The sequence below is a fragment of the Dendropsophus ebraccatus genome, chromosome 8 (genome assembly GCF_027789765.1).
Source record: "Dendropsophus ebraccatus isolate aDenEbr1 chromosome 8, aDenEbr1.pat, whole genome shotgun sequence".
Taxonomy (NCBI): domain Eukaryota; kingdom Metazoa; phylum Chordata; class Amphibia; order Anura; family Hylidae; genus Dendropsophus; species Dendropsophus ebraccatus.
In genome coordinates, this window is record NC_091461.1 from 75275672 (window position 1) to 75418483 (window position 142812).

Consider the following 142812-nt stretch of genomic DNA (forward strand, 5'->3'; position numbering starts at 1 on the left):
TTTCACAAATGGTCTATTTGCGAATATTTTATTTGCATCGGCCCGATCTGCAACTCTTGCGCCGGAGAGGGAGTGTTACAGGGGGTGCTGCAGCACGCAGAGGGGGTACGGATGTATTCATAATTTTTTTGGCCCTCCCCAGCCTGCTACCGCCCAGTCCAGGAACGCCAATTTCAACTCTCCAGGACTACTGGTACCTGGCTCTTCCCAGTACCCCTGGTGGCATTGGGTACTGGAGTAATATTGGGGGAGATAAGTGTTAACCATCTATTAGACAGCTTCCAATACAAAGTCTTATAGTAAAGAAAAAAAAAAACACAACACAATAGAGAAAAGTATTTTATTTAAAAAAGAACACCCCATACCCCTGGTCATCATAACACTTATCATCAACATATTCCATTGAATCTGATGTAATCCACAGGATACCGATATCTGAAAAACAAAAGGGAAAAACACACAAAATAAATGCCAGTAGCAGAACACCCATCATTGTGACAGGTATTCTGCACCTTACAGTATGCAGCATCTTAGCAGATGCTGCTTACAGTATGGCACACAAGGGGTTAGGTCAGGCCCTTATTTATCACTAGGCACCCGTGGTCCGCTGCCTAGGGCGGCACCTTGCAGGGGGGCAGCACCAGAGAGCAGGGGAAAGAAAGAGGGAGACTGGTATGATGGTGTTATCCAGTCACAGTATGGTAGTGTTATCCAGTCACAGTCACATGGTGGTATTGATCAGGTCTGGTGTGGCAGTGTCAAATGTGACACCTGGAGCTATTACCTACCAATCTACCAATCCTGTGATGGGACGTTTACAAGTTTAGTGCCTAGGGCAGCAGCAGCTGTTAATACGGCCCTGGGGCATCCTGGATGCATGACATCCATGCTTAATCTCTTGTGTGCCAGACTGAACAATGTGGCACCGAGGGAATAAAGTGAGAATGCATGGCATCCTCAATTAACCCCATGGGGGTCACATTGATGTCACTATGTACCCATCCCACAAAGGAAGGGGTTAGTTGCCCTCCTTCCTTGCTCGGATGAGTACGGTGCTGGGGGAAGAAGGTGGCCCTATTGATACTCATCACTAACGTCTTCGATCTTCAACAGAGCCTGGCACACTGAGATCCAATTGTGCCAGACTTTGCCTCTTCATAAATGGCGCCCCAGCATCAGCCAATGTACTGCTCCTGCTACTGATCAGAAGAAGACCAGAGGATAAGTTAACCCCCTGTGGACCAAAATGTCACCCCCCATGACCACAATCTGGTCCACATGGGGTTAGGTTTACCCCCTGGGGAGCAGACAGTGGCGCGTTTCTTCCTGAAAAGCGCAACTAAAAAACACCTTGGAGGAGAATTATCAAACATGGTGTGAAGAGAAACTGGCTCAGTTGCCCCTAGCAACCAATCAGATTCCACCTTTTATTTTCCAGAGTCTGTGAGGAATGAAAGGTGGAATCTGATTGGTTGCTAGGGGCAACTGAGCCAGTTTCACTTTTAATAAATGTTAAATAAATGTTTAATAAATCTCCCCCATACGCATAAGCTATGGCTTTTTTAGTGGAGCTGAAGACTTCTATTAAAATCTATGGGAGAAAAACGCAGCAGTTTGCTGGAAAAACTCCAAACCCTCAGCCTGCTGCATTATAGTAAAACAGCCACAGAGCCACAAAAACGCCAGAGAGGAGAGAAGAACGACACAAAATAACGCCATAAGTCCAAGGGAAATCATGAACTTCCATTGGTTCTAAGCTAACATCTGGCCACATGTGTTTTTATAGGCTAAAAAGAAGCAATGTGAAGCACAGGGCCGGGACAAGGAGTTTTGGTGCCCTAGGCAGAGAAGGCAACTGGCGCCCCCCCCCCCATTAGAATTGGTGCTCCCCGCACAGTATAATGCCCTGAATGTGCCCCCACACTGTATTAAGAGCCCCAATACATACAGTAGTTACCTTATAACACTATTTCCACCGTACAGTGATTACATATTGCATGAAAACTGCACTGAACAAAACAGGAAGATATTACCAATGATACCATTACATAATACTGCCACACCATGTCCCCTATCACTACAACCCTATAACTGTGCAGTTACATCCAGCGACTCACATGGGGCGTCTTCTCCGATCTGTCACATTTTCTTTTTCTCTCCATCCAGCCTGGGCCACCTTGAAGTCGTCTCCTGGCCACCTGAAGTCTTCTCTTCAGTATCTGTCAGAGAAACATTTTAGGCTCCAACACATACAGTAGTTACCCCCCTCTGTACCCCTATATAGTAGTTACACTTCTCTGTGCCCCTATAGTTTTAAGGTGTCCCTGTGCCCCAGTATTGTAGTAAAGCCCCTCTGTGCAGCCCCAATATAGTATAAACTGCTGTGTGCTGCCCCCAGTAGTATATAGACCCCCCGAGTGCTCCCCCATAAGTATAAAGATCTCCTGTGTGCTCCCCCAGAAGTATATAGACCCCCTGTGTGCTCCCCAGAAGTATATAGATCCCCTGTGTGCTCTCCCAGAAGTATATAGACCCCCTGTGTGCTCCCCCAGTTATATATATAGACCCCTCTGTGTGCTGCCCCCAGTAGTATATAGACCCCCTGTGTGCTCCCTAACCCTTCCCATATAGCAGTAATTCTCCAAAACAAACAAACAAAAAAAAAACACTTATACTCACCTGGGCCATGCGTCTTCTCTTCACTGCATTCTTGTGGCAGAGTTACCTGCGGTCACAAGAGGCCGCTCTCCCCATCGCATAACAGTGCACTCACACACCCCTGACCCTGCAGAACATCACATAACATCGCACCCACACACCCCTGACCCTGCAGAACATCGCATAACTGCACCCACACACCCCTGAACTGCAGAACATCGCTTATCTATGCACACACACACCCCTGACCTGCAGAACATCTCATATCTATGCACCCATACACCCCTGACCCTGCAGATTATCACATAACAGAGCACCAACACACCCCTGACCCTGCAAACCATCGCATAACAGTGCACCCATACACCCCTGACCCTGCAGAACATCTCATATCTATGCACCCACACACCCCTGACCCTGCACAGCATCACATAACAGTGCACCCACACACCCCTGACCCTGCAGAACATCTCATATCTATGCACCCACACACCCCTGACCTGCAGAACATCTCATATCTATGCACCCACACACCCCTGACCTGCAGATCATCTCATATCTATGCACCCACACACCCCTGCAGAACATCTCATATTTATGCACCCACACATCACTGCACAACATCTCATATTTTTGCACCCACACACCCCTGCAGAACATCTCATATCTATGCACCTACACACCCCTGCAGAACATCTCATATCTATGCAACCACACACCCCTGCAGAACATCTCATATTTATGCCCCCACACACCCCTGCAGAACATCTCATATCTATGCAGCCACACACCCCTGCAGAACATCTCATATCTATGCACCCACACACCCCTGCAGAACATTTCATATTTATGCACCCACACACCCCTGCAGAACATCTCATATCTATGCACCCACACACCCCTGCAGAACATCTCATATCTATGCACCCACACACCCCTGCAAAACATCTCATATTTTTGCACCACACACCCCTGCAGAACATGTCATATTTATGCACCCACACGCCCCTGCAGAACATGTCATATTTATGTTCCCACACACCCCTGCAGAACAACTCATATCTATGCACCCACACACCCCTGCAGCACATCTCATATCTATGCACCCACACACCACTGCAAAACAACTCATATTTATGCACCCACACACCCCTGAAAAACATCTCATATCTATGCAGCCACCCCCCCGCAGAACATCTCATATCTATGCACCCAAACACCCCTGCAGAACATTTCATATTTATGCACCCACACACAGTGGCGGTCTTTGGCACCAAGCACCCCAAGCGATCGCTTGGGGCCCCCAACATCCAGGGGGGACCCCACGCCCCGCTCTTGTGCTCAAGACCGCTGGACAGGGCCGCTGCCCCGCTCGCTGCTGCCATCTGAACTGTAACTATGAGCACTCGTAATGAGCGCTCATAGTTACATGCAGCAGCACTTACAGGGCGGGAGACATTGGCTCCCTTCCTGTCAGTCACTCTTGTGGCCGCAGGAAGGGTTTTCCCTGTGGTCACAAGTGGCAGCTTTGTCCTTGTGGTGCCGGCGCTCCACTGACATCACTGGAGCATTGGTGCCAGGACAAGGGGAGTGCGGCCTCTTGTGATCGCAGGGAAAACCCTTCCTGCGGCCACAAGAGTGAAGAGAAGACGCCCAGACCCAGGTGAGTATAAGTGTTTGTTTTATTGTGTTATATACTATATGGGAGGGGGAGCACACTGGGGTCTGTTTAACTGGGGGAGCTATAGACTACTGGGGGAACATACAGGGGGTCTATATACTACTTGTGAGGCACACAGGTGGTCTATATATAACTGGGGGAGCTCACAGGGGTCTGTATACTACTGGGGCAGCACACAAGGGGTCTATATAATACTGGTGGGGCACACAGGGGGTCTATATACTACTGGAGGAGCACACAGGGGTCTATATCCAAGTGGGGGAGCACACAGGGGTCTATATCCAAGTGGGGGAGCACACAGGGGGGCTAAATACCACTGAGGGAGCACACAGGGGGGCTATATACTAGTGGGGGAGCACACAAGGGGTATATACAACTAGGGCAGAACACAGGAGGTCTATATACTTCTGGGGGAGCACACGGGGGGGGGGCTATATATAACTGGGGGAACACAGTGGTCTATATACTACTGGGGGAAGCAAACAAATGGTATATACTACTGGGGGCAGGACACAAGGGGTATATACTATTGAGGGGGAGCACAGAATGAGTATATTACTAGGGGTAGCGCACAAGGGGTATATACTACTGGGGGCAACACACAGCGGTCTATTGTTTTGGAACGCGTGTCATGTGTGTGTGGGGGGGGGGCAGACATAACTTCGCTTGGGGCCCCAGAAATGCCAAGACCGCCCCTGCCCACACACCCCTGAAGAACATCTCATATCTATGCACACACCCCTGCAGATCATCTCATATCTATGCACCCACACACCCCTGCAGAACATCTCATATCTATGCACTCACACACCCCTGAAGAACATCTCATATTTATGCACCCACACACACCTGCAGAACATTTCATATTTATGCACCCACACACCCCTGCAGAACATCTCATATCTATGCTCCCACACACCCCTGCAGAACATCTCATATCTATGCACACACACACACACACACACCCTTGCAGAACATCTCATATCTATGCACTCACACACCCCTGCAGAACATCTCATATTTATGCACCCACACACCCCTGCAGAACATTTCATATTTATGCACCCAAACACCCCTGAAGAACATCTCATATCTATGCTCCCACACACCCCTGCAGAACATCTCATATCTATGCACACACACACACACACACACACACACCCTTGCAGAACATCTCATATCTATGCACCCACACACCCCTGCAGAACATCTCATATCTATGCACCCACACACCCCTGCAGAACACCTTATATTTATGCACCCACACACCCCTGCAGAACATCTCATATCTATGCACCCACACACCCCTGCAGAACATCTCCGATCTATGCACCCACACACCCATGCAGAACATCTCATATCTTTGCACCCACACACCCCTGCAGAACATTTCATATTTATGCACCCACACACTCCTGCAGAACATCTCATATCTATGCTCCCACACACCCCTGCAGAACATCTCATATCTATGCACACACAGACACACCCTTGCAGAACATCTTATATCTATGCACCCACACACCCCTGCAGAACATTTCATGTTTATGCACCCACACACTCCTGCAGAACATCTCATATCTATGCTCCCACACACCCCTGCAGAACATCTCATATCTATGCACACACAGACACACCCTTGCAGAACATCTTATATCTATGCACCCACACACCCCTGCAGAACACCTCATATCTATGCACCCACACACCCCTGCAAAACATCTAATATTTTTGCATCCACACACCCCTGCAGAACATCTCATATCTATGCACCCACACACCCCTGCATAACATCTCATATTTATGCACCCACACACCCCTGCAGATCATCTAATATCTATGCACCCACACACCCCTGCAGAACATCTCATATCTATGCACACGCACACACACACCCTTGCAGAACATCTCATATCTATGTACCCACACACCCCTGCAGAACATCTCATATTTATGCACCCACACACCCTGCAGAACATCTCATATCTATGCTCCCACACACCCTTGCAGAACATCTCATATCTATGCACACACACACACACACACACACACACCCTTGCAGAACATTTCATTTTTATGCACCCACACACCCCTGCAGAACATCTCATATCTATGCACCCACACACCACTGCAGAACATCTCATGTCTATGCACCCACACCCCCCTGCAGAACATCTCATATCTATGCACCCACACAACCCTGCAGAACATCTCATATCTATGCACCCACACACCCCTGCAGAACATTTCATATTTATGCACCCACACAGCTGCAGAACATCTCATATCTATGCTCCCACACACCCCTGCAGAACATCTCATATCTATGCACACACACACACACACACACACCCTTGCAGAACATCTCATATCTATGTACCCACACACCCCTGCAGAACATCTCATATCTATGCACCCACACACCCCTGCAAAACATCTCATATTTTTGCACCCACACACCCCTGCAGAACATCTCATATCTATGCTCCCACACATCCCTGCAGAACATCTCATATCTATACACACACACACACACACCCTTGCAGAACATCTCATATCTATGCACCCACACACCCCTGCAGAACATCTCATATCTATGCACACACACACCCCTGCAGAACATCTCATATCTATGCACACCCCCCCCCCCCTGCAGAACATCTCATATCTATGCACACACACACACACCCCTCACCCTGCTGACCAGTGCCCTCAATGTGGCTTACCTTCTGCTGATCTTATACACTGCACTCAGGGCCGCCATCAGGAATTTCGGGGCCCCTTACAACCAAAGTGTCTGGGCCCCCCACATTAATAAAAAAAAAAAAATTGTGTGTTCGACCCATGCCTTGCTGGGAGGTATAATTTGGTTCAGATCAATTCTAGAGAACTGGCTCATATACCCCATTTTCCCCAGTGGCTTAAAATGTAACCTCTGTTATATAGTTATAAAATTGTAGAAACTAAATGTGAACAAGGTGCAATTTAAATGTCACCATACAGACACTTACTTGTATAGCTGTCTCTTGTGCTCTGTATGCAGTGCATTATATTCACCCTTGCAACGTACAATTTATAGCGAGTCTACAAGCCCAGCGGGGCTCGTTATGATGGGAGAGTAAAACTTATACAAGAGTGGGGTAGGGGTTCCCCTGTATTCAGAATGCTGTTGAGTACTAGGCAATGCCCCGTTTGGGGTTATTGAATTTCGAGGGTCTGGGGGGCTGTGTGATTTGTATATGTTCACCAATATCCCCCCCCCCCCCCCGGTATGCTCACTAACATAGAATATGTTGATAAGGCTAATATAATGAGGCTGTTCCATGTTAGTGAGCATATACAAATCATCCCCCCAGGCAGACTAGTTTAGCTCACCCAAGCCAGTGATAGCGAATACATGGCGGTGAGAACGCTTTCTAGGAGATCCTGTTTGTGCAGCAGAGGTGTCTTTATCCTGCTCTGCATAGACCCTCGAAATTCAATAATCCCAGACGGGGCATTGCCGAGCACTCAACAGCATTCTGAATACTGGAGAACCCCTACCCCACTCTTGTATAATTTTTAGTCTCCATCATAATGAGCCCCGCTGGGCTTGTAGACACGCTATAAATTGTACGTTGCAAGGGTGAATATAATGCACTGCATACAGAGCACAAGAGGCAGCTATACAAGTAAGTGTCTATTTGAATTGCACCTTGTTCACATTTAGGTTCGACAATTTTATAACTGTATAACAGAGGTTACATTTTAAGCCACTGGGGAAAATGGGATATATGAGCCAGTTCTCTAGAATTGATCTCACACACAGACACCAGCACACATGTATACAGACACCAGCACACATGTATACAGACACCAGCACACATGTATACAGACACTAGCACACATGTATACACACATACAGATACCAGCACACATGTATACAGACACCAGCACACGATGAAGTTTGAACTTCTGCAACCTGGAGAAATCACCTGATATCACCTGCAGTCCTATGTAACACCACATAACACAGTGGTATCTCTGAGTATAGATCATGTAGTAGATGTCACCTGCAGTCCTATGTAACAGCACAGATAACACAGTGATATCCCTCTGAGTACAGATAATGTAGTAGTCACCTGCAGTCCTATGTAACAGCACAGATAACACAGTGATATCTCTGAGTACAGATAATGTAGATGTCACCTGCAGTCCTATGTAACAGCACAGATAACACAGTGATATCTCTGAGTAAAGATAATGTAGTAGCTGTCACCTGCAGTCCTATGTAACACCACAGATAACACAGCGATATCTCTGAGTACAGATAATGTAGTAGTCACCTGCAGTCCTATGTAACACAACAGATAACAGTGATATCTCTGAGTACAGATAATGTAGATGTCACCTGCAGTCCTATGTAACAGCACAGATAACAGTGATATCTCTGAGTACAGATAATGTAGATGTCACCTGCAGTCCTATGTAACAGCACAGATAATACAGTGATATCTCTGAGTACAGATAATGTAGATGTCACCTGCAGTCGTATGTAAAACCCACAGATAACACAGTGATATCTCTGAGTACAGATAATGTAGTAGCTGTCACCTCGGGGCGCCCCTACTAAATGATGTTCTACAAAATAAGAAAAGTGTCATACAGTGACTCACAGGTGACGTCTTCTTTGATCTGAGGCGTCACTTTCCCTTTTCCTCTCCATCTGGCCCAGACCTCCATGATGATTTCTTCCAGATACATTTCATCTCTTCAGAACCTGCGAGACAAACAATTCAGGCTCCGCACATTTCTAGCAGCTTCCTTTCCTTTCTCCCCCCTGTAGGCTCCCATAGTAACTGAGCTGTGTGGGATGCCCCCTGTATGTAGGATCCCCTGCTGTGCCCCCTGTATGTAGGATTCCCTGCTGTGCCCCATGAGCTAATAATGCCCCTAGAGGTGGCCCCCATGAACTAATAATGCCCCCAGAGGTACCCCCATGAGCTAATAATGCCCCCAGAGGTGCCCCCATGAACTAATAATGCCCCCAGAGGTACCCCCATACACTAATAATGCCCCCAGAGATGCCCCCATATACTAATAATGCCCCCAGAGGTGCCCCCATGAACTAATAATGCCCCCAGAGGTGCCCCCATATACTAATAATGCCCCCAGAGGTGCCCCCATGAACTAATAATGCCCCCAGAGGTGCCCCCATACACTAATAATGCTCCCAGAGGTTCCCCCATACACTAATAATGCCCCCAGAGGTGCCCCCATATACTAATAATGCCCCCAGAGGTGCCCCCATACACTAATAATGCCCCCAGAGGTGCTCCCATATACTATTAATGCCCCCAGAGGTGCCCCCATATACTAATAATGCCCCCAGAGGTGCCCCCCATGAGCTAATAATTCCCCACAGAGGTGCCCCCCATGAGCTAATAATGCCCCCAGAGGTGCCCCCATACACTAATAATGCCCCCAGAGGTGCCCCCCATGAGCTAATAATGCCCCCATATACTAATAATGCCCCCAGAGGTGCCCCCCATGAGCTAATAATGCCCCCTGCTCTGCCCCTAAAAAACAAACATCCTACTCACCTAATCCGCGCTGCGCAGGCAGCAGCTCTTCCTCCTCTTCGGGCTCTATCTTGCGAGCCGCAGGGACGGGACTTCCGGCAGGCGTGATGACGTCACATGATCACGCCTGCCGGAGAGGTCACGGCCCGGCCTCCCATAGGCTGCTGGTATGAAGTGCCGGCAGCCTATGGGAGGGAATACAGGAGTAGGACGCTGACAGGTCCTGCTCCTGTATTCTGATCGCTTTAATGTTCCGCCCGCTCACTGTGCAGGCGGAATATCAAAGTGATCAGTGCATCCCGAGAAGCTGTGCGGCCGCAGCTTCTCTGGATGCTCGAAAACAGGTGGCAAGGGGGGCCGTGCTGGCCCCCTAGCGTAGCGGACGGGGGGCGGCGGCCGGCGGGCCCTCCCCCATGTCTCTTAGGGTCCAGGCCCTATACGGCAGTACCACTTGTACTGCCGTATCGGCGGACCTGACTGCACTTACTGCCTCTTAAACAGCCCAGGAAACCAGCTGCCTCATAGAGAGCCTAGCAGAGGAAGATAGCTCCTCCCACACTGGTCACATGGGCATGATGTCATCAAAGGTCCTTTACACCTCCTGGACACTCTGGGGGAGATTTATCAAACATGGTGTAAAGTGAAACTGGCTTAGTTGCCCCTAGCAACCAATTAGATTTCCAAAGAGTCTGTGAGGAATAAAAGGTGGAATCTGATTGGTTGCTAGGGGCAACTGGGCCAGTTTCACTTTACACCATGTTTGATAAATCTCCCCCTCTATTCCTGCTGCTGTATGTAACAGTTACAGTGCAGGGCGGGTGGACAGGGGGGCGAGCGGGGGGCAGGATGGATGGGTAAATAAATTAATTACCCATCCAGATGGCGCCCCCTGACGTTTGGCGCCCTAGGCCATCGCCTACCCCTGCCTACTCTTTGTCCCGGCCCTGATATTGGGGCACTAGATATTGAGTAGGGGCACTTTGAGGGCATTATATTGTGTGTGTATGTGAAGCACTAAAAGAGGCATTATACTGTGTGGGTGTCCTCAAAGAGGTTTATGTGGGCAATAAAAATGATTAGCGGTGCACTCCCTACACAATATATGAGAGCACTCCCTGTTTACATTCTGGTCTCATGTCCTGTTGGTTCAGAGATTCCGAAAGCAAATTTCACACAGGCGCCATCTAACCTAGAGCCAGCTCTGATCACATTCTATGGTCACTGTTTGACCAATCACTGGTGAAGTTACACACAACCCACCAACTACACTTCTTTCCTCTCTTTCCTATAACACACAACCCACCAATAGGAGGTTAGACCCAGTCACCCCTATAAAAGGTCACTTAGTTCCTGGTGGGAGGTGTTTTTTCTAGTTAATCAGCTGTAGTGAGGAGATAAAAAGAGATTTTGCTGCTGTATTCTTAAGCGTTACTTAGGCCAGGGCCCTGGGTCTTTTGTTTAGTGTATGCTGAAGATAGCAAGGCACAGACAGAGATGCAGTTTTTCAGAAAGAGACTTACAGTGGAGATGCCCTGCTAGACCCAAAGATAGGGTAACTGACACCTGGGTAAACCTTGCCTATGCCTGGGATCCTCCTCTAAGTGAAGGGATTGGTCCTCAGTAGGACAAAGGGCCTAAGCTGAAGTATCCTACTGGTAACTGCTCGACTTTCTTGGGTAATCTTGAGTTAGCTTCACTCAGTTGTTCAAGCTTGTGACTCCTGGTACCGAACCTGACAGTCTCTGGACTGGTTTGGCAAAAGGGGGTCTTCTATAGTTCTTCTCGTCTAACAGTGAGTACGATGATTCTCTACGGCAACACTAAGTCATGCTCTACAATATCCTGGCAGTGTACACTTCTACCAAGGCAAAGTCCCTTAGACAGCCCCTATACCTCCCCTGAGTCAACTACACTTCTTCAACCTTCTTTCCGCAAGTCACTATCTCATGCACAACTGTTGCAAGCTGTTTCCTACCTTAACCTGTATTGCACTGAAGTCTTTGAGTAAAAGTCCCCTTCTGGTTAATTGCTGGACTGTGTGCTCATTTTTCTGCCACTCTGCACCTGCACCCACACCTTGTACTACTTTTACAAGTGCCAGTGCTCGTGTGTCCGGGGTGGGTTATGCCATTCCTGGCCCCCATGACAAGTGCTCCAGAGTAAACACTAGAGCCCATCTGCTGTATACCACCTAAGCTACCTGGACCACAGCACTTCTATATAACCATCTACACATTCTCTGCCAACCATACAAATGATGGGGCCATTATATCCAGTGACTCACAGATGAGGTCTTTTCTATCTGCAGAATCTGCCAGAGAAACATTTTAGGTTCCTTGCTCCAGCACACACAGTATTAGTTTTTGTGCCCCCCATGTAGTAGTTAGGTTCCCCTGTACACCCATACATTAAGTAGGCCCACTCTATAGCTGAATATAGTAGTAAGGCCCTCTTTATGAATCCATATACTAGGTAGACCCTCTTTGTGTATCCATATGGTAGGACTCCTCTGTGCATTTAGGGTTGTTAGGCTCCCACTGTGCTTCCATGTAGTAGATAGGCCCCCAATGGGTAGTATCCCATATAGTTAGCCTACCCCTGTAGTTATCATCCCATTTAGGCATCCACCATATTGGTAGTCCCCTTGGACCCTAGAAATTAGCCCCCAACAGAAAATGGAATTGCCCTGTAGATAGTTAGTCCCCCTCCCCCCCCCCCCCACACACACACCTCATGTAGGCATCTTTCCCTCTGTAAAAAAAAAAAAAAATATATATATATATATATATATATATATAAACAAACAAAAACATCTCCCACACAGTCCAACAGCATCACCAGCATCTACACTTCCTTTTAGCTCTGCGAGTGCTTGCATGATGTCAGAACACCAGAGCGCCAGGAAAGAAATTGGCCACTTGACTGCCTTCAGCCACAAGAGTGGCCGACAGAGCAGGGAACCAATGGCTCCTCAATCTGTCAGTTTACTGCATTTAACTGCTCATTATGTCATGGAGCAAAAAAATGCCAAAATGCCCTTATGAAACGCCAAACACAAAATTGCCATGTGGGTACAACGCTAAGGAGTGAGTATTGAAGTTAACTAAAGTGCGACTTCTTGGCCTTTTGGACATTACACTGATTTAGACACTTCACGACTACATTACTGAGGCACTGAAAGCAGAATTATTGCATTCTTAAAGGGGACACCTTGAAAAGGTAACTGTCAAAGCAAAATCAAAAGGTCTTTTAAAGGTACAGAAAGTTTTCAGTATTAGCTAACTTAAAAGAAGTATGTCTGATGGCTATAGTGCGGAATTTTATAAATCTATGTCTTCTGTCATCTCCCCCACTCTTCTTTCTACTTTCCAAACTATTCTGACTGACCATCACATGCTCCCCTCGGGAGATACTGCATATATCAAAATACTACACAAACAGGGGAAGGATCCGACATCTCCTAATTCGTACAGGCCAATCTCTTTAATAAATGTAGACCTAAAATTGTTGGCAAAGATTATGACCAATAGATTGGCAGACATCCTACCATCACTAATAGGCAGCCATCAAGTTGGCTTTATAAAAGGACGTTCTGGTGTCACTAATGTAAGAACGGTACTAGCGGCCCAATCTGGTGTCCAATCTGGGGGTCGTTCCAGCCACTCTCCAGGTCTGTTGGCAATTGACGCCGAAAAGGCTTTTGATAATATCAGCTGGGAGTGGCTGGACATGACCTTAACAAAATTTGGTATCACAGGTCAATTCAAAGATTTTATTTCCACAATATACACATCTCCGAAAGCTAGAAATCATACCCCGGGTTTCCTTTCAGATAGCTTTCCCTTACAAAAAGGTACCAGACAGGGTTGCCCCCTATCCCCTCTATTGTTCAATTTGGCGATGGAGCCTCTGGCTAGATATCTTATTTCTTCTGACTTTTTCTCAGGCATATGGGTTGGTTCCCAAATCATCAAAGTTACATGCTTTGCTGATGATACTTTAATATATTTAGATAACCCAGATCTACATGTTCTGGCAGTATTAGATGCCTTAAAATTTTTTTGTTCCTTCTCTGGGTATAGAATCAATATACATAAAAGTCAACTTCTTTACCTAACTCCACATAAGAGGTCTACTTCGGGTCCTGCGGGGGTCTCCATCGCTAAATCCTATATTACTTATCTTGGAATCCAGATTGGCAGAGCTCCCTCCTCACTATATTCCCTGAACTATCGCCCTATAATTAAGAGAATAAAACAAGATCTCCAGAGATGGGAATCTCTACCATTGTCAATTCTAGGCCGTACCCACTTAATCAAAATGATGTGTTTTGGAAAACTGTTATATCCAATGCAAACAATACCCCTTTTACTCAAACATTCTGACGTTTCCCTACTCCAATCATATTTCACAAAATTTATTTGGCAATCAAAGAGACCTCGTATTGCCTATTCCACTCTCTGTCTCCCTACTTCTAAAGGTGGCGCTCAATGCCCAGATATTAGATTATATAATTTAGCAGCTCTCTTTCACCATGCTAAAGATTGGATTATGGGCACGTCATATTTCTCCAATATTTTAATTGAGAAAGCTTTAGCAGCACCTTGGCCTTTACCCACCCTGCTACATGCTAAATTACCAGAACTACCCCCAGAAATTAAGATAAGTGTTATTTTTAAAGACACCATTGCCACATGGAAGGCGATACAAAAATTATATGGTTTACCCTTTTGCCTATCGAAAAGATTTCCTCTGTGGCATTCAACACTTTACCCACCTGACTCAGACAAATTGGATTACTCAGAGTGGCAGAGTGCACATGTTTCTTCTGTTGGGGATCTGCTGGATACTAATTCCAGCACTTTCTTATCATGGGATATCGTCAGAACACGATTTAAATTGTCTTCATTTAATTTACCTCAATACGATTCTATAATTAAATTTTTTTACTTCCAGAGTGCGGGACATAGCAGAAGCAGAAAGTGATATAGAATTTGATAATCTATTCCCAACACCACCAGTTCATAATTCTTTATCACATACATATGGAGAACTTAGATCACGCTCTCAAAAGAATTTATCTAGACAAATTTTTTTTTTTTAAATGGTCCTCAGTAATTTTTTCAGAGGATCTGACCCAACAAATATTGAGAGGATCTCAACTAGTGCATTCTGCCACTCCCAATGTGGTTCTACGTGAAATACATTTCCGCTTTATACACAAGGCTATATATGCCTTTAATATTCCTTTTTCCAGCTCCCACACTTCTCACATAAACAGTTGCCCGAAATGTTCACTTCCTAAAGCAGACTTGTTTCATTGTGCCTGGGCCTGCACGCAAGTGCAGGAATTTTGGGACTCTGTGCGGCTCTATCTTTTGTCCACTTGGGGCCATGCCATACCACTTCTCCCTATTAGTTATCTTTTTCATTTTATTGATATAGACTCTACTACTCCCTCTCCTAAATTACTTACTTCTAAAGGAATTCATTTAACTCTATTAGTTTCCCTGAAATGTTTATTAAGACACTGGATACTGGATACTCTACCAGACATTTCTGAGGTAATCTCGGCTCTGAAGGAGATCTTTCATTGGGAACTTTTGGATGTATTGCGCACCAAAGAAAAATTAACAAAAACATTTATGTCCAAATGGACACAATTTCTAATTCATGATTTTACTATAGAAGAGAGAGACTCTGTCATTAATCAATTTAAGGACACTGATTGGTATTGCATGGCCGCCCAAAAGGGAACTCTGGGAGCACTCCAAATATCTTAAGCTTTTCCCTTTCTCTGTTAAAGACAATTCTCTCCATTCTATTGGTAGCATATTTGAATATCTGACATCTATACCATGTTTTAAGGTGATATTATAAATTACTGTTTTTCTACTTATGTTTTTGGTAAGACTACGTTGTATTGTATATGATAATATATCTTTTAAGGTTATTACAAAGGCTCATTGTATCTGTATGATATTGTAAACATACAATCCTTTGTTGCCTGTGAGCGACTTTCTTTTTGAATATGTAATGAATTTTCAATATGTATGTTCAAATATTACATAAGCCAGTAATAAAATATCGTTTAAAAAAAAAAAAGTATGTCTGAGTGTTAAAACGAACCTTCGCTTTAAATTTGTATTAATGTCTTCAACAGCCATTTGCTCTGATTGAAGGAAGATTAATGTTAATAGGATTTACTACTTGGAACCTGTCTGCTTGTCTCTCAGAATAGGAGTAGAGTATATACCCAAGAAAGAATATGGCTGCAGCTTGGAATCTCATTCTTTTACTACTTTTCTTCTCAGAACTTGGCTTGGGGTCTCTGTCCTGTGTACCTGGATGTTCCTGTTCAAATGACACTTTTGGACGGTAAGTAATATGTCCTTATTGCAGGTGGAAGACGACATTAAAGAGTAAATCATTTCTATACCATTTAATTCTTTATTTTCATTCCCTTAACAATTATATTTTATAAGAATATGCGTAGTGTCCATTGATGCACGCCCTAAATACAACATAATGTAACGTGTTTTGATAGATGACTTCTATGTTCATATATATGGTCATAAAATACCTGGATTGGTTGAGATCCTTCCTTTTGTTAGAGCTATTTTGCTATTGTAATATCATGGGGATTTTGGGAAGGTGATTTAGATGGACCATAGTAACATTGTACTCTAAAATATATCTGCTTCTAGCATACCCCTGCCGGTTCTTCATTAATGGCTGTCTATGCAAGTGACATTAATAATACACCATACTATAATAATACCCCTGTACAGAGTCATTTTAAACTTTCCTGTGCACAAGTAATCCATGCTGTTCTCTTGATTCTTGAGAAAAAATAATCAATGTAGTTTCTATTACAATTGTAACGGGGAGGGCAGCACTCTAAGCCTCATGCATGAGACCTGCAAATAAGCTGAAATGATGGAACAGGGCTGTAATAGTATTACATTTATCACTAATTAAACAATGTAAAGTTATGACAAAATCTGCAATGACATTGTGCCTGCTGTCTACTTTACAGGAGTCTACTTTGCATGTCCTCCTCTCTAAACAGAATACCAGATGACATCCCTCCAGATATTCGCAAAGTAAGAATAGAAAAATGTCACCTCACCGAGCTTTCTCGGGGGTTGTTTGGTGGGGTTAGCTCATTAGAATACCTCTGGCTTAATTTTAATAATATTACTCTAATGCACATGAAAAGCTTAGAAGATCTTAAAAGTCTAAAAGAACTAAGACTACAAGGAAACAAACTGCGATCGATACCATGGACTGCTTTTCAAGACACCCCTGCTTTAAGGATTTTGGACCTCAAGCACAACAGATTAGATGTTCTTCCGGAACATGCATTGAAGTTTCTGTCCAATCTGACCTACTTAGACTTATCCTTCAATCAGCTTACCATCATCTCTAAAGATGTGTTTTCAAACTGGCCCTTGTATCAAAAAGCGCACATAACAGAAAGACCTGATATAAGTCCTAATGTAGTCTTGGCTCTACATGACAACCCTTGGATGTGTGATTGTCGGCTTAAAGGCTTTGTCAATTTTATGAAAACAGTCAGCCCACCTATTATATTGATGAATTCTTACTTGACCTGTGTAAGTCCAGATTCTAAAGCTGGCAAGTTCTTTCATGAACTGGAGTTAATGAGCTGTATGAAGCCAACCACCAACTCTTTAGCATCTAACATTACTGTACAGGTAGGGTTGAATGTCACACTGGTGTGTTTCATAACTGCAAGTCCTACACCATCAATATCATGGACCCATGGATTAAAACCATCAAATACCAAAGCATATAATGGTAAGTTGAAATAAGCATATTCTATGGCAGGTTACTGATGTTGTCATCACTGACACGTGTGTCTGTCCCCATTATTACATCTCCTTTTAAGAACACTTTGTGACTGGTATCCGCTGTGATAAGGGCCTTTATAGGGACCTGACTGATAGAGGAGCATTTGTATTTTAGGTAACATATAGCAGAGATGAGAATTGAGGGAAATTGAGAGTAAGAATCTTTTGCCAGTTTGCGATATGCACTGAGAAATCTCATGCAAAAGCATTCATAGACATCAATCACCCAACCAAGACTGAAAAAGTGTCATTTTGTATGATGGCTTAGATTTTTCTGCTGGATGGAATAACAAAGACCTCCAGGCCATGAGGGGATTAAATGTACCCTTGGCCCCTTGCTGTCCACCTAACCTGGGCCCCTCAAACGCCCTGCCCTCCACAGGACCCTAGAGCAACAAGATGGCCCCCTGTGTAGTCCCATATAAACCTGTGCAGCCCCGTATAGAAGATGGTTCCCTGTGCTGCTGCTCTTTATAGTAGATGGCCATCTGTGCTGCTGCCCTTTAAGTAGATGACCCCTGTGCTGCTGTCCCTTTAAAAAATGTGCTTCTGCCTCCTATACTAAATGATCCTCTGTGCTTCTACCCCTATAGTAGATGGCCCTCCCATGTGCTGTTGCCACCTGTGAGTAGTCCCCCTATAGTAAATGGCACTTATGGTGAGAATAAAAATAAAATAAAAAAAAAAAAACTCACCTCCTACATGCTGCACCACTTATGTGCTTCATTGCTTCTCCCCTCTACTCTCCTGCATGCCTTCCTCTTTTGTGTTCTGGCGCAGGCAGCAGTGTTACAGAGGTGTTACGGGAAGTCCTGACACTCCTTAAGGGAGGGGTACACACATGTTCCGTGACAACACTCATTGGCCCACCGGAAATAAGTTGAAATAAACTACATGCAACTAAAGTGTAACATCAAGGGACAATATTTATGACTCCTTCAATGTGTGGTGGGCAGGGGCGGATTAACTTTACCATAGGCCCCGGGCTGTTCACCAAACCTCGGCCCCTCCGCACCCCGCTGTAACTATGGCAGCACTAGCGTGGTGTATATAGTACAGGATAGTTATTGTCATGATGCCCTGATTTGTGCAAAATTGCAGTAAAAAAGCAGTGATTGTTTGCAAATCATGGCAAAACTTCATGCAGGAACAATACACAACTAAAAGTATAATTTTTTTTTGGGTGGCCATGGGCCCCCCATGGCCCGAAAAGGACCTATTATAATCCGCTTCTGGTGGTGGGGATGCTTGGAACTAAAAATGAATCCAGCATTAACTCCAGCTGCAGGACATCTTTGGAGATAAACATGTGGAAGTATACAGCAGAAGTACAGCAAGAGGGATGACAATATGTGCTAGACACTAATAGTATTATAAATCAAAACTCAGCAATAATAGCAGTTGCTGCAGAAACTCTTTAAAAGCAGACCTGCTAATGACATGATTGCTGAAATAAGATAAATACTACTCAAGTGCAAAATGGGGGTGGGGTACAGGGGAAACATCTTCCATGTGTAATGGGGTAGGAAGGTTTTAAACTAAAGATAAGAGCTCAGCATAAATAGTAGCTACTGCAGAACATCTTTGAAAACAAATCTGTCAATGCTTCAGGGCCGGCGTCAGCACAAGGCTTACCTGGGCAAGTGCCCCACAGCATCTCTAGGGGCCCAGAGAGGGAGTGGGACCTAGTTTTCTGATGTTTAGCCTGCCTGCTCACTGTAGTGCAGGGTGAGAACTGAACATCAGAAGACACAGGAGACGGAGCAGGACCTGCACAGAGAGAGAAAAGGGTTAAGGACCTGATCACATGAACTAAAGGTCCTCAACAGTGTGCAGAGCAGCCCGACAGAGAGGAAGAGGGAGAAGACTGAGCTGTAACTGCTGTGTGTCGGTGTCAGTCAGTCAGTTTCTATGTCAATAATGTATGTTTGTACATGTAAGTTATGTCTCACATTATTGTGCATAGTGTGTAAATAAGGGGCCCGCTGAGGCTCTGTCGCCCAAGGGCCTGCAAAAACTTGGAGACGGCCTTGCTTGAGACTGTGACATACACAATGAACAAACCGACACACAAACACAGATACATAGATAGACAGACACATAGATCATCGATTGCTGATCAGCTATTCAGGTATTCAGGAAAACCACTGCACCCACACTACACTACTACTGACAGTAAATGCAGTCAGAAGCCATGTGCCATTCATTTCATAGTGGTGGTGATGGGTTCTGTAAATGAACTCCCATTCACACCCATTCACATTAGTGCTCATACACAATAGGCAGTCGCCTGGTCCTACCAAAATTATTGGGTTCAGCCAATGCAGTAGAACAATTAGCCTTGGACACCACATACATGGGACCATGACTACCATTTCAAAATATTAGCCATGCAGTTCCTTAAGAACAGTGTTATTTTCAACAGGTTACCATTACAATGAATTAAAATGAAAATAGGACATACTCAGTGTAAATGTTAGGAGGTGCTTGTATGATGGGTGATACCTACACTCTAAATTAGAATGCACAGCCTGATTATTGCTTTTATGAGTAAAGATTTTTTCCCCTCTAATGGTCAGATTCCAGGAAATAGAAGTACTCTTGCAATGGGTAGGACATTCAATTAGTATATGCGGCTGGATTTGACATTTTCATCTTCTCAGGCCTTGTACACTGTCGCTCTGGATAATGTATAGTAAACAAACGACATATGAAAACCATCATAATACATATTTATTCACACAAGTAAAATAAACCATGGTCCAGCTGGAAGGGAAAGATCTATGAAACAGTAAAGTGTGTGTGGGGGAAGGGATAACAATGGTAAGGATTGTACACTGGGAGAGACCAAAAGGAGTACTGGAGCTTAAAAAGTTTCCTACATATAAATAAAATAAGACAATGTATAAAAATATTAAAGCATTTAGGGACATAGAAACCAGGTATAGGGAAATGTATGGAACAAAAATGGTATAACATACAATAAAACAAAATATCCAGTCAAATGACACGCAAGATAAATCATGAAAAATATGTATCAAATGGATCATGCAAGAAAACACAGTATAAATTAAATAAATCATACAAGGAAAATAAATCATACAAGGCTGGATGTCATAAATCAAATAAGCAAGGAATAAATAACACATACAGGGCAAATAGAATAGATAAAATAAAAATGAAAGTCATGCAAGGCAACATAAAGCATAGAACAGAAACTGCAGCTTGCTATGGCCCTGGCATGGGTTTGCAGAAAGGCTGCACACTGGTTTCTTTCTTGAGTATACGCATGGAGAGTTGTGTCTCAATCTTGCACAACTCAGCCAGTTGAGAGGGGACCCGGTTTTACTCCATTACTACATTTAGCTATCCTATGGCATCTGGTGCTGCACATGGAGTGCTTTTTTTTGTTCTCTTTTACTTTAGATTAGAGACTGTAGGGGAAGATATAGGAACGGTATAGGAGAGAAAAAGAATGGAGATAAGGTGTAGACTGGAGAGTCGTAGAGTATGTGCACACTACGGAATTTCGTTGGAAATTTTGAGCACGGCGGTCTCCTCTTGAAGTTTCACCTGTCCTATAGTCTCAATGATATTCTGGAGCTTAATCAGCCATAAGCCTAAAGAATTGACAGCGAGTCAATTAACGCAGAGTCACGGGAAAGCATTCATCCCAGGTGAGTATACATACCAGCCTGCAGCGAGGAGGACAGTAAAAGTATTTGAGGGGAGCGCTTCTTTAAAAAAAAAAAAACTTTCCCCAGAATACAACTAGGTTGTTAACTCCTATAGAATGCTTTACGTAATACCATCTATTAGAAATAAGATTGACCACTATGGTAATGATGACTATGACTTTCTTCTTTTCACAGTGTCCACCATTTTCATAGATGAAGAGACCATAAAATCTGAGCTGGTGATCCCAGTAGTGCACCTTGCAGATGCTGGCATCTACAATTGTGTAGCCAAAAATTTCCTGGGCAACTCTACTACTTCAATCATTGTACACGTCCAGTCTCCAAGGGCAGGAGACCCCTCAATGTTTCCTTCATACTCCTTTAGTCCCTCGTTGTCTTCAGATGAGAATGTCTTCATAGATATAAGAATAGCTAAGCAGACAGTTTATGGGATATCTTTAGAATGGTTCGCCGTGACAGAGAATCCAAGTGAAACATGGTATACTATTTATTTTGGCAAATACGACGACAAGGAGAAAGAAGTCATAAATATTGGTCCCGGCATTTTTACCTATTCTGTGAATGATTTGCTTCCAACAACTAAATATGAAGTTTGTATCACATTAAAAAGCCAACGACCCCGAAAAGGACAATGCATTGTGTTTTTGACTGGCAGCGACATCAGTGAATTGGAACAGAGGGAAAAACTTATCCATATAATTGTTATTGTATGTGCCATGGTGTTGGCAGTGCCAGCTGGAATGTATGCATGCACCACAGAGACCAGACTTAACTGCATTGAGAAATGCTTAGGCCTTTGCAGGAGAAGACATAAAGGGCAGAAAAACCTGAAAAAAGATAATGCCAAAGAGAGTACTTTCGACAGCCTGCAGGCCAGCAGTGAGGAGGGACTGTGCCAGAGAGAGTGCACTGAAGAAAACCGCCGCCGACGATGTTCAGAGGAGAAGCTTAATAGGGCTAAGCCAGAGAACAAGAACGCAGCAGAACTGTACTAAAACAGTGTTGCCTCATGGACCTCACTGGTGCCGCTCAAATAAACATTTTCAAATGTTATTTACCACATAAGGAAACTTCGGGTAAAACCTCGGACATGGCGCCATAATTATAATCTGATGTGATGAAAGACTTCTTAATATTTCTCACTTATAATTTGTATCTTACACATGTATAAAATGACTGTATGTACTGTATGTCTACCTACTGGATTTGTACTAAACAAATGTGCTCTACATTAAACCATCAGTCATGTGTCTGACTACACTGAGAGAAATGCAACTAAAACAACATAGACTTTGTATGATTATAATGAGTAACATGTAAACATGGCACCGCACATGGAATAGCAGCCAACTGGTTTTTCAGCTATATCAGCCTTTACACCCTCTGCTATGCATGCTGAGGGGGTAAAAGAACTGTGGATTTGATCCTGTTTTGGGGTTATAGTTCATATGAATATATAGATCCTTACTAGGTGAACAAGTAAGGGATCACAGTAGATAAGTTCATGTCATATTTTATTTCAGAGGACCAAGGCTATCTGAACAAATTCATGTGATCTTAAGGTTGAGGTTGAGCAAACTTCAAGCACACTCTGTGGCTGTGTTTACAAAGAGAGCTTTAGCTGACAGATTTGTGAAGCCAAAGCCAGGAACACACTATAAACAGAGAACAGGTCATAAAGGAAAGATTGAGATTTCTCCTCTTCTCAAATCCATTCCTGGCTTTGGCTTCAAAAATCTGTTAGATAAATTTCTCTGTAAACACACCATTTCCCTGTTTTCAATGACTCATGGGGCTGCATCCGATTTCAGCAGCCATCGCTAATCAAATGCAGCACACTTGGGTTCGGACGAATTTAAGCGAGCTCATAGTTTGCTCAACTTTTATGTCCACTAATCCATTGACTAATCATAACTGCAGATACTTGAGAATACTGCAGAATCTGTCAGCTGTAATTTATGTTCCAAACCGCTGACACTTTTAGATGCTGTAAGGCCAAGGAGACCCATGGTACCCTTGATATATCAGTCTATGCTTAGAGGCAGGGGCGTAGCAAGGGGGGGGGACAGGGGGGCAGGGGGGCAGCCTCCCTGCACACACAGCCCCTGTCATTTTCAAAGCTACTGAGGCTGTGTGTGCAGGGAGGCTGTGCTGTAGTAGGGCACGCATCAGGGCAGTATTGAGTTTTGCTGTCGGGGACACGGCTAGCAGTAGGGGCCCTTCCCACCTATCAGTAAGAGCAGGGGCCGTCCCATCAGCCTCTGCAGGGCAGCACACACATACAGAGGAAGCAGCAGGGGGTGGGTTCATAGCGGCAGCATGATCAGGAGGAGGAAGACCAGGTATGTGCAGCTGAAGAAAACGACTGAAACATCTCCCCCATTGTTATTGTATACTAGAAAATGTACCCGGCGCTGCCCGGGTATAAAGTGTCAGTGTGTTAGTTAAATTTGTTCTAAGGTGCCCAGGAGGCCAAGCTAAAGGTATTGTTTCATCTGAGTTAATCAGTGGAATTAGTGTATACCTGTAGTGCATAGTTGGAGGGGTTCTGTATACCCACAATGTATAGTTTTTAGGGGTCTCGCATATCTGTAGTGCATAGTTGGGGGGGGCTGTATACCTATAGTGTATAGTTGGGGGGGGGGGTCCTGTATACCTGTAGTGTGTAGTTGAGGGGGGGCTGTATACCTGTAGTGTATAGTTGAGGGAGGTCCTGTATACCTGCAGTGTACAGTTGGTGAAGGTCCTGTATACCTGTACTGTATAGTTCGGGGGTCCTGTATACCTGTAGTATATAGTTGGTGCTGTATACCTGTAATGTATAGTTGGTGGAGGTCTTGTATACCTGTAGTTTATAGTTTGAGGGTCCTGGATACCTGTAGTGTATAATTGGTGGAGGTCTTGTATACCTGTAGTATATAGTTTGGGGGTCCTGTATACCTGTAGTGAATAGTTTGAGGGTCCTGTATAACTATAGTATAGAGTTGGTGGAGGTCCTGTATACCTGTAGTGTATAGTTTGGGGTCCTATATACCTGTAGTATATAGCTGGTGGAGTTCCTGTATACCTGTAGTATATAGCTTTGGGATCCTGTATACTTGTAGTATAGATTTGGTGAAGGTGCTGTATACCTGTATTATAGAGTTGGTGTAGGTCCTGTATACCTGTAGTGTATAGTTTTGGGGTCCTGTATACCTGTAGTGTATAGTTTGGGGTCCTGTATACCTGTAGTATATAGTTGGTGGAGGTCCTGTATACCTGACGTATATAGTTGGTGGAGGTCCTGTATACCTGTAGTGTATAGTTTTGGGGTCCTTTATACCTGTAGTGTAAAGTTTGAGGTCATGACCTGTAGTATATAGTTTTGTGGAGGTCCCGTGCACCTGTAGTGTATAGTTTTAGGGTCCTGTATACCTGTAGTGTCCTGTATACCTGCAGGGTTGTATTTACCGGTATGGCAGTGTTATTCAGTCACAGTGTGTCGGTATTGGTCATGTCTGGTATGGCGGTGTTATCCAGTCACAGTATGGCGGTATTGGTCAGGTCTGGTGTGGCAGTGTTATCCAGTCACAGTATGGCGGTATTGGTCAGGTCTGGTGTGGTGGTGTTATCCAGTCACGGTATGGTGGTATTGGTCAGGTCTGGTATAGCGGTGTTATCCAGTCACAGTATGGCAGTATTGGTCAGGTCTGATATGATAGTGTTATCCAGTCACAGTATGGCGGTATTGGTCAGGTCTGGTGTGGCGGTGTTACCCAGTCAGTTTGCAGGTATTGGTCAGGTCTGGTATGGCAGTATTATCCAGTCACAGTATGGCGGTATTGGTCAGGTCTGGTATGACAGTGTTATCCAGCACAGTATGGCGGTATTGGTCAGGTCTGGTGTGGCAGTGTTACCCAGTCACAGTTTGGTATACCTATTGTGCCCTGTGTATACATGTACTGTATGGATGGAGTAGGGGGCCCTGTATATACATGTACTGTATAGATGGAGTAGGGGGCCCTGTATATACATGTACTGTATAGATGGAGTAGGGGGTCCTGGATACATGTACTGTATAGATGGAGTAGGGGGTCCTGTATATACATGTACTGTATAGATGGAGTAGGGGGCCCTGTATATACATGTACTGTATAGATGGAGTAGGGGGTCCTGTATATACATGTACTGTATAGATGGAGTAGCGGGCCCTGTATATACATATACTGTATAGATGGAGTAGGGGGTCCTGTATATACATGTACTGTATAGATAGAGTAGGGGGTCCTGTATATACATGTACTGTATAGATAGAGTAGGGGGCCCTGTATATACATGTACTGTATAGATAGAGTAGGGGGTCCTGTATATACATGTCCTGTATAGATGGAGTAGGGGGCCCTGTATATACATGTACTGTATAGATGGAGTAGGGGGTCCTGTATATACATGTACTGTATAGATGGAGTAGGGGGTCCTGTATATACATGTACTGTATAGATGGAGTAGGGGGTCTACCAGTTATTACTGTGGATGTTGTGAGGCAGCTTCCCTAGCAACCATTGCTCCCTGTGAAAATGAAAGCAGTAATCCTATTGGTTGCTAAGGCTCCAACTGCCGTGTCTGCTGCAGCTAATTATATCACCTGTGTTTGCAGTGAGGAGATTTTCCCATTCTTCTCTATGGAGCGCCTCTCTTTCCCCTCCCCCTCCCCTCCTGTACATCTGGCGGGGACGGGACCTTCGCAATAACCTTTCCGGGCACCCAATGTATCTGTGTGCCAAATTTGGGGTCAAACGGTTGAGGCGTTTGGAAGTCTATAGAGGACAGACAGACAGAAGGACAGACAGACAGACAGACTTTGATTTTTATGATATAGATGTATATACCCTAGCTGCTGATGCTCTGTGCAGCTAGGGTATATATACAGCAGTAGCTGGAATGGCAGAAGATCACTCTGCACTGTGATCTGCCATGAAAGAGGCTGGGCTGTCAGTGTGTCACTTGTCAGCCTGACCCTCCTAAAGAGATGGGAGCTGGGAGCATGGCTGCCTGTCACATCCATCACTAAGCACAGAGCTGGAGGTGAGTCCTGTGTCTAGTGCTGCCTGTATATAGGAAGCCTCCCTCCTGCAGTCAGCTGGTCTGTCAGATCCAGGGAGCAGAGGCCTAGAGAAGAGCAGCAGAGGGGAAGACATCCCCTCTCCCCCCATCCCCCTATAGACACCAATGCTAGCTGTTCTATAATGTCCTGCAGGCTTATATATCTATAAAGTGTGATCTGCCCCCAGAAATCCTCTGTATGGAGGTCACTGCTAGTAGTTATATAATGTCCTGCAGGCTTATATATCTATAGCGTGTAATCTTCCCCCATCCCTCTGTATAGACATCACTACTAGCAGTCCTATAACGTCCTCCAGACATTTTTGCCCCGGGTGCAGGAAAGACCAGCTACGCCTCTGCTTCGAGGATATAGAAAAATGCTTTTAAAAATGCTTTTATTCTCTGGTACAAAGAGGCTTTTCTGAGCTCCTGAAGAGCAGGAAAGCTGAAATGTCTCCTCATCGCCCCCTCCTTCATTTAAACCTAGAGTCTTAAAGGGGTTCTCCGGAGAAGAAAAAATCTTTTCAAATCAGTTGGTGTCAGAAAGTTATACAGATTAGTAAATTACTTCTATTAAAAAATCTTAAGTCTCCCAGTACTTACCAGCTATTGTATGCCCTACAGGAAGTGATGTATTCTTACTTACAATCACTCTTGTGGTCATCTTGTCATCGCTATTGCGTTCATTGGTACTGCGAGCGACCAAACAACGTCATATTCAATGCGAGCGATTTGCGAACGAGCAACGATAAAAATAGGTCCAGGTCTTATTAAGCGATCAACGATTTCTCGTCGTTTAATCATTAACTGCTATTCAACCGAACGATTATCGTTTGGATCCGAACTATGTAACGATAATTCGAATGATAATTGTGGAATAGGGCCCTAAGGATAAGAGGCAGAAGACATGTCAATTCTTTCAGAGGAGAGCTGTGGAGAGCGGAGGCGCCTTATACTTATCGTTGAGACACTGAGACAGGTGGAATTCCGAGCTGGGATTCTGCTTGGAATTTCTGCCTCTTTTCCTCAGTGTGATCATACCCTTACACAGTGTTCTCTGCTGCCAACTCTGCCCACGGCAGGAGATTACTAGAGGAGTAATAAATCCTAAAATCTTTATTACATTGGAGGTGGCAGCAGTGATAAGTACTGGAAGATTTCATTTTTTTTTTAATAGAAGTAATTTACAAATCTGTGTAACTTTTTGACAACAGTAGTTTTAAAAACAATCTTTTTCTCCAAAATACCCCTTTAAGCAGGCTCAGGTATGGGAGAGGGGAGTATGGGGGTGTTTCAGATTGTTGCACTTCAGGAGCTCAGGAAAGCGTTTTTACCTTTTTTCACTATAGAATAAAAACATGTTTCTATGTTCTAGGGGTATAACTTCATCTTAATAAATGTATCATTTTAAGTTTCATAGCCACTTCTGTTGAATGGTAGCAGTGGTTGAGCGGGCTCCTCAACCTGGCCCCCTGCTCTGTTCTAGCGCTACCACACAGTCCTACGCAGGGCAGGGTCCTTTCCCCCTGTGTACCATATACTCTTATATACAGTACCTGTACAGATTGCCATCACCACTCACTGTGCTAGGACCACTAGCAGAACAGATGTGCCAGGAGTCTTCCTTCGGGCTCTGTATATAAGAGTATACAGTACACAGAGGGGAATGGGATCCAGATCTGTATATTGCTGTGCATCATCTCTTGATCAAGGCAGGGGATCAAAACCTGCAGGGCTTAGACTGCTCTGCAGTTCCCGACACAAATGTTGGTGGCAGCAGAAGGGCCTGTGTCACCCCTTACTGCTGCCCTTACATAATGACTATGTAACACAAAAACAATACATTTATTTTAATGCAATGATATTACAAAGTAATATAATTTTATTAAAGCAATGTGTTAGAAAAATGCTTTTTATTTCAAGCGAATGTACCATCAGGTACCCCGTTTTAAGTTTTTCACATGAATGGATCGGCACCAGAGCAGGAATGCCGGTGCCGCAGTCCTTTCATTGAACCTGGTGCTTGGTTCCCTCGCGTGGTGCCAGTCTATTTCCGGGCACCGGCAAAGCATGAAGCACTAGGACAGACCCACTGGCCCGCAGTGTGACAATCCCCTCTCCCTTAGTGACACAGCTTCATTAGAATCAATGAAGCCGCATCACAGAATGGAGGGGTTTCATCACACTAGGGGCCGGCAGGCTTGCCCCCAGTGCTGCATGCCCAACCAGTGCCCGGGAATAGACCAGCACCACGCGCGGGAACCAGGCAATGGTTTATAAAAAGGACTGTGGCAATGGTATTCCCACTCCTATCCATTCATGTAAAAAACTTGAAGCGATTTACCTGATGGTACATTAGCGTTAATACTCCTTTAAGACTCCTTTTCACTTTTTGGAATTACCTTCTGTGTATTTTCAGTTTAGATTCTCTGTACTTCAGATTCTTCTATTCTTCTAGTCAGGTCACTGCCATTTTCATACATGAGCTACCGATACAGCAGTCACAAGATGTTCTATCTGTTATAGGAAATATGCTGCAGATTTATAATAGATAGGCATGTATTATTACCTCTTCCACTCTCACAGCAGGAAGAAATTTAAAAAAAAGGAAAACGAAGGATGCATCTTTAGGATGAAAAACACGACAGACAAGGGGACACTATGCAGGCAGAGGAAAGATTGCAAATACAGGTAGGCAGTCTACTATAACAAGCTCATATAGTCTTTGCATAAAATTGGATTTAGCTCTTGGCATAATCTGCAAATAGTTAAGTGCCTTCAGTTTTTAGCTCACAGACACATATTGCTTGTTTGGATGATTGGAGATATAAGCCACATTTAAAGAGGTATGATATGTTTTTTTATATGTTGCTGCCCATGGTGAGATTAACAATTCATTCCATTATTGTTATTATTCAGTCTCCTTCCCCAGTTCTGAGCTGCTGCTTTCTACTGAAAACACAAAAATCTGTTGGTAAGTTTTTCTCCTTCTCCTAGCCCCTCCCTTCTGAGATGGCTAATGTAAACAAATCACTGATTGGCTTTATCTGCAACATTGTAGCTGCTTTGTAATGCTGGGAGGGTTATTCTGAGGTCAATTTGTTAATGAACGCACTGTAATTAACCCTCCCAGCATTATATAGGCACTACAAAGTTGCAGATAAAGTCAGTCAGGGACCTGTTTTCATCAGCTGTCTCAAAAGGGAGGGGGGAGCAGAGGGGGACAGAGAGAAAGCAGCAGTGGAAAACTGGGAGGAGGAGACTGAATAGACAATAACAAGTATGAAATGTTAGTATTACCATGGGCAGCAACATATCAAAAGTTATGTTTGAGTGGAATACCCCTTTAACTATTATAAGACTGTACCTGTATTTTAGTAGTACACTTACAAAGTGAAAGTATTACTATAAAACACTTTTTACTTGTCACATGTTACATGTCAAATTTTTTTATCAATTTCTGTCTTTGTATCCAGACTCCCACTGATCACTAGGTTAGGAGAACCATAAGTGCTTCACTCCCTGGCTCACTGACCTATCTGACTTATTTGTCAGGTTTCCAACAATCCTGCAATGCTTTGGTCCCCCAAACCTCCAGTATTAGGGCGGGTTCACACTGAGGAATTCTCGAGGAATTGTAGAGGAAAGCAAGAGGAAAAATTTCTGCTTTATTTGCGCTCATTGCGTCATCGTGTGGAATCCGCGCAGAAAACATGCGGAATTGTCGCAGAATTCGCACGGAATTCTGCCAGATTTTTGCTGCGGATTCAGCCAGAAAATCCGCGAGAATTCCTCAGTGTGAACCCGCCCTTACTGTGTCTCATGCCCTTGGTAAATCTAATGTGGTTTTTCACAAGACAAAACTAAAAGCCAATATTCCCTCCACACTAGAGATGGCTGATTTTTTGAATGCAAAACCCAACAAAAAAAGCTGGTTTGTTTGATAAATATGTATAGCGGGTTTAAAGGGTAGATCAGAGCGTTAGGGAGAGAAGTGCTCAGCTGGCTGTATCTTATAATGGATGGGGGCTGAACAACCAGACTGATCAAAACTTTAAACATTTCTCTGTGAATATAAGTCAATACGTTTCTTTACACTTTGGGATTCACACTTTTGCTTGTTATTATGTGTTATATTATTAGTCAATTGAATGGAGCTGATCTACAATACAGACACAGCCTATACACCAGAGCCGGACTGGGGCTGAAAAGCAGCCCGGGCACAAAACCCCCACCAGCCCCCATATATATCGTTGCCCCCCCCCCCCCCCACACACACACACCCATTTTGCCAACTATTTCCAACAGAAGAATTTTTAGCTCTACTTAGTCACATTACTTTCTTACATATGTGAAGCCCAGAATTATCACAGAAGAAAAATAAGTGTACACTACCAATATAATTAATAATACCGCCATACACTGACCATATAGTCACCAGATACAAGGTGTACACAGATGCAGCAGACTATTACACCCTCAAGACTATAGAATAGAATACAGCAGTGATATTACATACCAGGTGTACACAGATGCAGCAGACTATTACACCCTCAAGACTACAGAATAGAATATAGCAGTGATATCAGCTACCAGGTGTACACAGATGTTGCAGAGTATTACACCCTGCAGACTATAGAAGAGTATACAGCAGTTATCAAACGCAGTCACAGGTAGAATACAGAACAGTTACAGAGGCTCTGTCCGCTCTCCTGTCATTGTGCTGTTCCCCTATCAGACTCCCAAATATATTATCCCTCGCACAGTAAACACTTGCTGTTATTATTACTATGTCACACACTATTAGTACTATTATATAGTGTGTGAGCAGCAGGACTGTCCTCAGAAGATGCAATATTAGCTGTCAGCAGGGGTGGACACAGACAGCAGAGGATCCCTGTGCAAGGATGTGCCTGAGCCCCCCATAACCTAAGTATCCCCCCACTCTTGCCCCTACATAAGTGATTACACTGGACTCACAGGTGGCGTCTTCTGTGATCAGAGTCGCTCACTTTCTTTTTTCTTTCCCATCAGGCCCGGCCATCATGACTATTCTCCCGAGCACAATTCATCTCCACAGAATCTGCCAGACAAAGAATTTAGGCTCCTGGCATTAGCACCATCCTTACTTCTATACACAGTCCCCATGTATTGCCACACACTGTAATAGTGCCCACTCTGTGCCCATATAATAGCCCTCTCTGCACCCCCATATAGTATACATAGCCCCTTTGTGACCTCATATAGGGTATATATAACCCCACTGTGCCCTCATATAGTATATATATATATATCTATCTCCCCACTGTGCCCCCATGTAGTGTATATATATATATCCCCACTGTGCCCCCATATAGTGTGTATATATATATATATATATATATATATATCCCCACTGTGCCCCCATATAGTGTATATATATATCCCCACTGTGCCCCCATATAGTGTATATATATATATCCCCACTGTGCCCCTATATAGTGTATATATCCCCACTGTGCCCCCATATAGTGTATATATCCCCACTGTGCCCCCATATAGTGTGTATATATATATATATATATATATATATATATATATATATATCCCCACTGTGCCCCCATATAGTGTATATATATATCCCCACTGTGCCCCCATATAGTGTGTATATATATATATACCCACTGTGCCCCCATATAGTGTGTATATACATATATATATATTATATATATATCCCCACTGTGCCCCCATATAGTGTGTGTAAATATATATATATATATATATATATATATATATATATATATATATATATATATATATATCCCCACTGTGCCCATATATAGTGTGTGTAAATATATATATATATATATATATATCCCCACTGTGCCCCCATATAGTATATATATATATATATCCCCACTGTGCCCCCATATAGTAAATATATCCCCACTGTGCCCCCATATAGTATATATATATCCCCACTGTGCCCCCATATAGTATATATATCCCCACTGTGCCCCCATATAGTATATATATATCCCCACTGTGCCCCCATATAGTATATATATATCCCCACTGTGCCCCCATATAGTGTATATATATCCCCACTGTGCCCCCATATAGTGTATATATATCCCCACTGTGCCCCCATATAGTATATATATATATCCCCACTGTGCCCCCATATAGTATATATATATCCCCACTATGCCCCCATATAGTATATATCCCCACTGTGCCCCCATATAGTATATATATATCCCCACTGTGCCCCCATATAGTGTATATATATATCCCCACTGTGCCCCCATATAGTATATATATATATATCCCCACTGTGCCCCCATATAGTGTATATATATCCCCACTGTGCCCCCATATAGTATATATATCTCCACTGTGCCCCCATATTGTATATATATATCCTCACTGTGCCCCCATATAGTATATATATATATATCCCCACTGTGCCCCCATATAGTGTATATATATCCCCACTGTGCCCCCATATAGTATATATATCCCCACTGTGCCCCCATATAGTATATATATATATCCTCACTGTGCCCCCATATAGTATATATATATATCCCCACTGTGCCCCCATATAGTGTATATATATCCCCACTGTGCCCCCATATAGTGTATATATATCCCCACTGTGCCCCCATATAGTATATATATATCCTCACTGTGCCCCCATATAGTATATATATATATCCCCACTGTGCCCCCATATAGTATATATATCCCCACTGTGCCCCCATATAGTATATATATATCCTCACTGTGCCCCCATATAGTATATATATATCCCCACTGTGCCCCCATATAGTGTATATATATCCCCACTGTGCCCCCATATAGTATATATATATCCTCACTGTGCCCCCATATAGTATATATATATATCCCCACTGTGCCCCCATATAGTGTATATATATCCTCACTGTGCCCCCATATAGTATATATATATCCCCACTGTGCTCCCATATAGTATATATATATCCCCACTGTGCCCCCATATAGTGTATATATATCCCCACTGTGCCCCCATGTTCGTATGCCCCCTCTATGCCCCATATAGTTTTTAAATGCCCCCTTTGTGCCCCATAGTGTTCTATGCCCCCTCTTGCCCCCTACAATGTATAAAGTACTTCTGTGTGCCCCCTTAGTTTTATATGCCCCATATGGTTTTTAAATATCCCCTCTGTGCCCATATATAGCTTTTTCCATGCCCCCTCTTTGCCCCAAATACTTTTCTATGTCCTCTGTGTCCCCTTGTTATGCTATGCCTCTCTGTGCCCCGTATTTTGCCACCACCCACAGTGCCCCACCAGCAGTGACCCATCCATAGTGCCCTACCCCCGAAAAAAAACAAAACATCATCTTACCTGTCACCCGTTCCTGCCGCTCCTCCCCCGGCAGCGCGCGTCTTCTCGCTCATCTTCCGGCGCAGCCAGCATGTTGTTGTTTGTTTTTTTCCCCCCTCCCGGCCCACCACGCAGTCTTCAGCCCGGCAGCGGCCCTCTGCTACTGATTAAGCAGCACAGCGGCAGAGGGCCGCGGCGGGGCTGTTTATTTATAATGTCTTTTTTTTTTTTTTTTTCTTTGCAGTCTGGGCGGCCCCCGGACTGGTAATCCGGCCAGCCCAGCGGGCATTTGCCCGGTTTGCCAGATTACCAGTCCGGGCCTGCTATACACTGAAGATGAGGGTTTCAGGTATAGCTGAATTTTCTCATTCTCATGTTTCTGATGACCCCATGCCCAGAGAGAAGAGCTCATTTGGTTCTGCAGACATGGGTCTGTATGTGCATATATCAAGAAAGCTTTTACCATAGTAAATTTCCCCAGCAATGGTCTTATGATCATAGAATAGCCTAGAGATAAGATATAAATAAGATTTCACAAAGTACAATAAATAAGAACTATATAAAAAAGGTCAATTATGAAGCTTAACGGGATGTTTTAGGATTTTAAAATTTGTCATATGTTGCTGGGAGCTGCTAAAAAATAAATATACATACCTACCTCCCTGCATCCCTGCACCTACCAGTGCAGCGACTTTCGGTCTCCCACTGCTCTCAAATCATAGCTCCTTTTGAGACATGTCAGAGCACAAACTGTTTCAGCATGATATCTCTGAAGCAGCTACAATTGGGGAGCAGTGGGGACTGGGAGCACTCTTAATTTTTTAGTTATCACAGCCCCCTAGCAACATACATCTTTTATTAAAAATTCTGGAGTACCCATTTGGGCTACGTTAACACAATGTCTTTTTTTTGCTATTTTATGGCCATATTTTGCATAATTCGACCGCATTGTAATTTAACCCTCTGGGGACTGAGCCAATTTCAATTTTTGCGTTTTCGTTTTTTCCTCCTTGTGCTTAAAAGGCCATAGCAGTTGCATTTTTCCACCTACAAACCCACATGAGTCCTTATTTTTTGCGCCACTAATTGTACTTTGCAATGGCAGGCAGAATTTTTGCATAAAGTACAATGTTTTAAAGCTATACGCCCTTGTTATATATGTTCCTCAAGTTCTTACGATTACAACCATATCTATACTGTATAACTTTTATTTTATTTGATGGCTTTTAAAAAATTCAAACCATTGTTAACAAATATATGTTCCTTAAAATCGCTTTATTCCCATATGCAACTTTTGATCACTTTTAATTAATTTTTTTCTGGATTTGATGCGACAAAAAATGCACAATTTTGCACTTTGGGAAAAGCAACAGAGTGCCGAGCCGAGATCAGCTCCATTTCGGCGCAGACCCCGGCCCAGGTCAGAAGCAGGGATTGACCCTCCGTGATTGCGTCGTGGGGGGGGGGGGGGCGATCCACCCACTAGACACCAGGGATAAAGCTGCAGTTAGTATTTAGATGCAGCTGTCAACTTTGACAGCTGCATCTGAATCCTTAATAAGCGGGCACGGTGATGGGACTGTGCCCGCTAATAGCCGCGGTCCGGGGCTACAAGCAGCACTTGGGACCGTGGCGGTTCAGAGCAGGGCCGCCGCGCGGCCCCGCTCTGAAGTCCCCTAGGTGACGTAGGACATACGGGTACAACCAGGGTCGACAGCCGTAAAAGGATAAAAATAAAACATTGTGTGAACATAGCCTTAAAGGGGATCTATTACTAGATTTGTACTACTCCATCTGAAAGCAGCATAAGGTTATGTTCCCACACAGTATTTTTGCTCAGTATTCAGGCCAGTATTTTGCAACCAAAACCAGGAGTGGATTGACAACACAGAAAGGCTATGTTCACATCCTGTTGAAATTGAGTGGATGAATGCCATTTAATGGTTGCAAAATACTGATAAAAAATACTGTGTGTGAACATAGCCTAAAGTAGTAAAAGAAACCCTGATTCAAGCACTGTATTACTTTCTCCTTGCAGTTATTTTCATCAATGTTGTCCATCTGCAGGACGAGCTGAGCCCACTAATCCTCTCAGCACTATAGTCTGCTATATTCATTACTTAAATTGTACATAGGGGGAGACAGCTGTTAATCAGCAGTAAGTGGTCAGGTGGAGCCGCAGCTCATGAATACCCTGGACTACAGATTAGAGAAAAGCGAATCTACAGTAGGAACGAAGCAAAGCTATTTGTTCCTATCTGTATTGCGCTCATTGGTCTGCTTTGCTCCGTGCCACTCCTCCCTAGGTGCTGGGAAAAGATGGATCCAGTCCTGGAAAACACCTCCCTATTTCCCAGGACTGGATCCATCTCTTTCCATCATTCAGGGAGGAGCATCAGGGAGCAGAGCACACTTCAAAGCCCACAGCCCGATGAGCAGAATACAGATAGGAACAAAGCACTTTGCTTCATTGCTACCATAGATTTGCTCATCTCTACTAAAAATCAATGAACAGGCAACCATGCATCACAGTTCACCCTGGTTTCTAGGCAAATAGAGAGCAGACCTGCAATGTTTAGATTACACTCATCAATGAAAAGTTGCATAAATTATTCAGTAGTCGATTTACTTACCAGAGTGTAGAAAAATCATATTGTATTTATATATACATGGATATCTCCTATTTCATAATGTTATCATTTTTTAAAAAGTTTTATTACCATATGTTTTTGCTTTGTTACAAACTGATCAATAAACAGAATGTATTCTCCCATCAACGGATGTATTCCTTATGGGAAGGGTGAATATTGTCAATTTAGCTTTAGATATTCACATCCTTTTTTCCTGTACCCTTCAATGTTTTATTGTATAATAACAAAGAATTTAATGAGGCTTTTGTGAACCCAATCAGCAAACAAAGAAAAATCAACATGAAAACAAATAACAACAAAGTGATCCATATTCATTACAATCATAAACAGAAAACAATTGACATACATAGTATAACCATTACCACAGCACATAAATCAAATCAGCCAAAGGGAAATATGTTGGAAAATCCTTTAATGAAAAAAACAATGCTATCCATAAGTAAATTGCACATGCAAATTGTTCAGTGATTATGTAGATTTATATCATTTACTTTTAGGCTACATTCACACACAGTAAAATAAAGGCAAAAAACAACAGTAAAATGAGTATAAAACACAGCTGTATTTTGAATATAATAATGTGCAACATTAAAGTCTATGGAAAAACAGCCATCTGTGCACATATTGTAAAAATGTATTCTGTATGTGCGCAGACTGATATTTTTCCATAAACCTTAATGTGGCAAATTATTACATCCAAATTATTTTAGGCAAAAAAAAGGGATCAAGATAATTAATTACGGCCACCATTATAAAATAACAGCCGGTATTTTGCCTAAAAAGACGGGAACATAGCCTTTCTGCACTTTCAACCCAATCCTGGTTTTGGTTGAAAAAATACTGACCAAAATACTATGTGTGAACAAAGCCTTACTGTCGTATTTTGCTTTTATCTTACTGTGAGTGACCAAAGCTTTAAGACCCTATTACACGGAGCGATATGGAGAGCAAGCGAGCACCAACCTGTTAGGTCAGCTCTTGCTTGCTACTCGTTCCCGCGCCTGGCACTATCACACACACCGACAGCAAGCGAGGAGGAGCAGGTGAGAGCGGGGGGGATTAACCGCGTGGAGCTCCGAGGGTGGGGGAGGTCAACCCAGGCGATTGTCTGGGCAGCCCTTAGGGGACAGCGGCGGTCTGCTACCGCCACTCCTGTTACACGGAGCTACTGCAGCAGTGGTTCGAAAATGGAGAGATTTTATATTATTTTGTAGCCTTAGGTGTTGATTTTAACGCTGTTTAGTTGCTATGCTCACCCATAGTCAGGGGGGTGAGAACTTTATTTTAATATGGCTGCTGGGCTCAGGAGGAGGGAGGATGATTGACACCCCCTAGTCTTATATTCATTCTTAGGAATGGGTGTGTAAGAACAAAATGAGATTTGGGATCATGGCATGAGAGGCTACAAAGTTATCTAAACAATAAAATGGGCGGACAGCAACATGGCACATGAGGTTCCTTATTGGTTAGTGTAAGGTAACAATGTTTGTACAAAAAAAATATATGTGTCATCTTATATCTTGGATGAATCAATATTGATCAGTCAGCAAGAGAAAACAGAGAGTAGCGAACAAGCACATTTACATTCTACCCGACTGTATTAAAACCACTGACAATAGCACTGGCCAGGAGTGAGGTATACAATATTAGGTATTATTTTTTTTTTATTAGTGTTGGAGGCAGGAAACACAGGCAAATGTTAGGAATCAAGAAGTGACTTTTGACATGAGTCAGATGTAATAGATTCCAAAAGGGCAGGTCCTTTGGGGTGTTTCAAAAATGATCTTGTCTGATTAAATATATTTGATTCAACATCATGTGGAAGAACATTTGCATGTGCATCACTTACCTGGGGAAGAGATGGCCCCAAGAAACTATCTAGGAAGAAGGTAAACCAGAGCCATGGGTGGCAGGATGATGTTCTGGGCAGTGTTCTGTTGGGAAACATTTGATACCCAAATAATGTTGTGGACCAAGTACATGCCTTCATGGCAATGGTATTCCCTAATGGCAGTGGCTTCTTTCAGCAGGATAATGCCCCAGCCACACTGGAAAACTTACTAAGGAGCAGTTCATCAAGAGTTCATCAAGTTTAACATATAAGGTATAGATTCAGAGGAAGGAAAAAAAAATCTTATGAGGCAAATGCCAATTGCCCCATAGCAGGAGAAAGTCCTTTTAAACTTCTAATATGGTGATCAGAATAAATCTAGTGCCCATAACTTGTATTATTAGAGAAAGAGTTCAAGTTGTTGACTTCCCCTAATTCTCCAGATTTTAGGGCCCTATTACACTGGACGATTATCGGGCAGAAAATCATTATATCGTTCACATTTTAATTATAATCATCCTGTGTAATTGCAGATAACAATCGTTTGTGTGTTGTTAATCGTTGATTTAGATCTGACCCTAAAATCATTATTAATCGTTTGCTAATTGGTCATCATACCGACATTCACACTTTCTCCTATTTTGTGATTACTCATAAAGAGGAAGAAAAAGAGAGAAAACTGACAACTACAAAGTCTGGTACTGTCTGCAATGATTGGACAGCATCACACTAGGTAGGGACACACTCTCAATTGTTAGCACCCAGTTGTCAATTTATTCACACTTAGGCAGAAAGCATTATAAAAAAGGTGTTATTTGATGGATAATAGAATGCAGCTTTTGGCTATGTTCACGTACATTATTCTAGTTTGGGGTCACTAATTGGACTTTGGGTGTGGCTTAACTGAAAAGTCCATTGAATTCAATAGTAAAAACAGAGAAAGAACGGTGACAAAAGAAAAACTGTGTGTGAAAAACTAATAAAAAACGTCCGCTGTTTGCAAAAGATGTCCGAAAATAATGATCATGTTCATTATTTTGAAGTCCGTGGTAAAAATGTCTGTTATTCAATGCACTGTGTGCATTGGACGTCCGTTTTCCCATTGTCTTTAATGTACTGCCATTGCAGTCAGTTAAATTGCGGCAAAAACTGACATTTTTTAAAATATCAAAATCGGACGCCTTTTCACAATTTTTGACGTTGTGTGAACATAGCCTTTCACTGTTTAAACTGCTGCGTCACAAATCAGTATTATATGGTTGGTGGGTGGAAAATGTAAGGAAACACGTTAATGGTTTTAGAAAGTTTATTGAGTTTTATCTGTAAAAATGATATATAACAGAATATGTCCACAGCACATCTGTAGCAGTTCTCTTATTGAATTAAATTTGCATTAACCTACATAGAAAAAGTACACAGATTTAATAATAGAAAATTTTGTTACCTTTTTAATGTAATTGGTATGCATTCCACATAGTTACTAATGCAAAGATACAGTCACAGGAAGAAGGATAGTTAGAAATGAGAAGTACAGATTTTTTTTTTTTAAATCAAGATGACAACTCCACTTTAAAGCCTGAAGAACAAGAAAAGGAAGCGCTGAAGCTAAATTTTATTATTTATTTATGCAATCTCAGCTACTGTTATATCAACCCAAATCCATAATTTCATAGCAAAACTCTTATTGTTTAGACATCACATATATTAAAATCTGCAGTTGGGAGTGCAGTCTGTTTAGTCATATGCACACGTGTGTATATATGGCCTTACAGTCACAGTAATTTGTCAAATCTAAAGTGTACCCTTAAAGTTAGCAGTTACATTTTCCAGCAGAGTGTAAAAGGGATCTATATAAAACCCCATTGACTAGCATTGTAATGTAGTTCCTAGAATTTTTTTTTACAACTGCACGTGAAAAAATTGAGAAAAAAATAGGAAACCTATAGCATGCATATAGTACATGTTCTAAAACGATCTAAAACTAATAAAACTGCATGCATGCCTGCTGTTGAGAATGTTTTCCACTAGGGTAAGCTATCACTTACTGATCAATAGGGTTCTTACTGCTGGGACCCCCAAGGTCCTCAGCGCAGATGTGCTCGGATAAATGAGAGCTGTGCTACAGTTAATGCATGTTCAATACAAAAGTAATGAAATGTTATATAACTGTTTATGTAGATGACATATATGTATAGTTTAAAATCATGTTCAAAAGATTTTCTAGGAACATGCTGATTCTTATTAAAGAAGTTGGCCACTTTAGAATAAAGTTGTTCAGTGTACAGTGTTAGGCTATGTTCAGACTACATCATTTTTATGTAAAGAACTGACATTGATTGCAATGGAATCAGCGTCCATTCTTTACTGCAGGGGAGGCATTGCACTGAAGTCAATGCAATGCCTATGCCAACCAAAAAAAAACCCTTCAAGTAATACCAAACACAATTGTTAGAATAAATTCATCACATCTTTATTCAAATCCATAATTCCCAAAATATCCCATAAAATCAACATTTACACAATAGACATTTAAAAACAAGGTGGAGGGGTGTCACCACATCACGCTACTATCAATATTGGTGCATGTAACAGGCAGGAATCACTGATGTATAAATACCGTATTAAAGTGCTGTAGGGCAATACAAAATACAAAGTGCAAGTGCCTATATATAAATATGTAAACCCATGCAACAATTCATCAACATCAATAGCACAATTGTTCCCAGGCTAAATTGCCTATATCATCAACCCTAAATTGCAGCCCAAACAGCTCTCCACCGCCCATGTCACCGGATGGATTGAATGAACAGTTGTCTTTTGCTAGTTTCCTATAGAACCCCAAATCTGAGGGTGGTTCATAACTTATTTATAGTAATCAGGGTCCTGTATGAACAATTCTATGTTTGTAATCATGTATTCGTGTTATTGGTAAGGGGCTGGTCCGGTTTTCCTTTCTAAGGGGATTTTCTATAAATGGAGGTACTATCTGATAGGGTTTTTTTATAGGGGGTTAAGGCTGCAGGCCTGACTCATTACATTATTGATATTAGCTGGCACATAAACACTTTTGGCCTGGATAATTGTCAATTTTTCACTTTTTATATTTTTTTTATATTTTATTTTAATTTTATTTTAATTTTATTTTTATTATTATTTTTTATTTATTTTTTTTATTTTTCATATTACTTTGTTATTATTCATCATTATTTTCATAATTTTTATAATTTCATATTTTTTCATTTCCTATTTTTTTACATTCACACTCACTTATGCAGTATCACCAGTTCATATCACATTTTTCAGCATTCATCACATTCACTTGATTGGTTTTTTTCACTTTTATTTTGTTCATATTGTTTTTCATGTTTTCATTTATGTGCATACATGGTAATGGTGGTTGGGGGGCACACATTATTGTTCATTCACACATCATTCACATCCAATAAAAATTCATAAAATCTAAAAAATGTTTTTTGTCCACACACAATTTTTCATATAGCACTGTTCACACATACACAAACAATTTTTTCACAGATACACAATCATGGTCATGTTACTCACATTTACTTATATTTTATTTTCATGTACTTACTCACACAATATTTTTACATATTTTCATACTTCATATTTTATTTTTATTTCAAAACACAATCATACACACTATAATGTTGTTTATTTCATTTGCACATCATCACTCATATGTCACTATATTCAGTCATCAATTTATTTGTGTATTTATTGAATTATTTATTTTTCTTTTTTTATTAATTTCCATTCACAGGCCTATTTATTCATTATTTATTTTGTAGTTTCACTAATGCCATGTATGTATGTGGTCATGCACATCCAGTCCCCCTCCCCTCCCCCCTTGTTCTCTTCTTTCTCCCTCCTTTTCTCTTCTTGTTACGTTCCCCTTAATTCTCTATGGTGAGGGTTCTTTTCCCTCAACCAAGATGGCCGCCGCTGCTGTGCGCTCCGGTGCGCATGCGCCTCTCCAGGATGCCGGTCCCGTCCTGGTATCTGCCTTGCCGATGACGCACTTCCGGCGCCCTCGGTGATGCAGAGCCAGAGACGGGACGGCTCTGGTGTTTGTTACGCATGACGTCGGAGCGCCAAATAGGTATGGCAGTGGCATTTTACTATTGGCCAATGGATTATTCTGACAGTATTTATACCGGTCCATACCCCTCATGCCTCACCACTCCTTGAGAAAGACTTGGCGAAACGCGTTGGAGGGTGAGGTGGAGGGGTCTGTGTGCGGCAGGTGGGCGGTGGAGAGCTGTTTGGGCTGCAATTTAGGGTTGATGATATAGGCAATTTAGCCTGGGAACAATTGTGCTATTGATGTTGATGAATTGTTGCATGGGTTTACATATTTATATATAGGCACTTGCACTTTGTATTTTGTATTGCCCTACAGCACTTTAATACGGTATTTATACATCAGTGATTCCTGCCTGTTACATGCACCAATATTGATAGTAGCGTGATGTGGTGACACCCCTCTACATTGTTTTTAAATGTCTATTGTGTAAATGTTGATTTTATGGGATATTTTGGGAATTATGGATTTGAATAAAGATGTGATGAATTTATTCTAACAATTATGTTTGGTGTTACTTGAAGGGTTTTTTTTTGGTTGGCATAGGTGTTGTTTTAACCCTTGGGGGTAACAAATTTAAATTAGGGACCTTTCTAATTGGTTTTGTGAGTCAATGCAATGCCGCCTGCTGTATTCATACAGTGTTATGTTATCCCCGTTCTTTAGAACAAGTGTTATAATAATGCACCTGCCTATTATTTCCGGACACTGTCCACTGAACAGCATCCGGACATCACAACTGTTCACATACTATAATGTGCAGCGGCAGCGGCAGCACTTTACATAGAAGTGAATGGCTAATTGATTTGCGGGCACACCCGATGGTGCCTGTAAATCAATAGTAAAAGTAGAACGTTTCTGCAGTCAATACAGAGGTATCGACTGCAGGAACATCCTAAATGCAGCCCAGCAGCCAACAGTTTAACAGAGTAGCATAGCAACGGACACTGTTAAACGCAGTGCGAACATAGTCTTAATGAGTGCACTCACAGGCATGAATGCAGCTTCCTGTGTACCTCATACAACTAACATCAGACTCTCCTCCTCAGGCTGGGCTGCTCTGCTCTGTGGTGAGTCTGTCTATAAGATGGACGACATGGAGGAGCATGTGACTATGCCCCACCCCCAGTGTCCTCCATAAGTATATACAGGCTCAGTGGTGGACACTGGGGGGCGGAGCATGGTCACATGCTCCTCCATGTCAGCCATCTTATTGACAGACTCACCACAGAGCAGAACAGCACAACCTGGAGGAGGGGAGTCTGATTTTAGCTCTATGAGGAACACAGGAAGCTGCTGTCAGTAAGTGCAGTGAGTACACTTACTAAAGTACACTTACTTACTAAAGTTTTAATATAAAGTGGCCAACCCCTTTGAATTCATTAAAAAAAATCACCAAAAATAAAAAAACATTTTCTAACCGGTAATGATTTCCATTTTTCCCTGCTGACCTTGTTAACAGAACCTTAGAGATGCATGTAAAAATGTACTGTACATGTATGTGGCTGTAGATGATGTGTCAGCAAATGTAAAACCACATCTGGCCATGAACCCAAATTACTTAAAGGGATAGTGCGGCGCTAAGAAATTATTCACAAAATAACACACATTACAAAGTTATACAACTTTGTAATGTATGTTATGTATGTGAATGACCCCTGATCCATGTCGACCGACCCCGTCTGTTATCAGCCGCATCATCAGCTGCTCAGCTGCGATTGGCTGAGCATAACTGTGCTCAGCCAATCGCGGCTGAGCACAGTTATGACGCGGCAGAGGGGGGCCGGCATGAGGGACGGCAGGAGCGGGTCAGCCGGCCTTCCGAAGATGACGTCTTTGATAAGATTACAGACGGGGTCGGTCGACACGGATCAGGTATGTATACTGCACTGCACTTCCGGGTACACAGGCGGGGGTTGGGGAACACGGGAAGGGGGCCATTCACATACATAACATACATTACAAAGTTGTATTACTTTGTAATGTGTGTTATTTTGTGAATAATTTCTTAGCGCCGCACTACCCCTTTAACTGCTTTTATTCATATTGAACCATGTGCCATCAACAGCTTTGTTTATGGGACATAGGAATGGTGGAGGTGGGAGTCTTCAGTGCCTTTAGAAATGTATATGTATGTTTAAAGTGGTATACTCAACATCAAATAAGCTGATCGGTGGGGATTTGTCTGCTAGGACCCCCACAGTCCAGAGAATGGAGGAAAATAGCCCTTGAATGAATGAATGAATGAAGGAATGAAAGGTGCACAGCACTAAGCTTATCATTATTCGGAAGCCCATAGAGAATGAATGAAGCACTGGCAGTGCATGTTTGCTGCACATCATTTATTTCATTTGCAATTTTCCTCCATTCTTGGGATCCATGGGGATCCCCACCGATCAACTTGCTATCCTCCATCTTGTGAATATTGGATAGCTTTTGAGCCTGGTAACAACACTTTAAGAATTTAATAAAAAATGCTTATTTCCAGAACACTTATGTATGTATTTACATGAAATATATCATTAAAGCCATTGTAATAAATAGATGTAATAGTCTTTCTCCATCTAGCCTTAAACAGCTGCTTGGTTCAACTGTATTTACAGATATACCAGAAGAAATTATTTTACACTCAGACTGCATATCTTATTTACACCTGTGGTACTAAGTTTTTAGGTGGTGTTGATGCTAAGTGAAAGGTTCTTAATTGTATCTGTTAATTCTTATGAGACATTCTGCATTCTGTAAAATATAATCTTTAATCGATTTATGCAGATGGGTTAGAGAAGTAAAAACACACATGAAAGTATCTCTACTGCATTAACCTATTGTATGCTAATATGGGATATTATATCAATTATTTACACCCTTATATTAAATGATTTTCTTTAAAGTCTTCATTTACATTTCCAAACATATTTTACAGAACCCATCATTTACATTGAAGTAGGAAACCCTTTATGTGACTTTCTGGCAGTAACACATGAAAAGTTGTGATGTCACAATGCAATAACTGAGACAATATAGTTAGAAAACAATAAAAATCCTGACAAAATAAAAATAAATAAAATTACCAAATGTGACCTAGACTTTAAATAGCTCAGATAAATGGGAATTATTATAGTTCAATGCATGAGTCTTATACTAAGAGCAAGATGCAGTCCCATCATTGACACTAGGTATATGGCTCATGCACAGAGCTACAATATAGTTGTGCGCACATTTATGGCAGCTAATAGGACATCTCATTTTTACAATGGTGTGGATTAAATAGTATGTTTTCATGTTACCTTCTATGTTTGCAAATGATATCGTTAATCATCATGACTTTCAGACATTACAATCGGCACGCAGATCCATAGTGTAACTTAACAGAGATGTTTTAAGGAGATTTTATTCACAATTCCGATCTAGGATGAGCTAATAAAAAGATATTGAGCTTCCAGCATTTTTCTTCTCTAGCATTAATTTCAGTTCAGATACGAGGGCAGTGCTAACACTTGGAACTTTCTCTTTCATTTGCTGATCAATAATCCTGGGTGTAAGGGACCCGGACACAGTTGGAAGTCTCCATTCGGTCTTACTGGCTTTTGGTAATAGGCGAGGGGGTGGAGGAGGCGAGGGAGCATTTGGTGGAAAAGTAGTAAACTGGCTGTTGTTATTTCCATTCTCATTTTGAAGATCCGCTTCCACATCTTCCATAGCAAACTTTTCGGCAGAACCAGTGGACTTCTTGAATCTCAACCATTCAGTTCTAATCGTTCTAGGATTATGGTCTGGTCTTCGTCGGCGAATTATCCTCCTCACGGGCATAACTTTATTAGACTTTTTGTTGCGCCAGAACATGGCTGTTGATATTAACACTGTAATGACCACCATAATTGCCATGACACCAGCTAGCACCCCTAAGGCTTTCATGGGGTTATCTTTACTTTGCATCAAAAAGGCAGCCACAGGCCCCTTGTGAAGAAGAGTCTGTAAAAGAGTACAAAGATAACATGTGACATACATACTGCCTTATCTGTATGTCTGCCACTTGACCTTATAGTAAACTTTTTTATAGTATCTTTCAGAATGCTGAACTTTTCATTATCAAGACATTCACTGAAGATAAGAGAAGACAATTTTTTCAATTCTAAAATCATTATTAACATAATGTAATTCCTAGAAGTAATAATGGCTAACACAAAGATGCATTTAGTATGTTACTACGAGTCTACCTTTTGTTTTCTTGTACTCTTTTACAGACAAGAAAGTTCTAAAACCAAATATCAATAAAATACACAAATGCAAACCAACTGCAGCTATGGTTGTTTGGCATCTTGGAGGCACAAAAAAATTGGTTGAGTTAAGTAAAGGCCTGCTTTGGTGGTCCCCTTGTAATTTTTTTGACCCTGCCTCTAGGATGGATTTTTGCTCTTTTCACACTTTTCCAGTACATGATGGTGGAAATCACCATAGTTATAGAAATGCTGAGGAGGACTGTACTCATGCATATTCCAAATATCATCCATGGTCGTTTTCTGAGACCCAAAACATAGGACTTTACCCTTGATTTGATCTGGAAATGGCAAACATGAAAAGACGTAATGTGGGAAATGGAAACATGGGTGGAAAGAGGGAAACAATGTAACAATGATTTGCAAGGAACACTCAATGAAATAGTAAAGCCTAACTACTAAAATAAAATTTTTAGCAGTTAGTATATAGATGGTGTGAAATGAAAATAGGTGGTGACCAAGAGGCATCAGTGGACAAGCAACTCGGACCAAGTTGGCCTAGTGCTCATCAGATGTATAGTTTTGTGCAGCAGCTATTCATTGAATAGCGGCCACACAGACATGTCAATTCACCCAATGGAGAGTGCAGCTCAGGCCCACTTTGCATTGTGTGCTATGGTGAGTTGGGCAATTTAGCACAAATGAAGTTCTGCCGGATGGTACTGCAGTACCCGCCGGTATGATCTTCACTGACACCAGCTGTTCTGTGACATGGCTGGGTTACAGAACGACCGGTGTCATACATAGTGTGAACCCGGCCCGTGATAACATGACTTTTTGTTCTATAAACCGGATTCTAACTATTGAGGGGACATTATATAGTAATTCAACTGTGGAGACCAAGAGAATAATATGTGAGATGTACAGTACCGTTGATTAAAGTGTTCCACTAAACGCAGATATAGGAAACTGATAATACAATGGGATTCTAAATTTGTAATGTAAGCTGTATTCTTAGAAGTGATTCTTTCTAAATATAACAATATGGTGATCCCAACATTTGGAAATGATCAAAGAGCTCAATACAAGAATTACTGCATATTTTCTATACATATACTGTATATATAGATATCTCCAATAAAGTAAATATATATATATATATATATATATATATATATAGGGATATAACCTAACTTCTCCCTGATAAATGAATGCTTATACAGGCACTAGGGGAGCATTTTATGGCATACCAATAATTATTCATATTAATTAGAGATGAGCAAACTTTTCAAAAGTTAATGTAAAGTTTGGGTTTGTGCCGAACCCAACCAAACTGTAGGGAACAGCATTAAAACAGCTAGAAGACTGCAGTTTTTTAGCTGCTTTAATGCAGTTTCTTATATTTATATATTTATAAATAAACCTTCTCACTTGTCCATGGTCCACCGGGGTCTCCTTGGGTCCCTCTAGTCCCATTCCGACATCTTCTGTGGTGAATGCCCGCTCAGCCAATCACAGGCTGACTAGGACGAGACAGCACCGCAGCCTGGGATTTGCTAAGTGGGCTGTCACTCTAGAGAAAAGAGTGACAGCCTGCTCAGCCAACAACAGGCTGTGGTGCTGCCCCGTCCTAGTCAGCCTGTGATTGGCTGAGCGGGCATTAACCACAAAAGATGTCGGAATGGGACCAGAGGGACACCAGGAGACACCGGGAGACCACGGACAGGTGAGAATATGTTTATTTTTTTTATTTTTTTACATGAGCGGTGCCATCTTGCCAAACAGCAGGACTGCTTGTAAACCTAATGAATTATATTCAAGTATCAACCTAATTTAGATCAACATTTAATATATTTTTTTAAACTTTTCAAGTTTTTTTTTTTATCATTTCATTTTTAGGACAACAATTATGAGCTGGTTAAAATCATATTTTATTATACAGTTTATAGTATTATTTTGTTAATGCAGAGCTCCAATTTCACTAAACTTGCCAAAAGTTAATTACGGTAAAACTGGCAGGAACGGACTTCTCTCGGGTTCCAGCTGATTGATTGGGGGACAGGGTTCAGTGCAGAGCTTAACGCAATCGGTTTTTAGGGCTAAACTGTAATGACCTTGGCCATTCAACCTAAGCGGGGCTTGGAAAAATTATAAATAGGTCTAGCAATAGGAACTAAAAATGCTATTAAAGGGTTTTTCCCAATGAATCCATTTAATGCTGTGATGACACCCGTTTATGGTATAATAGCATTGCATCTATTTAAATAAATGGGTGATTTTGTAATGCAAGATCACAGTAAGTTGTGAAGTGTAATAAACACTCACAGAGGTAGTGTTGGCCTTTCTGTATGGTCATATGCTTCAGGAGCTTTATGAAATTGTCTAACCTCAATCATACTAAACATCAGAAAAGATTAAGAACAGATTCACCTTTCTCTTTTAAGCCTAACTCTATAAAAATAGTTAGGGTAGGAAATGTTCCACTCTAATTGAAAGCAGCCTTGGACACATAAGAGGAGAGCACAGCCAAACTCTTTGAGGCCATAGCCACTCCCAAAGATACAATGCAAAATGCATAGTTCATTCTCCCTTACTAAAGGAATTTTTGACCTTGAAATCAAATGATGTTCAAAGGAAGATGTCTAAGTGAGCCCATCAGGTTAACAGAATATAAAGTTAACATAAAGATGTATCCTTGCTTACCTTTTGCGCCACATCCTATTACTTAAAGTAGAAGTTGGAAATTTTATTAAAGTATTGTATTGCTCCCCAAAATGCTTATAAAGATAAAGTGTTTTTTTTTCCTGCACTTACTACTTCATCATGGCTTCACTTCCTGGATAACATGGTGATGTCACTTTCTGGATAAGATGAGAATGTCGCTTTCTGGATAAAATGGAGATGTCACGACTCCCAGAGCTGTGTGGCTGTGGCTGCTGGGGAGGATGATGGCAGAGGGAAACTGAGGGACACAGGGCACTGAAGGGACACTGCCATCATCCTCTCCAGCAGACACAGCCCACACAGTTCTGTGAGTCGGGTCGTGACATCACCATGTTATCCAGGAAGTGAAGCCTTGATGCAGTAGTAAGTGCAGGGAAATAAACTCTTTATAAGCGTTTCCAGTAATAAGTGTATATTGGTGATTTGCATAACTTTTGGGGGGCAATACAATGCTTTAATAAAAATTTTCGCCGGACTTCTCCTTTAATAAAGTTCATGCTCATCTAAATATGTAATGAAAAATACAGCTAGTCAAACAAATAGTAAAACCCCTATATTTTTGAAACCACGGAAGCCTCTTTAACCATGGGAACCTCTGTAAATTTACTATCCTTCTGTATAGTGATATTTATACTGTAAACTGGAGGGTCATTTTAAATGACAAAATCAGTATAAGGCTACGTTCACACAGAGCAAAAGGGGCAGATTACGCAAGGAAATATTTCCACCTGAAATCAACTGACACTGAATTCCGAGCAGAATGTAAGCAGAATCCCTGTGTATTTCAGCGCAGAAAACTCGAGGAATCCGCGCTGATTCCGCATGCATTCAGCGAGTATTCGGTGAGTAATAAAAGAGGGAGGTGCCAACAACAATTTTGCAGACTTTGGAGACTAGACTATATGGTACCTGAATTTTCTAGAACAGATCACCTCAGAGCTGGCAGAGGAGAAGGAGCTGAGCTGAGCAGAGAGAAGCTGACCAGAAATGGCAAAACATCACCGCTTTGCAATTGATGGAGATGCACTAATGTATGTATGTTTTTTTGGGGAAACTTTTGCTGTGGTCATATGCTGTGTGCATGCTGACATTGTCATTTCTTTCTTGTGGGCCCCTGGTATCACCTCCTTTGGGTTGTCTTGGGATTTCCCCACCCTTTCCACCCCATTTCCGCGCTGATTCAGCGTGTAATTTCCGCTTGTATTACGCACTGAATACGTGCGTATTCCGGGCAGAAACAGAGAATCAGAGCCCCATTGATTTGTATAGGCTTCCGCTAGCGGAAGAATGAACATGTTCATTCTTCTGGCGGAAAGCGGATTAGTTCAGTGCGGAAATTCCACCGTGTGAACTGCAGAGCAGAATTTCCATTGAACACAATGGAAATTAGCTCTGCACTTATTTTAACGACTGAAATTTCAGCGCTGATTCAGTGCAGAAATTCAGCTGCTTTTGCTCTGTGTGAACGAGCCCTAAGAAGGTACATTAAAAGCAAACACTATACATTAAATTGCCAAAGAAAGTTTAGAACAGGACCAAGAGGCTAAAAGAAGATTTTAGCGATCTAGGGAGCGGCTGCTGTCACATACGGATACAGCTAATAAATGGGAAATCTTCAAATCCACATTAAATAACTGTACTGCCAAATATATTCCTATGGGTAACAAATATAAACGGTTAAAATCCAATCCCACATGGCTTACAACCGAGGTTAGAAGGGCTATAAATGAGAAAAAAGGGGCATTCAAAAAATATAAATCAGAGGGGTCAGCTGTAGCATTTAAACATTATAAAGAAGTCAACAAAACCTGTAAAAATGTAATAAAAGCAGCAAAAATTCACAATGAAAGGCAGGTAGCTATAGAAAGCAAAAGAAACCCCCAAAAATTCTTCAAATATATTAATGCAAAAAAAACAAGGTCAGAGCATGTAGGACCCCTAAATAATGGCGACGGGGAATTAATAACTGGGGATCAGGAGAAAGCTGAGTTACTTAATGGGTTCTTCAGTTCTGTATATACAAAAGAGGATGGAGCTGTGGTGGGTGGGGCCAGTACTGAGGTGGGTGGGGCCAGTGCTGCTAACACATGTAATGTACTGAACTGGTTTACTATAGATATGGTCCAAGATAAATTAAACAAACTCAATGTAACCAAAGCTCCAGGGCCTGATGGATTGCACCCCAGAGTTCTTAGGGAACTCAGTTCTGTAATTTCACTACCCTTGTATGAAATATTCCGTGATTCTTTGCTTACTGGTATTGTGCCGAGGGACTGGCGTAAGGCAAATGTAATGCCGATCTTCAAAAAGGGCTCTCGAACTTCCCCAGGTAACTATAGACCCGTAAGCTTAACGTCCATTGTGGGGAAACTATTTGAGGGGCTTATAAGGGACTACATCCAGGAGTATGTAGTGGCTAATAGTATTATAAGTGATAACCAGCATGGTTTTACTAAGGACAGAAGCTGTCAAACCAATCTAATATGTTTCTATGAAGAGGTAAGTAGAAGCCTGGATGGCGGCGCGGCTGTGGATATCGTGTACCTGGATTTTGCAAAAGCGTTTGACACAGTTCCTCATGGACGTCTGATGGGTAAGTTAACCCTTTAAGGACATGGCCCATTTTCGTTTTTACGTTTTCGGTTTTTCCTCCTTGTGTTTAAAAGGTCATAGCACTTGCATTTTTCCACCTAGAAACCCACATGACCCCTTATTTCTTGCGTCACTAATTGTACTTTGCAATTACAGGCTGAATTTTTGCATAAAGTACACTGCGAAACCAGAAAAAAATTCAAAGTGTGGTGAAATTGAAAAAAAAAACGCATTTCTTTTATTTGGGGGAAATGTGTTTTTACGCCATTCGCCCTGGGGTAAAACTGACTTGTTATGCATGTTCCTCAAGTCGTTACGATTAAAACGATATGTAACATGTATAACTTATATTGTATCTGATGGCCTGTAAAAAATTCAAACCGTTGTTAACCAATATACGTTCCTTAAAATCGCTCCATTCCCAGGCTTATAGCGCTTTTATCCTTTGGTCTATGGGGCTGTGCGAGGTGTCATTTTTTGCGCCATGATGTGATCTTTCTATCGGTACCTTGATTGTGCATATACGACTTTTTGATCGCTTTTTATTACATTTTTTCTGGATTTGATGCGACCAAAAATGCGCAATTTTGCACTTTGGGATTTTTTTGCGCTGACGCCGTTTACCGTGCGAGATCAGGAATGTGATTAATTAATAGTTCGGGCGATTACGCACGCGGCGATACCAAACATGTTTATTTATTTATTTATTTGTTTACTTTTATTTAAAACCTGGGAAAAGGGGGGTGAGTATAGAGCTCTCCCCACCCCCTCCCCAGCACTGCACCCCTCCCAGCAAGGAAGGGGGGTCACTTACCCCCTTCCTTGCTGGGATTGGTGCAGTCTGACATCAGTCTGGCCCCCAAGGGGTTAAGGGGGAAGCAATACATCCTCCCTTAACCCCTTGAAGGCCAGACTGTAAGCAGCGATCTGTAAAGATGCTGCATACTTTAAGGTGCACAACACCGCTCACAATGATGGGTGTTGTGCTCCTGTTTGTGTGTTTTTTGTGTGTTTCTCCCTTTTTGTTTTTCAGATATCGGTATCCTGTGGATTACGTCGGATTCCGTGGACTACGTCGATGACCAGCGGTTGTTTGGTGGTTTTTTTTTTTAATAAAATGGTCAATGAGGGGTGTGGGGGTGTTTTTATTTGAATAAAAAAATTTTTCACTTGTGTGTTGTCTTTATTTCTTTACTTTATAGACTTAGTAGTGGAAGCCGTCTAATAGACGGAATCCATTACTAAGTCGGGGCCTAGTGTTAGCCGGTATAAAATGGCTAACACTAACCCCCCATTATTACCCCAGTACCCAATGCCACCAGGGGTACTGGGAAGAGCCGGGTGCCAGTGGTCCCGGAGCGTCAAAATTGGCGCTCCTGGATCGGGCGGCAGCAGGCTGGTAAGATTTAGGCTGGGGAGGGCCTAAAACAATGGCTCTTCCCACCCTGGTGTTACCAGGCTGCTGTCGCTTGGTTTTTAACCCGGCTGGTTATAAAAATAGGGGGGACCCTATGCGTTTTTTTTTTTAATTATTTATTTATTTATTTAAAAAAAAAAAACGCATAGGGTCCCCCCTATTTTTATACATTTGATGTTTTAATTAAAGTAAAGTGATGATTAGTACAGAATGCTCTATTGCCGGCAATATGAATTAACGGCTTAATGGAGCTTCCTGTACTAAATAATATTTAATTAATAAAACACATTTTCGTTGTAATAAAATCAGTTTCGTTGTTCAATTATTTAATTTAAACGAATCCATTATTGTGCAATTAAATATACTGTCAAAAAATAAATATATATAAATATACATTTATTTATATATATATTTATTTTAACAGTATATTTAATTGCAAAATGATGGATTCGTTTAAATTTAATTATTGAACAATGAAGGGGACTTTATTACAATGAAAATGTGTTTTATTAATTAAATATATTAACCATAAGAAGTATCGGCATTACTGCAGAGGATCACAAACCCCGGTAACAGCGACTCCTGTAAACTGTTTCCCTGCTTTCCCAGATGCATCCGGAGGAGTTTGCATCACTTTCCAAAGATTTTATTTGTTATTTTTAGTTGAACCAGATTTCCAAGTAAATGACCGTATGTTTACAGCCGCATGTCTATTTTTTCCCACGGCCGGAGTTTCAGCCGCACATTTCCAGCCGCATAAAAAATACAGCCGCACACATACATAGTGTAAACATAGCCTAAGGCTATGTTCACACTACGTAAAGCAATGGCCGTAGTCCTCGCTGCAAAACTACGGCCGTTGTTTTGAGGTTCACTAATATGACTGCAATGCAATGGAACTACGGCCGTTGAATGCACACTACGTATTAAATAACGGCCGTTGTTTATGCGGCCCCGTGAAAAATGAACATGTCAATTATTTCCGGCCGGTAATGCTCCAACAACGGCCGTGGATTTCAATGCGGCCACGGACGTAAGACTTATATCTGCCAAAGAAAACTTGATTTTGATGTAAAAAAAATTTTGAGTGGTTTCTCGGGCTGGGCGCAGTATTTAAAGTAAATGACCTGTTTCAGCCCGCTTAAAAACATGATAGGAAGCAAAATTAAACAACGGCCGTAGTTTCATGACAAGCCCTTATGGTAATTCTACGGCCGTAGTTTCGACCGCAAAATAAAGGCCGTTGAAAACAACGGCCGTTATTTTATGTAGTGTGAACATAGCCTTACAATGGGTAGGCCTTACTAAAGTGAGGGGACAAAATGTAGGGACTAAATACTAAGTGGAAGCGCAAAAAATGGGCTAACTATATAGTGAGGAGCCTACTATACAGTGTGGACATAGCTACAGTGTAAATGAACAATATGGGACCTAACTGCAAAGTAGGAGCACAGTATAAGGCCTAACTACTGTGTGGGGCAGAGTATTGGGTCTATCAACAGTGTGAAGACAAAACGTCTATGTACAGTGTAGGGGCCCAATTTGGGGCCCTAAATTTTACAGTGAAAGACATGCAATGAACTAACTACAATGCACACAGAGGCAAATAACTATTAAAGGGCACTTTGAATAAGGCCACTTTTAGGGCACTATGGATAAGAAGGTTGAATAGAGGAAAGAAGGGTTCTGGAAAAGTAAGAAGTTTAAAGGAAAGCTTATTACCAAAAACTGGTCTGTGTAAAATGGCCAGTGATCAGCCAGTGAATGAGAAACCATCAGATGATTGCATCATTGGTGCAGCCATTCAAATAATTGTTCTCAGCCATGGGTGCATGGGTGATGTGTGGCCGCCAATAATAAAATGAAATGGCTGCATGAACAATCCAGCGATCCACCCTGACACATAGGCCCAAGAATGATTTGCTCTGATGTGCCCCCGTTACTTTATTTCAACACTTTAAGTGCAAAGCAGATGGGCATGGATGGCTATGCCATTTTTTTTGCAAAAATACTGTAGTGAAGCAAACTGTTCTATTAATCCCTGTTTAAAACTGCCCCTACCACCCCTTGATGCACTCATTCTATTCCCTTCTCCTTCTTTTACCCGTGTATAGCTCTAACGCACTATTCACTTTCTTCAACTACCCCAAACCATTCCACGGCACAACATAAAATTTACTAAAGTATCTGCAGTGTCTCTCTGTTCTCCAGTTATTAGCTGTAAGCAGTGGTGTAGCTACCTTTGACATGGGCCATACAGCTGCTATGAGGCCAGTGCTGCAGGCGGCCCGGGCCCCCGGCAGAGAGTGGCCTGACTCCATGTTACTAGCTGCAGGTCCATCTTGCACATATGGGCAGCAACTTCCTCCCCTAGGCAGTCAGAGCGGCTGTCAGACTCGGAAGCTCTCCTAGGTGGCTCTCAGACATTGCCTGCCCCCAGCACTCAGAGACCATCCCTTTCCCCTGGCACAGCTCTTACAGACCACCCTTTCCCCCTCGTACAGGGATGGCACTCAGAGTGTCTCTCTAGGGACGTTCTGATCGCCATCTAAGGGTGGGAAGGATGGTCTGTGAGAGGTGTTCCAGGGGGAAGGGATGGTCTCTAAGCACCAGGGGAGGGGGACAATATTGCGCTGTGAAAGCCTGAAAGCCGCTCTGAACGTCGTTTGGGGGTGGGGTGGGTGTAAGAACTTCTCTGATTGCCACCGGCATGATGAAGCACTGCCTTCAATTTTTCTATACAGAATGGAGTAACCTTGACACACACATCATACTAATTTTCTTCAGCCTATGAAGAAGATCACTTCCTTTTTCCTCACACCTTGTTCTGTATCTAGCTGTCACAGAAAATAGCTAACTTAAATGGTGACAGTCTTTCAAACAATTTCCCTCATTAGCTCAGTCCAGCACAGTGATGGACTGTTCAGTGCACGTTCACTGCACTATATCCCAGCATATCAGAGAGTAGCATGCACCGTACTATGATTGGCCAGACAACTAAGACAAACAGCCTTATGTATGTATACTAATAGCATCAGCCAGTCTGAAATGGAAAAAAGGAGAATTAGCTGTGTACCAGCTGTATGTTTTACATTTCCTTTAAACTACATTACCTGAGAGTGGCCCCAGTGTGGGTGATGGCTGGCCCAGAGGACCAAAAGACAATGGTGAAAAACAAGGGTCAGACCAAGACATGTCTGGGTACAGGCCAAGGATAGGGCTGGCGTAGTAAACAATTCAGGTATTACACAAGAGATGCAATACAGTACATAGTACAGGTGGTGGAAGGTGAGAGGAAAGAGAAGGATGTAGATGTGCGCCATAGAGAGCACTAGGGATGAGCAAACTTGCCAAACATTAAGGTTCGCACCAACCCAAACGATCAGCATTTGAATCTGTGTTAGGTAAGCACAGCCAGTCAGCAGCTGAGGCGGAATCCTGCTTTGGCTGCTGACTGGCTGAGCGGACCTGACATGTCCTGACCTTGGTCCCCATTCAGACCCGGACACCCAATTGGCAGTATGCAACCACCAGCGCTGGAGCCGGGAGGTGGGAGCATGTTATTTCCTTTATCCTATCTGGGCACTTCTGCCAGGATTTCTCTTTTTCTGGGTTTCTAGCAATTTCATGTTTTCCTCATCTATATACTACTGTAAGAAAGAGCATGCCAATAACATCGGTGGCACTTCCAATAAAAGATATGAATAAATAAATCAATTAAGGTGAAGATTGGTATACTTTATTGGTTCAAAAAAGCAAGTGAGACACACTAGATAAAAGCACTTAAAATACACAAACAGAACCAAACACTCTACGGTGTACAGTAGGCACGGCACAAGGACAAGCCGACATATGTGTATAAGGGATCCTCACTGGTCAAAATAATGTAAAGTGAAATAGACACAAGTACAAGAATGAGGCATGATAAATGAGAAAAAAAAGGCAAGGCTTAAAGAAATGTGTATCACCAGATAAAAGGATCCATGTCAGCGTCCACAGAACCCCATGCGTTCCGTCTCCAAACGGGACTTTGAGAAACCCTTGAGAAAGTCCAGTTTGGGGACGGAACGCGTGGGGTTCTGTGGACGCCGACATGGATCCTTTTATCTGGTGATACACATTTCTTTAACCCCTTGGGGACCAGGCTAATTTTCGTTTTTGCGTTTTCGTTTTTTCCTCCTTGTGCTTTAAAGGCCATAGCACTTGCATTTTTACACCTACAGACCCATATGAGCCCTTATTTTTGGCGTCACTAATTGTACTTTGCAATGACAGGCTGAATTTTTGCATAAAGTATACTACGAAACCAGAAAAAAATTCAAAGTGTGGTAAAATTGAAAAAAAAACCTAAACAAACGCATTTCTTTTATTTGGGGGGAATGTGTTTTTACGCCATTCGCCCTGGGGTAAAACTGACTTGTTATGCATGTTCCTTAAGTCGTTACGATTAAAACGATATATAAATGTATAACTTATATTGTATCTGATGGCCTGTAAAAAATTCAAACCATTGTTAACAAATATACGTTCCTTAAAATCGCTCTATTCCCATACTTATAGCGCTTTTATCCTTTGGTCTATGGGGCTGTATGAGGTGTCATTTTTTGCGTCATGATGTTTACTTTCTATCGATACCTTGATTGCGCATATACGACTTTTTGATCGCTTTTTATTACATTTTTTCTGGATTTGATGCGACCAAAAATGCGCAATTTTGCACTTTGGGATTTTTTTCCGCTGACGCCGTTTACCGTGCAAGATCAGGAATGTGATTAATTAATAGTTCGGGCGATTACGCACGCGGCGATAGCAAACATGTTTATTTATTTATTTACTTTTATTTAAAACCTGGGAAAAGGGGGGTGATTCTGACTTTTATTAGGGGAGGGGGCTTTTTACTAATGACAACACTTTATTTTTTTTTTTTTACACATATACTAGAAGCCCCCCTGGGGGACTTCTAGTATATATACTTTGATCTCTCATTGAGATCTTTGCTGTATAGATATACAGCAAAGATCATTGAGATCGGCACTCGTTTGCTTTCGGCTGTTGGAGCCAAAAGCAAACGAGTGCCGAGACGGGGACGGCGCCATCTTGGAGCGGTCCCCGGCCGGCTTCAGTAATGGAGATCGTTCCTCCTGGACAACGTCACTAGACACCAGGGAAATGCTGTATCCGGTAATCGGATGCAGCTGTCATGTTTGACAGCTGCATCTGATTACTGTATTAACGGGCACGGCGATCGGACCGTGCCCGCTAATACCGGCGGTCCCGGGCTACAAGCGACATCCGGGACCGCCGCGGTTCAGAGCGGGTCGCCGCGCGGCCCCACTCTGAACGCCCGCACCCGCGTGAGGACGTACAGTTACGTCCTCGTGCGGGAAAGGGTTAAGCCTTGGCTTTTTTTTTTTCTCATTTATCATGCCTCATTCTTGTACTTGTGTCTATTTCACTTTACATTATTTTGACCAGTGAGGATCCCTTATACACATATGTCGGCTTGTCCTTGTGCCGTGCCTACTGTACACCTTACAGTGTTTGGTTCTGTTTGTGTACTTTAAGTGCTTTTATCTAGTGTGTCTCACTTGCTTTTTTGTACCAATAAAGTATACCTATCTTCACCTTAATTGATTTATTTATTCATATCTTTTATTGGAAGTGCCACCGATGTTATTGGCATGCTCTTTCTTGCAGTAGTATATTGTGTTTTTCTATGCCAAATCGGGTTTGAGCACTCCAGGAATTATTGTTCGGTTTTTTATTAGTTATATTATTATTTTTCATGGCAGTGCCTTGTTTGCATTTGTAGTCTTATGTTTTCCTCATCTGAAACCCCCTTTAAGTATTCTTTATACCTACAAAACTGGTCACGTGGAAGTGGAAACTATCTCCTGCTTAATGTTTGCGGCTGAACATGCGGCCGAGGATTGACAGGCGGTCCGTACGGAGTACTTCAAAAATAGCCGGCAATGATGCCGAATGCCGATGCCTCTAATAGTTAATTTATTAAATTAATCAAACACATTTTCTTTGTAATCAAGACACTTTCGTTGATCAATAATTTATTTCTAACGAATCCATCATTTTGCAATTAAATATACTGTTAAAAAAAATAGATATATAAATAAATGTATATTTATCTATATATTTATTTTTTGACAGTATATTGAATTGCACAATGATGGATTCGTTAGAAATAAATTATTGACCAACGAAACTGTATTTATTTCAACGAAAATGTGTTTTATTCATTAAATATTAATTAGTACAGGAAGCTCTATAAGCCGGTAATTCATATGCCGGCAATAGAGCATTCTGTACTAATCATCACTTTACTTTAATGAAAACATCAAATGTTTCTTCTAATTATGTTATGACAATAGCATTATTAGAAGAAACATTTAGAATTATATGTGCGCTCAGCTGATTGGCTGTTCGGCTGAGCGCACATATAATAAGCCGGTCCGCAGCACAGTGACTTCATTGTGCTGCGGACCAGCGAAGAGGACGCATCGGGGTGAGTATAGAGCTCTCCACCCCCTCCCCAGCACTGCACCCATCCCAGCAAGGAAGGGGGGTCAGTTAACCCCTTCCTTGCTGGGATGGGTGCAGTCTGACATCAGTCTGGCCCCCAGGGGGTTAAGGGGGATGCAATACATCCTCCCTTAACCCCTTGGGGGTCAGACTGTAAGCAGCGATCTGTAAAGATGCTGCATACTGTAAGGAGCACAACTCCGCTCACAATGATGGGTGTTGTGCTCCTGTTTGTGTGTTTTTGTGTGTTTCTCCCTTTTTGTTTTTCAGATATCGGTATCCTGGGGATTACGTCGGATTCCGTGGACTACGTCGATGACCAGCGTTTTTTTAATGTTTTTTTTAATAAAATGGTCAATGAGGGGTGTGGGGGTGTTTTTATTTGAATAAAAAAATTTGTAAACTTGTGTCTTGTCTTTATTTCTTTACTTTATAGACTTAGTAGTGGAAGCCGTCTAATAGACGGAATCCATTACTAAGTCGGGGCCTAGTGTTAGCCGGTATAAAATGGCTAACACTAACCCCCTATTATTACCCCAGTACCCAATGCCACCAGGGGTACTGGGAAGAGCCGGGTGCCAGTGGTCCTGGAGCGTCAAAATTGGCGCTCCTGGACCTGGCGGCAGCAGGCTGGTAAGATTTAGGCTGGGGAGGGCCTAAACCAATGGCTCTTCCCACCCTGGTGTTACCAGGCTGCTGTCGTTTGGTTTTTAACCCGGCTGGTTATAAAAATAGGGGGGACCCTATGCGTTTTTTTTTAATTATTTATTTATTTAAAAAAAAAAAACGCATAGGGTCCCCCCTATTTTTATAACCAGCCGGGTTAAAAACCAAACGACAGCAGCCTGGTAACACCAGGGTGGGAAGAGCCATTGGTTTAGGCCCTCCCCAGCCTAAATCTTACCAGCCTGCTGCCGCCCGGTCCAGGAGCGCCAATTTTGACGCTCCAGGACCACTGGCACCCGGCTCTTCCCAGTACCCCTGGTGGCATTGGGTACTGGGGTAATAATGGGGGGTTAGTGTTAGCCATTTTATACCGGCTAACACTAGGCCCCGACTTAGTAATGGATTCCGTCTATTAGACGGCTTCCACTACTAAGTCTATAAAGTAAAGAAATAAAGACAAGACACAAGTTTACAAATTTTTTTATTCAAATAAAAACACCCCCACACCCCTCATTGACCATTTTATTAAAAAAAACATTAAAAAAACGCTGGTCATCGACGTAGTCCATGGAATCCGACGTAATCCCCAGGATACCGATATCTGAAAAACAAAAAGGGAGAAACACACAAAAACACACAAACAGGAGCACAACACCCATCATTGTGAGCGGTGTTGTGCTCCTTACAGTATGCAGCATCTTTACAGATCGCTGCTTACAGTCTGACCCCCAAGGGGTTAAGGGAGGATGTATTGCATCCCCCTTAACCCCCTGGGGGCCAGACTGATGTCAGACTGCACCCATCCCAGCAAGGAAGGGGTTAAGTGACCCCCCTTCCTTGCTGGGAGGGGTGCAGTGCTGGGGAGGGGGTGGGGAGAGCTCTATACTCACCCCGATGTGTCCTCTTCGCTGGTCCGCAGCACAATGAAGTCACTGTGCTGCGGACCGGCTCATTATATGTGCGCTGAGCCGATCAGCCAATCAGCTGAGCGCACATATAATTCTAAATGTTTCTTCTAATAATGCTATTGTCATAACATAATTAGAAGAAACATTTGATGTTTTCATTAAAGTTAAGTGATGATTAGTACAGAATGCTCTATTGCCGGCATATGAATTACCGGCTTATGGAGTTTCCTGTACTAATTAATATTTAATTAAGAAAACACATTTTCGTTTAAATAAATTCAGTTTCGTTGGTCAATAATTTAATTCTAACGAATCCATCATTGTGCAATTAAATATACTGTCAAAAAATAAATATATATATAAATATACATTTATTTATATATATATTTATTTTAACAGTATATTTAATTGCAAAATGATGGAATCGTTTACATTTAATTATTGAACAATAAAAGGGACTTTATTAGACAGAAAATGTGTTTTATTAATTCAATATATTAACCATGAGAGACATCGGCTATAGTGCAGAGGATCGCAAACCCCGGTAATAGCGATTCATGTAAACTGTGTTCCCTGCTTTCCCAGATGCATCCAGAGGTGTTTCCATCACTTTCTTAACATTTTATTTGATATTTTTAGTTGAACCAGATTTCCAAGTAAATGACCGTATGTTTTGAGCCGCATGTCTATTTTTTCCCACGGCCGGAGTTTCACCCGCACATTTACAGCCGCATAAAAAATACAGCCGCACAGTTACAGCGTGTGAATCCAGCCTAAGGCTGGGTTCACACTACGTATATTTCAGTCAGTATTGTGGTCCTCATATTGCAACCAAAACCAGGAGTGGATTGAAAACACAGAAAGGGTCTGTTCACACAATGTTGAAATTGAGTGGATGGCCGCCATATAATGGCAAATATTTGCTGTTATTTTAAAACAACGGCTGTTGTATTGAAATAATGGCCGTTATTTACTGTTATATGGCGGCCATCCACTCAATTTCAACATTGTGTGAACAGATCCTTTCTGTGTTTTTAATCCACTCCTGGTTTTGGTTGCAATATGAGGACCACAATACTGACTGAAATATACGTAGTGTGAACCCAGCCTTAACTTGTATGTTTATATTAAAAAAGGACTATTTAGCTTGATACCATGTGCTGAAAACAAACCAGAATTTGACAACCCTAATTGCCCTTTAGCAATATTATTTGGAACAGTGGTTCTGGAAGTGTGGATCATGTGAACCTCTGGCGGGTTGTGATCCCCTTACTGATATGATGGGGCACCGCTAGCACTGGACTCTTTTAGCCTGCTACCCTGGATTTCCCACTCTTCATTGTATTTCTGGATGCAGATGCAGTCAAGCAAAATGGAAGAGGTCCCAACTCTTCATCTTCACAGGGTGCAGGCACTTCAGGCCTCCAGCCCCTTGGGCCGTGATTCCCGCATGAGACAGCACAATGATATAACATAATTGTGTCTGGTAAGGGATTCTGTTCCGGTGGCTCACAAGCTGGAGGCCTGAAGTGAGGGGGACATCCACTCTGTTTATTGTGGGGGCCTGGAAGGTATTAGTTCTTTTTCTTGACCCCAATGGGATATTATTAGTATATGGGGTGAGGGGGACATTATTAATATATAGGAGACACAAAAGGCATTACTACCATATAGGAGGCACAGGGGGCATTTTTACCATATGGGGGCAAGGGGAAATTATTACCATATGGGGGCAACTATTATTATATGGTGATACAATGCACTATTACTGTATGGTGGCACAGTGGGACATTATAACTATAAGTGGACATAGTTAGGGCACGATTAGTGAGGATTTTATTACCAAATAGTTCACTAATGGGTGCGCTATATTCCACAGACATGAGTTGAAGCTGGTAGAAGTCATCAAGGTTGTCTAAGGGTACTATTACATGGCCAGACAGGGGCCGATGATAACTGTAAACAAGCGCCGATCTGCTAGATCTGCACTCATTTACTGGGCTTATTACACAGCCTGATAATCGTTTAACAAGGGCTGCATGGACATCGTTATCGATGTCCTTGCAGCCTTTGCTTAACCTGCATACATTACCTATCCATGGTCTAGGGCTCCTCTTGAGGTCCCCTTCTCACCGGGTCCTGCGCGCTGCAGCTTCAGAGCGGCCTGTCTTAATTGATAGGTTGCTCAGCCAATTACTGGCCGCGGCGGTCCCGACCAGTGATTGGCTGAGCGGCCTGTCAGCTAAGACCGGCCGTTCTGAAGCTGCAGCACATAGGACCCGGGAGAAACAGAGTGCAGGAGGAGCCCTGGACCATGGATAGGTAATGTATCCACTTTTCAAATCGTTAGCCGCCGGCTGCACACCGCTATTACACGTAACAATGCGCGGCCGGTGCCCGACAATTATAGGTCCAAACCTACATTAACAATCATCGGTTAATCGTTGTGTTTATTACACAGAACGATAATCAGCTGGATAGGGCTGATTCATCCGATTATCGTTCTGTGTTATAGTATAGTATAGTCATGTGTAAAGGAAAAAACTACTCTAATCAGAGAAGATACCACTCGTCTGTCACTGAATGTAGCTGTAATCACTTATACAGGCTGAAGAACTCTGGTTACATTTGTCTTTGCAGCAGATATATGTGGTCATTGTTGTTTTAGGATGATTCTGTCCCGCTGCTATGGCTGCTGCGTCACTCAGTGAACCGCTTTCTTTATCGGCTTCTGGCTTGGTGAGTGTAATGGAGAGCCAATGATGAAAGCAGGCTCCTGTATACGCCAATTATTATAGGTCTCTCCAAGAGTGGAGTGTGCAAATGCCAATAAACTTGGCTCTTCCTTCTCATGTCTTTCTTCTGCCCTCCCTCCTTTTATAGTAGTGTTAGTCAGCACCTCTACCATTATCGATGCTGGCTGCAGTGTACGCTGTGCAGAATATTAGCAATACATAAATATATAGGCAAAGTAGCAGAATAAAGCAGAACAGAAGCAAAGGACAGAAATAAAAGAAGAAGTCCAATGAATATTAAAATCGGCAGGCAGTGAATGCAAGAAAATAATAAACAAGTAAAATCACCCCTCCTCATGCCTCGTAGCGCCACTTCGGCATCCCATTCACAGCAGCCAGGGTTCAGCAGCTTTGCTAGCTGCAATGTCACTTACCCGGATGAGTGATTGTCTCTCAGCCAATCAATAACTGGGACGGGACACCGCACCAGTCACTGACTGGCTGAGCGACCAATCGCTACGCCAGGCGGTGATGTTGCTGCTGGAAGAGCCAGGTACATAACATACCCAGTTTCCAGGAGAAGATGACAGCTATCTGCTGTCTTCAAACCCTGAACCTGCACCGACACCAGACGATTTTTGTGTTTGTGGGACTTCCTCTTTAAAAGGCAGTATGCAGAAAAGAATAAAAGACACAGTATACAGAAGAACAGTATGGAAGCATTATACACACCAGAAGAACAGATGTCAAATACTAGAGTATATATATATATATATATATATATATATATATATATATATATATATATATTACAGTACTAAAAAGTACTCACCTCTTCGGTAACATCAATCTTAACCACTGCTGTTGTACTGAATGATGGGGAGCCTCTGTCTTTTGCTTGTACAACCACAGACCACTTGCAGTTTTTGTTACGTGTGATGTTCTGAATAACATCCAGAGACCTAATATAGGACTTGAGTTTTATCTCACCAGTGTTTTGGTCTATGTCAAAAACGTTATCTGGATCAGCTTGCATAATGGAATAATTTACTATATTGTTCGGTTCTTCAGCATCCTGGTCTGTTGCCTAAGGAGGAAAATATTGTGATTGTACTAGGAAAAAATTACAGAAATGCAGAAACTGCAGAAATATATATGTGTGTGTGTGTGTGTGTGTGTGTGTGTGTGTTTATTTATGGGTTTATATACAAATAGACATGGTAATCAGCAATATGTGGGTGGTAGAGGCAGAACCATATACATAGGGTAGCTGTCGCTTGTCAAACTGCACACATGGACACATGGCTTTGCTGAGCATACATGTATCCTGAATAAGGAGTATGGTGTAATCCACTGCTAGAGGTTTGCAGTTTAGCTCCCTTCAGAACTAAAGGGCATGTTGTAATCCAACAGCCTAATTTTCTCCCCTTATATCTGTGTTGAAGAAAAGTCTGGTAGACCTAATACCCATTAGATTTGCCCTGCCAGAATGGGGAAACATTAATCTAGGCCAGCTCTAGAGGCTTTCTCTGTGCTTTATATTGACCTTGTCTCCTTTGCTATATGATGTCCGATGAATTGCACAAAGAGTGATAGAGGAGAAGGCACGTGCGGACACTACTGCAGTATTTCCATGCAGCTGCACTTAAAGTGTACCTGTCGTTATAACTTTCAAAATGTAAATCAACAGTAGATGTGATATACAGCAAGTTTGCAATTTACATTCATTATGTTTTTTTTAGTGATTATGGAGAACACGGCACTTCCTGTTTTCTGACTTTTTTTTCTCAAAAAAACAATCAGAAAACAGTAAATCCATTGATTGACACATTGAGCTGTGACTCTCTGTACTGGCCGGAATTCCTGTGTGTAGAAAATCTGCCTTCAGGAGAGTGGACCTGGATTTTAAGTTCAGCTTTGTTTTATAGCATGATAACTACAAGAAAAAATAATGAATGTAAATTGAAAAACTTGCTTCATTTTACATCTCCTGTTGATTTCGATTTTTAAAGTTATAACGACAGGTACACTTTAAAGTGACACTGCCCCCCGTTTTGCATTATGACTTCTCTTCATAGATGTAAAGAGTAAACTTAGCAGTTTTCATATCTTATTTTATATCATACATCATGGTGCTTGTTCCAGTAAAAGGTGATCTTTTATCATCTGTGGATTGGGCTATCTGGGCAGGGCTTTACGGCCGAAGCACAAATCAGCCCTCCTCGCAACGCTACCATTGGCCCCGCCCATGTGATGTCATCTGCGCCTATGCCCTGCCCCTCAACAGCCATTGGGACAGGCCAGCCTAAAGGTCTAGGCCCCACCCCTCTAGGTTGCCACATACCAATGGCCATGGAGGAGGCGGTAACTACGGTGATGGGACAGGGCCAACGGTGGCATTGTGGGTGGGGCTAAGTGGGGCTTTGGCCATGAAGTCCCGCCCATATAGCACAATCCGCAGATGATAAAAGATCACTTTTTATTGGAACAAGCACCATGACGTATAAAACAAGGTATAAAAACTGCAAAATTTTACCTGTGTAGAGAAGACTTAATGCAAAATGGGGGTGACAGTTTTACTTTAAGCCAGTGGGCACCAGAGGAAGGCATATTTTTTAAAAACATTTATTGGCAAATCCTTTATGAATATTAAGGCTAGATTTTTTAAAAAAGTCCCAGAAAAAAAAAAACTTTAATTGTGTGCACTTTATAAAGAAATGCTTACCTCTACTTTTACTGGGGTCCCAATAACCATCGTCTTTTCCTGTATATTCTCGTTGAACTCTGGGCAATGGTCGTTAATGTCTAAGACAGTGACAAACACTTCAGCTAAGCTGTACTTCCCTTCAGTATCCTCAGCTTTAACATAAAAGTTATACTTTGAGTTTTCCTCAGCATCTAGGATGGCCCAAGGCTGTGTATAGATTATTCCAGTTGAGGGATGAATAAGAAAGCTGCAGGACAAAAAAATACAAAACATATTTAATCTGTCAATTGTGATTCCAAGGAGCATTGTTCATCCAGTGGAGCAATTTATCTACATTATATTGCTCATTCTGACACCTCAGGTTTCAGATACGTGATGGTAGTGTGTGCCTGGGATCAAGCATTCCTAAAGGCTATCTTACACTCATGGTAGATGGATCAGCTTTCTGTATTATTTGTCTTAACCTGACCTGGATATCATTACATAGTTAGACTGTTAGTAGTTTGTAAGCTTTCACATCAAGCACGGGCGCGATGTGCAGCCATTTATGTTCTCCAGGCTTGTGTAGTTTGTAAGTCTAGAAAACATCACTTTAGGCAGAGAAATTCCATCCCAACTCCAAATCCGGCAATCAGAATAAATTCCTGGATCCACAACCCTTCTCCAGAATCTACTGACTATAACCTGTATATATATCCCAGAAATGAATCCCCTACCACCAGCTCCCCTCCTTACAGGAGCACCCCCTCCTTACTAGAGTATGCAAAAGAGGAGTCCGTGGAGCCTCATTGAAGAGTCTCAAAACACGGACTCCTCTTTTGCATACTCATGTTTCCCAGGGGGCAATGCACCTAGGACTTCACTGCATTGAGCGCTTTCATTAGCAGCCGGCAGTGTTGTCATTTGGCTGTTCTCCCTGAGTTCAGCAATCTGTTTCTCCTTACTAGAGAACCTTGTCTATTGAACATAGAAAAGGTTCATACAATGTAAAAGCATCAACACTGTTGGCAATATATGCAATGTAAATAATATATATATTTTCATACATGTTAAAATTCTACTCTTATTAAATTCTTAAGAAAAGGAAAGGAAAGGGAACATTGAAAAAAAGTACCATATTGTTTGCTTTATAAGAAGCACCTGATGTTAAGACGCACCTAGGTTTTTTGAGGAGGAAAAAGATGTTCAGTGCCACACTACAGAGTAAACAGTGTTTGTCTCTGTTCATTGTATAGCGTTGGTTATGTGTAACTGTAGCTCAGAACCCATTCAAGTGAGTAGGAGCTGAGCTGCGGGTCACCACTGCTATACAATGTACAGAGACAAACCCTGTTCAATGGGTAGTGTACTCCGGCATTGAACAGCCACCAATCAGTGACCGATGAGCACGGGGGGTCTGCAGCCCACCCCATTAACCCCGCCGGAGCTGATACTTCACCTGATCCCGGCTCCGGCGGTTCCCGATGTCTTCAGCAAGCCGGAGCGGGGACCAGGTGAAGTATATGCTCCAGCCAGCCGCCCGCAGCCCCGGCCCCCCGATCGCCCCCCCCCCCCGCAGCACCGATCGCACGCCCCCCCCCCCAATCGCCCCCCCCCGCAACACCGATCGCACGCCCCCCCGCGGCACCGATCGCTTGCACGCCCCCCTTAATCGCCCCCCCCACAGCACTGATCGCTCGCACGCCCCCCTGCAGCCCCGGCCGCCCCCCCCCGATGGGGCTGCAGGGGGGCGATCGGTGCTGCCGGGGGGCGATCGAGCGGCCGGGGCTGCGGGCGGCTGGCTGGAGCATATACTTCACCTGGTCCCCGCTCCGGCTTGCTGAAGACATCGGGAACCGCCGGAGCCAGGATCAGGTGAAGTATCAGCTCCGGCGGGGTTAATGGGGTGGGCTGCAGACAAACTCGCAGCAGGGATGTACATCCCTGCTGCATGTTTGTCTGCCATTAAAAGTATAGGGCCAGGATCTGCAGCGAGTCTCGCTGCAAATACGCAACAAGGGGACTCGCTGCAGACCCGCCAAGTGGGTTTGTAGCCTTAATAGTGTTCAGGCGGGAGGTAAATAAATCTAAATTTATACTTAGCTTGCCCCACCAAAACCCCCATTCTGGCAGAACTCTAGTTCCAAAAGCAGCATTTTGGGGTCAAAGCTGGCAAAAACAATTTCCGGCTCAACTAACCAGTAGCCACATACTGGCCATGCCACATGCTGATCCTGACCCTAGAGGTGCTGTGCAGTAAGACCAGAGCTCTACCAGAACCTGTGGTAGCGGTTGTAAGGTAAGTATAGGTTTTTCTTCTTTTACCACCTGCCTGAGTAAAATTTTTAAATACATTTTACTCCTCCAAATACTAATTTAAATGTGCCTTTTTTGACTCTGCATTTGTCCAGAAACTTTCCTTGGCTCCTAACTGTATATAAAACCATAACTTGCATATAAATCCATCATCTGATGCCATTGGGATCTTACAAATGGTTCTATTAAGATAATGATGTAATAATATTCTGGCCATCTAAAAAGTTGGAAGCTATGTAGTGGCTGATGGGTATGTTAGTGACATTTAACATAGAAAACTAGTTATAACATACAAAGTTGTTTAATTGCTACTATGTTTGCTTCGTTTCCCTAAGGCTATATGTCTTTGCAAAACCATTGATTATTACGAAAATATACGTTACCTTGCCGTCTATGGGGTCCCGGCCGGAACGTATACACATAGTATACGCTCCAGTCGGGATCCCTAGTGGCGCCGCAAACAACTAACATGTAAGTTTTCAATGAATAGCGGCCGCAGAAAACCATGTCAGTGCACACTATGGAGCGAGTGGCTCCGGCCACTTGCTCCATAGTGTGCTGTGGGGAGTTCTGATGCGTGAGCGCACGGATGCGCCCGCATTAGAACTCTGCAGCGCCAAAGATCATTCGTAATGATCTTTTCAGAGACCGGCCATTCCGTGACTCGTATGGGTCACGGAACGGCTGGTCTCTTACGTTGTGTAAACATAGCCTATGGCTATGTTCACACTGCGTATGAGACCGGCCATTCCGTGACCCCGGCCGGGTCACGGAACGGCCGGTCTCTGGCCGGATCATCTCGGCTGGATGATCTTTCGGCCGCAGAGCTCTGATGTGGGCGCATCAGAGCTTCCCATAGCCCACAGTGAAGCAAGCGGCCGGAGCCGCTCGCTTCACTGTGTGAACTGACAGGTCTTTCTGCGGCTGGAATTCACATAATTCCGGCCCCAGAAAACTGACATGTCAGTTGTTTGTGGCGGTGTATGGGATCCCGGCCAGAGCGCACACAATGTGTGTACACTCCGGCCGGGATCCCATAGAACAACAGGCATTGTTCCACCACGGTAAAAGTACGGCCGATGTTGCCATCAGCAACAATGGCCGTAATTTTACGTAGTGTGAACATAGCCTAAAAGTGTAAGCGGTATGTGTGGGTCTGAAGAACATGTGACTCGGTTTGGTCCATTTCCTTTATGTATACACTCTTTATGCAAGGTATCGACTTTGGGTCAACCCTGTTTTTGATCCCTGCACATACAACATATATGTGTTATGAAATAACAATTAGACAACCTTTGACCCATTAAAGTCTATAAGCGAGTTGACAACACATTGGACTCCACATTGGCATCCCATTTTGACAGAACGCCAATGTACAGCCCAATAGAGCCGTGAAAATATAATGGGACTGTAGCCTCACTGCAAATCAGGCCAAGCCCCTTCCCCCTCAAAATATGTTATATTGCCAACTGCTTCACACAACCAAATTGGTGTGAATTATTGGCTTTTATATTTATGCAAATTACAGTTCAAAAACAAATAGTTAAATATTACTTTTTGGAAATGCAGAATAAGTATGAAATTTGCAGACGCTTCATCCCCCTGCTGACTTCCTGAGCACGCTAAATTACATTAACACAATGTTCAATGTCGAAAGAAAAAAACAGCATGTCTATATTTAGTTTTGCCACCTTTAAAAAGTGAGAAAATCAGAATAAATTGCCACAATTATTTGCTCTTCTTTTCCATGTATGCAATAGGAGCAGCTGTCATATTCAGTTATCAGCATTCCAGCTGCGTAGACAGCCCTCCCCCACTCTGATCCAATTAACAGCTTGTTCCAAGGTTTTAGTGAGAAAATAAATCACCAGCGAATAGCAGTGCGGTCCATGTGCTTGTGCGGAAACCAAGGCATGTTTTAATCACTATGAATGTCTCCTTCTGGAGCAGTGATGTTATGGAAATGTTCACATGCACAGGTGGATGTATAAATATTTTTTGCTCCTAAAGAGCACTAGTATGCCAGAATCAGTGTTTATTCCTGTTGGCCTATGCAACTTAATTTCTACTGCTTCCATAAGAGCTGGTCTAACTGGCAACATGGTAGGCCCAACTTATTTCCCATAATATAACATAATAATGATGATGATGATGATGATGATGATGATAATAATAATTCAGGAACATCTTTATATAGACCTGTGTTATCCCACACCTCTACAAATTTATTATTAAATTGCCAGCTGGGTGTTACCAGTTGGGGGGGTGTCCCTTGACTATCTGGCAATGTCATCATTAATCAGACAGTGTAAACAGACATCGAGTTGGCTATTTAAAGGGGTTGGCCACTTTTTAGCAATATAACGTTTCCTCAAAGATAGGACCGTGTCTTATATAAATTTTTGCTCATAAAAGCTGCACTATGTCTTATTTTCAGGGGATGTCTTATTTTTCCCATAAAGAAGAATCAACACTTATTGTTGAACAAGAATTGAGAACATTTATTATATACTATACAGTAGTTGTCATCACCAACCAGCATAACCAGACAAAACCAACAACCTCCCCTTTACCTTCACCCATCCTCTTATCGGCGTGGTGGCGGGGGTCTTACTTTCGGGGGATGCCTTATTTTCAGGGGGATGCCTTATTTTCTGTCACTGTCTCCCCCTCTAACAGCAGCCACCCCCGTCACCCATACCGTGTGCCCCCCCCCCCAGCCCCGGAGCATTCTGTGCCCCCCAGCGCTCACCTGCACTGTTCCCACTGACTGCGCTCACACTGACAGCGCTCACCCACGGCAACCCCCCCTGCGATCACCCACGGCACCCCCCGTCTTCCTCCTCCTCACCCACGGCACTCATTTTCCACAACCCCCCCACCTGCGGCGATTCCCCGCTCTCACCTGTGCCACTCATCATGCACCCGCCCCCCGTCTCTTCCGCGGCAGCACCCGACTCCCCAACCCCGTCTCACCTGCGGCCATCACCCGACCCCCCCACCCCGTCTTACCTGCGGCCATCACCCGACCCCCCCACCCCGTCTCACCTGCGGCCATCACCACCCCGGCCTAACTGTGGCAGCATGTTACTCCCCCCGCCCCCCGGTCTCACCCGCGGGACGTTCCTTCCCCCCGTCTCACCTGCGGCAGCGCCCCTCGTCTCACCCGCGGCAGCACCCGACCCCCCACCCCAACCTCCGGTGCTACTGAGCTGCGAGAGGCTTCGGAAGAGAAGGGAGACTGGGATGGTTCTACCGCGGGTGAGAGGGGGGGTGAGACGAGGGGAAGGAACAACCCGCGGGTGAGACCGGGGGGCGGGGGGAGTAACATGCTGCCACGAGTGATGCCGTGGTGGTGATGGCCGCAGGTGAGACGGGGTGGATTGGTCGGGTGCTGCCGCAGGCTACACCAACTCAGCTCTGCTACATCTTCAATACCAACTCAGCTCTGCTACATCCCCAACACCAACTCAGCTCTACTACATCCCCAACCCCAACTCAGCTCTGCTACATCCCCAACCCCAACTCAGCTCTGCTACATCCCCAACACCAACTCAGCTCTGCTACATCCCCAACACCAACTCAGCTCTGCTACATCCCCAACACCAACTCAGCTCTGCTACATCTTCAACACCAACTCAGCTCTGCTACATCTTCAACACCAACTCAGCTCTGCTACATCTTCAACACCAACTCAGCTCTGCTATATCCCCAACACCAACTCAGCTCTGCTACATCCTCAACACCATCTCAGCTCTGCTACATCCTCAACACCATCTCAGTTCTGCTATATCCATATCACCATCTCAGCTCTGCTATATCCGTATCACCATCTCAGCTCTGCTATATCCGTATCACCATCTCAGCTCTGCTATATCCGTATCACCATCTCAGCTCTGCTATATCCGTATCACCATCTCAGCTATATCCGTATCACCATCTCAGCTCTGCTATATCCGTATCACCATCTCAGCTCTGCTATATCCGTATCACCATCTCAGCTCTGCTATATCCGTATCACCATCTCAGCTCTGCTATATCTGTATCACCATCTCAGCTCTGCTACACAATCATCAGACATAAGCATTGCATGATGGGAAATGTAGTTTCCTATCTTGATTATAGACCATCTTTTAGAAAAACTTGTAGCTCTGGAACGGCAGCAGCTAGAAAGACGGGGGATGGCTCAAAATACTCAGGGGGCTTGGTGAGTAAGACCAGCTAGGTTTGGGAGCATTTCATTTTTTTTGCTCTTGGGGGGAATACCCCTTTAAGGGAAAGAGCCCTATATGTGCATTTCCCATAATTAATGTACATTAGGAATTTGTCTAACTTTCCATAAGTATTAAAAAAAACTTTGGGCCAGAGTTGTCCTTTAAGTTCATGCCAGGGATATGTTTCGTGCTAGGGGTGAAGTCTATCACACTATGATTGACAGGTGTCTACCTATACAAAAACAGGGAGGGATAGAAAGATATGCCATTAATAGTACAGATACCTAAAAGCAAGAATATCAGTGGACACTTTTCCACAGGCCCATATCAAACACTGACCATGGGTCAAGTTCTCTTCAAACACAGCTCCTTGCAATCTTCCAACTTGACCATTCACCAACAGATTTTCAATCACGCCCAACCCCCATTTCAAGCGACATTATCTCCCATCATCACCTTCCCCTGCTTGGGGCAGCATGATCTTTGCTCGGTGGCGGGCTTTCTTTGAACAGGCAGAAAACTCATACTAAACCACACTAAAGGACATATAGTAGCAGTAAAGACATTGTACTTGCCTACTTTGCTAAAATATCAAGGAGACTCACAAAAGAAGGAAAGACAGCCTTCACACCAAGAGCAATGAGCACAATTCCAAATTATCTGTACAAAAATGTCTTGAATAAAGTGACCTTATATAAGAGCTAAAAGACCCATCTGCAAAATAATAAAAACAGCCGTTCTTTAGCATATGGGCACAGACACTTTATAATATCAGACATAGGTATCTTTCTAAACATTATAAGAGATGAGCGAACTGAGCATGCTCGAGTCCATCCGAACCCGAACTTTCGGCATTTGATTAGCGGTGGCTGCTGAAGTTGGATAAAGCCCTAAGGCTATGTGGAAAACATGGATATAGTCATTGGCTGTATCCATGTTTTCCAGACAACCTTAGAGCTTTATCCAAGTTCAGCAGCCCCAGCTAATCAAATACCGAACGATCGGGTTCGGATGGACTCGAACCCGAACCCGGTTCGCTCATCTATAATTATAATATGTATATAAATGATATACAATGTGTTTATTGCATCTATGATTAGTGCCCACACTGTCCCTACTAGGAGCTAGGACTTGATAGGGTCTACACGAGTTTGTTATCTTGGAGAAACAAAAGTGGAGTGCCCACACTCTCATGGTTCTAACACTTATTAAAAAGTCATTCATTGGAGAAAGAGGGGTATTTCCATTTCTTTGTATTCCTGATATATCCACAAGATGTACCATAAATTGGTTATAGGTGCGGGTTGCAACCAACTGTCATGTTCATATGAGAATATTTTGTATGACCTCATGTCACAACTGTTATCGAACAGACAGTGCATATGATGACATACATGTTTAAGAACCAAGTAAGATCAATGGAAAAATAGAAGTAATACTAAATGTAACATATATTTAACCTTAGTCTTAAATAGCTTCATTAATAATATGTACAAAAGTGACATTACTTACGGATCCGATCCAGCACCATAGATTGAATACTTTATTTCCCCCCAAAGGCCTGAATCCAGGTCTGTAGCCTAGGACACATAATAATTGTTAATTATAAAGCATATTCTAATTACTTAAATGTGTAATGATATGTCTTGCTTAGACAATGGATTCTAAACTTGTTTAATTATAAGTTACAGTGTACCTGCCATTGCAAGGAACCAGCAGTATAAATGATTTTAAGCTTTTTTCCAGAAAACTTGTTAAAGTTACAATATTCTATTACTTTATAATACATAGTCATATTTCATGATTCTTCTAGACATAGGACATTGACTTACAGGGTCACTACTTCCAATAGGTGGCACTAGAGAGCTAATGGAAAAGAGCTAATTTGCATACAGGGCGGAGGGGGGGGGGGAAGGGGGGGTATGGTGACATGGGGAAGAGGGGGGATCTTTACAATATTTAACCACTAAGACCCTCATTACCTTCCTTTTCTACCCATGTATTTGGAAAGAATCGATTTACCCAATCTGTATGTGAATAATAATTTATGCTGCTTTTGGCTATGTTCACACTATGTATATTTCCGTCCGTAGTGTGAACCGCGAATATACGCCCGTAGTTTTGAGGTTGATGCGTATGCGTATGTATACGATATCCGGCCGCACAATGCACACTATGTATGAGCCTACGTCCGGATCGTATACGGCGCCGTGAAAAATGAACAAGACCATTGTTTGCGTCCGGAACTGTTCCAACTCACGGCCGTGGATTTCAATGCGGCCCCGTACGGAATACTTTTTTCACCCAAATCAAACTTGATTTTTATATTAAAAAGGTTCTGTGTGGTTTACTGGGCTGGGCGAAGATTTCCAAGTAAATGACCTGCTTCAGACCGCTTAGAAACAAGCTAGGAAGCATAACTATACTACGGGCGTATGTTCGCGGTTCGCCCGTATGTTCGCAATTCGCCGCATGTCTATTTTTCACACGGCCATAGTTTCAGCCGCACATATCCGGCCACGTACGAACTACGGCCGGACATATACGTAGTGTGAACATAGCCTAAAGGCAACCTGTCACGCGGTGTGCCGGGGCAGAGCCCGCACGACCCCCCAGTGGAACCCTAGATACTTACTCTTTCCTGGAAGTCAAGAGATATCACTGTCGGAAGCTGAGCGCTCGCTGTATGCTAATTACCAGAGGTGAGTCTGACGTCCATTGAAAATGACTGGGACGTCCATGTCATTTTTTATGGGCGTCGGACTCATCTCTGGTGAGCGCGCACGGCTTCCGACGGTGATATCTCCATCCCGGGACTGGGTGCAGGAGCGGGACTTCCAGGAAAGATTAAGTCTCCAGGGCTCCACCGGGGGGTCGGGCGGGCTCTGCTCCGGCAAACCGCATGACAGGTTCCCTTTAAGTGTGGGTTCAGAAATACCGGAATCGCAGCGGATTACATGCTGTGAGTATGCAGTGAAATCTGCTACGATTCCTAGTACTGTCAGTTTATATGGGTTTACATTCTCGCAGCAGACTTTTCATTTTTTTTTTAATATAAAGCACCATTCCCCTTTACCAGTCCATGCACTGGCCTCCCTGATGTCCCACTCAGCCAATCAGTGCACTGTCCTGCTGCAGCCACTGATTGGCTGAGTGCAATGTCAGGGAGCCGGGATCCACAGAAGCAGGCCGGATCGCGGACCGTTAAAGTATTCACTGGACAGTGGTGGGTTAAGTGGGACGGGGTTTACATACTCACAGTGGGATAAAAAATATGCAGCGAGGATGTAAACCCATACAAACTGACAGTACCGGGAATCGCAGCGGATTTCACTGCAAACTCACAGTGAAGCAAACTAAGTAAAGCAAAATCCTCTTGTGGTTGGCCACTCCGTCTACCTCCTGTCTCCCCCCTCCCATCGGTCGGTGCCCATGTGGTTCAGATGCGGGCCTGGCCGAATACCAGCAGGCCAAGCCTACCACTGACATCACCGCTGGAGGGAGGTTCTCTGGCTGGGTCTCCCTGCCCTGCATGAGCATCATCATTTAACTGCATGGAAATGTGTGGACAACTGCAACTATACTCGGCAGTATAGACTGGTTGTGAGGGTTTTCAGAAACGACTGAAACAGCTTTCTTTTAACTCATTTGTATCATCCACTATACAGTATTTGTGAAGCACTGCCACCAGAATTAAAGACCCTGGCTTTTCTATAATGGCTTGGGCTCAGGAGCTGAGCTTGTGCCATCTACAGCTGTAGTGTACTGTAATCTAATTTGATCTCCTAGCTCCCTAGATGCCACAGTAAGAGCCCCCTCACCTGCCCAGCATGAAATGGTTGCAGATTGCCTAACAGGGCACCTCTCTGTATTATGCTGACAAGTATAGGGCAGAATACAAGAGTATTGCAGTGTGTTTTAGCAGCAGTACAAAAAATAAAAATTAAAAACTTTTCCATTTTACTATGTAAAAATATAAATAACTAAATGACATATAATTGGTGATGCTATATCCATACATCCCAAAATATAAAGTTGTCATGTTATTTATCCAGTGCAAAAAAAAAAAAAAGACCTTCTAAAAACTGATGAAAAGCAATTCAAAGTATGTATGTCAAAATAGTACTAAAGAAGCCAATGCCGAGACAGCTATTTTTTTGTTTAAAAATGTAAGAGGACCTGCCGGCTCTCCTGCTATGTCACTTTCACTAGGCATTTGTATTCCTTGTGAAAGAACAATTCTGCAGAACCTTTTTGAGCATTGCATTGTGCTGTTCTGCCTGTTCCCCCTGGAAATGTACTGTTGACAACTTCATAAAAAAAATCTAGAATTGTTGCTTTGTGGGGTATACAAGTATTTGTTTAACAACCATGTCAGGAGCGCTAACACGTTTTTTTTAGGATTCCTCAAACTGATATCTAAGAGAGCAGGGCTGTATAGGGATTTTTTACTGTAAACTAATGCTTACTTGTACAGTTGTTTGCATGGATGAACAATAACAAGATAAGAAAATAATGATAGGGGTGAATAATATAATATTTAGCCCTAAAATAATAAAAATGCATGAATTTCCCTTTAAAGTAATATTAATAAATTGTAAAAAAAAAATTGAAATTACCATGTCCATAACAACTCTAAAACTAGATCATCTTTTATCCTGCATGGTGAATGCTGTACCCCAAGTAAACACCAAAATGATTCTGTTAAAAACATACAACCTGTCCCTCTTTAAACAAGCCCCCACATGGTCGACGAAAAAATAGAAGAGTTATAGCTCCTCAAATGCAATGAAAATAAATAAATAGATAAATAATAAAAAAAAAAAAAGGGCAAAAAGGCTCAAATTGGCCAGGCCACTAAGGGTTGAAGACATTGTAATTTTTGTTTTAGAAAAGTAATGCTGGCAATGTTGATTGTTAATAGTGTTTGCTTTTCAGTATAGAGCACATGTTTATGAGCACACTTTAGTTGCCCTTTGATACAAAATCTATTGGTAATTTTTGTTATAAAGAACATTTCCACAAAAAATAAAAGCCACATCAATAAACTGACTATAGAATGAGACGTCCCTTATCGGGTCAGTTCAGTTTGAGCAAATATAAGGTCTTATTATTTAACTGTTTAGGGGTTTGTACATTGCGTTCACTCATGAGCCCTCTGGCGTAAGTGCCAGATCGCACTTTGTTGGTGTATAAATTTATAAAATAAAGAAATCTTCTATTTTCAAGTTTCAATTTGTTGGGATTGTTCAACAGAAAGTAGACTAACAGACACATCTACCTAAATAGTAGTCAGGCAGATGAAGTGGTATCGTCCAGACAGTGACACTAAAAGGATTTTTGTCTTATGCTTCAAGGATTAAGTGTCTATCCCGTAATCTGCGATAAAAACATTGCCTAGAGCTCATTCAAGATTAAATCATTATTGCCTTGTGTAAAGGCAGGTATTTTAAAACTAATGACAAGTTCAATTTAGTATTCCCAGGCAATAGGCCACATTCCTATCCAGAAATAGCCGAGGGGAACGCACAGACCTCCCTAAAGATGCTGCTGCTGGTATGTCATGTGTTTAAATGACATTATTCTATAGAAGAGTGTAGCGATCAGAGTAAAAAGAAAGTAGGCCATGTGGTGTCTGAACTAAAAACCTGACTTATTAAAGAATAGTAGCTCTGCAGCTGATGAAATGCCTTGGGCATAGACCATTATTTTTCAGATAAAAGCCTGATTTGGGAACATAAGTCTCAATGTTCAGATACTTCTATATACACAATACATTGTCAGGTAGGTAGTGTGAAATGGCATAATGATAAGAATAATTATAATCCAATTTAAAGGGTTTTCCAGTCATTAGTGATAAATAAACATGCAGCTGGAGCTGCGGAATATACCAGATACTGGGCAGCCTGGTAAGAATACACGTTTTTCAGGTTCCCTGAAGTCCCAGCAGAATGTTTAATCATCAATAATGACCGGACAAACCCTTTAAATTCTTGATTAACATCCTGTTAAAAATAAATAAATATAATAAAAAAATAATAATAATAATAACAATGTAAAAACAAAAATCCAAAAATATTTATTTATCGGGACCCTTACGTGCCTAAAAGTACTACGACCATTTTCAAACACTGTTATGCTAACCTTAGAAAGGATATAGTTATCTTATGAACAACATTCTCTTGACTTCTTGATGAAAAAAAAATGCATCAAGACAAAGAAGCAAGTGTACAGAAATCCAACGGACCCTATACTTCTTTTCCCTGTAAAGGGGAATCTATGCTGTCCTTTAACAAATCAGTATTTATTGCATTTAGGTAATGTCAATGGTATTTTATGGTATGGTGTTATATTGAACTATGTTGACCATAGTTTGTTAGAGTGGTCCTATAAGGTTCTGAGAAAAACCCAATAAAGTGACAGATATGACTTTTCTCAAATATATATCATCTGATAATTCCACTCAGTATTTCAGGGAAAGAGGTTTTACTTTCATTTTAACAAAATCAAAAATCACAATCACAATATAAGAGAGGAAATTGCTCTATATTCCCAAGTAAAATATATTTGAGATTTTTTTCCTTGACGCTATGTTCATATAGTGTAATGAATTCAAGAAACTGCGGCCGGTCAATTAAAGCGGCCATAGGTTTCTAAATTCATTGAGTTCTATTGAGTTCAAAAGAATATTGGCTGTTGTTAATGATACGGCCAACAGATTCTATGGGTGCAAAATAATAATGCAATATTGGCTGGAGGAAGACATAATACAGGGCCATGTCAAACAACAGCCATTGTATTACACTGTGTGAACGTAGCCTTAGGCTGTAGGTATCACTAGAAGTAAACATTTCTATGTGAATTTCTTTGGTTGCCAAAGACAAAGGGGAAATTTATCAAGCAGTCTTAGGCTACGTTTACGGTCACTATAAAATAAAATAAAAATCATTTTCAGATTAAAATATAGCCATATTTTCAATACAATAATGTGCTCTATTCTAAGTCAATGGGGCATTGGTTAGCAATTCACACACTGTATAGAATAGGCTGGGTGTATGGCTGTAATAGATTGTGACCATTCAAATAAACTTGCTCATCTTCACAGTTGTTGTTTATTTCACCTCATGGCACATCATTTAGAGATTTTTCCAGTGTATCTGCACCTCAAATGCACAAATTGTGATATGAATTTACACAATAACAATTAAATCTTACTGACGTACTTGTAGCATAACCCAGCTCACATATATTGTAACATCTTAGGGCTATGTTTCCACTAAGGGATTTTAGTGGGAAAAGTCGGCCACCTATTGGTATTGACGAACGCCTTTAATGATCATGATTATTATTTGTAGACGCCATTATCAATAGATGGCCATCTTCTGCAATTAAATGACACATAGCCTTAAGGGACCAATCCAGGGAAATATAGGTAACATGAGTCATCTGAAGAAATTAGTGTTTTGAAGAAGTACAGCACAGATCATAAAGATAACAAAGATGTAGAAAGATGTGGGAGATTTATCAAGATTCTTTGTTGAAACATGAGAAATGATAGCTAAGCTATGCTTGCTATGGGAAACAAAGAATGTTACTATAAGGTCCCATTCCACACTATGGAATTGGCCGAATTCTGCCTGCTATGTCTTTCAATGGGAGGTCTCGCGAGCCTCCGTTCAACACATTTGTCAGACACACATGTCAATTCTTTGGGCGTAAAGTCAGGAAGAGCGGAGGTGCGCAAGGCCTCCCAGTGAAAGACATAGCATTCGGGATTTGGTATTCCGATTCTGTAGTGTGAACGGGCCCTAAAAGAGCTTGATAAATCTCCCTTTGTGTATCTATTATACATTACAGTAAACATACACTTAACAGAGATGACTTACTGTTGCAGCCACAACATTGGAGCCCCCAGGGGAGTTCTCTGGTATTCTAGCGACATAATACTCCGATGAGAACTTTGGAACATTGTCATTGATATCAAGAAGGTGGATCGTTATATCAGCTGTTGAACTGAATTTTTCTGGTGTGTTGACCTCAATGGCAAGAAGCTAGAGGATAAATGAGTATGTGAAATGTCCAGATGAAACAAGTAAGCTATAAAGGGAAAACATCAGTGGTCATGATAAATGCAGTGAAAATGTCCCCCAAGGTATTCAGAATGGGGGGGTGTGTTTCTGTTTCATGAATGTAAAATTAAAATGTAGAAGTTATAGAAGCAGGGAAGGAGCTGTACAAAGCAGACAAGAGTGTGGAGAGTAGCTAGAGCATACATAAAGGGCAGCTTACATAGGCTGTAGATTGGGGAAAAAGAAAGTACAATCACACGCGCTGTGTACAAGAGTAGAAAAAAGCAGAGCTCTCAGAGCAACACAACTCTATGATCCTGAAAGCACAGATCTTACTCTTGGATGTATTACTGGGAGAACACATTCACATGAGAAGATTCTGAACCAAGGAACAGACTGCAAACTGCAAATAAGATGGTCTGAAAATAAGTGGAGAAATAAAGGTTGCAAACTTTTAACTTAAAGGAGAAGTCTCACAAAAAAAAAAAAAAAAAAAATACTAGCAGTCAGGGAGGTGAGGGAACATACTAAAGAATATTTAGTTACTCGTCCCTGTGCCCCCGTAGTGGCATTCTCACCACTTCTGGACAGTCGCCGAAATTAATTTTCTGACCGACTTCATGGTACGTCACTGACTCGGTTCCTGCTGCTATGTTGCATCCCCCCGATGGATTGCCCGCTCAACCAGTCAGTGACTGCAGCGGTGTCCCACCGCCGTCGCTGATTGGTTGAGTGGGCAATCCATCAGCGAGGCCATGACATTGCAGCAGCAGGAGCTGCAGGAGGCCAGTGTCTGTCAGGGATTGGTAAGGCATTGTTGCGAGGGCACGGGGATGGGTAAGTATACATTCTTTATTATTCTCACAAATCTCTTGCCTACCCATGATTTTTTAAAATTTTTTAATAAGAAATTAATTATTTGTATAGTGCCAACAGATTCCGCAGTGACTTCTCCTTTAAAGTGACTACTAATATATTAAAATCATTTTCCATGTCAAAGGTATCCATTGATATGCAGCACTGTGTGCAAGATTACAATAAAATGTCTGAAATAATTGCAGAAACATACCTTAAAAGTTAACAGATGAAACTTTTCATAATCTATTCCAGCCGAGTTTTCAACAATTATTGTCACTTGTGCTTCATTTAATACAGTTTGCGGCACTACACGAAAAATTCCCCCAGGTCCAACCAAACGCAGGTTGAATTTGGCATTGGCACCCTATAATTAAAAAAAAAATAAAGAAAAATGAGGAAAAAAAATGTAAAATAATATATGTACAGTATGCATTTAGAACATTAACACTTGAATTCAATAAATATACAAACCTGATCTGAATCATTCACAGTGATTTTAAGTCCCCTCAGTATCTCTCCCTCTGGAGGATGTTCATACATTGTAAGTTCAAACCGATTCTGTGGTCCATTTTCCCCATAGAATGTTGGAGGGTGATTGTTCAGGTCTACAACTCTTATGGTCACAACTGTAAAGGCCTGACCCACTACATCCCCATCAGGGGTAAGTTCAGACACCTACGGAAAACAACAGCCATAGAGTGATATGTATAGATTAATACATTTAGATTACCAAAAAGTATATGGATGGGTCTAACATGTTGTCATAGAAGTACAGATGAAATCTTGAGACACAAACATGAAGGCACAGAAGTAGTTTTTATAGTAGGTGCATTAAAGCATTAAATATGTATAGCATTAAAATATGGTGTCATAGTATTCAATGGAAAGGGGTTTTTCCTATTGTGTCACCTCTGGCACTCCTCATAGCGTGTAAGTATTTGTAAACAGGGTCTTCACTTTTTTGTAAACTGTACAGACACTTACTTTGGCCCGTGGACTTCGACCTCCCAGGGTGAACTATGAGTATGCTTTTTTTTTAATTTAAAAATTTAAATGTCATAGTGACATCAGACGAAGTGCCAGTAAGGCATGAAACAGGCCATCGCAGCTTCGCACTCACAGCTCATCTCCCTCCCCTGCAATGGAATTGTTAACCACACCAACCAATAAAGTTATGTTGCCCATACATTTGATAACCCCTGCGTGTTTCAAAACAAGAAAGTAATGACAACAGTCTAGACTAAAATTTTAAAATATATGGCAATCTAAAAAAAAAAAAAAAAACACTGCACCTGGATCTTCAACTCATATACTTCTTTCTTTAGTTCATTGGGATTTTTAATGACAGTGACTGTGCCAGTTATATTGTTTATATCAAAAGCTCCATCACCTCCTGTCAACAATAGAAAAAAAAGTTATACAGAAGATATATTGTTATTCTGTGTAGTTAGTTTTGCAAGACGATAAAGTAAAACAATATTGGTTTTCATTTTTTTTTATTTTGCTGGTGATCAAATGGTGTGTTATTGATAGAACCACCTATAGTAAACATACAGTTTTGCTGTACCTCTTGTTCCCACTCTACTACAATCGGAAAGTAGGATCATTAAATGCATCCATAAGTAACATACAAAACTAGAAAACAAAACAATCTGTGTTTGCCCGTTCACACTACGGAATTGGCGCAGAGATTCCGTGTGGGAATTTTTTTGAATAGGAGGGCTTGTGAACCTTCGCTCTCTGCGCCTCTCTGCTCAAAGAATTGACATGTCAGAGAGACGCGGAGAGCAGAGGCACGAGCCCTCCCATTCAAAGACATTGAAGGCAGGATTCGGCACCTAATCCACGCAGAGAGGGGGTTCCGCGTGGAATCTCGGCACTGATTCCATAGTGTGAACGGGGCCTAAAGGTGGGTGAATCTCCTGAGTATCTTTTCGTAAGATTTTGAATAGGACTGTTAAACTAACCACTTAACAGTTGCATTGAAATTGGAAAAACCCCTCCAAGAATGTCACTTTTTTGTTGATAATTTTAAATGTGTGTCTTCAGTAAATCTTGCTGGTTTCTAAGGTTTCTAACTCTGATGCATTATGTCTAAGTGACAGAACTAATTTTACCTTTGAAAAAGGATAAAAAAAATTCCCATCAGTCATAACTTTTTTTTTTCTATATGTATGGCTATAAGAGGCCTTATATTTTACAGGAAAAGCTGTAGTTTTTATAGTTTTTATAGTTTTCGGGTACATATCTTGAATCAATTTTTAAATATTTTTTCCACAATTTTTACTGCGAAGTTAAAATAACATTTAATCTTTATTCTGTGGTTCAGAACGAACATACTGATAAGAAATATGTATAGTTCTTTTTATATTTTAGTTATTTTTTCAGCATTTTTGTGAAAATTTTATTTTTGTGTCTGCTGTAATTTTTTCTTAATTATTCCATTAACGTAGCTGTATGATGACTTTCTTTTTTTGAAGAAAGAGGTATAGTTTTTATTGGGGCATTTTTGGTGGTGGTGGGGGGAGGGGTTTAAACATTTTTTTTATATGAAAAAAATGGTTTTAATTTTTTTAACAATTATTTTATTTTATTGCTTTTACTCCTCTTTACACTTTTTAAAGTGACTTTTATCTAATGTATTGGTATATGAAGTATACCAAAGCATTATTAGTGCATGTCAGTATTAGACTATGTTCACACTAACTAAGTAAAAAAATAGAAAAAGTATCAGCATTTTCTCTCTAAAAAAAATATCCATTATTGCCACATTTTAATTGACCTCAATTCTTTGAAGTCAACAGAATGATGAAACGAATGACGGAATGAAACGAATGAAGGACGTCATTTTGATGATGGGTGTAATTTTTTATTTAAAAAGATGGACAGGAAAAAACATTGTGGGACGATGGGCTTACACACTGACAGGCAATACTCTGTATTAGGCTATGCCTTTGGCACAGCCTAATACATAGCATAGCCATAGCAGCCCTAAGAGCTTATATTAGGCATCCAGGTGGCATGACAACCATCACTGTGTGCCGAAAGTGACAGGGGGAGGTTAAAGGGATTGAGGCAGGACACCACTACAGCTGCTGATTGGCTGAGTGGACCAGTCTGGTGTATGGTGCCAGCAAACAGACATGAAATGCAAGTGGTAAGTATAACTTACCACATCTCCCAACAGACATCAAAATGCAGTTTTGCAGTGCTGCAGAATGACAGTGGGAGCTCCCTTCCTCTGTCATTCTCTCTCTATAGACCACAGCATATAAAGTTTTTGGATTACAGAATTGCAGTACATGCAAAACTGCCTGTTTCTGTGGCTCCCAGCCCCTGACGTCCTGCTCAACCAATCAGTGGCTGAGGTGGAACAGCGCACTGATTGGTTGAACTCTGTGAACCATTGATTATCAATTTTTTTCTTACCATCCAAAAGTGAATACTCTATAATGTTGGGATTTCCTCTGTCTCCATCAAAAGCAATCACAGTAAGTATTTCCGATCCCTAGTAAAGTAAAACATATTCTGTAAGGTATTAAAATCAGATTTAGGTTTACTTCTTACTTCTTATATAACATAGTTATATAGTTAAAGGGGTTTTCAGGACTTTCTAACATCAGGTAATATATATATATATATATATATATATATACTTCAGAAGCATATAGCATTGTTTACTCTTCTGTCCCAGTTCAAAGACCACCAAAAATCCACTTGTTTTGAGAGTCTTAGTTTTGTACTTTCGGTTGAGCAGTTGTTCAGTACTACAATTTCTGGAGCGCATTGCTTTCCCTTAGCTGTTCATCATTGTTCTACCACTAGGCCTGTATTTTAAATTCATGCTACCGTAGGCACTGAGTAATTATGCCCCAAATAAACGCCCCACAGGAGTGAGGAAGGGGAATTGTTGAACCAACCTGCAGTTCACAACCACTTGTGGCAGCCTCTAGCTCAGCATGGATGAGTTTATCTGAAAAAACAAGTTTTGTCGCAGTTCCCCTTTAAGTGGCTTAACACCTTCCTTTCTACCCACTCAGTAGTGATGATCCCCTTCCTATGCCCCCAGTAGTAATGATCCCCCTCCTGTGTCCCCTGATAATCTTTTCCTCCTATGCTCTACAGTAGTGATGCCACTTCCTGTGCCCCCAGTAATGATGATCTGCGCCTCCTGTTCCCCCTAGTAGTGATAAACTTCCCTCCTGTGGCTACCAGTATTGATGATTCTCCTCTCCTGTGCCCGTCAGTATTGATCTTCCTCTTATGTGCCCCACAGTAGAGATTACTCTAACTCCTGTGGCCTAGTAGTGATTATCTGCCCCTCTTGTTCCTTCCCGGTATTGATGATCCAAACTCCCATGTCCCTCAGTAGTGAGAATCCCTCTTCTGTTCCCCCTGTAGTGATGATCTTACCCTTCTGTGACCCCCAGCAGTAATGAGTCCCCCACCTGTGCTCCCCCAATAGTGATGATCTGTCCCTTCTGTGCCCCCAATAGTGATGCCCCCTCCTGTGATGATCTGTGCCTCCTTCGAACATAAATAGTCATAATCCTGACTCCTGTACCCTTCATTAGTGATAAGCTTCACCACCCAATCTTCTCAAAAAAATGAAGTAAAAAAAGAGAGCTGACCAATCACTGTTCTGTGCTTCCTTTCAGATGTCTCTGCGCCCTTATAAGGAAACTGACGCATATAACAGTGCCAGCACCTGTAACAGCACAGTAACAGGGAGTCTGGAATCATACTGGATTCCCTGCTTCTCTATGCATATTCAGTTCTGTAATATGCTATGAGTGTACACAATGGAATATGCGTACAGCAGCAGAGACATTAGTCTATTGCTGAACTCTTTGCCCTTGTACTGAGCGGTCATACATATAATATTTTTTTTTACTGTGTAGATGTAGATCTATACGCTACACCATAAATATCAGATTAGTGAGGTCCAATGCCTGGAACCCTTGCCAGTCACCTACAGCCCTTGTACGAGTCTTGCAACCTCTCCATTACCAACACAACCTTCTAATGATATTGGTGGCATTTCCTAACAATAGGCCGTCAAGTCAAGCTGTAGTACACATTGAAAATATTTAAGTAATAAAAACTTAAGTTGCTCTGAAACACAAACAGATCTAAAACACACATTCTTAAACTTTAACCTTACCAGTATAGTATCCTCATAGACATAACCGTAGTATGGTGTTCCTACAAACACTGGTGGTGAGTCTTGTACATCTTCAACGTTAATGGTCACTGTTGTAGTTGATGTAAATACTTGGTACTTGCCGCGTAGTTTTCCCCCTCCATCCTTCAATAAGCAATATATTGTATTATTTACACATTCAGGGCACATACATGTTGTAAATTGATAGATTTAAACATAAGTAAATGCTGTTTAAAGAAAAGAGTCTTAGGATATAACCTTGTTCAAAGTTTGTCTTGTTTACTACTCTGAACCCGAATTCACTTCTGGGCTGTGTTCCCACTACGTAAAAGTACGTACTTTGTACGGTGTGGAACACTGCCTTCACTGCTATGGTATCCCGGCCGGAACGTATACACATAGTATACGCTCCGGCCGGGATCCCATACTGCGGCGCAATGAACTGACACGTCAGTTTTCTGCGGCCACAATTCAGTGAATAGCGGCGGCAAAAAGACCTGTCAGTTCACACAATGAAGCGAGTGGCTCCGGCCGCTTGCTTTATTGTGTCCTGTGTGAAGTTCTGATGCGGGCGCGCGCTGATGCACCCGCATCAGAACACTGCGGCCGGAAAGATCATCTGGCCGGTACTTAAGTACCAGCCGGAATGATCTTTGCAGAGACCCGCTGTTCCGTGAACCAGCCGGGTCACAGAACGGCCGGTCTCTTACGTAGTGGGAACATAGCCCTGGTTCTAATTTCACCACATGTAAGCCAAGTCCAATTTCACAAAGGAAATAAAGAGACTATCTCACTAACATAAAATAGAAAAAGTGTAATCATGTGACTAGAAAGGAGCTATATTTACCAGGAATGTATTGCAGTCTGGCCTTTAGTCACTCCTTACTTATCACTGATCATTTTTCCAGTCTGTATATAAACTAGTGCCTCACACAGAGCTGCAGAGCTCTAACTAATAGATAGTGCTATGGGATCTAGTTTCCCTGAATATCCTTTTACATTGGCCATTGTTAGAGTGATATAGTTCTTTGAATTTGTGTGTGGTTCTGTTTTCTGTCTCTTTACTTATATAAATGTAAGATATCTCATATCAGAAACAGAATTTTAAATCAATTGCTATAGATATAGAATATTTATTTCCCCACACACCGTTGAACTACACACAATATTTTTCGTGGTCCTGGGACAATCCCTTTAATGTAAATAATTAATTTGTGCAGTGGGAAAAGGGAAGTTCGAACGTTTAGATGAAGTCTTGAGGCAACAACATGATCAATGCAAATGAAACCCAAACCCCAGGTCTAAATAAAAGGCGATTATACTGTAATGCAGTGATTTTACCTGAATTATGACTATTCACAGTGTTTTCATCAAAAGACTCTGAACAGAAAGGGAAGCAGAAAATTCATAATTCACTATCCTCACAGCACCTTTCTGACTAAACTTTACAGTTCACACCGAGATGTTTCAGGTATATTTCTCTATATGAAATACTTTATTCCTTCCTTTCATAATACATTTATTTTGGTTCTTTGCTACTACTTGTGCAACATGTAGCAGAGGGCAAAAAATGAGACTTCTAAGTTTCTGGAGCTCCCCTGTCAGGAATGTGCAGTAGCTTGGTGTCAAGTCTTTTGATTGATATATTCCTCTGCCTGTCTAGAAACTTGAGGATCAGAGCACGGGTCCAATGGGGATCTGGACCGGGATCTTGATCCTCATAAAAGAAAGCTGAGCAATTCCTTCTCTACTGGCTATTGAGGATCATACCCTGATCCCAGATCCCCCATCTATTCCTGAGATGCCCGTTCCTAATTCCTCTGCTTGCTCGTCTTGTTACCAGACGTCCCCCCTGACCTTTGACTATTCGATTATTTCCTGATTTTGTACTGTCCGTTTGGTTCTGACTTGGCTCCCTGACTTCCCTTTTTTGTGTTTGTCTGTCTTGTTCTGTGTGCACATATCTAGTAAGGGAGCGTCTTTGTGGTTGTCCGCGGCTGCCTAGGGCCATTTGAGGCAAGTAGGTAGGGACAGAGGGTGGGTTCAGTATCAGGGCCCACTGTCTCGTCTCGTGCCATGTCCTGACATCCCCTCTTTTTTTATTATTTTATTGTAGCAAGTAGGTCATAGATAGATTAATTATGGTCACAGGAGATTGCTAGGGAGAGAGAAGGTAGTCAAGTGAAGTGCTTATCTAATGAATCACAGCTTGTGACAGGCTGTGTTGTCACATTGCACTTCAACTGCATCAGTATGTGTTTCGTGAATGCAACAGATTTGTATATTACCTGTAACATGTACAGCAGCTGGGCATCAGGTGAGTATCTGTAGTAGACACTTACTGGTAATGACCAACATCAGAGATCACGCTGATGCCATTCATTTAACTATTCAAATGCTGTGATCAATAGTGACCGTAGAAATTGAACAGTTCTCCACCAACCAGTTGTCATAACGGCCTGAGGCCGATTAGGCCTCCATCCACAGTTAGCTATCTCACCAGCACTACTTGTCCCAGGCATTTGTGCTCAGTCAGGTGTGCAATTACATCTCATCAGTGCTGCAGGTGGTGCTCAGATTAATACATAGGCCCATATAAGTATATACAAGAAGATTACATACTGCGGCACTTCACCTTAAAAGCTTCCTCTTTATTGTATCCAAAAACATATATCAGGACGTAGAGGAACGCACACTCCCTGCCTACTGTTTCACACTAACATTCGCTTTCTCAAGTCATTAGGCCTCCATGCCTTCTATGACTAATCTGCTGATGCAGTTTAGCTATGGCAGGCTGTACTAGCAGAGCACCAATCTAACATTGATGCAATGCATATGCACTGCATTAATTTATATAAACAATTAAATAATTGCTTACAATCTGAAATCTACCCCAGGTTATAGATGGTGTAGATTTTAGTCTAGAGGTACGCAGTAGTGGGACTGTGGTTGAAGCGCTATAATACACCTTATAGCATATATTTATTCACAATTACATATACATATGCTACTGAGTGTCGGCTGTTAGTGCAGAAGGCACGTTGAATACACGGGCCCTCTGCACTAACAGCCGACTGTCAGTAGCAGAAACCCACACACGTGGATGAGCTTTCTCAGCACGGACCACACTCTATTAGACGGCATCGCTCTCAGCACCAGTGAGACTACCGACCGGCTTCAGTGCACGCCCTGCAGCGCATCACTCTGCACAGAGAAACATTGTGATACATTGGTATCCTGGAACAGGCTTATCAAGCATCTAAGGATCCTTTACCAGGCCACAAGGAAGGGACAAATGAGTAGAGCGGACATCACTTTGGGGTCATCTCCCAGATTTGCTACCTGACGGACATTGGAGTGTCTAGGGGATTCACCTCTTATCTCCTTTGGGGTTACCCCCCCCCCACATACACATACAACGATGTGACTGACATCAGAATGTGAACATCAGCCTCCATTGGTTCAGACTTTCAGCCCAATTAAGGCATATCCCAAACATTTACCAACACTCTTCCTATTCCCTGAGGAACTTGTAGCTACAGAACACATTGGAAAAACGGAAGAAGGGATTTCATAACAATAATTGACAACCTATCTCTATACCTGCCATTGTTTACGTCATGTCATGTATTGATCTAAATATATCCAAGACCATTGACATCAGTGACGGGACAGACAAGCACGACCCAAGTATAGGGTTATTCCCTCCTGACGTTTGGGTACACCTAAATCAGGGGGTCCCACCCCAGCAATAGGCAGGGCACAACAGGGTGACCCATCTCTCATCCCCAACACTTGTAAATAATCATAACCACCTAGTTTGTTCATACTTGTTTGTGTTTAATGTATACAAGTATACTGTATGTAATTGTGAATAAATATACGCTATAAGATGTATTATAGCGCTTCAACCACTACTTGTTTGATTCTGTTTAGAAGCTTAGGACTGTGGGAACTCAAGACCCATAAAATCCACGGGTTCCTCGACCCAACCATAGGATTAATATGTACCATAGAGGTGCCAAGTATATTTCTGTTCAGTAGCACATGGCAGCCAAAGATGTAGCAATAGTATAAGGAGGTGTGTATCTCTTACTACATTTGCGGCAGTGAAGTTTGCCATTGTGGACCTTAGACATGAAATAAATAATTTACTAAGACTGGCATTTTATCTGTTTGTCTCATACAAAGAAATGGAGATACAGAGGGATCTTTCATAAGTCTGGCATTTTTTTTGCTCTAGGTTTAAAAAAATGTCCCCGCAGTGCTGAGGCTCTGAGGGTTCATGTAGAGGTACAATGCCTCTACATAAATCCCACACGCAATGGAGCCCAGAGCTGGGGTAGGTTTAAATTACATTTTTCCAGAGCTAAAATGTTAAATGCAGCGCAGGCAGAGGCTGTGCCCACTCTGCGTGCGTAATCCTGAAATCTTTCAGTTTTCATTTTTACCACCAAAGCCAAGCTGAGACTTCCTGTTGTGTCTGTGGGGATAAGAGGAGGCTGTAGTAAAGTGTTCTGTACAGCCTTACAATCATGTATACCAGTAGATCAGTAGATAGATAGCATTAGCCAATAAGACAATAACAGCTTACTGTGGAATGGCCCCTTCACAGGTCACAGAGTAAATTCAGTAATGTTTCCCAGGGGCGAATTAACTTTAACATAGGCCCCGGGCTGTTCGCCAAGCCTGGGCCCCCCCTTCCCACTATGGTAGCACTAGAGTGGTGTTCATAAAATGGTCATGTCATGTCGCTCAAAATTGTGCAAAATTGTGGTAAAAAAGAAGCACATTTTTACAAATCATGGCAGAACTGTAGCCAAGAGACAATACACCACTGAAATTCTAAGTCCTTTTGGGTAGCCATGGGCCCCCCAGTAGCTCTAGGCCCAGGGCTACCGCCCAAAACGGACCTGTTGTAATCCGCTACTGATGTTTCCCATTCATCTCAAGGGGACAGACCCTGTTTATTGTCATCTATGTCCATGAGGCTTGCTACAATTGGATTGTATTGTCCAGCTAGCTACTCTTGCTCCAGAAGGGTTAAATTTACGAAGATAGTTGCTATTACATTATTAGCTAAATATAATATGATTAATTTTTATGTCATATTTGTACTTCTCGCAAAGTGAAATATAAGAGAACTTGCCTGAGATGCTTTTGGCTACTACCTAGATAACTCTGCTGCTTAGCTATCCTGATTGGCGGTTCTCCCTGACAGGTTGCTTTTGCCAGAGGTGTTCTGAGGGGATTAGGGGTCCAGTCCAATCAGCTTCTGGACTGGACCTCTGGTCTCCTATATAGTGTGTGCCAGCCTTCCTCTCATTGCAAGTTGTTGACCTTGTCTCTGCCTGCTTGTGCTATCCTCTGTGATTATCCTGACCTTTGCTTTGTATTTCTAACCAGCCTTGACCTTATGACCTTGATTTGTACTGTGCTGCCCGTTTGTTACCGACTTCAACTGTTCCCTCTCCTCTATTTTATTGTGTTGTCTTTGTCTGCATTTTGTGTTACACTTGCATAGGCCAGGGACAGTCGCCCAGTTGCTTACTGCAGTTTAGGGCAGATTGTAGCAAGTAGGCAGGGACAGTGGGCGGGGCTAAGCTTAGGGTCCACTGTCCGTGTCTCTTGTTCTGTTTCCTTGTGACCAGTCCATTACAATATCATTGTTATTAGGTGTGAATGTGGTTGCATGTTAATTAGGCTGTTATGGAATGACACCACTGCACTTTCATTAAACAGAGGTATAAAATTCCATAATCCTGGGATTCCAACAGCCATGAGGAAGGATGCCTTTGCACTGGAAATGCATTGGCATTAGTCCTAGGAGGCTGAGATATCATCTCTTGTGATTTTGTGAATGAAGAAGAAATAAAGAAAATTTTGTGCACTTTATTACTGGCCCACCTGATAGTTTTGCTAAACCATGTCACTAAATGCTATTAAAAACAGCTCTGTTAAGATGTAGCCCCCAGCAGTTTTGGCGACAAATACATTCCCTTGTAGAGCGTATCCTGTGTACAAAGACCACCTGGGATCCTGGCCTAGCACTATTAGGATTAGGCTTGGAGAACTGGGCCCCTTCTGATAGAGTAATTACTATGCATGTATTACTAGCCACTGGCAATGGTATTGCTAAGAATTGGAAGAGTGACAAACTTCCCTCAGAAAGTGAAATAATTGCTGCAATCAACTTTACTTATCAGATGGAAGTCGCGATAGCATCTAGATTGAACACTTCTAGCTCAGTAAAAGCCAAATGGGCCAAGTGGTCTGATTACTTTACTAAATCTTGTTCTTGTGCGATGCCCGGGCCCCTAGGGGCCACTCCGCTGAAAGGGGGTTATAGCGGGCAGGAACCGGGGCAGCTGCTAACTGGATGGTTGTCACGGTTTAGGCACGAGGGATCGCAGCTGGAAACCAGGCTCCTGACCGAGCGGAGACTAGGCATGCGATTCTTTGTTGTCCTTAGTCAGGGCACCAATTATCACACCAATGCCAAGGTTCAGAAACAATGGTAGTTGAATGTTTATTGTAATGGTGGTAACTAGTAGCAACAGTCTCTCCGGATGCAACCGGGAATAAAGCAATCTTGAATAAAACATAGTAATGGGTGATGCTACAAAAGGCTGTGAGAGTAGCGTGCTGAATGATGGGAGTAGTAGTGAAACTGAAGATGAGATGCTGGGTGGAATGAGACTTGAATGAAATACTTGCTGTTGATGATTAGAGAAGATGAGGAGAGGAATGACTGAAGAATCGGCACCCAGATGAGAATCTTGAGACAGGAACACAGCCAGTGGGCTGGAGCAGCAGAGCACACGCAGGCCTCTCTCTTAGCAGGAAGAGAGGACAGACCCAACCTATCACCCCTGTGGTAGGGAATAGACTGAGGTAGAACAGGAAGTCACATGGTATCCCCAGCCAAAGCTCGATGACCATTGGGGGTACCATGGCAACAGGGCACAGTCATGTGATACACCAGCCTTTGCATCATCACACCATTAGGCATATACAGAGAAATATACATGAGAAGTACCATACTTGAACACTAGAGGCGACATAATACCATTAGGCACTGATAACTGAATATGCATACAAGAAACGAATGGAATAGCAGACCTGAATACTGAGAGGGGTGACAGGGGTGACACAATACTCGCAGTTTGCAGTGAACCACAGCTTTCCAGAACAGAACTGGTTATAATAAAAGTGTGAGGATAAGAGGGCCTGTTCTGGGACACTGCACTTGTTTCTTGCTTTATATTTATTCGATTGTATGTATGTTTATTATTGTATGACATACGATATTTGGCTAATACTACCTTGAACTATTGTCATTGTCTGTTCCACTAGGAGTTTCAGTAATATTTGAACATTTTAAATAAAAAATGATATAAAAAAAGATGTAGCCCCCATAACAATGTACTAAAAGTGAAATAAAAATTACAGTTACAAAACAAAAACAAGTTTTAAAAAATAACTTGAAAATCTAGGTGAGAAAAGCAGAAAAGTACAGTCATACCTAATCTAAGGATAATGAGTGAAAAATGTCACCCTTTTACTGGCACCCTTTTACTGGGGTACATATCAATGCCCTAAGTGCTCAGCATTAGTTGACTTTGAGCAATAATAGGCATTTGTGTAATAAAAACAGTATTTTAACAGTGCTTATAAAATATTGTACAGTACTTACCTTAGCAAGGACTGTGACAAAATGTGTCCTTGATTTTTCAAAGTCCAATGACACCCCAGCTTTGATACGAAGAACACCACTATGACGATCCACTGTGAATTTAGCGCTATGTGAGTTCTGAAAATAAAGGTGTTATACATGTCATCAATAATCTTTTTTTAGAGTGTTGTATTTGCTCAGGACACCACGGCTGAAAATAACTACATAGCGCACTGTTTCATTTACAGTAAGTACAATTAAGAAGTCTTAATCTTCCTTGCTACAAGCTGCTTAACTACAGTTCTGTCTCTCTCTCACAAAAAAAAAAGAAAAGAAAAATCTACGAGCAAGATATATCCAAAGTGAAAAACATAGGCTTTTCTTTTTGAGTTACATTTTGAAGTCTACTGCAATACAAATTCTAAATGACTGTATTTCTGAAAGCCGTTTTCACATGGCTTACAGAACCACAGAGAACCAGTACAGTATACTATTTTGTTGGCATAAATAACTGATGTAATCAGATAGTACTGTACATATAGTATGGTAACACACAGTTTTTTACTACAGATCTTCAAACCCAATTTTGTTTATGTGGCATACACTTTGGGAGGTATGTTTTATTTCTTAATATAATGGAATCTCCAAAAGCCAGTGGCCTCATTCAGCAGGATAATACGAGAAAATTGTTCAGGAATTGAAACATTTAAATAGTTTCAGGTGCTGAAAAATTAAGGTTTGGCCACTTTATAGTAAAATTGTTCAGTGTACAGTATTAGTAAGTGTACTCACTGTATATACTGAGAGCAGCTCCCTGTGTTCCTCATAGAGCTAAAATCAAACTCCCCCTCATCCAGGTTGTGCTGTCCTGCTCTGTGGTGAATTTGTCCAAAGGATGGCCGACATGGAGGAGCATGTGACCATACCCCACCCCCAGTGTCCTCCATAAGCATATTCAGGCTTAGTGGTGAACACTTGGGGTGGGGCATGGTCACATGCTCCTCCATGTCAGCCATCTTATGACAAAATCACCACAGAGCAGGACAGCACAACCTGGAAGAGGGGAGTCTGATTTTAGCTCTATGGGGTACACAGGGAGCTGCTGTCAGTAAGAATAATGAGAACAGTTACTAATACTGTAAAGGATTTTACTATAAAGTGGCCAAGCCCTTAAAAGCATTCAATGGAGGTCCTATCTTGCAACTTACAGGACTTAGGACTTGCTGTTACCATCTTGGAGCTAGACATCACAAGACAATATAAACCACGAAGAAAGGAAGTAGAGAAATGGACTGCACCTCAAGAGCAATATAGAAAAATGATAACAATATTTATTTATTTAACACAACCAACAAACATAGACAGACCGTATAAAATCAGTTAAAAACTTGCAAAACAGAAAACAACACAGAGCCATATAAGGTTCAATGTGTACCATACAAACTCCTAGAAAAATATATATAATTTCCAGGGAGCTTAAATAACCAATAATACAGACAATATACAAAATAAACAATAATAGCATAGGTTACACACTAGTGAATCCAACCAAATAAAAAGTATAAATAGTAAAGTGACCTGTGTCCACAGTAAATCTATGAAATTCCATATGTGCAACATATACAAGTAAAGTGCTAAGAAATATATGCATAAAGTGCAAGGGTGTGTATCATTTTTCTTTATTGCTCTTGAGGTGCAGTCCATTTCTCTAGTTCCTTTCTTTGTGGTTTATATTGGTTTAGTTTCTGGACCTAGGGACTAGCACTCGAGTACCTTTTATTTCTATGGATAAGTGGTGCCCGCCTAGGTGGCCAATTAGACATCACAAGACAACTTCAGTGATCTTGTGGAGTCCATGCTTCAATGTTCAGAGCTGTTTTGGTGGCACAAGCAAGCTATATTGATTTTAATGTTTTGGATTATCAGGCTTTCCACTTTCGTGTAAAGAAGGGACTGTCTATACTACCAGACATACAGATAATTTGTTAGAAAAACTGTAAAAGTATATATGACGTCAATGAAGGGTTTGGGAAATTGTTAAAATGCGGTTTAACTATATAGGGACATGTTTTGCTGGCTCAGGAACAGGAGTTATAAAGTTTTACAAAGAGTTCTGCTAGTTTATAATTTTTAGAAGCATAAAAAATAGATAGTAGTCAAATTTCTGTATAATAAATTATGAAAATATACTATGTAAAGAGAATAAATGTTTTGTACACGGCATACATTTGTTCCAAGACATTTTTATATAAATTATGACATTATAAATTAAAGGACAATAACATGTCAAAATGTGCTCAATAAGTAAACATAAAACATATGTTATGAAAAAGGTAACTTACCTGTACTAAGTATGTAATACTGCCACCAGAACCTGTGTCTCTGTCTACGGCCTCTACCTGGAATATGCTGCTTTCAGAGGGAGTGTCCTAGAAAACAAAAAATACATTACTGGCAATGGAATCAGTGTGGGTAAAAATCCTCAGGACCGCCCCTCAGCCAGTGTTTAGCACCACCTCCCCCTGCCCCATCAGTGGTGACTGCCACTGTAGACGGAGGCAACAATCTGCTGATGAATCCAGTGGATTCATAATGATAACTATGGTGCGGATACCTCCATCCCAATTGTAAAGCTATGGACAGTGCTTAACTTTATGTACCTCAGGCACATTCACAATATAAGGTGTATTCAGGAACTCTGGGCTCTCATCATTGGCGTCTGTTACCAGAACTCGGACTCTTTCAGATACCTGCAATGAGATCCATAAACATAAAAATACCATAGGCACTTTAAGATTTTTCTTAGCTTCAATCATTGATATACACTGTATGTATACACACACACTGTAAGATAGCTTTATGGGTCACATGACCACCAGTCCTATGCTATTACTTTCTGATGCAATGGTGTTTTGTATTGTGGTCACATGGTCCTCTTTCCTTCAGGTGGTGAATGCTCCCTGCACAGCTATAGAGGGAGGAGCTACAATGGGAGGGAATTAAGGGATTAGGGTGAGTTCACATCCCAATTATGCCTTCCATCGATCACATACATTAGCAACCTGTCAAAATGGCATGACAAAGTACAGAAGTACAAACAGACATGGGCCCCACTAACTTCAATGGCCTAAACACAGTCAGCTTGTGACTAGGTTTGGGTCCTTTCCCCATGTATGTTTTTGTGCACAAAAGTCTAACAGACCAAACATTTGAGTCCGAACAAATACGTATACATGTAGGAAATTACCCAATGATACTAACTGACTATGTTTGGCGCATGAGGTCAGTGAAAGTTTTTATATGTTGCCGTCCTATTTTGACAAGTTGCTGATGTACACATTGCATGAAAGGCACAATTGTGGTGTGAACCCAGCTGTAGTGCAAGGGGGTGGCATAATGAAGTGACTAGTGATGGAGGGTGGGCTTTATAGCAGCAGCCCATGTAAAAAAAAACTCCTCTTGCTCTCCTGCAAAAGGTGAGAAGTGGACATTGGGAACTTATTTACATACTGAAGAATATGCATATTTATTATTATCATATTTAATTTTTCAAAAGTTAAATAGTCCCTTTATTCATACGTATCATGTCTATAGACCCACCTTGTTTATTCCATCTGATATGCTGACAATTGCCTCAATCTCATCTTGTTTCTGTAAGTAACAAAAAGAAATATAATAATAATAATAATAGTCATTCTTTTCAAAGAATAACTAATTCCTGTATGTATGGTCTGATCCTGAAGTTATACTACTGAAGTACATTTGCTCTGATCATGGGAATGTTAATGTAAGATCAGGCAAACAGTGTTGGTAACAGGAAAAAGCTGCATATATCCAAAGACATTCTCTATTGTTTGCAATTTATTATTCCAGAAAGTTACCTCCCGGTCTAGCTCTTCAATCACTGTGACGTTTCCATAGATAGGATCTATAGAAAAGTAGCGTTTTGATCCAGGTTCAAAAGATAAACCGTATATTACTGGATAGCCTTCAGGATCTGTGCCATTCAATGTGTAGATGTGGGTGCCTGGATTGAAAACAAAGAAAATGTATCAGTAGATTAAAAAAAAATACACAAAAATAAGTGATAAAAAATACAATCATTGTGTAATATCATACTGTAAAAACATGTTGATATCTTTTTGTTGGGCAAAATATAACATTAATACAGATTGCAACAGGACAAAAATGGTTCTTTTTCTTTTCTGTTAACAACATAATCCGGGTGGATCTTGTTGTTTTTTTGTTTGTTTTTTGCAAAAGAAACAAACCTTCCTTTCCGTTCACTGTACTACTGCAATCACTGACATAGATCATCATTAGATTCATACATATAAGGTGATTCCAATAACTCCTTATTGCTGCTTTTTTTTAATCAATCAATCAATCAATCAATCAGTTTTTATGAATATATTATAGAAAATAACAACTTTTTCCATTTACAAAATGCTTTATTCAGAAAATGACCTAATTGTCTCCCCATCTCCCATAACCCCAATTTATTTACGCAGCAAAATTAATAAAACATTCCAAAACTGGTACACTATGTTATGTCTGGTATAAGCCTGAGGGGGTGCTGTATGACACATGGAATGGTCATTCTGAGTTTCTGTTTCATATGTCAGTAATTGGTTGATGGCATGTCATCATCACCATGAGATGCAGACCTCCTCTCCCAAAATCAAGCAGGTATTTCAGGTGCAGCTACTCCAGAGTAGTAAGGTATAAAAATCTTACTTAACAGTAAAAACATACAGGACTAAACATAACACGTTTCCAGACTGGACCACTTACTCTATCAGATGCTTGAAGCGAATGTACCATCAGGTACATCGGTTTAAGATTATTACATAGATACATTTTTACTGGTCCCGGTGCAGCGATACCAGTGCTGCAGTCCTTTTTTTGAACCGCAGCTCGTTTCCTGCACGCAGCGCCAGACTATTCCCAGGCACCGGCCCAGCCTGAAGCACCAGAGGCCCACCCGCCCCCAGTGTGACAAAACCCCCTCCCCTCTGTGACACGTCTCCATTAGATTCAACCAGGCTGCAGATCAATAGAAAAACTGCAGCAGCGGCATCCCTGCACCGGCTCCAGTCTATTCATGTAAAAATCTTAAAGCAATGTACAGTACCTGATGCTACATCCGCTTTAATGAACAAATAAGCATGGCAATATTTAAATGTAACAAGCGAAAATGACATCACAACTAGGCAGGTACCAAAACATATATGGACCAAAATAGCAAAAAACAAACACAGAACAGGTACAGTCATATGAAAAAGTTTGGGCACCCCTATTAATCTTAATAATTTTTAGTTATCAAAATTTGGGTTTTTGCAACAGCTTTTTGAGTTTGATATATCTAATAACTGATGGACACAGTAATATTTCAGGATTGAAATTAGGTTTATTGTACTTACAGAAAATGTGCAATATGCATTCAAACAAAATTTGACAGGTGCAAAAGTATGGGTACCCATTATCATTTTCTTGATTTGAATACTCCTAACTACTTTTTACTGACTTACTGAAGCACTAAAATGCTTTGGTAAGCTCCTTGAGCTTTGAACTTCATAGCCAGGTGTATTCAATCATGAGAACAGGTATTTAAGATGGCCACTTGCACGTTGTTCTCCTATTTGAATCTCCTCTGAAGAGTGGCATCATGGGCTCCTCAAAACAACTCTCAAAGGATCTAAAAACCAAGATTGTTCAACATAGTTGTTCAGGGAAAGGATACAAAAGTTTCCACTGTGAGTAACATAGTAAGGAAATGGAAGACCACAGGGACAGTTCTTGTTAGGCCCAGAAGTGGCAGGCCAAGAAAAATATCCGAAAGGCGGAGAAGAAGAATGGTGAGAACAGCCAAGGACAATCCACAGACCACCTCCAAAGACCTGCAGCATTATCTTGCTGCAGAGGGTGTCACTGTGCATCGGTCAACAATACAGCGCACGTTGCACAAGGAGAAGCTGTATGGAAGAGTGATGCCAAAGAAGCCGTTTCTGCAAGCGTGCCACACACAGAGTCACCTTAGGGATGCAAAAGCACATTTGGACAAGCCAGTGTCATTTTGGAAGAAGGTCCTGTGGACTGATGAAACAAAGATTGAGTTGTTTGGTTATACAAAAAGGTGGCATGGTGGTATGATGGCATGGTGGCAAAAAAACACAGCATTCCCAGAAAAACACTTGCTACCCACTGTAAAATTTGGTGGAGGTTCCATCATGCTTTGGGGCTGTGGGGTCAATGCCGGCACCGGGAATCTTGTTAAAGTTGAGGGTCGCATGGATTCCACTCAGTATCAGCAGATTCTTGAGAATAATGTTCAAGAATCAGTGAGGAAGTTGAAGTAACGGCGGGAAATGGAAATTTCAGCAAGTCAATGATCCAAAACACTGCTACAAATCTACTCAGGCAGTCATGCAGAGGAACAATTACAATGTTCTGGAATGGCCATCCCAGTCCTTAGACCTGAATATCATTGAACATCTGTGGGATGATTTGAAGCGGGCTTTCCATGCTCAGTGACCATCAAACTTAACTGAACTGGAATTATTTTGTAAATAGGAATGGTCAAAAAAAACTTCATCCGCCATCCAGGAACTCGTTCTGACCTACAGGAAGCGACTAGAGGCTGTGATTTTTGCAAAAGGAGGATCTACTAAATATTAATGCTACTTTTCTGTTGAGGTGCCCATACTTTTGCACCTGTCAAATTTTGTTTGAATGCATATTGCACATTTTCTGTTAGTACAATAAACCTCATTTGAATCCTAAAATATTACTGTGTCCATCAGTTATTAGATATATCAAACTTAAATAGCTGTTCCAAAAACCCAAATTTTGATAACTAAAAATGATTAAGATTAATAGGGGTGCCCAAACTTTTTCATGTGACTGTAAATAATGAATTGGCACGATTCCACATGTATTAAAAAAAAGTATGGATTAACAAAAAAACAGAAGTTACTTAATACTATCAATACACGCAGTTATCCCATTGGGCACCAGAGATGACAAACGGTATATCCAGTAGGTCTTTCTGTTTATAAGGGACCTATATCTGTTTTGAACATTTCTTGGTATCTGTTTAATAACTGTAAGTACTAAACTTGACAGATCACTCTGATGTTTAAAGTGTCACTGTCATTTTTTTTTTTTTGCAGAAGTCAATAGTACAGGCAATTTTAAGAAACTTTGTAATTGGGTTTATTAGGCAAATATGCCATTATCTGCATTAAAAAAGACTTTCCCCAGCGCCCCCACCCCCCTATTCAATGCTCATTATCAGGAAATCTCAACTCTATTACATCAGTCGAGGAGATAGCCGGGGATGTAGCTGTAAATTAACTCTTTGTTGTCCTGTTTTGGTGCCTCATCTCCCTCAACCCTTCCCCTCTTCATAAGAGAACCATGAAATCGGGGGGAGAGCTTCAAACTGCTTTTTCATGATAAAAATGCATTTTTTGGCTAACAAAACCAATTACAAAGTTTCTCAAAATCAACTGTACTATTGATTTCTGCAAAAATATTTTAAACGACAGTGACACTAAGTAAATAATGTCGGGAAAGACTATGTTTCACAAAGCCGTTCCTGATATTGGTGATTGCATCATCACTTCAATTCGACACGAAGTGTCCCACTGGAATCATTGAGAGCTTAATAAAACACATGAAAAGCAACATGAAAACCACAACAAAATCAGCTCTGCAAATTCTCACAAGCAGATCTCACACTGCTTCTGTATGAGGCTGCTTTTTCAGGGCAGCCTTTGTCCATGTAGACATATTCTAAAAATGTTATGGTGCTAATATACACTCCGCGTTGTGCCTTGCCCCTCTCCTGACCCTCCAAGCTGAGCGTACTCCCTGATAATAACAACCCTACCACTTACCTCTGCATTACAGCAGCACAGTAGTGTAGTGTACTGTACTCAAATGTGTACTGTAGATTGCATCACATATCAATGAAGAATTGCCATAATACTGTATAATAAGTTTGTGCAAAGAGAAGCAATATTTCTCTATTCTTGCACAGTGTTAAATTCTCAAAAACCAACTGGATATTTCCATTAGCCCTCAAGATACATGGCTTGTAGGATGTGTTTACTGATCCAGTCTTATGAAGTATTATTAAAAGTGATATCATTCCCATATCTCTCGCTAAAACAGAAATGTAAACACAATCAATCTAAAATTGTTAAAGGGGTATTCGGTGCGGGAGGCCTTTTTTCACTATGTCCGGGGAGGATGAAAGCAAAGATGTCCACTTACCTTCCCGGTTCCAGTGCTGGGGCCCGCAGTCTTATAAGAACAAGAATGGATATTCAGCCAGTCCTGGCTGCAAAAGGTGGTGTCACTAAGTAATGCACTGCCTGCATTACAGGAAAAGAGACAACAGAGTAGGGAGCTGGTAACTCCATTGCATCTCCCGGTCAGCTAGTATACTGTACAGATACTAAGAAAGTTAATGAATTTGAATACAGAGCTTGGAGAACTGATGGGATCTTGTTTCTTCCTGATTGGTAAACTTGACTGTTATTTTAACAACTGGCTCATTGGATAAATCTCACACAAGGTATATCTGTTTGCAGCTCTATGGATTATAGCACTGATTATTGGTTACCTTACAGCAAAAGGGAGATTTGAAGGGGAACTCCGGATAGGGAAAATTATTTTCTATTAAAAGTTGATTAAAATTTATATAGATGTCATAGATGACATCCAGGAAGTAAAGAAAACTGGCCTCAGTGCCAATCCACTTTGTCTCCTGCTCCCTCTGCTCTCCTCCCTCAGGAGACAGAGATTACATGCCTCTGTCTCACATTGAGTTTGCTTGCTGAGCACAGGCTGATGATGCAGACGGGGGCAGGGCGTGATGTCACAGGATCTTGTTTCTTGTCTCCAAGAGACAAGATTCTGGCCCATCTAGCTTACACCTGAGCAGGCAAGGAGTGACAGAAGCAGCTGCTGCAACTTCACCAATTGTGCAAAAGTCTGCAAAAACTAGGCATAAACAGTATATCCCATGTAACATAATATTGTCCTTATTGTGGTGCTCAACTTCAAAGATAAAAGATTCTTGATCATAATATGTACGCGGAGATGAGAAGAAAAAATAAATAAATTAGATTCAAAAAGTTCTTTACTTTATTGCAATATCTGTGTTACAGGTAGTAACGGTGTGCTGAGGGGGGATCACAATAAAATGATAAAGCACTGCAATCAATTCAGTAACACAATGAAACTGCAATGTGTGAACACAGCCAGGGCCATTTCCAGGCTTTTTGCCGCCTGAGGCAAACCTGGGCTACAGCCACCCTCCGCTGAACAGACAATCACCCCCCCCCCCCCCCCGGGAACCTACCAGAAAGCGGAGTCTGTGGTTGCCAGAGTGCCGGCCCGTTGCTGTGTGGTGGTTCTGGTGGTGGTACGGGGGGGGTGGGGGTGGGTGGCGGGTCATATGCGGAGGGAGGGTGCAGGGTTGTTGGGGGCCTGCAGCTGCCGGTGTGGATTCCTGGGCGGCTATGGGGGCCATCACTGTCGGCGCGGATTGCAGGGGAAGAGGGGAGATAGCCCCGTGCTAGTCGCTGCGCTGTCTCTTTTCTTTCCCCAGCAGCGTCTCCTGTCCCTTGCACTGAACGCTGCTGAGCTGCTACTGGGAGAAGGAAAGAGAGAGCAGCGGCGGTGATAGGTGCCGGGACATTGCTGTGTGATAGCAGTGTCCCGGCACTTACCAGAGCGCAGGGCAACACTCCAGGTGACGTCGGACAGGGAACCCGGCAGTGCGTGGGGATGCCGAGGAGTGCGGGCGGCAAGATGTGTGGTGGGGCTGCGACTGCTGCTGTCATTTTAGCTAAGTTAAACTTAACTAAAATGATAGCGGTGAAGATCTTGCCGCCCCCTGCAGGGGCGCAATATCTGCCGCCTGAGGCGGAATACTCATTCCGCCTCATGGCAGAAACGGCCCTGAACACAGCCTAGATGTTCTGCAACAGTTTAGGGTGTGGAATAGGCAGGATGGAGGACTGAGATGAACAGGTGAGGGAAAGCATTGCATTCTGGAACCTGCAGTACTGTGTACAGCTGATAAACCAGGAAGTACAGCCACACAATACAGAACGAAGCCCCCCAAAACAAATGGATTTTTGGCAGTTTAAAAACTTGGTTAGAGAGGTAAGCAATGCTATATGCTTCTGCAGCAGTTTTTTTTTTACCTTTTACTTGGAGTTCTCCTTTAAATTGAGTCATATGCCCTCAGCTCCGCTGTTTTCCTGTGTATGACTTTGCTGCTTTTGTCCCTTCATATTGGATTGTGATTCTGTTTAAATGCTACCTATTAGTTGTGACTCTGTATAAGGTATTTCTATTTTGGTTTGAAACAATTTTCCTGGTGTTTGACTCTTGGCTAGTATCTGGTTTTGTCCCTGTTTGCTAATTTCGCCCCTGACATTCTTTCCTAGTTGGACTTTCACTGTAGCCTTGGATTTTCCTCCCTGACTGCCCGCACCACTAATCAGAGTAGGCATGATTACCCAGTTGGGGCTGCCACTACAGCACATTGTTCAAGTAAGCAGGGACAATGGGCTGGGGTTAGGTCTAAGCTTACTGTACCCCTACAGCTATACCCTCTGCTTTTGGCTGTACTATGTTATCTATCAGTCCTTGTCATAGCTGGGTGTTAGGAATCTACCTGTGTGTACATAGTACAATTTGTATTGTTTGTTGTGGGTTCACCGCATAGTGTCAAGGGTTTCCCATTCCTGGGTGCCATAGTGCAGGGCTGGTTGGAGCAGGGACCAGAGTGCTCCCACATGCTAGGGGAAGTGTGTGCCATGCTGTGCTGAGTAGAGAAGAGCAGATATTCCTGTACTAAAGTCAGGCCTGAAAAAGGGGTTCTACTTGCTGCTGAGCCAGAGAGAATACATTGGAGGGACAGTTGTGAGAGGGAAAAAAGTTGACCAGATTGTTTAAGATGAGCCAGCAGCTTAGAGCAGAGACTGAAGTGGAACTTCAGAGACGTTCTCTGAAGTGACAGACTGCTCATCAAATCATTGACTTAGACATCCGCGGCCAGTGATTGGATGAGCGGCCTATCACTTCAGAGACCGTCTCTGAAGTTCAACCGGCATCTGCGGACAGCAGGCAGAAGCCAGGAAGATACAGGGGAGTGAGCAGAAGCATAGGGGAGTGTGGAGATGTATATACTTTATTATTTACACTATAGGCAAGGGCTGCACAGACATTGCTAATGATGTCCGTGCAGCCTTGAGACATTTAATAGGCTCTGTAAATGAGCAACAATCTAGCAGATCAGTGCTAGTTTACATTGCTTAGTAAAATGTGTAAAATGGCCCTATGAGTAAGTTGCTTAGGCTAGGTTCACATCTGTGTTGGAGCTTCCTTCAAGGGGCTCTGCCTAAGGTTTGGTTTATTTAGCATACTTTAAATGGACAAAAAGTGCAGCAATTATATACAACAGTTCCAGAGGACAAAAATCAGTAAGTCACATATATTTGCTAGTGCATTATCTATCTATTGTCCTTCACTATCCATCTTAACAATTTATACCAAAGAAAAACCCATAGATCATAGCCATTACAAAAATCAATTCACTTTTCATTAAACTTCAGATAAAATACATTGAAAAATCAAAGCACAGACAGTTTTCATTTATTCCCCCGTTGCCTTTGGAGTAAATAAAGAAAAATGTCTGCTCCTGGCTTGTTTCTTACTTAGGCTAGGTTCACACTGCGTTTATGCAATCTATTTAACGTATACGTTTTATGGAAAAAACTGATGCAAAAAACGGATGCAATTGTGTGTCATCTGTTTGGATCCGTTTTCCATTGATTTACATTATATAAAAAAACAGATAGAAAAAGATGCGTTCTTTTTAAATGTGCGTCAACACTACTTTTCTGTACGCTAAAAAAAACGCATCCGTTTTAATCCGTCTCTATTATATAATGGAAGTCAATGGAAAACCTCCCGCTTCCTTCTATCCTCTTTCTGAGTCACTGCCATACAAAGGTGCATACAAACTAGCTCATATCGAAATGAAATAGTAAAATATCCAACCTACAGTTTTTCACATATATAGAAAAAAAATGTCAGTACTGAATCAATGAATATAAAAGAGGTAACCATTCCACACTGTAAACAGTTAAAGCTGTAAAGTGCAGTATATAACACGTCTAATTTTTTTCTGAAGTACAGTTTTTCACATATATAGAAAAGAAAATCTCGGTATTGAATCCATGAATATATAAAAAGTAACCCTTCCACAGTGTAGGCAGTTAAAGCTGTAAAGTGCATTATACAACACATCTAATTTCATTCTGTGCCTGAAGGCGCATCCCGGATCTGTGATACTTATCAGTGTATATTTGTGAATTTATGGACATCTCAGATGAAGCATTCCCTATATGTGTTTGCATATACATATAGATGTGTGTTCCCTATACTACAATCATATTACATTTACAGAGCGTTAGCCCTGTAAATAAGGAAATCACCAGTAAATCTAATTTTATTGTATAAGGGTAGCTTTACACACACCGTATCGCAGGGGATTTTATGCTGCAGATCTGCAGCAGATCGCCAGCCGATTTGATCTAAATAACAAAACACAGCATCAAATGTGCATCATCAAATCTGCTGCAGATCTGCTGCAGATCCTGTACATGTGAATGCACCCTTAAGCCATGTTCACACAAGGTAAGTTCCGTATTAATCACGGCCATTGTTGCAACGGCTGTGATTAGTACGGAACTTACGTTGTGCTGAAGGCTGATGGAATCCCGTCTGGAGTGTATACACATAGGGCCACATGTATCATCCGGCGGACGGATGATTTTTGGCGGAAAGTGCCGATTTGCGTATTATTTTATACGCAAATGGCCGATTTGCGAATAAAATAATCGCAAATCGGCACTTTCCGCCGAGTACGCCAGGGGGCGGAAAGGGGGCGGAAAGTAGGCGGGAAGTGGGCGGAACGGAGGGCCCAACGGAGGGCCCAAATGTACGCCGAAAACCTACTCCAGTCCTCAGCTGGCGTAGGTTTTCGGCGGTGCGCACCGGCGCGCACAGGATTTATGTACAGGCAGTCCGCCTCTACATAAATCCCCGTACCGCCGGAGCTGCGGGGGCATTTTTAAGTCCGGCGTAAAAAACGCCGGACTTAATAAATGCCTCCCATAGTATACACTCCGGCTGGGAACCCTAGCGACGCCGCAAGAAACTGACATGTCAGTTCACACAATGGAGTGTGGGGCTCCGGCCGCACGGTTCATTGTGAGCAGTGGAGAATTCTGATGCGGGTGCGCACGGATGCAACCGCTTTAGAATCCAGCAGCACTAAAGATTATCTGACTGGTACTGCAGTACAGTCCTTGACAATCTTTTCTGAGACTAGCCGGCCGGTCTTATACAACATGTGAACATGTCCTTAGGGTACGTTCACACGCACAGGAACTGCAGCAGATTAGATGGCACAGATTTGAAGTTGCAGCTTCAAAGCAATTCCAATCTGAGCCATCAAATCTGTTGCAGATCTACTGCGGATCTGCTGCAGATCTTCTGCGCATCTGCTACAGATTCAAATCTGTTGCAGATCTGCTTCAGATCTTGTACGTGTGAACGCACCCTTAAAGTTTTGCTTTGTAGTGTTTCTGGCAAAATGGGTAACAACTAGAGATTTGAATACTGGTGCCTGAATCCATGTTTTCCAGGATATCCCAGGGCGGCATCCAACTACTTCAGCCACCAATATATAAATGCTAAAAGATGGGACTCGAGCATGCTTGAGTTATGCTCATCTCTAGTCATAACCAAGATGGCCATCAGGCCACCTGTCACAGGAATGTTCTCCCAGTTTATCAGACTAATCTGCTGTGTTCCTGTGTGATACCTTTAAAGCGACTCTGTACCCACAATCCTCTCAACCTCTCAGTCCTTCCTCCCCACCCTCCTCATCATTAGGAATGATCCAGGAACATTTACTGCTGTTTGAGCTTTGCACAGGTGTATTAACGATCCAGCCCATGTTCGTTATACACACAGGTGGGGAATAGGAAGCAATCTGCCTGGAGAATTCCTAATGATGAGGAGGGTGGGGAGGAAGGACAGAGAGGGTGTGCCAGCCTAATGCATATACAAATGTAAGCCCCGACCGTTAGACACAGCGCTGCAGGATTAAAAGTTGTTTTTATGACAATAACTGCATCACCTGAAGAACAGACCCCAGGACAGATCTTGGAGTAAAAGCAGCTATAAGAAGGTACAAGTGGTTTGGGGGGGTCAGATTGTGGGTACAAAATTGCTTTAATAGAATAAACAAAAGCCTAAACCTGGTTCAGAATTATTTTTACCTCTGGGGTACAACAGGTAATAATACTATTTTTAATGCTTAGACTGGGAAATGCTCCTTCTCATTTACCTTATGGAGGCTACACAAATGTCCTGGTATATTTTTTTTTTACAATATGGCTTCACACTAGTGTAACATGGACAGATTGGGGGGAATCTAGTCTTACATAAAGCACTGCCCCCATGTCCCATGCCGGATACTAAGAGGCGTGATCTGAAGCTGCTGTACGGCAGTCGCTCTAGAGCTGGTGTATTGATTCCTGCAAGGATGTGTATATCATGATAAATCAGGCAAGGAAGGAGGCCAAACCTCCCCCCCACCTTGTCACACCCCCTTCCTGCACATCAGGCGAGTAGGGCGTACTTTGGAAAAAGGTTCCAATTTTTGCGCAAAGCACCTGGCCTTTTCCTAAACAACACCAGCCCGACATGAAGCACTGGTGATAATCATTCCTCTGTGAGAAGGCTCCATTGATTCTAAAGGAGCTGTATCACAGAGTAGAGGGGGTTTCATCAAACTGGTGGGCAGCGGGCCCGCCCTTAGTGCTTCATGCCAGGAATAGAATGGCGATGTGCGCTGGAACTAGGTGGCAGTTCAAGAAATGGACCGCGGCACCGGCATCCCCATACCAATGTCAGTCTGTTCATGTAAAACAATGTACCTAGTGGCAAAACAATGTACCTAGTGGCACATTCACTTTAATGTCTACAGAAATAGCGCACACATGATTTAAAAAAAATGGCCACAGTGTTTCAGTGGCAGTTAAAAAAAGGAGCATGTTGATTATTGTTGGTCCTAAGTGGGTAAAAACAGCTGGAAAAATCAACAAAATGTAATAAAAAGTCATTTTTTAACTAATTTCAATAACATTGCTCAGGAACAAAAATTACCAAACAGCAGCATGTGAAAGTAGCCTCAAGGTTAAAGGGGAATCTAATCCGCTGATAGCAACCTATTGTGCAAGAGACATACCTTCATACTGGTGGCGTTCTGGTGCAGTTAGGCATTTGCTCCATTAGGAACACTGCCCTGTCATCTCCTCCCTGTCATGGGGGGGGGGGGGGGGGGCGGAGAGGTGCTTCTAACAGTGTCCCAGTGCTCCTAATGGTCTTACCAGACTGTGGAGCAAATGTCTAACTGCCCTGAACGGAGCAGTAACAGGCATACCTTCATCCTCGGCATGTCCTGCTCTATAAGTAGCTATCAGCAGGTTAGATTTGCCTAACCGACTGATAGTTCCCCTTTAAGTGAAGCAGACTGTGTTTTTCTAAATAGACAGCTACATAAAAAGTACACCTCAAAGTATACATTTATTTTATGGTGCAACTATATGGATAATGGATGTCAATGTACAGTATGCCATTCAATATACCAACCAGTGTATTTATATAAGTATCTTCTATGTTGCATATATTGAAATCAAAACCAAACTTGAATGTATCTCATAAAACCATTCTATTAAAAACTATAAACACTGTACAAAGCTGTAACATGCCGAGTGCAGGGCCAAATTGCTTTGAGCTTTCTAGGTAAAGATATATATATATATATATATATATATATAGTGACAATCTGGGGGTTACTCACTTGCTGGGATCGCCATCTCCTGGGCCTGAGACGGTTGGCACATCACAAATTGCAGTCCAGTCAGTGCTGTATGCTTTATACTGACCTCAGTCAGCTGTATTTATCCATTCAAATAACACAAGACATAGGCAACACTGCCAATAAAATAAAACCTGGGCTGTCTAGCCACTGACTACACATTGCAGCTTCCCTAGCTGACTTTCTGAGCCTACTGCTCCACTTGACCAGGTACACTGGTCTCACCCAGACTTGTCTGCAGCTCCCACAGGCCTAGCGCTGCCTGTGTTCTCCCACCCTGGGAGTCTTCACCTGGGAGCCATCACCTGGAAAGCTCTGGAGTCTCTAATAGAGCTCCACCAGGTGGTTTCAGAGCCTCATTAGCTCTTGGACTGGAGTGGAGTATCTGGACCAGGAGCTTCACCTTAACTCCAATTCCCACCCCAGAGGCATAGAACTGCCTCTTACAGTCCCACCATGCCACAAATATATATATATATATATATATATATATATACATATATATATACAGTATATATATATATATATATATATATATATATCTATCTTATAATATATATATTACATATACATACATGTGTGTGCATTCAGTGCCATTCAGTAACAAGAAGCCTCTATTTTCACAACAGTATTATACATTGTAAATTGGCTTCACTTTAGCTAATTGTGACAAAGATACAAGAAAGTAGATTAAAGATTGCACTGACCAATTGGCGTGTCTTCAGGTAGGCTCAAGAGAGCCATGTTCCCATTGGTGCTTCCAGATCCATTGTCAAAAAAGTAGGGAGCATAATTGGTTTGCACTGCAGAACATAAAGATGTACATGATTTACTTGTATGTACCACAGAAGACCAGATTACATTGGTAATAATAACTAAATAGAGACCTCATAAATCAGTATAAAGAGAGACCCTGTCCTCTCGGCCTCTTTGTGCTCTTCGTGCTAAAGTTGATGAGGCTATCTTAGAAGTGATGAGGACAATATACTGTGTGTTTATCATTATTAAAATACTATATATGTACAGTATGTACCCACTATATATAAGTATGCAACCCATATTTACCCTATTTGGAAAAAGTCTATGAGACAGAAAGCCTACAATGTGTTAAATAGCAGAGAAGGGGTGGACATAATATATTAACAACATTGCTTCTTAACACTGTGTGGGTAATTCCTTAAAAGTGAAAATGATTTAACCCCATTTGTGCAGTGCTGAAAATATATATGAGAAAGCACCAAGCAAATGCCAGGCAAAGTAACAACAGCAAAGTATAGAAAGCAATTTGTGTTAGTACATGAATATCTTATAGTATAATCAGAAATTATAAGCCACAGCTGAAAGTCTCTCCTGTAGTTGCCCTGCAGCCTAATAACAACAACCCTATATGTCCGGCATTGCATACTGATACTACCTTCACAATGAATTCTCTATAAACCCAATAGCAAAACAAACTGACCCGTAGTATAGGCCCCTCAATCCTAACAAGCTAAATCCCCTCCCATGTGCTGGGTCGACAAAGACAGATTAGCTTTCCTGTTCTGTCAGCGTCTGGTTTTCTTTCACATGTTGGAAATAAGGTAATTTCACTTACCTGCTAGGCAAACATGAAGCAGAGACAAAAGAGAAGATGTTGTAAAGTGCCAGACATACTTCATCGCCAAGGGCAAGACCTGTCACTTTCTTTCCTTGTGGTTTGCTATAATTTTATTTTAAAGCTCTGCAGTGGTTGGTGCCATTCAGGACAATGTAAGGACTCTCTATGCAGGGGGAGGTAACAGATGCTAAGATGCTAATCCGATGACACGTCTTATTTTTCTCCTGCCTACTATCTAATTAGACCAATTAACTTGCGAGGAGCTGAGGGAATTCTATTTTTTTTTTAAGTAAAGAAACTGCCCAACTCCGAGTCTGTATAGTAAATTATTGTACACGGATGGGATTTTACTACTGAGTACTGATAAAATGATTACCTATAGTGTAAGTGTGTGTGTGTGTGTGTGTGTGTGTGTGAATTTTGCATCTCAAATTAGTTAATAGTGAAAAAAGAAACTATGACTAGTTATACTGTAATGTTCATTTCAATTTTATTCATGCATTAGGCCAATCTAAAAAAATAATAATAATTCAACACCTGGGAAAGACATAAAGTGAACAACTTTTTTAACATATTTTACATTTTCTTTTAGTTCTTACTTTCAGATTGTACTGAGATGAACCAGGAGAAGCTGGATTCAGCCCAAGGACTGCCTGGAAAACATCAATACAGCCATGATTGTTCATCTCTAGTGTCAACCAATATGGACCCACTACAACTCCTTACCTACAACTTCTCACCTACAACTCCTTCACGACAACATAGTACATTAAGGCTGTTTTACATGGCCTGACGATCAGTGCTTGCTTATAAAGCCTTCACAAGACTCAATTAATTGAACAACCTCTTAACTTCCTAATAATCGTCTGCATTACCAATTATTTTAATACCAACACAAAAGATGCGATCAGCAGGCGAACACGAGATTTCTCATTTGTTGGCTAATCATTGGCCTTTTACACAGGCTGATTATCGGCTGTGAGGGTTCCTTTCTGCTGAAAATCATCTCATGTAAAAGAATTCTAACTTAGGCTCCATATCATAAGTTTACTTTCTAGGCAAGGGGATTAAACAAGGCGTAGCTGGCAATAGGGAAAAAACAAAACAAAAATCATGCTGGTCGCTTACCAAATTTTAAGACTAGTTATAATGCACTTATTCCATGTGATGCTGTCAGAGAACACAAAGCTAAGTAAGCATGTGTATGGATGAGTTTAAAGCAATAGCTGTTGGCTAAATGAACTTTTGGTTGATGGGCCGGCATCAGCACAGGGCTTACCCGGACACACAGGGAGCAAAAGTGGCAGAATTCTGCCAGCCTCCCTGTCATAATGACAGTCTATGGGAGGCTCGCGCTCCTCCTCTCTTCGCGCTAAAGAATATTCATGTTCATTCTTCAGCACGAAGAGAGGAGGCACGCGAGCCTCCCATAGACTATCATTATGACAGGGGGGCTGGCGGCATTCCGTGTCAGAAAATTTTGCCACAGAATTCCGCCACTTTTGCTCTGTGTGCATGTAGTGTCATAATAAACAAATAGGTCACACCATTGCTGGCATTTACAATCATGATTTCACCCATTATCTTTAAAAAAAAAAACAACTAAATTTATTGTGTGCATACACACAAAAGAGAATCAGCTGTAATAAATCTTTTAATTTCTTTGTTCTATGTCAGGTAGCAGTCAGGGAAGCTAAGTACTAAAACTTGCATCTTTAAAGCGACTCTGTACCCACAATCTGACCCCCTAAACCAGTTGTACCTTCGGATAGCTGCTTTCAATCCAATATCTGTCCTGGGGTCCGTTCGGCAGGTGATGCAGTTATTGTCCTAAAAAACAACTTTTATACTTGCAGCCCGTGCCAAACGGGAGTATCTGTGCCCTAACTTTGCACCACCCCTCTGTCCCTCCTCCCCATCCTCTTCATTATTAGGAATGCTCCAGACAGATTGCCTCCTAATCCCCACCTGTGTCAGCCCGACACATGGGCTGGATCGTTAAGGACCTGTGCAATGTTCAGCATGGAGAAAATGTTCCAGTGGCATTTCTAATAATGAAGACAGTGGGGAGGAGGGACGGAGGGGTGGTGCAAAGTTAGGGCACAGATACTCCCGTTTGGCACGGTGCTGCAAGTTTAAAAGTTGTTTTTTAGGATAATAACTGCATCACCTGCCGAACGGATCACAGGACAGATCTTGGATTAAAAGCAGCTATCTGAAGGTACAAGTGGTTTGGGGGGAGTCAGGGGGGAGTCACTTTAAGAATACCTAAAACCCAACTTTAACCCACCCCGAAGGAAGTCCAGAAGTTGGGCAGTCAGGTTTTGTACTGTAAAAGTTTAGTTTTTTAAGTTTTCAAGTGCCATAGGAAATGAATGCATAGTCAAGGCTTGTCCCTGTTCTGAAGGGCATTGATCCTTGGGGAAGAGTTCTTTGGCCTATAGGAGAAGAAATATATTTTCTGGTATCTTTTCAAGTGTTGAAAAGGTGTTTTTGGGATAGCCACAACACATTTAATCAGAGGGAACAGAAGATAAAATCTAAGTTTATGGATTGTTCCCCTGATCTCAACTATTCCAACTGTGACCATTTTGTCAATAGAAATACAGCTGTAAGTGGAGATTTCTCTCTTCCCAGGATATTATCCTTTAGGTTCGATTTGAGAGAAGATACAATCTAGTGTTATTTAGACCACTGTGATAGTGGAGAAAATCTTTTGTTTGTTTGTTTTTCAGATCTACAAATGACCTTTTAAAGGAGAAGTCTGGGATCCGTAAAGTTTTTATTAAAATAGCCAGGGAGGAGGTGGTTGAACATATCAAACAGGCACTTTCCTCCTTGGTTCCAGCGCAGGGGTCTGCTGTCCCACCACTCCGGTTCCCGATTCCCTGGTTGCTTCCTGGTCTGAGCAGGAAGCTGGGACGTGATGTGTCAGGCTGGCTCAGCCAGTCAGCTGTCAAGGCGGGACTTCTCCTTCTCCTTCAGAATGTTCTAAGTCATGTGAAGTTTGAGAATCTCTGTACTATATCCCTGCTGGCTTCAGTTTGGAAGGAGTGCACCACAATATGACTGATATATGTGTAAATGAGTTGTTTCATGGTAGCATGAGATACCCGTATTCAACTGAGTGGATACATCAAAGACTAAAATCTGCAGGCAGGCAGGCAGGCGAGGGTTGGGGTGGTAAATAATAAACATGTAAACTCACCCCTCTTTGTGCCCCCGTTGCGCCACTCTAGTGTCGTGACTCTAGCGCCACTCTATTGTCCCTTCCAACAGCAGCATCATGACCTGGCTGAGCGATTGCCCCCTCAGCCAGTCAGTGACTGAGGCGGTGTCCTGTCCCAGTCAATGATTGGCTCAGCGGGCAATAACTCAGCGGGAGTCATGATGTTGAAGCTAGCAGAGCTTCAGGACCCCAGCTGTGGTGAATGGGAGCCCGGAGCGGCGCTACGAGGCTCGAGTAGGGGTGTTTACATGTTTATTATTTTCACCCTCGCCTGCCTGACGATTTTAACCTTAGTGGGACTTCTCCTTTAATAGTTTAATTTTTTTGTGATAACTGGAAAGGACCCAATCCCGAGTCTGCCTTGAATGGAACTGACTTCTTGCTAAAGCTTAGATACAGGCTGTCAGACTCCCCATCAATTTCATTTTTTTTTCAATTGTATAGAAGGTTCTTGCTTTGGAGAGCAGTATTTCTGCTATTAGAGATGATTTAGCCTCTAAATCGAAAATGATTGATAACTGTTTTACCCAGCCTATACTGTATGTAGGAGAATTTCATATAGATTTTCCTCTAGACTTGTAGGAACATGTCACATTGTCTTAAAGGTTGGTTATTACATTACTCTACTAGATCAGCAAAAAAATAACAATTTTTAATGTAAAATGATTGGACTGGAAAAATAATCTTCTATATATTGCATACTTATTACAGTGTCCACTTCTGTTCATTTGACCCCATTTCAGAGCAGTAACCTAATTTCAGGTAAGAGTTACTTCTTGGTCCTCATTGGCTTGTCTGCACAATAGCAGGAATCACATTATCCAGGTAATAGGATTTTTTAAACAATTCAAACAGAAAAGTCGACTTCAACTTTGAGTGATCTACTAAAACATGGCTGCTTCCTTCAAAATGCAGCACCACACCTGTGCATAGACGATATGCTGTTTTTTAACTCGGATACCTTTGAAGTGAATAGAGTTAAAGGTACTCTGGAGTAGAGATGAGCGAACCGGACGAGGTTGGGGTTCGTATGAACTTGAACTTTCGGCTTCTGATTCCCGCTGTCTGCCCGCTCTGTGGAGAGGGTGGATACAGCCTAAGGACCGCCTGGAAAACTGTGATACAGCCTAAGGCTATGGCTGTATCCCAGTTTTCCAGGGTGCTAGAAGCAGTCTGAACTAATTTCCCTGATCTTTTTTTTTTTTAAAGGGAATAAACAATGAAGAAAGACAGCACTTCGAAAGTGAAAAAAACTCTGTGGCTTTATTTACACTCCTGCAATGTTTTGGCTATACACACTATCCTTATGCAGGGCATCACAATCAGTAAAATTAGTGCTGCACCTGCTTCTGGCCATTCAGAGATGGTGGATCACTCAGGTGATTGGGGGATCCAGCCAAGCCTCCAATGTGAGACACAAGGGGGATAGCAGAAGGAGGAGGAGACAAATGGTGGCACCTAGGTGGGGCTTCATGGCAGTTGGGCCATTTCTCCTCTGGGCAGTGACAGTTGGGCTCTATCTCCCAGGTGGGTAGAGGGCCTAACTATCATGAATCCCCACCTAGGTGCCACTGTCCACTAATGAAATGAAGTGATTTTAGAGCAGAAAGAAGACACAGACAGTTGTTACACAGGTATATAATGAATGTGCAACATCTAGGTTTCTGGATGGTTTGGAGAACTTCACATAGAGTAAGGGGGTTGGGGGTGACAATTGACAATATCACTTTAAGTCAACAGTGAACATGATTAGGTTCTTCTTTATTGTAGAAGTTGTAGTTTTTTATTGACTGTATTTTGACCTTTCTGTAGATTATCTATTTGTTCAGGTACTTTTACATTTATGATGGTATGAAATAATCCTCTTTTTTTTGCTAGAAGCAGTCTGAAGTAATGTCCCTGGTCTTTTGCTTAAAGGGAGCAAACAATGAAGAAAGACAGCACTCCTGCAATGTTTTGGCTATACACACTAGCCTTATGCGGAGCCCATTTTCTCTTTGCTTTTGTGGGACTGTAATAACAGTTTGGATCATGAGGACTTCCCTAATGGGATAGAAATGCATTGGGACGCAGCCATTGTAGATTATAGGGTTTAACTAGGGACCTTAGGGGTGAGAGTGGTGGAGTCACCTTTATTAGGATGGGAGCTCTGTGTGGAGGGACATATTGATGGTCTAATAGGGCAGTTTCAGGGATCGGCTGCCCTTTGTATGTTTATGTTACCTTTCACTCCCAAAGAACTATGCCCACAGTGGATTTATACCCGGATTTATACGAGTTTACATGTTAATCTGGAGGTTTGATGCTCTCCCCAATGTGAATACTTTCTAATCTGCAACGATTGGGGTAAGATTTAGTATTAGAAAGATTAGTACTTTTTTTTTTTTTTGGGGGGGGGGGGGGCTTCATGTATTGATGGATGACTTTAAAGCGACTCTGTACCCACAATCTAACCACCTTAAACCGCTTGTACCTTCGGATAGCTGCTTTTAATCCAAGATCTGTCCTGGGGTACGTTCGGCAGGTGATGCAGTTATTTTCCTAAAAACAACTTTTAATCCTGCAGCGCTGTGTCTAACGGCCGGGGCTTACATTTGTATATGCATTAGGCTGGCACAACCTCTCTGTCCCTCCTCCCCACCCTCCTCATCATTAGGAATGCCCCAGGCAGATTGCTTCCTATTCCCCACCTGTGTGCATAATGAACATGGGCTGGATCGTTAAGACACCTGTGCAAAGCTCAAACAGCAGTTAATGTTCCTGGATCATTCCTAATGATGAGGAGGGGGGCGGGGAGGAAGGACGGAGAGGTGGTGCCAGCCTAATGCATATACAAATGTAAGCCCTGGCCGTTAGACACAGCGCTGCAGGATTAGATCTTGGATTAAAAGCAGCTATCCGAAGGTACAAGTGGTTTGGGGGGGTCAGATTGTGGGTACAGAGTCGCTTTAAGGATGAGTAGTTAAAAGTTAAATTTTATTACTGGAATTATATACTCTTGTCAGTGAAGCAGTTTTGGTTGGTATAGTGAGAGTATACTATGGTCATTTTTTTCGCCTGGCTTCTAAAGATGCGCGGACATCGGCATCTGCGCTCGATCGTGATGCCTGTGATCCCGGGTGCATAGTTGCGATCTTGGTAATATCCGGCCAGGGTATTCCAGGGAATTCCAGATCGATTCCCTGGAATATCCTGGCCAAAGGGTGTTGAAAGCGGCTATCATTTAGCCTAAACTTAAATAATATACCAACAGCTGTCATTACAATGATGGCCGCCAAAGTATATTAAGCAACAGCCGTTATTTGGTACTCAAAATGATGGCTGTTATTTTGAATATCAAACAATGGTTATTGAAAATCATTGTGTGAACATTGCCTAACAGCGAAGGCTGGATTCACATTGGTTTTTTTGAAACATATATGTTTCATAAAAAAAAAAAAAAAAAAATGAATGCAAAAACGGATGTAATTGTGTGCAATCTGTTTGGATCCATTTTTCCAATTGACTTCTATTATAATTTTTTTTTAAAAAGGATCAAAGTGTTTTTTTTTTTGTTCTTTTTAGCATCCACAAAAACATGGTTGACCATGTTTTTGTGTACATTAAAAGTAACCATTTAAAAATGGATATGTGGACTTCCGGTTCCGGCGCGGGGATGTGAGCTGCGTCTTGCAGGAGCTCCCACAACGGCCAACCTTCACCGCAAGCAACCGTCTCCTGAGACGACCGACCGGCAGCCCCCCACCCGCGTGAGCGGCTGCAGCAGCCGAAGATGGACAAATTTGTCCAAAAAAGTGCCCCCAAGTCACATACCGCAGCGGGACAGCAGCCGGAGGCGCCGCGCGTCCTTTCCAACATGGCGCCGACCGCCGAATCACAGGAGCAGACGGCCGCACAGCCTCCCTCACAGGCATCAGAACGGGTAACGGTCCCCCCGGCAGCGCTGCCAGCTAATGAGACGGGGGTCGCTCAGCAGGTCCCTGCACCTCTAACAGCGGCACCTCAGGTAACAGCCTTTGATTACCGGCAGCTAGCAGCCGAAGTGGCGCGTTTAATGGCACCTGAAATCCACAGGACAGTGGAGCAGGCTCTTAAAGAAACATTGCAGCACATACAAAGTGAGGTCACCTGTCATGCATCACGCATTACTGAGCTTGAATCCAGAGTGTCCATGTTGGAAGAGGACAATAAGGACATGCATTCTAAGATCCAGAATATGGAACAGCAGATAAATAAAACTGGGACTAAACTAGAAGACTTGGAGAATCGCTCCCGTCGTAACAACTTAAGGGTGGTGGGAGTCAGTGAGAAAGTGACCCAAGCTGAATTGCAACGTTTCTGTGAACGGGACCTTCCCAAAGCATTGGGATTGCATCACCCATGCAGAGTGGAGAGGGCGCATAGGTTGGGGCCGCCGCCTGAGAGCAGGCCATCTACTCCAGACTACGCACAGCAAAGACCGAGGCAGGTGATCTTTAAATTACTTGACTATAATGACAAGACTGAACTACTACGCGCTTTCCGCAAGCGCAGAGAACCGCTTGTATTCCACCGCAAACGTCTCTTACTGTTTGAGGATTTCTCAGTGGACGTCACGAAACGCAGGAGGGCGTTCAGCACTATTTGCTCATCTTTGTACAAAGCAAACAAGAGGTTCCAGCTGCAGTATCCGGCCACGCTGCGGGTCTTTCATAATGATGGCTCTACCTCAACCTATATGTCCCCGACAGAAGCAGCGGCAGCATTAAACCTGGAAACCCCCACTGCGACACCCAGGTCTCCACGGCAACAGAACCGCCACCGCTCTACATCGCCTATGGAAGCCAGAGCAACATCACCTGCGAGAAGTCGCTCAGGCACAGCCAGGTCCAGGGCAGACCGGAAGAAACGCAGACGCTCTGCGGGCCATCGCTCCCGCAGCGACAGATCATCCTCACCAGATTGACTGGACTTAGGGGCTAAGTAATTTTACTGTTCGTTGGTCCTATTCCCCTACTCCTCCTCATACTTAAGCTCTTTCTGAAGCTGAACAGGTACTCACTGGCTGACTAGATGTGACATCAGAGTGACCACACTGCCCCTTCCACCCCTTTTCTGGTCATGTCCCATTGTGTTAACCCTTTCACTTCGTTACAGGGGAAATAACCTAGCCTGCTCAGGAGTAGGCCTTATGTTTGTTATGGGGAGGCTGCCATAATACACCTTCCCTTTTGTTGAGCTGCTGTTCGGGAACTCCTGTTCCACAACCCCGAAAAAAGGAAGTTCCTTACCCTGTTCTTGAGTGATATTCCTTGACATCTCAATCACTCACTGATGGGGATAGTTTTGTTTTTAAGGAGTTTGTTATTTCGAGTTGTTATTCACATGTTTGATATGCCGCTGCTACGCTGCTTATTGCTAACCTTTTTTCATTCAACAGGTTGCATGGTATACACTGGTACCCAGATGCATGCTAGGACATACTTCCAAGTGATGTGCCCACCCCAACTTACTCAGTCCCCGGGTCTTCTGCAAAACATCTCTCATCATTGGTATACCCTTATTGCCTTCTGCTATGACTGATTCTATCACAGTGGTGACCTGGAACGTTAAGGGGCTACGATCTCCCCAGAAACGGGTTAAGATATTGCGTCACTTAAAGCGTTTCCGGCCGGATGTAGTTTTCCTGCAAGAAACACATCTTACTGAGGATGATTATTTCCGACTGCGTAAGTTTTGGGTTGGGCACATCTTTGGATCTCCGGCTGTGGAGGGCAAGGCAGGCGTTGTTACCCTTATTCATAAATCCTTCCCATTTACCCTACTTTCACACACCTGCGACCAGGAAGGGCGACTCTCACATCTCCTGATAGACCATAAAGGGGAATCCTATAGTCTCTACAATGTATATGCACCCAACGGGGAGAATAAGCAATTTTTTGACAAACTGATTGTCCGTTTACAGTCGGATACGTCCCCCAGAAAACTTTTGGGTGGTGATTTAAATACGGTACTAGACCCCACAGTAGACAGGAGACACTCCTCTAGCCACCCGGGGGCTCATCGCCCCAGAGATAAAATTTTGCCCCATGTTCTGACCGCGACTGGCCTGACAGATAGCTGGCGCCTGTTAAATCCTGATGAACGGGACTTCACACACTATTCGCATGTCCACTCATCGTGGTCCCGTATTGATTATTTACTAGTGAGCCCACAGGTGGGGGATAGGGTGCTTTCTGCCACTATAAAAGACTTAGTTATCTCCGACCACTCTCCAGTAGTTGTTGAATTTGCTATATCGCTCCCTGCTTCTACACATTTTATTTGGAGGTTTCCGACTTATTTGACTAAAGATGATTCCTTCCACGAACTACTTAAAGGGTGGTGGTTAGAGTTCGATACGTATAATGGAGAACATAGGAGCGACCCACCGCTCTACTGGGAGACAGCAAAAGCAGTCCTGAGGGGTAAACTGATAGCATATCACTCCCTCATCAAGAAAAAGACACATCAGGAATATTTTAAAGCAAGCCTCAGGCTTAGAGACGCTTATTCTCGGTTCGTTTCCACACCCTCCACAGATACTAAACACCAATGGCATACCGCACGGGCAGCCTTTGAATCGTGGATAGATAAACGAGAAAGTATGTACCGTTCGCAATATGAAACGGATTTGTTTAGACAAGGAAATAAGGCTGGGAGGCTACTAGCCCGGCTGGCAAAGGGTAGGTCCCCCCCTACTCACGTTGTAGCAATTAGAGACGCTACTGGCGCCGTACATAAACAGCCTTTGACCATTAATAATGTGCTTAGGAAATTTTATGCTGATCTCTATCAATTCACCCCCTCAGATAACTTAGAAGCTGACCGATTCCTAAGCAAACTGTCTCTTCCCGAACTGTCACAGGAACAGAGAGATTGCTTAAACGCAGATATCACTACAGAGGAGGTATCGGCCGCTATAAAAGCATTACATAATGGAAAATCATCTGGCCCAGATGGCTATCCGGGTGAATTTTATAAAATCCTAGTCGAGCAAGTTTCCCCGGTATTGGCAGCCTACTATACTGGGATTCTTTTCTCTGGAGATATTCCCCAGGCGGCTAAACTAGCCCACATCAAAGTCCTCCCAAAACCTGGGAAAGACCCTCTAGATCCGGGGTCATATAGACCCATTTCTCTAATTAACCAGGACATCAAGCTAATTTCAAAAATATTAGCTGACCGGTTAGCCATCTTTTTGCCGGAGCTGATTGGAGACCATCAGGTGGGATTTGTGCGCACCCGTTCTGCAGTGACGAACATTCGTAAAGTCATTACGGTTCTTGACCGGATCCAGTACCGTCCCCAGCCAGGAGAACAACCAGCTCTTCTCACGCTAGACGCTGAGAAGGCATTTGATAATGTACGGTGGGACTGGCTGGGAAGGGTGCTGGACAAATTTGCTATTACTGGTGCCTTTCGGACCTTCTTAGCTGGCCTATACTCAAACCTTACTGCATGTGTCCACACTCATGGCGTCTTATCTGCTCCGTTGCAACTAGAAAAAGGGACACGACAAGGGTGTCCTTTGTCGCCCCTTCTGTTTGATCTGGCTATAGAGCCATTAGCTAGATACCTAGATCAAACAGCCCTATTTGAGGGTATCCCCGTGGGAACGCGAGTGGTCAAATTAGCACTGTTCGCAGACGATCTGCTCTTATTCCTAAATAGACCGGCCCAACATTTGCCAGCCGTCTTAGACTTTCTGGCTTATTTTGGGGGGTTTTCAGGATATAAAATTAATGTCGCCAAGAGCGAACTCCTTCCCCTAGGCCAAGTCACACCTACCTGGTTGACTGACATGGGTGCTTTGCAAGTAAAGATAGCCTCCACTCACGTAACGTACTTGGGCTTAAAAATAGGGCGAACTACTGGCTCTCTGTATAACCTGAACTACTCACCTCTGATTAAAAAGATAGTTACTGAACTTAGAAACTGGGCAAGCCTCCCCCTAACCTTAGTGGGTAGATGCCACCTGATCAAAATGATCAGTTTTGCCCGTTTACTGTACCCGCTCCAAACCCTTCCTCTGTTAATGACCCACAAGGATGTTAAGATGCTTAATAAGGCCTTTTCTACGTTCATTTGGAGGGGGAAGCGACCGAGAATAGCGCTCACAAAACTGATGCTCTGCAAGGCTGACGGGGGCCTCAACTTTCCAAATGTCCGGGGATATAACTTGGCCTGCCTCTTCCGGAATGTGCTGGACTGGCTACATAGCTCTTCTTTTTTCTCTAACATACTTCTGGAACAGGCACTGGCATTCCCGTGGGATGTAAGAAGTCTCCTACATACTTCCTATTCCAAGCTGCCCTCTGTCATTAAATCCTCTGCACTGCTTAGGGACACGATTGTCACCTGGAAAGAAATCCGTAAGGCTTTTGACCTTCCTTTTTTATTATCTAAACTCATGCCCTTGACCGGCCATCCGGAGTTTCCACAGGGTCAGTCGTTGCCCTGGTCACGGTGGGGAGCGATTAAGGGGCCTTTACTGGCTGGAGACTTGATTCACAGCGGGTGCCACACATGGCTCACGCCTCTGGAAGTGATGGCTAAATTTCATCTCCCCTCTTCATGGTTTTTACAAGTAAATCAGGTAGTCGCTTTCTGTAAGGCTAGATTGACTGATCTTTCGAAGGAAGCTGATCTTCATGCTCTGGATGACATTATTGGGTTAGAGCCGCATAAGACTTCTATCTCTCTCCTTTATAATGCCATCCGGAATGAAGTGCAACCGAAACGGCCTGTTAAGGCATCACTCTTTAAAACATGGGCAAGGTGGACTCGAGACCCCGACATAGCGGACACGATTCTGGCTGGCTGGGAAAGGGTTAGGAAGTGTATTATAAATGAGAGGTGGCGTGAAACTTATTTTAAGTTAGCGCATTGTGCTCTCTACGGTTTTAACATCCTGCCTTCCCCAGCCTTCCCAGACAGAATAACAGCTTGTCCCAAATGTCAAACACCGTTGACAGACTTGTGGCACGGAGTTTGGACATGCCCCTCTACGGTACTGTTCTGGCAACAGCTGTCCGACTATATCTTTACCCATTGGGGAGTCCGACTTCCAATAACCCCTCAGGTGCTTCTTTTCCACCAGCCCCGCCCACCAGACGATGCTGTACCTTATACCCCCCAGTTGGTGCACGTAATCCTTGTGGTGGCCCTACGATGCATATTTTATAACTGGATCTCCTCCTCTCCCCCAGACATACCTATGGTTATAGAACAGCTAAAACTATATCTAGGGGTAGACAGGATTGACACTGAACGACACAAAAACAAATCAACCAAACGCTTTTTTCAAAAGTGGCGTACCTTTATTGTAACTCATTACAATCAGTCCGACATAGCAGACATTGTAAGGCCTTTCCGCTTAACGGATTGGTATTGCAGAGCGGACCTGGCAGGGTCTCTTGGTCGTCTAAAGCTATGCTGACTGGGGAGATACGATCTGGTGCTGGGGAAAGATTCTCCCAACTCTTAGCCTTGACTCTGCAGTCTGAAATAAACACTACTTATTATTTAATACCTTTGGTCCTATGTTTTCTTATGCTGTGTAATGTTTTTCCCTGGTTTGTATATCCACTGTTTACCACTGTGTACCTGCTGTTTGGGTCTGTTTAGCGGTTTGGCGCTATCTATTTGACCCTTTTCGTTCTTTTTCTATTTGTATAATTGTGTTCTGAAAATCAAATAAAAACTTGGAACAAAAAAAAAAAATGGATATGTTAGATGGATTGCAAAAACACAGTTTGAGCAGAGCTGTGAAAACCAAGGGCATACATACCATAGAGACAGACCATGGGGCTGCTATGGGTCTCTTGGAGAGAGGGCGCCCAGCCCTGGTTTATCTTAGTATTGATGCTACTAATAGTAAATATTTAAAAATACCTCTCCTCAGAGACTGCATTTAAAGTGTACCTGTCGTTATAACTTTCAAAATCTAAACCAAAAGTACAAGTGATATAAAGCAAGTTGGCAATTTACATTCATAATTTTTTTAAATTGTTATGGACAACATGTCCCTTCCTGTTTTCTGACTATTTAAAAAAAATAAAAAAAATAGAAAGTCAGAAAACAGGAAGTCCAGTGTTTCCCAGCACTGTTTGTTTTACAGCATGATAACGACAAATAATTAATGTAAATTGCTAACTTGCTTTATATCACATCTATTGTTCATTTAGATTTTGAAAGTTATAACGACACTTAAAAAAAAGGAATAGGGCCATTAATTATAGGGTAATTGAAACCAAGGGCAAATAAACACCAGACCTTTGTGTTTGGTGGGCGAGGCTATCAGGTGCCATGATGGGAGGCCATCTTCTATGTCTATCACTGCATTAGAGTGAGGGGACTGCAAGCCCTTCTGATTCTGTTGAGCAGCTAGACGTGATGCTGAAGGGTGAAGTTTTCACAATAGTAAAATGCACAATGTCTTATGCATAAAAATGGTATTTTGGTGGTGTTGCAGAGTTGGTTGTTTGGAGTATCTAGTTATCATTGGTTACTTCAATTCTTAAGGAATATCTGAAAGATGCTAATGGTTAGCTGAGACATTTGTACAGATCACAGACCTTCCATTATTTTATGGCGCTTTAGTCCTTAAATTGCCCACATTTCTGCATTATACAGATTTCCACTTGAAACCGAGCAGACTACATCTGTGATGTGATCCTTCTCTCCCTTTGTGGTTTATTTTCACCGCTATACATCACGTTATAACACTTTCTAACAGAAGTGATGTCTGTCTAAATATACGTTTTTTTTCCACTAAGGTGTGAGAACTGATTTATAGTTGGGATTGAAGATAGAGATATCATGCAGGTAATAATATTAAAGATTGTGGTTCCCTTAGCAACATTGCCTCTGTCTCTAAAGAGGAAACCAATCTAAAACTTTCCTGCTGAAAGATGACACTAAAAAAGTGCAGACTTTTACCCCTGCTACCCAGTCTTTCACACTTTCCAGAAATGAATAAATTAACAGTCCTCTAGTCATCCAATTAAAATGGTATAATGAGCAGTTCCAAATGACTGCTGAGCAATTCACTTCAATGTTTAAAAAAAATGCCTGTCTTGTTATGGTGTGACTGTCGTGCTGGTGTATCATACGCAACTAATAGAAATAGGCTTTAGCTGAGCTCTAACAAGAATATATATAGTCCAATACTATTTAGCTAAACCTACTGCGACCCTCCAGGCTTCTCTTTACTAGGTTCATTTCTCTCAGTATATGTGCAGCAATTTCCCGACAATCCTTTTTCACACTGGGGGGATACTAGTCTATACCCTGCAATAATTATTCTACCCTTGCTGTCATAGAAATCCGCTGCATTGAATTCCTGGTGAGCCCATCATAAAACTGTGGTATACACAGCAGGGGAGAAGAAGCAGAGTTGTTAGGGAGGAAGAAAGCAGAAGCCTGAACCAATGATAAGATTGGAGGTATGTCTTAGGACGGGTCTACACTTATCCGCTCATCTGGTGGTGTTTCCCTCCAGTGCAGTAGAAAAGCGCTAGAGGAAAATACATCTTTGAACTGATCCCATCGATTTCAACAGTTCAAAGTATCCAGTGTGTTAATAGTGCTTCTGAATCGCTGGACAGGCTGTACGTCAGAACGTATCTTGCAGCGCTGTGACGTACGGCCTGTCCGGTGATCTGGTGCCGTATCTATTAAAGTCTATGGAGTGCATTTCAAGAAGAGAAGTGGAGGCAGCTCAGTACCTTATAGTAGAGGGCTGTTTTCGAGTTTTCCCCTTATTGTAGCTGCCCCCTGTGTGTTGTATTCCTATAGTAGCTGGCCCCCCTGTGTTGTACACCTATAGTAGCTGGCCCCCTGTGTGTTCTATCCCTATATTAGCTGGCCCGCCTTTGTGTGTTGTACCCCTATATTAGCTGCCCCCCCCTGTGTGTTGTACACCTATAGTAGCTGGCTCCGTGTGTTGTACCCCTATATTAGCTGGCCCCCTCTGTGTGTTGTACCCCTATAGTAGCTGGCCCCGTTGTGTGTTGTAACCCTATAGTAGCTGCCCCCCTGTGTGTTGTACCCCTATAGTAGCTGGCCCCCCTGTGTGTTGTACCCCTATAGTAGCTGCCCCCCCCCCCCGTGTGTTGTATTCCTCTAGTAGCTGGCCCCCCTGTGTGTTATACCCCTATAGTAGATATTCCCCTGTGAGTTGTACCCCTATAGTAGATTGGCCCCTGTAATGCTGCCCCCTATAGTAGTGACCCTTTTAGCATTGCTTTATGTATAGAACATGATTAAAATGACAACTGATGTAAGAAACTTATGACAACTGATGGCAACTGATGGTTTTTATTGAAAAAAAGGATAGAAAACCTGATGACAACTGATGCCTTTGTGGCATCAGTTGCGGTCAGTTTCTTACAAAAAAAAACTAAACAAAAGGATGCAACAACTCAATGTAAGCCCAGCCTTAGACTACAGCAGACTCCCAGAAGGAACTGCAACTAAACTTTAGTTATAAATCCTATTTCTGTCCTAATGGAGTTACCAGCCAAGTAACAAGTTTAAAATTAAATCGCAGATAAGCATTATATATTGGTACGTATGCCAAACCAGAGAGTATAGTGGGCACCACCCTATAACCTGAGTGCTAAACCAATGCATATAAGAAACACAGAAGGACTATGAAGAAAAAGCATATGCACAAAAATGTAGCACATCAAAAAAAATTCTTTATTTAAATAGCCTTACAGTACACAAAATATATTCAAAACAGGAGCAGTAAACCCAGGGAGACAAGCCCTAAATGCCACTCAACATTAAAAACACTAAAATGTCATCCTTGGTCCAGCTGGCGTCGCAGCCTCAACACCCTACCTGACCCCGGAAAAAAAAAACCCTATCACAAAAATAATGGGTAATGCAGTGACTAATAATGAAAATAAAAAGTGTACTGAAAACAATATCACCATGTGCGGTCTAGTAGATAAAAGAATTGGTCAGGTGGGAGCAGCAAAAACACCCGACGCGTTCCGCTGTACCCGGCTTTCTCAGGGATGTTATATATTGGTACGGACACATTTCATTTTTGACTTCATAACAAAAGTTCTAAATAATCATTTTACAATGATTTTCTGCAACTTTTTAATATACTTTGAGGGAGATTTATCAAACCTTGTGCAAAGGAACAACTGTCTGTAGCAACCAATCAGATTGCGTTGATGTTTTAAAAGGCCTCTGAAACATGAAAGCTGGGATCTAATTTCTTGCTATGGACAACTGCTCCACTGTTCCTGTGAACAAGGTTACATTAATCTCCTCCATTGTGCCTGAAGTTCTCGCTATTTCAGGATTTACATACAGGTGGAAATTCATTCTTCAACCCCTTAAGGATCGGGCCTATTTCCATTTTTGCGCTTTCGTTTTTTCCTTCTCGTGCTTAACCCCTTAGGGACCAAGCCTGTTTGGACCTTAATGACCAGGCTCATTTTTCAAAATCTGACCTGTCTCACTTTATGCGCTTATAGCTCAGTGATGCTTTGCTATGCTAGCGATTCTGAAATTGTTTTTTCGTAACATATGGTACTTTATGTTAGTGGCAAAATTTGGTCACTGTCTTGTGTGTTTGTGAAAAACATCAAAATATAATGAAAAATTTGAAAATTTTGCACTTTACGAACTTTGAAATTCTTTGCTTCTAAAAAAAAAAAAAAAGGCACATGACAAAAATTAGTTAGTAAGTCACATTATCAATATGTCCTCTTTATTCTGGCTTCATTTCGTAAACATATTTCACTTTTTTAGGGTGTTACGGGGCTTAGAAATGTATCAGCAAATTATCAAATTTTCATAAAATTTCCAAAACTGATTTTTTTTAGGGACCAATTCTTTTTTTAAGTTGATTTAGGAGGCTTGTATACTGGAATCCCCCATAAGTGACCCCATTTTGGAAACTAGACACCTTAAAGAATTAATCTAGGGGTATAATGAGCATTTTAACCCTACAGGGGCTGGAGGAAAGTATTCACAATTAGGCCGGAAAAAAATGGAAAATAGAAATTTTCCAATAATATATTTGTTAAGATTAAAGTATATCATTTTCATAATAAACATGAGAGAAAATGCACCTCAAATTTTGTAACGCAGGTTCTCCTGAGTACAATGGTACCCCATATGTGGGCGTAAACCACTGTATGGGCACACAGCAGGGCTCAGAAGGGAAGAAGCGCCTATTAGCATTTCCAGTTAAGATTTTGCTGAAGAAGTTTCTGAGCGGCAGGTGCGTTTGCAGAGCCCCTGTAGTGTCAGCAGAATAGAACCCCCCCCCCCCCAAAAGTCACCCTATTTCGGAAAATACACCCCTCAAAGAATACATCTTGGGGTGTGGTGACCATTTTGACCCCACAGGTATTAGAGGAAAGTATTCAAAAGAAGACAGTAAAAATGAAAAAATAGAATTTTTTCAATAATATGTTTGTTTAGTTTGAAATTTCTCAATTTCATGAGGAACAGGGGAGAAAACCCCATATGTGGGCATAAACCACTGTATAGGCACACAGCAGGGCTCAGAAGGGAAGAAGCGCCTATTAGCATTTCCAGTTAAGATTTTGCTGAAGAAGTTTCTGAGCGCCAGGTGGGTTTGCAGAGCCCCTGTAGTGTCAGCAGAATAGAACCCCCCCCCCCAAAAGTCACCCTATTTCGGAAAATACACCCCTCAAAGAATACATCTTGGGGTGTGGTGACCATTTTGACCCCACAGGTATTAGAGGAAAGTATTCAAAAGAAGACAGTAAAAATGAAAAAAATTGAATTTTTTCAATAATATGTTTGTTTAGTTTGAAATTTCTCAATTTCATGAGGAACAGGGGAGAAAACCCCATATGTGGGCATAAACCACTGTGTGGGCACACAGCGGGGCTCAGAAGGGAAGGAGCGCCAATTAGCATTTCCAGTTCAGACTTTGCTGAAGAAGTTTCTGAGCGCCAGGTGCGTTTGCAGTGCCCCTGTAGTGTCAGCAGAATAACCCCCCTCCAAAAGTCACCCCATTTAGGAAAGTGCACCCCTCAAAGAATACATCTTGGGGTGTGGTGACCATTTTGACCCCACAGGTATTAGAGGAAAGTATTAAAAAAAAGACAGTAAAAATAAAAAAAATTTAATTTTTCCAATAACATGTTTGTTTAGTTTAAAATTTCTCAATTTCACGAGGAACAGGGGAGAAAACTCACCCCAATATATGTAACACAGGTTCTCCTGAGTAGAACGGTACCCCATACATGGGTATAAACCACTGTGTGGGCACACAGCGGGCCTCGGAAGGAAGGGAGCGCCAATTAGCATTTTCAGTGCATGATTTTTCTGAAGAAGTTTCTAAGCGCCAGGTGCGTTTGCAGAGCCCCTGTAGTGTCAGCAGAATAGAACCCCCCCAAATGTCACCCCGTTTTGGAAAGTGCACCCCTCAAAGAATTCATCTTGGGGTGTGGTGACCATTTTGACCCCACAGGTATTAGAGGAAAGTATTCAAAAGAAGACAGTAAAAATGAAAAAATAGAATTTTTCCAATAACATGTTTGTTTAGTTTGAAATTTCTCAATTTCACGAGGAACAGGGGAGAAAACTCACCGCAATATATGTAACGCAGGTACTCCTGAGTAGAACGGTACCCCATATGTGGGCATAAACCACTGTATGGGCACACAGCAGGGCTCAGAAGAGAAGGAGTGTCATTTTAGTTAAATGGCAACATGTGGGTGTTTACTGGTTATCTGGGGTGGTAATGGACAATCTCGGGGTATTTACTGGCTATCTGAGGTGGCAACAGGCAATCTGGTGGGGTTATGGGCAATCTGGGGTGGTTACGAGCAGTCTGTGCCAATCTGGGGTGGTTACGTTCAATCTGGGGTGGTCACGGGCAATCTGGGGTGGTTATGGGCAATCTGGGGGTGTTTACTGGCTGTATGGGGTGGTTATGGGGTGTTTACTGGCTATATGGGGTGGTTATGGGCAATCTTGGGGTGGTTACTGGCAATCTGGGGGTGTTCACTGGCTATCTGGGGTGGTGACGAGCAATCTGGTGATGTTCACTGACTATCTGGGGTTGCAACGGGCAATCTGGGGTGGTGACGGGAAATCTGGGGTGGTGACGGGCAATCTGGGCTGGTTGCGAGCAATCTGGGCTGGTTGCGAGCAATCTGGGGTGGTTACAGGCAATTTGGGATAGTTACAGGCAGTCTGTGGCAATCTGGGGTGGTTACGGGCAATCTGTGGTGGTTACGGGCTGTCTGGAATGGTTATGGGCTATATGGGGGGGATACGGGCAATCTGGGGAGATTACGGGCAATCTGGGGAGATTACGGGCAATCTGGGGAGATTACGGGCAATCTGGGGTAGTGACAGGCAATCTGGGGTGGTGTCGGGCAATCTGGGGTGGTGACCAACAATCTGGGATGGTTATGGGCTGTCTGGGATGGTTATGGGCTGTCTGGGGTGGATACGGGCAATCTGGGGTGGATACGGGCAATCTGGGGAGATTACGGACAATCTGGGGAGATTAAAGGCAATCTAGGGTGGTTACGGGCAATCTGGGGTGGTTATGGGCAATCTAGGGTGGTTATGGGCAATCTGGGGTGGTGACGGGCAATCTGGGGTGGTTACAGGTAATTTGGGGTGGTTACAAGTAATCCAGGGTGGGTATGGGTAATCCAGGGCACTTGACTTTGGTGACAGGCGTAAAAAAGTGCCAGCACCATTTGGAACAAGCGATCAGTGGTATATAGTATATACCGCTGATCACTTGTACTGGGACCACACCGGGTGGTCACCGATCATTGCCCCATGCTCTCCGCCACCTCCGGTGGTGGAGAGAATGAAGCTTTGATCATTTTTAGGAATCCATCACTGTGAACAGAGTCTGTTCACAGAGATGGCGGTGGCCATCTTGGATCAGATGGCCGCCCGGGGAGGGGAGGGTCAGTGACCAGGTAACTAGGGTTAATTCTGGGGAGAGGGGGGGACATGTTCTCATCTCCTCTCACTGTGGTTTCACGGTGAGAACAGATGAAAGCGTTTAGCTGCGCTGGCAATGTCTGTTACCGGTGGCCGCCGTTATACTGGTAACAACGTAGATCGCCGGTGAGGGGACTTGCCGGGACTGACCCCACACTCTGCCCCAACCTCTTAGCTGAGAGGAGGGGGCTGCGGGCATTACCGGCGCCGCTGCACTATTCTGCACCATCGCCATAAAGAGCTGATGGCAGCAGTATAGAGCCCATTAGTGATCGGCATAAAAATCCGTATCGGTGGTCATGGTTACGGCGATACCACATTTGTGTAGGTTTTTTTTTAAATATTATCACTTTGGCGCAATAGAAACTATCTTCCTAGCAAAAACCCACAAAAACTGTCGCCGCATTGCAAGATCCATAGCGTTCTCATCTTTTGCGCGACAGAGCTGGTTTGGGGCTTATTTTTTGCGGGAAGATCTGTAGTTTCTATTGATACCAAGTTTTATATGTATATGACTTTTTGATCTCTTTTATGATGTATTTTCTAAAGTTGATTGATAAAATACAGCTATTCTGGTACAGTTTTTTTTATTTTTTTTACAGCGTGTCGTGCGATATAATTATTGATATAGTTTTATAGATTGGGTCGTTACGGACGTGGCGATACCAAATATGTATAGGATTTGTGTTTATGATCACTTTTATGTCACGTTTTATTGGGTATGGGGAATATGTAATGCATCTTTATTATTGGGGGGGGCTGTGTTGCGTTTGGTGCACACTTTTTTTCACTTTTACACTAGTGTAAAATACTTTGATCACTGATACAATACATTGCAGTACCTGATGTACTCATGTACATGTACCTCATGCTGAAAGGCAATAGCCACGGCCACCCCTGTCAGCATGAGGCATCTCCATGGTGACCCCGGGGACCTTCATTAGGACCCCGGAATCACCATGGAGACATCGGGACCCCGGACAGCGCCGCGGGACATTGCAATCGCGTAAGTGACCCACGGCGCCGTCCGGGATCCACCGGGACCCGTTAGATGCCGCTGTCATGGTTTGACAGCGGCATTTAACGGGTTAAACTGCCCGGAGCGGAGAATCCTCCACTCCGGACAGTTACAGGAGGGTGTCAGCTGTCACACTGACCGCTGATCACCCGTCCTGCAGCCGCCACCGGGCGGCAATTCATTCCGATGCGTCCGCCGTTAAAAGGCGTACGCATCGGAATAAAGCCCATTAGTGGCCGCCGTGAAAAGGCAGCATGGCGGTCACTAAGGGGTTAAAAGGCCATAGTACTGCATTTTTTCACCTAGAGACACACATGAGCCCTTATTTTTTGCATAAAGTACGCTGTAAAACCAGAAATAAATTAAATGTGTGGTGACATTGAAAAAAAAACAAAAAAACTTTTTTTTTAATTTGGGGAGGTTTCATGTTTACACTGTACTTTTATTTTATTTTAAGGGTTTTAAAAAATTAAAACCTTTTTAAAAAAAATAAATGTTCCTTAAAATTGCTCTATTACCATGCTTATAGCGCTTTGATCCTTTGGTCTATGGGGCTGTGTGAGGTGTCATTCTTTACGCCAGGACCTGTACTTTCTATCGGTACCTTGACATTGTGCAAATGCAACTTTTTCATCGCTTTTTATTACTATTTTTCTGGATTTGAGAGACCAAAAATTCGCAATTTTGCACTTTGGATTTTTATTGCGCTTACGACATTTACCGTGAAGGATCAGGAATTAAATAAATTAATAGTTCGGGCGAATACGCACACGGAGATACCAAATATATTTATTTATTTTTATTTATAAATGGGGAAAGGGGGATGATTCAAACTTTTATTAGGGGAGGGGATTTTTTTTTATTAATAAAAAACATTTATTTATTTTTTTACACACATACTAGAATTTCCCCTGGCGACTTCTAGTATCACTGCTCTGATCTCTCATTGAGATCTATGCAGTATAGATATACTGCATAGATCAATGAGATCAATGTTCTACTGCAATAGAATGCCGAGCTGGGATAAGCACCATTACATCACAGACCCCGGCGCGGAAAAGATACTCGTTGTGTGCTCATGGCTAAAATCTGCACCAGTCGGACTGCCATGCGACAGCCTCAGGGTTACTGAATTTACTGAGAGGCGTGTATCTCTTAGTAAATCTGGTGTGTGGTACTTCCTGATAAAGCATTATATGCTGACAGCGCTCTTTTGCTCCTCTAGTAGCCTCGTGTAATAGGGGCTTTAGTGTGAACAAAGACTCAAGGTAAAGTGCGATGTGGGAGTGTAGGCAGGTAAGCTTGACTGTTTATTATTTTTACTGGCATGGCAGCTAATTTGTTAAGCAAGGCAGTCACTATATTCTCACAGCAGAATGAAAACCAGCCGCAAGAATCCAGGGCCATAGGCTACAATTGTACCAAGTATTACAGTCGATTTCACTCAACATTTCAACTCAGAACATGTGAAGGCACCCTCACAATAAAATGGGACAGTGCCTATATGCCAAAACTAAAGTAAATAAATAAATAGAATAGGGGGAATAGCGGTCAACTACAAAGTAGCTTCAGATAAGTGGAAGGCTATTCACAGATATGGTAATTATTGTCTGGTCACTTAGTTGATTTTCTACTATGTGCACCTGTTCAGGAAGCAAGTTTTGCTTTTGTTATGCCTGACAAAAAGGTGAGTAGCAGATCGAATACTAGAAAGTGACTAACCCCTACCCTCAATTCTGAGAAGTGATGAGTGAGCCGGGCCGATGTTCGGGTTCATACGAACCTAAACCATTGGCATTTGAAACCTGCTGTCTGCCTGCTCCGTTGGGAAGGTGGACATTGCCCGAGTCCCACCTGGAAAACATGCATACAGCCTAGGTCATAGGCTGTATTCCTGTTTCCAGGCAGGACTCAGGCTGTCTCCACCGTCCCCATGGACCAGGAAGACAGCGGGATTCAAATGCTGATGGTTTGGGTTTCTACGAACCCGAACCTTGGCCCGGCTCGCACATCTCTAATTCTGAGGCTTCTAACTTAAAGGGGTTGTCCGGCGATAAAAAATTATTCACAGAATAACACACATTACAAAGTTATACAACTTTGTAATGTATGTTATGTCTGTGAATGGCCCCCTTCCCCGTGTTTCCCCCCCCCCCACGCTAGACCCGGAAGTGTGGTGCATTATACTCACCGCATATCGTGTCGTCCACGGTCTCCGATCGTCAGCAGTGACGTCTTCTTCGGGAGCTTGGCGGATCTTCCCGAGTGCCGGCCACCCTCTGCAGCGTCATCCGAAGCTCAGCCGCGATTGGCTGAGCATAACTGTGCTCAGCCAATCGCGGCTGAGCGGCTGATGACGCGGCCACGTCATCAGCTGCTCAGCCGCGATTGGCTGAGCACAGTTATGCTCAGCCAATCGCGGCTGAGCTTCGGATGACGCTGCAGAGGGCGGCCGGCACTCGGGAAGATCCGCCAAGCTCCCGAAGAAGACGTCACTGCTGACGATCGGAGACCGTGGTCGGCACGCGACAGGTAATGTATAGCGCACCACACTTCCGGGTACACGGGTGGGGGTGGTGGGACACGGGGAAGGGGGCCATTCACAGACATAACATACATTACAAAGTTGTATAACTTTGTAATGTGTGTTATTCTGTGAATAATTTTTTATCGCCGGACAACCCCTTTAACTAACAGTATATACTGCATGTTCAAGAGAATCTAGCACTCAGAGATGCCCCGAGACCTGTCTGGACAGGTTTATAAGATCTGCTTTTGAACTAAATTAGTGTTGTTACAATAAACAAACAGCAAGTCTGAGCTTGTGATTCAGGATTCCCAGTCTTTGGTCTATAATCTGTTTATACACTAGATTTTAGCACCCTCTGTAGTGTACTGACTGCAAATGCATTTTCCTTTTTAACATAATAAAAAAGCATCTCCATGCAAAAAAAGAGAAGACACAAAGACAAAAAAAACCTAACAAAACCAAAACACATGTATGTCCAGGGCTCAAACAATCCCCTTAAACTTAACATTACTTTGTGTTAGTATGTTCTGCTAAGCAGCCCACAACAGGAAAGAATACCAGGAGGGAAATTATAATGAAAAGTTTACGTTTTTTTTGTTTGTTTTTTTTGGCAACTACTCATAGTCTTGACTACAAACATAAGGGTGCAGGAGTCAACTGTAATTCTCAATTCTTTAGTATGGCAATGTCCTTTAACATTTTAAATCACATGGATCTGCATGTTCCTTATTAAATGTAATAAAATATTTCAGAACACAAAATATATATATTTATATGTTATGGAGAAGTAATGACAGTAGTTACAGTAATGGGTACTACTAAAAACAAGAGCAAAAAAAAAAATTACTGACCTGCATCGTAAAACACATAAAAATGAAAAATATTAAACCAGAAGGCAATCTCAGTTTTAGGCTGGGTTCACACTATGTATATTTGAGGCTGTATTTGTGAGGCTGTATAGCAACCAAAACCAGGAGTGGATTGAAAACACAGAAAGGCTCTGTTCACATAATGTTGTAATTGAGTGGATGGCCGTCATTTAATGGCAAATATTTGCTGTTATTTTAAAACAACGGCTGTGGTATTGAAATAATGGCCGTTATTTACTGTTATATGGCGGCCATCCACTCAATTTCAACATTGTGTGAACAGATCCTTTCTGTGTTTTCAATCCACTCCTGGTTTTGGTTGCTATGAGGACCTGACATGAGGACCAAATACTGCCTGAAATATACATAGTGTGAACCCAGCCTAAACCATACATGCTGTATATTATATATAAAAAAATCATTCATTTGTTACATAATTGTTTTTCTAGGTGGTTCTGGAATTATATTTTAATTTTCAGGGTTTATTTCACTAACCATCCAGAGTAGGGTGCTTACATTAAATTTAGAACTATACAGATGGTAAATCTGTCTTTAAGGAGATTAGCCTTGTGTTAATCTCTTTCTCTCTCTTACCTCATCATGCATAGAGGTAAAAGTATTGTACTGAATGAATCAAAATATACATTCAGATTTAAAGGGGTATTTCAGCCAGCAGCAAATATAACCTATTCCCTATATGACAACATGACTCTCATTCCCTATGGTGGAACTGAAGTTAAGAAGAGCACCCTACTGTTCCATCTAAAATCTATGCCTCTGCTAAACACAGCCAAGCCCTATGCATAAACAAGGAAGGGGCCGCACTGCAATCGCTGGAGCACTGCTCACTTCATTCTGCCGAGCAAAGGTCCAATATAGTGTACAGAAAATTTACAGCATTTTCAAACTGGCAAATATTTCACAGTGAATGATTTAAATCAGTTTATTGCTCTATGGATAAGAGGCAACATTACTGTATTTATAACATTACTCTGTACTCTTACATCTGTATTAGATGAAAAATTATGAAGCAATAGTTTAACAGACTCAGGGACAGACATATCACCTGTACAGCAAGTTTAGGCACAAATGGCCTCGGGTGCACAGTGGATCTCGACCAAGAGTGGGCCCCCGAGCTGATGTAACTTTCCCAAGTGTCCCTTTAAATACAAGTTAAAAGTGGCACTGTGATTGACAGAGCAAGGAGCTATTGGCTTTCCACTCCGTCAACAGAGGCCGCTCCCTCCCCCATCGCTGTGGCAGGTGCTGACAGTGAAGAGACTGAAGGAGCGCAGACTGGAAAGTATGGCTTTTTCTTATTTTAATTGCACGGGAGAATGCCAAACATGAGGGGAGGGGGTTGACTAAAAGGACAGATGCCTAACATCGGGAATGCTATTTACTGGGGTGGGGGTAACTAACTGGGATTACCTACAGTCGGGTCTCTACTTGGAGCATACTACATACTGGAGGGGCTATTTACCAGGGGTGTTTGCCTACAGGGAGATACCTGCCCACCAGGGAAACTATCTACACACGGGAGCCCAACTACTATATCAATGGAGGGGGAGTGTGTGTGTGTGTGTGTGTGTGTGTGTGTGGGTGTGTGTGTGTGGGGGGGGGGGGTTCAGCTATGGAGACAGAGGGACCTTACTACTATATGGGGGGGGCACAGGGAGGGCCTATCTTCTATTTGGGGTCACAGAGGGACCTCTCTACTATATGAGGGCACAGATTGTTGCACTTATAATATGTGAAGGCATACAGGGGGCCTAAATACTAAATACCACATGGAAGCACAGAGCAGGCACCGTTACAGTGTGGAGCAATAAAGATATGGACATTGTATAGTATAGGGGTGAGGTTGGTGCTGGAGTAAAAAGCCTAAATATTTGGCAAATTCTGTTAAAACGAGTTTTGACCAAGAGAAGTCGTGCTAGATGAAGAAGAAAAAAAGAGGAACCAGAACTGGAGAAGACACACCCCTGTTAGTCCCTTATAAAATGGGTAACTATTCAGAAACTATAACTATCAGCATACGTATACCAGATACAGATAAGTCTAGGTGGGACCGGTCAGCATATGGCTTCTTAAGGGTGGCCCCCAACATCAGTTCCACTGGTGTCCCCCAGGTACCCTAGTCCAACATTGTGGCCTATTCTGACTGCAGTACAGTACAGATATTTATTATTGCGCTGCCACAACACAGCCACCAATTGGCTGAGTGGGATGTCTAGGCACAGGGAACCCCTGAAACTAGATGTAGATGCAGATGTAGAACAACCATATATCTATCTAAAGATAAAAAGAAAATATTATAAAAGAGACAGACTAGATGGTGCACGCAGCCTTTTTCTACAATCAATCTTCTATGTTCCTGAGATTAATGCAGGAAAAACAAAATTCTAATCCATCAATTCGCGATGATTAGATTTTAACCTGGCTGCACGCAATGCTAATATTAAGCATTCTTTACAATGGTTTTGAAAAAGCTTTGTAATAGAAGGATGAAATGATTGAAGGACACAAACACATTTACTATTCTGTCAGACTAGATGGGAATTGTTTTGTATTTTTTAAAGTCTGTTTCTGACCTTGTGACAACCCGTGCATTTTAGTATTAAGTGCTGAAAGCAAATGGAGTGAACAAGGTACTTCTGGGAAATATACTAGTAACCTTGGTTACCAAAATGAAGTAATAACCACTTTTCACTTACTTTCCAATACACTTATAACTAATTCATATTTGACTTTTAGAATAGAATTATTTTGTTACAAGTCTTTGCCCCTCACCATTTTTCTGGTTGTCTCTCTTCTAATTTGTCACATTTTAGGCTGTGTTCACACATGGCGTTTTTGTTGTGTTTTTTATGTATTTTTTTGGCCACAAATTGAGCAATTGCTGTTACATAGTTAGGGTGGTATTACACGGGCCGAGCAGGGCCCGATAATACCTGTAAACGAGCAGCGATCTGCTAGATCGTTGCTCGTTTACTGGGCCTATTACACGGCCCGATAATCGTTTGACAAGAGCTGCAAGGACATCGTTATCGGTGTCCTTGCAGCCCTTGCTAAACTGGCATACATTACCCATCCACGTTCCAGGGCTGCTCCTGCCGTCCGCTTCTCCCGGGGGTCCCGCGCGCTCTCTAGCGTCACAGCAGCCTGTCAGCTGGTAGGCCACTCAGCCAATCACAGGCCGGGACCGCCGCGGCCTGTGATTGGCTGAGCGGCCTATCAGCTGACAGGCCTCTGTGACGCTAGAGCGCGCGCGGGACGCAGGGAGAAGCGGACGGCAGGAGCAGCCCTGGAACGTGGATGGGTAATGTATATCGTTAGTCGCCGGCCACGGACCGCTATTACACGCAGCGGTGCGCGGTCGGCGCCCGACGAAAATAGGTTCTAACCTATATCAACGATCAGCCGATGATCGTTGTCATCGGCTGATCGTTGCATTTATTACACGGAGCGATAATCGGCCGAATCGGGCCAATACGGCCGATTATCGTTCCGTGTAATACCACCCTTAGTATGGTTGAAAAAAGACACATGTCCATCAAGTTCAACCAAGGAGGGGATGGATGATGGGAAGGGTGATGGATGATGGGTAAGCTCTATACATATGCATTAATGTTGTAATTTTGTTCTAAGAACTTGTCTGCTTTTGCAGTAAGTATTTACTGATGTCAGCGACCTCAGGGATGAAAAGAACTTTGTCACAGACGGCTGGTTTGCGTATGTGCGGGAAGATGCCCGTCTCAGACGGCACATCTTCCCGATACTTGCGCTGTGATGAGTCCACTATGCATATATGCTGATAGTGCTGCTTTAATAAAAATCTGACTGGTCACCTTCCAAAAAAAAAAGACCCCAAGCACACAGCCACGAAGGACAACATGGGATCATTTTAGAATGTCCTTGAGTACTGACTTTGGCTGTCCACTGATGGTTTCCATCCAACCTGACAGAACTTGACAGGATCTACAGAGAAGAATGACAAGAAACTCCCAAACCTTGTGGCATCACAACAAAGAAGACAGGCGGCTGTAATCAGTGCCAAAGGTTCTTCAACTAAGTACTGAGTAAAGGGTCTGAATACTTATGTTAAAGGGAACCAATCACGCCGAAATTGCCCCCATTGATAAGGAAACGTGCTGGTACATCAGCCAGCACGCTTCCCAAACATCCCCCTGTCCCCTCCGTCCCCTCCTTTATTACCCCGTAATCTTACTTTTGTGATGTCCCGCGCCGTATGCTTATCAGCCCCAAGTAGTCAAGGTGGGCTGAACTAGTCAAGGTGGGCTGAAGTAGTCACGGTCCCTGGCGCTGTAATCACGCCCAGAGGGGCGTGATTCAAAGACCTGGGCTCCGCCGACGTCATCTCTGGCCCGCGTTCACGTCGGCGTCGCGTCGCATCTTTTGCATGCCGCGCATGCGCAGTACGGCGGGAGAAGACGCTGACATCGGCGACGCTTGCGCTCCAAGACGGCGGAGCGACGACGTCTTCGGCACGCCGCGCACGCGCAGTACGTCAGCGTCTTCTCCCACCGTACTGCGCATGCGAAAGACGCGGCGCGACGTGGACGCGGGCCAGAGATGACGTCGGCGGAGCACAGGTCTTTGAATCACGCCCCTCTGGGCGTGATTACAGCGCCAGGGACCGTGACTAGTTCAGCCCACCTTGACTAGTTCAGCCCACCTTGACTACTTGGGGCTGATTAGCATACGGCGAGGGACATCACAAAAGTAAGATTACGGGGTAATAAAGGAGGGGACAGGGGGATGTTTGGAAAGCGTGCTGGCTGATAGGCGTGATTGGTTCCCTTTAATACAATAATTTAGTTCTTTTCAATAAATTAAAGGGGTTTTCTTATTTATCATTACTTGTGCCCTATGCACAGGATAGGGGTCAAGTAAGAGATTGTGGGGGTTCAAACTGTGGGACCTCGGGGATCCCTAGAGCAGCACCCTCAACTGTTTTGTTTTGAATGACCAGCAGCTCGGGGGGGGGGGGCGGGAGTTCACATCTCTGCCCAGGGGTCATATGTGACACTCAGCCCAGGACATTGCCAGCAAATAACATCACCGACACATTTATATGTGCTATACCAACACTGAGTGACGGGACGCTGAGGATTCCTGTGCGGCAGAGAGCACGGTGCCCAGTGGAGCAAGGAGGTGCCAACCCATACCTGTCCTCTGCACTCACTGTATGTGCAGGAGAGGGGGAGCCAGGGTAGAAAAGGATGTGGCAGAGTGACTGGGGGTAGATATTAATAGAAAAATATGGATATTAGCTGGTGCTATTTACACTTAGT

General features: G+C 42.6%; 2 protein-coding genes across 2 annotated transcripts; one reads left to right on the forward strand and one right to left on the reverse strand.

Moving 5' to 3' along the window:
- Nucleotides 1-16218: 16218 nt before the first annotated feature.
- LRIT2 (leucine rich repeat, Ig-like and transmembrane domains 2) lies at nt 16219-22712 on the forward strand. The gene is made up of 3 exons (XM_069979221.1): nt 16219-16278; nt 16940-17724; nt 21650-22712. Exons 2-3 carry the CDS (start codon nt 16953-16955, stop codon nt 22468-22470), a joined length of 1593 nt encoding a protein of 530 aa, XP_069835322.1. The 5' UTR covers nt 16219-16278; nt 16940-16952; the 3' UTR covers nt 22471-22712.
- Nucleotides 22713-45910: 23198 nt separating this feature from the next.
- CDHR1 (cadherin related family member 1) lies at nt 45911-112911 on the reverse strand. The gene is made up of 17 exons (XM_069979222.1): nt 112848-112911; nt 111961-112056; nt 99153-99298; nt 98872-98922; nt 97932-98021; nt 97614-97700; nt 95293-95409; nt 87597-87740; nt 85862-85940; nt 83725-83825; nt 82904-83107; nt 82644-82796; nt 81392-81556; nt 75018-75085; nt 67015-67243; nt 65122-65376; nt 45911-46465 (listed from the first exon to the last, which is right to left on the reverse strand). The coding sequence occupies exons 1-17, from the start codon at nt 112909-112911 to the stop codon at nt 45911-45913; spliced, it is 2604 nt and encodes an 867-aa protein (XP_069835323.1).
- Nucleotides 112912-142812: the final 29901 nt, after the last annotated feature.

Coding starts and splice junctions, on each gene's coding strand:
- LRIT2 (XM_069979221.1), top strand. CDS start 16,953: ATGTCCTCCTCTCTAAACAGAATACCAGATGACATCCCTCCAGATATT. Junction 17,725..21,649: donor AAATACCAAAGCATATAATG/GTAAGTTGAAAT, acceptor TTCTTTTCACAG/TGTCCACCATTTTCATAGAT.
- CDHR1 (XM_069979222.1), bottom strand. CDS start 112,911: ATGAAGTATGTCTGGCACTTTACAACATCTTCTCTTTTGTCTCTGCTT. Junction 87,741..95,292: donor TTGTCACAGTCCTTGCTAAG/GTAAGTACTGTA, acceptor TGCTTATTGAAG/GATGGAGGGGGAAAACTACG. Junction 65,377..67,014: donor GGACCCCAGTAAAAGTAGAG/GTAAGCATTTCT, acceptor TTTCCTCCTTAG/GCAACAGACCAGGATGCTGA.